We start from the raw sequence: 144,179 nt of genomic DNA, 5'->3' as shown, positions 1-144,179 counted from the left end.
CCATTCAGAACACTTCAGCAAAAGCATTGGACTTTTTAAAAGTACAGATGCTTAGTTTCCTCAAAGGGAAATACATTTAAATGTGAATCAAGAAAATGTATAACGAACATTTTTCTGGTATTTTTATGTGGTAGTTCACAATACTTTAAGGTTCATAGAATATATGTACAAAATGATTTATGCTACAAGTACATGGTGTCTTAGGAATCTGAGGTCACACTGTACTGTACTGTTCTGTACCTCCGCATGTGTGTCCTCTTTCATACACCTGTCCAATGGGCCCTGTAAATCTCCTTTATCTACTTGATCATCAATTGCCTGTGAAAGCAATATAGATTGAGATGGAAACATCGACTGACATAACATACAGTACAGTACAGTACAGGACAGAATGCAGAGATTGGCTTTTGTTCCCTATTGATTTGGGAAATGTTCTGGTTTAATGCAGGTGAGGGAATGAAAGCACATTCAAATACTGTATTTTAAAAAATCTGCGTAGTTCTATTCCTTTGTGAAGTGGGCCTCAAGTGGTCCTGTATGGCTCAGTTTGTAAAGCATGGCGCTTGCACTGTCAGGCCACCCATACATAAAACATATGCATGCGTGACTAAGTCGCTTTGGATAAAAGTGTCTGCTACATGGCATATATAGTGAGTTAGAAAAGTATTGGGACAGTGACGCATTTAAAATTATACAATGACTATCAGGTTAAAATGTAGACTGTCACCTTTAATTTGAGGGTATTTACATCCAGTTCGTGTGAACCGTTTTGAAATTACTGCACTTTTTGTACACAGTCCCCCCATTTTAGGGGACCAAAACAATTGGGACAAATTCACTGATATGCATATTAAATTAGTCAAAAGTTTGTTTTGGTTGTGTTTCAGATTATTTTGTGACAAATAGAAATGAATGGTAAATGTATTGTGTCATTTTGGAGTCACTTTTATTGTACAGTCGTGGTCAAAGGTTTTGAGAATGACACAAATATTAATTTTCACAAAGTCTGCTGCTTCAATTTTTATGATGGCAATTTGCATATACTCCAGAATGTTATGAAGAGTGATCAGAAGAATTGCAATTAATTGCAAAGTTCCTCTTTGCCATGAAAATGAACTTAATCCCCCAAAAAACATTTCCACTGCATTTCAGCCCTGCCACAAAAGGACCAGCTGACATCATGTCAGTGATTCTCTCGTTAACACAGGTGAGAGTGTTGAAAAGGACAAGGCTGGAGATCACTCTGTCATGCTGATTGAGTTAGAATAACAGACTGGAAGCTTTAAAAGGAGGGTGGTGCTTGAAATCATTGTTCTTTCTCTGTTAACCATGGTTACCTGCAAGGAAACACGTGCCGTCATCATTGCTTTGCACAAAAAGGGCTTCAAAGGCAAGGACATTGCTGCTAGTAAGATTGCACCTAAATCAACCATTTATCAGATCATCAAGAACTTCAAAGAGAGAGGTTCAATTGTTGTGAAGAAGGCTTCAGGGCGCCCAAGAAAGTCCAGCAAGCGCCAGGACAGTCTCCTAAAGTTGATTCAGCTGCGGGATTGGGGCACCACCAGTGCAGAGCTTGCTCAGGAATGGCAGCAGGCAGGTGTGAGTGCATCTGCACGCACAGTGAGGCGAAGACTTTTGGAGGATGGCCTGGTGTCAAGAAGGGCAGCAAGGAAGCCACTTCTCTCCAGGAAAAACATCAGGGACAGACTGATATTCTGCTAAAGGTGCAGGGATTGGACTGCTGAGGACTGGAGTAAAGTCATTTTCTCTGATGAATCCCCTTTCCGATTGTTTGGGGCATCCAGAAAAAATCTTGTCCGGAGAAGACAAGGTGAGCACTACCATCAGTCCTGTGTCATGCCAACAGTAAAGTATCCTGAGACCATTCATGTGTGGGGTTGCTTCTCAGCCAAGGGAGTGGGCTCACTCACAATTTTGCCTAAGAACACAGCCATGAATAAAGAATGGTACCAAACATCTTCCGAGAGCAACTTCTCCTAACCATCCAAGAACAGTTTGGTAACGAACAACGCCTTTTCCAGCATGATGAAGCACCTTGCCATAAGGCAAAAGTGATAACTAAGTGGCTCGGGGAACAAAACATCGACATTTTGGGTCCATGGCCAGGAAACTCCCCAGACCTTAATCCCATTGAGAACTTGTGGTCAATCCTCAAGAGGCGGGTGGACAAATAAAAACCCACAAATTCTGACAAACTCCAAGCATTGATTATGCAAGAATGGGCTGCCATCAGTCAGGATGTGGCCCAGAAGTTAATTGACTGCATGCCAGGGCGGATTGCAGAGGTCTTGAAAAAGAAGGGTCAATACTGCAAATATTGACTCTTTGCATAAACTTAATGTAATTGTCAAGAAAAGCCTTTGACACTTATGGAGTGCTTGTAATTATACTTCAGTTTACCATAGTAACATCTGACAAAAATATCTAAAAACACTGAAGCAGCAAACTTTGTGAAGACCAATACTTGTGTCATTCTCAAAACGTTTGACCACGACTGTACATAAGAATATAATGTTTTTAAACACTTCTACATTAATGTGGATGCTACCATGATTACAGATAATCCTGAATGAATCGTGAATAATGATGAGTGAGAAAGTTATTGTAGTGGTGAGAGGTTAGCATGTCTTGGGGGTATTTACAAAAGTTACCATAGCTAAATCAATGAAACAAGGTTTTTGTAATCCAATGAAGCATTTATTTTCTGTTCAGTCTTCATTGGTAAAAGCGATTGAGGCTGTCAGGCATTTTGTAAAGAGTTCCATCTTCTACTTTTGTCCTCAGTCCAAAGCATATCAACCCCGTCACAAGCACAATTAAAGGTAGACTATTTCTGTATATACAAATAAATTAATTCAAATTCTGTTCTTTCCAAGAAGCATTTCTATTATTAGAAGCATGTTATTCCTCTATTTTACAGATTAAACAGACTCATTTTACCCACTCAAAATGCTTCCATTTCCCCTTAACTTGTTGCCCCAAAATCAGAATACACTGTTGAACTTAAAGGGGCAATCAGCAGTTGCTACATCAATTTCTTGTAATGATATGTACCCGTTGATTCTTGAAGAATATAACTTAGAAATGCCTCATGAGCTTAGTTCAACTGTCGTACCCCATCAGAACCCAAAATATAAGCTTGTTTAACTCCAATGTTTGTAAACAAAGTAAATGTAAACAAACGCTATATAGCCTCAAAAACATGGTCAAAACTATCATTTTTATATCATGGATGGTCAGTCCTTACATCCATAGCTCTGTCTATAATTTTGAGTGGTTACATTTCTGTAGCCCCATCGCTCAGCTTTTTACCAAAACAGGGGTGGTGATTCAGTTTGTTATTGTCTCTACTGCTGATTTCCACTTTAAAGAGATCCAAGTTAGGTGCAAGAGATATTGGGATTACAGCAGAAACGTCTGTCGACTGTGCTCACCTGCTGGTCCAACAGAAGAGTGTTTGTGGGAATTGCAGTGAGGGCTTTGTAGCTGAACTTGTGTGGCTAGAGTTGAGAGGGAAGGGAGGAGGGACATGAAAAATAAAAAAACTAATCTTATTTATAGTGATATTCCCAGGTTGGACTAGGCTAGAAATGGGTTTCCTTCCAAAACGGTGTATACATTTAAAGAAATGTTGGTAAATTAACTTTTATTGTTTAAAGAAATTATGACAGAGATGGTGAAAAAACACAATCTTTTTTTTTGGTGCAAAACGCTATATATCCACCTCACTCTCAGAGAAATAAGTAGTACTACTAGGTTTTACACAGTCAAATGTAACAAATAACTGAGCTTTGAGTGTAAATGAGAATTTAGAGCTTGTACAAAGTTCTTGTTAACTGGTTTAGGTTCAGCAGACAGTGAGTCGAGTGTTGAGTTTGATGAGGTGTTAACTGGTTCAGGAGACGAGGATCTGAGCTTTGAGAATTGTGTGTACAGAGGTTGACTTGCAGAGGTCCCTTGGTTGTGAGCTGGGTTAGGAGACAGACATTTAAGTATTGAGCATGATGAGTACAAAGGAGGACTTTAATCTTGAGGTACAGAGGTCCCCTGGTTGTTACCTGGTTTAGGCTCAGGGGACAATTAGTTAAAGCTTGATTTAACTGAGTTGTTGAGTGGCTCAGGAGACCAGTATCTGGTTCTCGGGGGTGATGAGTATAGAGGGTGGACTTGGTAAACAAGAAGTCATGCTGTTGTCAGTCCGCTAGGGACTTTTTCTCATGTATTAAGTGTGTATGCTATTCTGTATTATTTAGTTAGCTAGGAAATAAATAATTAAACCAATTTGCGTAGTGCTGAATCATAAGTAAAGCTGGGGTTCTTGCAAATCCAAGAAGTCTACGACCGTTCAGAATGACGACTGATAAGAAGTAATGATTAATACGTTGACTGTTATATACATATTGATATGTAAAGACCTTTGGAATTTAATCCAGGAGATGGTAACTCTATAAACAACTTGATTTGGTGCCCCAAATCCTAATGAGTTAATTGTTACATGATTAATTTAATCGAGTAACTATTAAACATAGTTGATTCGATAAACAGTCATCATATTAATGAAAGTCACAACAACTGGTTTAGGGAGGTTCTGAGAGAACGGTTGAGACAATGATGGGACTGGTGGAGACAAGGCTTCCATAAGAGGGGGAGGTGACACTTGCAGAGATTATTCCATTGTTTGATTTCAGTTCATCCGAGTGTCTGAATGGTGGGCTATGAGGGCCAACCATTCTCCATGAGGTGGAGAGTTCCTTAGACTCTATGGATGGGGGGGTAGTGACATATCTAGGGGACTCTAACACGAATCCATCCCTGTGACTGACGTTCTGAGCTGGGCTGTGTACGGAGGCTGAGGACTGGGCTCTGGATGAGGACACCTCCAGGGGAATCAAGGCTACGCTGGAGGCTGCAGAGCAGGCATTACAGGACGTCCCATGGTGAATGGGCCAGCAGGGGGAGTAAGAACTCTGTAGAGTCCGAGCGGAGGACAGGACTGGCAGGCGGTCCTTCCAGAAGATAGCCGTTAGCAGGGAGAGTCGCATGGGAGGGGGCCTGTGGTGGGAGCGAGGGGACAATGGACAGGGGGACGAGGAGGGACTTTCACAACAAGATGGTGGACTAAACTGGAGCCAGGTTCTAGGGAGTGCCTCTTAACTTGCACCACAGAGGGGGTGAACATGCCAGATCTCACTGACGAGCACGCGGACACCACACGGCAACAAAAGACAGGGGACGTCTCAGAGGACATTTGCAATGCAGACCAGCTCCTATCTTTGTCCCAACTGTCAGAAAGGATGGATTCCTGACTCTGACTCATTGAAAAAGCAGAAGTGGCAAACATTTGATTAATTGTTCAGCTGTCTTATTGCTTGGGGGTAGAAGCTGTTTTGGACCTAGACTTGGCGCTCCGGTGCCACTTGCCGTGCGGTAGCAGAGAGAACAGTCTATGACTTGGGTGACTGGAGTCTTTGACAATATTTTGGGCCTTCATCTGACACCGCCTAGTATATAGGTCCTAGATGGTAGGAAGCTTGGCCCCAGTGATGTACTGGGCCATACGCACTATGCTCTGTAGCGCCTTACGGTCGGATGCCGAGCAGTTGCCATACCAGGCGGTGATGCAACCGGTCAGGATGCTCTCGATGGTGCAGCTGTATAACTTTTTGAGGATCTGGGGACCCGTGACAAATCTTTTCAATCTCCTGAGGGGGAAAAGGCGTTATCATGCCCTCTTCACGACTTTCTTGATGTGTTTGGACCATGATAGTTTGTTGGTGATGTGGACAGCTCTCAAACTGCTCCACTACAGCCCTGTCGATGAGAATGGGGGCATGAACCATGTTGCTTCATCTTTGGAATGCCCAACAAGGGTGAAGGAAAATGAGGTGGCTAAAGTCAGGGCCAACCAGAACATATCATATACAGCAGCTGTCAAGAGGGTTGAGGAAGCGAATAGTTCGCTGCAGGCGGCAGGTTAAGAAGGTAAATGTTGTGTTCTTTATTGATATGGTGATCAACGGCACTGCCAACGTGGAGAAAAAGTCTAGAAAGATGGACATCATTGTGGATGTGGCAGAGCGGTTTCTGGGATTGGAGGACTTCTCGGCGAAGGAGTTACATGAAAGGCTGTCACGAGCCATACTACCCTCTCAGGCCCCAGAGCCGGAGTTGGGAGATATGGAACTTTGAAGGACAGAAGAAGTGGGTGACTGTTTTTCTTTTCTTTTTTTTCTACTATTTTAGTCCCCATGAAGTATGGTTTTATTTTTTACTTTTAATACAGTAGTGGGTGGCAATACAACTTTGTGGATGTAGTCCAACCTAAAACCCCACAGAAGAAGAACTTATTCCAATGTCTGCCTGCCAGCTGAAAATCTTTGCCAGTGTGTGTGTGTGTGTATAGGCAACCTGCCCTTCTGAAGCATAGGCCACTGTAGCCTACTGACGTTACAAAATTTGAGAGGATTTTAATTAGAGAAGAATGTATTAACTTTTTCAAATGGTAGTTAAGGATACCATAGTTATCACGTTTCACATTGGATTTATTAACTACAAAAAGGTACAATGTTTTTTAATTATGGTGCCGCACTGCACACACAAGCTTGTTAGCTAGCTAGTTAGCTCTGGACCAACGTTAAAGGGGGCTACACACTTTACGCAAATTACGCAAATGCAGCGTAGTTTTCTTCGTACTTTTGTGCTGCAAACATTTTGGAACTAACCGTATATGACGCTTAGTCACTCTGTTTGCGTAGGGTGTGTAGGGCCCTTAAGCCAACTCTTTGAAGTTCAAAGACATTCAAAGTTCCTCCATAGAAGCCGCTCCTCCATAGGTATAATTCTGTGTGCCCAATTCAGATAATGCATGTCATAACAAGATGCCCAGAACTTCAAGCCAAGCCTCCTCCTCCTCCTTCCCCACACACAAAATGTAAGTCGCATCTCACGCTTGCTAGCCCGCTCCATAGTAAGCTGCTCTATCCACAATGATTGGTGAAGTAATTTAATGTTGAGCTAAATGTAAATGTTTTTTTTGTTCGAACCGGTTCAGAACTTTATTTTGCAGGTCAGAACAGTGGAACAGAACGAAAAAAAATAATGGTTCCTGAATGAAATGATTGGAAAATAATTTTGGTTCCAACCCCTGGTCAAAACAAGTCAAAGTAGTCAGTGGTTTTTGTCTGGTCAATACTGAAAAATAATTTTTCTGTCCATACATCGATACAGGTTGATAATTATTAGCAGATAATAAAAAGGTCCAAACCAACCAAAGGTCACAGCCATTGAAACATAATGAATTTTGGAAAATTACTGGAAAATCTGGATTGGAACTAACGCTTTATATATTTGTTTGTCTTTTGCATTACTATGTACAGATTGAATCTCAGAAGGTATGTTCTCTAATTTAATAAGTACAAGCAAAGGTCAAAACAATTGGAACAGTATGAATTATGGCAAGTAGGGTTGGAACTAAAGCTTCTGATCTGACATTTGCTTGTCATTTGCATTACTATGTTAAGATTGAATTTCAGAAGCCATGTCATTAAAATTGTCACAAATGGAAGGGAGTCAAGTTGTTAGCCTTGACAAAACAATGTTATTATAAAATATTCTTGCCCCACTTCTATATCCACATTTAAAAGGTACTACACTGAGTGTACAAAACATTAGGAACACCTTCCTATATTAAGTTGAACCCCCTTTGCCCTCAGAACAGCTTCAATTAGTTGGTGTTGAAAGCGTTCCACAGGGATGCTGGCCCCATGTTGACTCCAATGCTTCCCAACATTGTGTCAAGTTGGATGGATGTCCTTTGGATGGTGGAACATTCTTGATACACACTGAAAACTGTTGAGCATGAAAAACCCAGCAGCGTTGCAGTTCTTGACACACTCAAATCGGTGCGCCTGGCACCTACTACCATACCCCGCTCAAAAGCACTTAAATAAAATGGTTTATTGGCCACAAAATCTAAATTCTCAGCACATGAAACCCATTGAAAACATGTGGTTTGATTTGAAGAGGGCAGTCCATAAGCTCAGACAAAGGATATCAAGGATCTAGAAGGATTGTGCATGGAGGAATGGTCTAAGATCCCTCCCAATGTGTTCTCCAACTCAAAACATTTTAGAAAAAGGCTCAGTGCCGTTATCCTCGCAAAGTGAGGTATTGAAATGTATTGAAAACAGGGGTGTCAATAATTTTGACCCCTACCTTTTTGAGAACAGAAATTATTACTTGTTAAACAAAACATATTAATCTGAGCGATTGTATTTGTCACGCCCTGGCTCTGGGGACACTGTTATGTTGAGCCAGGGTGTGTAGATCTATGTGTTGTATTTCTGTGTTGGCCAGAGTGGTTCCCAATCAGAGGCAATGAGTGTCAGCTGTGGCTGGTTGTCTCTGATTGGGAGCCATACTTATAGAGGCTGTTTTCCCACATTAGTTGTGGGATCTTGTTTCTAGTTGGTTTGTGTTAGACCGTGAAATGTCACGTTATCGTTTGTTTATTTTGTCGTATAATCGCTAAATAAAGAGTATGTTTGCCTGCAACGCTGCGCCTTGGTCCTCATCTGTTCCCGACGATCGTGACAGAAGATCCCACCAAGACAGGACCAAGCAGCGTGAAGAGGAGAGAGGATGGACCTGGGATCAGTGGAGTAGGAGTCTCGACTGGGCCCAGCCAAGTGAAGAGCAGAGAGGCTGGTCTATGGAGCAGTGGATTAAGAGTCTCGACTGGGCCAAGCCAAGTGAAGAGCAGAGTGGTTGGACTTTGGAGCAGTGGGGTGAGAGTCTGGCGAGAACTAGGGAGGCCTGGTCCACGGGGAGGAGAGACACCCAGAAATTTTTTAGGGGGGGCTCACGACGTGGACGTCGGGGCAGCAGGAGGCCGCGATAGAGCGGTCCAGCGGGTTGGCAGAGGAGGCCGCCAGGTTACGGGGGCCACTGGTATTAAAGGGGAAGGAAAGTGTGGAGGCACGGCGAGAGGTACTGGGGTGTGTTACCAGTCCGGTCCGGCCCGTTCCTGATCCCTGCATAGGGCCAGTGGTGTGTGTCCCCAGTACGGTCCGGCCTGTTCCTGTTCCTCGCATCGAGCCTGTGGTGCGTGTCGTCAGCCCGGCCCGGCCTGTTCCTGCTCCCCGCACCGAGCCTATGGTGCACGTCGCCAGCCCGGCCCGGCCTGTTCCTGCTCCCCGCACCAAGCCTATGGTGCGCGTCGCCAGCCCGGCCCGGCCTGTTCCTGCTCCCCGCACCAGGCCAATGGTGCGCGTCGCCAGCCCGGCCCGTCCTGTTCCTGCTCCCCGCACCAGGCCAATGGTGCGCGTCGCCAGCCCGGCCCGTCCTGTTCCTGCTCTCCGCACCAGGTCAATGGTGCGCGTCGCCAGCCCGGTCCAGCCCTTTCCTGCTCCCCGCACCAAGCCAATGGTGCGCTTCGCCAGCCCGGTCCGGCCCTTTCCTGCTCCCCGCACCAAGCCAATGGTGCACGTCGCCAGTCCGGTCCGGCCCGCTCCTGCTCCCCACACCAAGCCAATGGTGCGCGTCGCCAGCCCGGTCCGGCCCGCTCCTGCTCCCCACACCAAGCCAGTGGTGTGCGTCGTCAGTCCGGCACGGCCCGTGCCTGTTCCCCACACCAAGCCAGGGGTGTGCGTCGTCAGTCCGGCACGTCCCGTGCCTGTTCCACCGGTGCCTGGTCCGGCACCGGTCAGATGCTTCACGCCGGAGCTAGAGCAATCCGCTCCACCAGTGTGCAGTCCAGCTCCGGCCAGCGGGGTCAGACCGGACCAGGGGTACTTTGGGGGGTTGGAGAGGGAGCGGGGATCAGGCCCGGAGCCGGATCCGCCGCCTAGGCGGAGTGCCCACCCGGTCCCACCCCTGTGGTATTTGGTTGACGCGGTCGGAGTCCGCGCCTTTAGGGGGGGGTACTATCACGCCCTGGCTCTGGGGACACTGTTATGTTGAGCCAGGGTGTGTAGATCTATGTGTTGTATTTCTGTGTTGGCCAGAGTGGTTCCCAATCAGAGGCAACGAGTGTCAGCTGTGGCTGGTTGTCTCTGATTGGGAGCCATACTTATAGAGGCTGTTTTCCCACATTAGTTGTGGGATCTTGTTTCTAGTTGGTTTGTGTTAGACCGTGAACTGTCACGTTATCGTTTGTTTATTTTGTCGTATAATCGCTAAATAAAGAGTATGTTTGCCTGCAACGCTGCGCCTTGGTCCTCATCTGTTCCCGACGATCGTGACAGTATTAGTATAAAATAATATCATTACCAAAGAAATGTGACCATACAATATAGCTCAATACATGAATTATTTATTTTATACAGTCATTTTTAATAATCTTTATCAAGGGTGTCAATAATTTTGGATCCCACTGTACACCTCTGCATTTACCTGCCTAAGAAAAGGACATTGTTCACAAAATGGACACAAACATGGCATAGGTCAAACACATTTTCTATTTCTTTCTGATCTGATGAACGTGTGACATTTCACTTGACATTTGAAGTAGCTGTATTGACTTAAACACAATTTCCTCCTCTTCAGTTGGTGCATTGTTAATTATGTTTGACCTTGCAGTGGAAGCAGCTGAGGGGAAGATGGCTCATAATAATGTCTGGAACAGAGCAAATGGAATGGCATCAAACCATGTGTTTGATGTATATGAAACCATTCCACTGACTCCGCTCCAGTCGTTACCACGAGCCCGTCCTCCCCAATTAAGGTGCCACCAACCTCCTGTGTTTGACAGGGGCATTATCTGAAATGTAAAACATGCTTGTATTTATGTGTAGAAATTGATGAGAGAGCACACAAAAGTGGCTGAAGGAAGTGGGTGCTTAGTACCTCATTTGGTTTTCTTGTAAGTAGTCCTGTTTTCTCAGTCTCAGAGACCGTGCTTTTAATTGCCAATGTCTTCAGCACCGGCACAAACGTATAAGACAGAAGCTTGGATGAGACTTCTTCTTCTGAGACCTGTAAATGAGAAAGGAACAAATTGTTTGATTATTGCACAAGTTTTTCTTCTCATCTTATGTCCATGATGATCTTCACATTCAATAACAATTCAAATCAAATGAAATGAGTTTAAAGTTAACCTAGATTGCTGTAGCACATTAGTAATACACCTATCGTGATTAGTTATACCTATAATGTATTTATTTTTACAGTTTAAAAAGACGTTGCAATGGAGTAAAGAAATCCTGAGATGTGGTTTACCTTCTGCCTGCTTCAGTTATTCTGGTCAGAGCTGCATGAAATAAACCCAAAGCTGCTCAAGAGAATAATGCAGAGTGTTTTTCCAAATTACTTTTGGGATGTAGTCCTCAAAATGGAATGTATCAGAACAGAAGTTTCATTCAGACTGTATGAATATGAAGGAGGGTCAAAAGAGTCCTGCCCTGTTCACATTTTAAGAGCTCACAGTTAACAATTGTTGGCTGACTGAGGAAGAAACAGAGAATATATGTAGACAAGTGAATTTTCTTCCACAATTTAGAAAGAAAAACATGTTCTGTATTATCTAACTATGTCAAATGAAATAAATGTATATTCGTTCTATGGGTCTCCCTTTTATCCATCCAATGAATCTGTTCACTTACACCAGGGGTGTCAAACGTCCGGCCCGCGGGCCGGATCAGGCCCGCAAACGGGTTTAAACCGGCCCGCGAGATGATTAAAAAAAATTAAAAAATCAAAAAATCAAAAATTAATAATACTTTTGTAAAGTATAAAAATGCGCTGCAATTTTTCAATAAAATAAACTGCTGTTCCAATTGCGTCCACTGGATGGCGCAATAGCAATTGTGTTAAGCAAGCAAACTGTTTATACCGGGGCAGAGCAAGTAGGTCAAGCACGTGCAGCCAATGAGCTACTTTGTTTTGCCCGCGATATTTATTACGGCTTCTACTTTTAACATTATGTGCTTTGGCACCCTCATTGCCCCAATATGTCTCTGTCAAAAAAGAGAAAAGTGGACGCAGAGTGCAGAGTGTTCCAAGAAAAATGGTCATCCTATTTATGCTGAAAGAATATAACCTTCGTCGCCACTATGTGAGTCTTCATGCCGACAAATATGACAACTTTCAAGGACAGCGGAGATGAGAGATGGTGAATGAACTGTTTGCGGGTCTGAAGAAACAGCAGTCTGTGTTTACTCACAGCCGAGACATCAGTGACGCTGCAGTGAAAGCTAGCTACCTCATTGCTAATGAAATCGTAGTGGCTTCAAAACCATTTAGTGAGGGTGAATTTGTAAAAACATGCATGATGAAGGCAGCGGAGATTGTGTGCCCTGAAAAGCGGCAGGCTTTTGCAAATATCAGCCTGACAAGAAACACAGTTGCAGACAGGATTTCCGATCTTTCAGTGGATTTGGACAGCCAGTTGAAGCAAAAAGTAAAGTCATTTATTGCATTTTCGGTTGCAATTGATGGAAGCACGGACATTACAGATGTTGCACAACTGGCCATTTTCATCCGCGGAGTTGATGACACATTGACCGTCACCGAGGAGTTCGTGGAGTTGGTGCCGATGACAGATACAACGACAGCAGCTGATATTTTTACCGCACTCGTCGGCGCGCTGGACAGGGTCGGAGTGGACTGGTCCCGCGCTGTCAGCCTGGCTACAGATGGTGCGCCCTCAATGATCGGGAAAAAAGCAGGCGTTGTGACAAAGTTCAGAGAGAAAGTGCAATCTGCAAATGGAGGATGTGATTTTTTGACTTTTCACTCTATTTTGCACCAGGAGGCTTTGTGTTGCAAGTCATTAAAGATGGATAACGTCATGAAGGTGGTCATCCAAACTGTTAATTTCATCCGATCCAGAAGCCTGAATCACTGTCAGTTTGACAGCCTTCTCAGAGAGAAAGACCACATCTATGGCCTGCCATACCACACTGAGGTAAGATGGTTAAGCCGAGGTGCTGTGCTGAGGCGTTTCTTTGATTTACGAGAAGAAATTGAACAGTTCATGGAAGAAAAGGGCAAACCAGTGTTAGAATTTCATTCCGCAGAATGGATGCAGGACCTTGCATTTATGGTGGATGTTACAGAGCACCTGAATAACTTCAACAAACAGCTGCAAGGGCGCAACAAAGTTGTCACGCAGTATTATGACAGCATACGTTCTTTCAAGTTGAAGCTGTCATTGTGGGAGACGCAACTTGCCGGTGGTGATGCAGCTCACTTCCCCTGTCTGAAAAATGTGTGCGCGACCCAACATGTGGCAGACATGAAGCGGTTCAAAGATAAAATAATGGGACTGTTACGGGAGTTTGAGCAACGCTTTCAGATTTATGTTTATATGTTTTTATGTTGATGTGCTATTGTTTTTAATTGTTTTTATTTTATTTGTATATTTAACCTATTCTTGACTCTGTGGTTCTTGCACTTGTTTGGGGAACAGGATTTCATTATTTTTATCTACATTTCTGCCTGAGAAATGACACCCTGATATAGTTCTGTGATCTGTGAAACAGTTCTGTTAATCACTGAGGCATTGTGTGTTTGTGTGTTCTTTTTCTTTAGAATTTTCAAATAAACTTGACGTGTTTTATGATTAATAGTGATATTGTGCTTGTACTATTTTGGACACACTGTCCTCAGGCTCCAGCTTTATGTTGTATGTTGATCGTATTAAAACAAAGAAAACACTCTGAAGTTGTTGTTTTTAAGTTATATATACCATGATTTTTCCGGTCCGGCCCACTTGGGAATAGATTTTCCTCCATGTGGCCCCTGAGCTAAAATGAGTTTGACACCCCTGACTTACACTATAACTTCACAACAGCTTACTAAATGATGAAGAAGTGTGTGTAGCCTACAGTATTTATTACAACTGAACAAAGACTATGAGTGTTCAATATTTAAGCATCGTACTTGTACTGGATCATACATTTTTTTTAAATGAATGTAAAGTAAATGGTTACAGTCCCTTACTAACAGTTAAGAGAGATGGATCATGCTGGTATAAATAAATGGCACCACAATCAATGGTCTTTCATTTAATTAGGTAGCACAATGACGCCATGCTACAAACTCGCTTATTAGGCCAAATTAGAGAATTGGCAAAAGAAAGACACTTAATTTCAGCCCGGTTGCCAGCTTTATTAGTCATTTTTCTGAATTGACACAGATTTTGTATATTACTATGCTACATATAAGTGCTGACAAAATACTGTAAGCTTTTGCAAACTTGCAGTTGACTGCATGCAGCACAGTACATGGCCAGAAGTATGTGGACACGCCTTCAAATTAGTGGATTCGGCTATTTCAGCCACACCCATTGCTGACAGGTTTAGAAAATCGAGCATACAGCCACGCAATCTCCATAGGAAAACATTGGTAGAAGAATGGCCTGTACTGAAGAGCTCCGTAACTTTCAACGTGGCACCATCATAGAATGCCACCATTCCAACAAGTCAGATTTCGTCAAATTTCTAACCTGCTAGAGCTGCCACGGTCAACTGTAATAAGTGCTGTTATTGTAATGTGGAAACATCTAGGAGCAACAACGGTTCAGCCGCGATGTGGTAGGCCACACAAGCTCACAGAACGGGACCGCCGAGTGCTGAAGCGCGTAAAGCATAAAAATAATCTGTCCTCGGTTGCAACACTCACTACCAAGTTCCAAACTGCCTCTGGAAGCAACGTCAGCACAATAATTGTTCATCGGGAGCTTCATGAAATGGGTTTCCATGGCCGAGCAGCCGCACACAAGCCTAAGATCACCATGCTCAATTCCAAGCGTCGACTGGATTGGTGTAAAGCTCTCCGCCATTGGACTCTGCAGCAGTGGAAACGCGTTCTCTGGCGTGATGAATCCAGCTTCACCATCTGGCAGTCCGACAGACGAATCTGGGTTTGGCAGATGCCAGGAGAACGCTACCTGCCCCAATACATATTGCCAACTGTACATTTTGGTGGATGAGGAATAATGGTCTGGGGCTGTTTTTCATGGTTTGGCCTAGGCCCCTTAGTTCCAGTGAAGGGAAATCTTAACACTACAGCATACAATGACATTCTAGACAATTCTGTGCTTCCAACTTTGTGGCAACAGTTTGGGGAAGGCCCTTTCCTGTTTCAGCATGACAATGCCCCCGTGCACAAAGCGAGGTCCATACAGAAATGGTTTGTCAAGAAGGGTGTGGAAGAACTTGACTGGCCTGCCCAGAGCCCTGACCTCAACCCCATCGAACACCTTTGGGATGAATTTGAACGCCGACTGCGAGCCAGGCCTAATCGCCCAACATCAGTGCCTGACCTCACTAATGCTCGTGGCTGAATGGAAGCAAGTCCCTGCAGTAATATTCCAACACCTAGTGGAAAGCCTTCCCAGAAGAGTGGAGGCTGTTATAGCAGCAAAGGGGGGACCAACTCCATATTAATGCCTATGATTTTGGAATGAGATCTTCTACGAGCAGGTGTCCACATACCTTTGACCATGTAGTGTATTTATTTTGGGTCAATGGAGCATTCTCTTTTTTAGCCAAGAGCTGAACTCAGTCACTATAAATGCAGCAGGCAGCTCATGTTTTGTCCTCCATTTAATGTTGGCAGACAGAAATAGCTTTGTTTATTTAATGCTCTCTTATCTTTTCCATTGCCCAATCCTTTCACACCCTGTCCCTGTCCTCATCCCCTGTGCCCCAGAAGCACAGCCCCCTGTCACAGATTGAACCCCCTTTGCCACGAGTGGAGACTCTGCCCCCCATCACGCCAACGCAGACAAAGGAGACCTCCGGGTCGCTTCCAGGACTTTGTTTGTTCCCTCTGGGACAAGGGACTTTGTGGTGGGGGGGCTGTGTAGCGACCCTCCTGGTCAGTTATGTGTATCTGTTTATGGTCATGTTTATGACTTTCGCGGGGTCCAGCATGCCGTCACCCTGTGGTCAATGAAAGGGTCTGGGCAGGGGGTCGGGCACCGCAAGTTATAGAAAAGCCTGGTATTTTTGTTCTCTCTCTTACGTCCAGGGTAAGTGTGTTAGATAACTGTTGAGCGTGTATTTTACTGATTGTTTTGGCATAGGCTATAGCCCTACAGTAGCCTGTTAAACTCTACGGGATCGGTATCTCGTATACGGGACAGTTGAGCTAACGTGCGCTAATGTGATTAGCATGACTGTTGTAAGTAACAGCAAACTTTCAGGACATAGACATGCCTTATATGGGCAGAAAGCTGAAATTCTTGTTCATCTAACTGCACTATCCAATTTACAGTAGCTATTACAGTGAAAAAATACCATGCTATTGTTTGAGGAGAGTGCACAACAACAACAAAAATGTATCACGGCAACTGGTTTGATACATTCACGTCTGAAGGTAAATAATGTACTTACATTCAGTAATCTTGCTCTGATTTGTCATCCTAAGGGTCCCAGAGATAAAATGTAGCATAGTTTTGTTTGATAAAATCAATTTTTATATTCAAATGTAGGAACTGGGTTCTACAGTTTGAACCTCTGCTGTCTCTGGCTCCACACCCATCCCGCCCGGCCATCTAGATGTGTGAAAGCTAATGATCCATCATGTATGACATTCCTGGGAGTGTGTAAAACTTATATTTTGTATTACCATATCATTTTTGTATGTTCACTATAGTTATGTACTTGAAAATGTATCAATCTACCAATTCGGCACATTTGGGCAGACTTGATACAAAATAGTCCAGTATTGCAACGCTTCACTGGATCAATCTGAAACTTTGCATACACACTGCTGCCATCTAGTGGCCAAAATCTAAATTACACCTAAACTGCAGTATTATATTGTGGCCTTTCTCTTGCATTTCAAAGATGATGGAACAAAATAAAAAATAAAAACGCATGTTGTTTTGTTTTGTATTATCTTTTACCAGATCTAGTGTGTTATATTCTCCTACATTAATTTCACATTTCCACAAACTTCAAAGTGTTTCCTTTCAAATGGTATCAAGAATATGTATATCCTTGCTTCTGGTCCTGAGCTACAGGCATATTTGGGTAAGTCATTTTATGGTGAAATTTGAAAAAAAGGGTCTGGATCCTGAAGAGGTTATGAGTATAGGAATAAACCGTTTGATTCGAGAGCTTGATCCTATGTCCTGGACAATCATTTATCCATGATCTATTGAGGTCATTACAATATTTTGAAACTATACATTGTTTGTTTACGAACACTCTGATGACTAAGGAAACAAACATTCAAATAGGCCAGGATTCAATCCGATTGCACAATGCCCAATTTAAAGTGTATTTCCGATTGAGGCGACATATGCAGCATTTAACATGAATATGGTCCCTGCGAAATGAGGGAACATTGCTTTTAAAACGTGCATTGTTGACAAAGTGCAATTGGTTTGAATCCCGGCCTAAAGCTATGGCCTTAGATCTTCGGTTATGATAAGACAGTTATGCTAATGCATTTATAAGTTATATTCTTCAAGATTCAATGGGTTTATGTCATACATTGAAAGCAGGAACTATTGCAGACTATAAAATGAGAAAAGTATTCCATAAAAAATTCAAATTGAACAAAGAGAGAGACTATTACCAATTATAATTTCAAATCACCAGGAGCACCGACCACAAAGCATTAAAATAAGTGAAGATCAGAAAGGATGCCTGGCACTAATTCCTCAGGCCCATAGTAGCATGATGATATAAGCAACATGTCATTAATGGACATGGCTGACTGTAGGTCCAAAGTTCCTGATGTGTTATCGTCCCTACCTCATATTATCATTTGACGTACAGTTGAAGTCGGAAGTTTACATACACTTTAGCCAAATACATTTAAACTCAGCTTTTCACAATTCCTGACATTTAATCCTAGTAAAAATTCCCTGTCTTAGGTCAGTTAGGATCAACACTTTATTTTAAGAATGTGAAATGTCAGAATAATAGTAGAGAGAATAATTTATTTAAGCTTTTATTCCTTTCATCACATTCCCAGTGGGTCAGAAGTTTACATACACTCAATTAGTATTTGGTAGCATTGCCTTTAAATTGTTTAACTTGGGTCAAACATTTTGGGTAGCCTTCCACAAGCTTCCCAAAATAAATTGGGTGAATTTTGGCCCATTCCTCCTGACAGAGCTGGTGTAACTGAGTCAACTTTGTAGGCCTCCTTGCTCGCACACGCTTTTTCAGTTCTGCCCACACATTTTCTATAGTATTGAGGTCAGGGCTTTGTGATGGCCACTCCAATACCTTGACTTTGTTGTCCTTAAGCCATTTTGCCACAACTTTGGAAGTATGCTTGGGGTCATTGTTCATTTGGAAGACCCATTTGCGGCCAAGCTTTAACTTCCTGACTGATGTCTTGAGATGTTGCTTCAATATATCCACATAATTTTCCTTCCTCACGATGCCATCTATTTTGTGATGTGTACCAGTCCCTCCTGCAGCAAAGCACCGCCACAGCATGATGCTGCCACCCCCGTGCTTCACGGTTGGAATGGTGTTCTTCGGCTTGCAAGCATACCCCCTTTTTCCTCCAAACATAACGATGGTCATTATGGCCAAACAGTTCTATTTTTGTTTCATCAGACCAGAGGACATTTCTCCAAAAAATACAATCTTTGTCCCCATGTGCAGTTATAAACCGTAGTCTGGCTTTTATATGGCGGTTTTGAAGCAGTGGCTTCTTCCTTGCTGAGCGGCCTTTCAGGTTATGTCGATATAGGACTCGTTTTACTGTGGATATAGATACTTTTGTACCTGTTTCCTCCAATGTATGTCAACTTCTGACCCACTGGAATTGTGATACAGTGAATTATTAGTGAAATAATCTGTCTGTTAACAATTGTTGGAAAAATTACTTGCAAATGGTGTGTTAGAGGAAGTTGGCTCTGCTTGCGGAAGCATCTGGAAAGCATTACTATAGGGGCCCCCTAAAACAGAGGAGAGTCTGTTATGTGAAGGCCAGGGATTGGTCTGTAGAAAAACCACCCATATTATGTTACATATTATAAATACCATGGTTGGAACAAAGGAGGGGGAGAAATAACATATTAGAGATTGGGTCAGTTGTTCTCCAGATGTCTGCAGGAGTCTGTAAATTGACGCTGAAATCTTTGATGTAATAAACCATTATAATTAAGGACAGTGTCAGCGGATTTCTTGTCATCACAGCATAATCAGCATCGTTGTCTCGACACTACATTAATGGCGACGAGGAATTTGGGACGTGTTGCGTCTTTTCTCAGCGTTCCATTCATGGGCGCCGAGCTGACTCCCGCTCAAGAGGCATGCAGATACGGTGAGCTTTCTCACAAACTTTGGGCGCTGGTCAGTTCGTGTGCTTGTGTGTGTGTGCGTTGAAGGACTGCACCGTCAAAGGACTTGTGTGTGCACTTTGCTGTTATTTGCTGTGTGATGAGAATCCGTTCTAAATTTCTAAATTTGTTTGCGTTGAAAACAACGCAAACAGGGGGGAGTGTCTATAGGAATTGATAACACTGGGCACAGGGATATTTGGCTTGAATAAAATTAAAGGGAAAAGGAATAGCATGAAGGAATAAGGCCAGGAAATAAGGAAAATGTATACTAATTAGGACGTCGCTGATCTACGGAAGCCCTCAAACGAGGCGATCATTAGGATGGGCCGAAAATCCTGAAAACTCACTAGGTTGATAAACAAAAAGAATAGGATTATGATTAATAACAATTTTTCTTATTGAGTAACTTTAGTAATAAACCAACATTTATGGAGAGTAAACACATTTTTCTATGGAGTGTAAATACATTTCTATGAAATATGAACAAATCTTTATGGAGTGTGAGAGCGAAAAACCTGTCTGGCAACTTTCTTTCCAAATATCCATCAATCAATCAAGACAGGAAAATTCTCTCACGGCCCCTCTGCCCCAGGCAACCACCTAAGTACTCCAGATCAATTTATAAATCTTTATTAATGCATTTTAAACTATGATGCAATTGAATACACATGAAAGCCTCAGAAAACAAAATACTATCAAAAATGTCCACATTCAGGCTGGTCGACCCATCGGACCCTCCTGTGGATTCTCTCTGTCCCTGCCTAGACCCAATTTCCCTAAGCATCCACGAAATAAACAAAAACATCTGAGGTCCCCACATGTACCCAACAACAGAAAACATCATTCTTCAAAAAATTTATACAGAAAGAATATGACACAAATTATGTATTACACATGCAAATATGTCTATATATCATTACAGACACTGGAATGTAGTCCACTACACTGCATCTCCTCAGCAGTGTCGACTTTCAATGCAACGTCGATGATGGAATCTGAACATTTCCACACCTTCCTCGTTCCACTTCCTCCAGTCCATTCATATTGTCCATGTTTGAGTATTTGAGTCCCACTCTAAACATTCCCCATATGCTTCTGGAAGAAAAGAAAACACCAACCAGTATATTTTGCAAAACAACACATGCAAATTAAAACATCAATATCAAAAATAATATATAAATGATATATAAAATGAATCACATTCCATTTCCCCCCTTTGATTCATTTGAAAATACTAAATATCACAATAATATGTAAAGAAATGTGAAAAGTTATCACACAATCAGATATTCAAAATTGCCTAGAGTTACTTCAACCCTAGTTTTCCTAACATTTTGATCTGACTTTTTTCCCCACATTTTTTTTTTCTTCCAATTTTTGAAAAATCAATTTCACTGATTTATCCACAAAACTCTTTCCCATTTTCGGAGGATATTAAATCGGGAAATCCCCACCTGCTTATGACTTCTTTACACAAAAACTTTGCAACCGACTGAGCATATTTTAGCTTAGTTGGACATATTAGGACATCTTGGTGTAGGAATGTAACCAAGAAAAACAGTCACACCCCTGCGAACATTATTTTTCAGACAGATTGTGCACCTGCCTATGACATAGTCAACCTGTTCCAGCATATATGGTAACCAAAAACCATACTCCTTTGTGATCTTTCTCCTAACCTCCCCCTTTGCAACATGAGCTAACCCATGTGTTTCCTGAATCATCAGACCTAATAGGTCTAGCGCTACTATCAACCCCTCATGGTTTCTCCAAAGACCACAAAGGCATGTTACTCTGAGGATTTTCTATTGTCCTCAAAACACCTGCTTTCGAAAGTCCTTCAATTTGTGGTTCGATCCCTTGGATTGCTTCATCTTTCAATGGATTCTGATTCTTCCAAGGAGGTCTGGCTCCTGGTCGAAGTTCAACTTTCACCGGTTGGGCTGATTTCACAAGTCCAATATCGGTACTGTGTTGAGACCACAAACATTCTGGAACTTGTTGCAACATCTCCTCTTTCATAGGGTCTGAATCCATCTTCACACTGCAAATAGATTCATGTGTCATCCGTACAGCTTATGGCTCTCCTTGTCCTTGAGCCGAAATCATGATTTTGAGAAATCGCTGATCTTCACTCCTCCAAATCCCCAAATTCTCTTTCATCGGTACGAAAACAGCTTTCTCTGCTTCTGTCATAATTTCTCCTATTTGCTTCTGCTCATAGCCTTCAGAAACCAACAAGGTCACATGTGGCACACTCTTCTCAATCTCAAATTCTTTATCCAGATAATCATCTATGTTTATCTTCATAGCTGGTCCTTGTGGTCCTAAAATTATGCAACATGAGCTGAGTTGAACTTTCTTTGGTTGATGACTCAACCATTCCTCTGAGTTCGATTGGGCAGCATTCTTGAAATACTTGAGCATACAATGAAATGGATATTCCGGAAGCCTCGCATCTGGCATGTTTGCCACAATGAATTTCTCCCATATCTTAGCCTGCTTCAAAAAATCTTCCCTGAGATTTCCAATCCAGAATACTGAAGAAGAATCCATCTCTGTCGTCATCAACAAATGGTAAACCTTTTCCTTTGGCAATTCTACCAAACAGCCGTCTGGTGTACATGTTATTGTACAGTTCAATTTACACAATGCATCTCCTACCAACAATGCGATAGGTGTATGTTCCGATACCAGTATGGGTATTGTAATTTTCTGATTTTCATAGCAGAGCTCAATTGGTTCCGTAAGAGGAATCAGCTGTTTCACTCCCTTAAATCCGATTGTCCTAATTAGTTGATTGGACATAGGGAGATGTGTAGCATCTTCAGGCCGAACACAGATAAAAGCAGCTCCGCTATCCGCCATCACTTCCAATGGTCGTTTGTTTACTTTCACCTCAATTGTTGGATCTTTTTCCGGTCCTGATGCTACCAGCTGACACCCCCCTCTCGGATCTTCTGGGCACCTCTAGAATCCTTGCTCCGGGCCCCTATAAGGGTTCACCGGTCCTCCAGATGATCTTGACTGGCCCCTGTATCTTCCTCTGAAATTCCCTCTGGTGTTTCCTCCTGGCCCATTACACTCACGGGCAAAGTGACCAACCTGTCCACAATTATAACACACTTCTGAAGATTGCTGGAAGTATGGCTTAAATCTTCCTCCTCTTCCTCTTCCTAAGCCTTCTCGTCCTCTTCCTCTCCAATTCTGTGTCTGTCCAGAAACTGGCTGTGGATATGAAACAACTGGTACCCCTATTGGTGGCTGGTACAATTGCGGTTGGAACTGGTTCGGTTGAAGCTGTGGCAGTGATTGTTGATTTGGTGAACACCGATTCTGTATAACCAAAGCTCATTTCTTCTCCTTCTTCTTATTCTCCACCAGTTGTATTTGATTGAGTTTTCTGAGAGTTTCTTGGTCCTGTTCTTTCTGGTTGTGTTCCTTTTTCCGGTACAGATCCACTTGATGGGCTATATGATCTGTATAGATACTTTTTGTCATGCTTCCAAGTCCAACCACCTCTGCCAGTTTGCTCCTTACTGGTGAGGGCAGTACCATCTGCAGTTTAGCTCGCAAAATTGACTGCTCTATTTGACTCACATCTGGATCATTTCCGGTAATATTTATCCACACTTGATGAACTCTTGACACATAGGCTCTCTGATTTTCTTGTTGTCCTAGTGGGTCAATCAGAATGTTGTCAGGATGCACATTTGTTGGAAACGTATCTTTCAGTGCTCTCCACAGCCGATTTCTACTTGCAGCTAACAATTCAGGATCATTATGGTGGATTGTGGAGGAGGAGGGTTGAGTGTGTTGGAGTATGTGAGTATGTGCGTGTGTGCTTGTCTGGCATCTGTTGTGGGGAGGTGGGGATGTTGGGGGGGGAGGGTATGGGATGGACCACGGGAATTATTTGCCAGGATAATAATTGCTTGTCAATGAATTAAATGTAATACAATGGCAATCCGGGTTATATGTTAGAATCCTACGCGTGAACTTCCGACATTATTACGCATATTAATTGATAATGATGGAAAATAGGATATGCATAATTTTAAAAAAATTGTTATATAGATACAGTGGGGAGAACAAGTATTTGATACACTGCCGATTTTGCAGGTTTTCCTACTTACAAAGCATGTAGAGGTCTGTAATTTTTTATCATAGGTACACTTCAACTGTGAGAGACGGAATCTAAAACAAAAATCCAGAAAATCACATTGTATGATTTTTAAGTAAATAATTTGCATTTTATTGCATGACATAAGTATTTGATACATCAGAAAAGCAGAACTTAATATTTGGTACAGAAACCTTTGTTTGCAATTACAGAGATCATACGTTTCCTGTAGGTCTTGACCAGGTTTGCACACACTGCAGCAGGGATTTTGGCCCACTCCTCCATACAGACCTTCTCCAGATCCTTCAGGTTTCGGGGCTGTCGCTGGGCAATACGGACTTTCAGCTCCCTCCAAAGATTTTCTATTGGGTTCAGGTCTGGAGACTAGCTAGGCCACTCCAGGACCTTGATATGCCTCTTACGGAGCCACTCCTTAGTTGCCCTGGCTGTATGTTTCGGGTCGTTGTCATGCTGAAAGACCCAGCCACGACCCATCTTCAATGCTCTTACTGAGGGAAGGAGGTTGTTGGCCAAGATCTCGCGATACATGGCCCCATCCATCCTCCCCTTAATACGGTGCAGTCGTCCTGTCCCCTTTGCAGAAAAGCATCCCCAAAGAATGATGTTTCCACCTCCATGCTTCACGGTTGGGATGGGGTTCTTGGGGTTGTACTCATCCTTCTTCTTCCTCCAAACACGGCGAGTGGAGTTTAGACCAAAAAGCTATATTTTTGTCTCATCAGACCACATGACCTTCTCCCATTCCTCCTCTGGATCATCCAGATGGTTATTGGCAAACTTCAGACGGGCCTGGACATGCACTGGCTTGAGCAGGGGGACCTTGCGTGCGCTGCAGGATTTTAATCCTTGACGGCGTAGTGTGTTACTAATGGTTTTATTTCCCTCATTAAAATGCAAATCAATTTATAACATTTTTGACATGCGTTTTTCTGGATTTCTTTGTTGTTATTCTGTCTCTCACTGTTCAAATAAACCTACCATTCAAATTATAGACTGATCATGTATTTGTCAGTGGGCAAACGTACAAAATCAGCAGGGGATCAAATACTTTTTTCCCTCACTGTATGTTGTAGGGTGCATTAGTTGCCGTTCACTGTGTTATAGAGTGTGCAGGCAGAGGACCAAGTTAAATGGAATGGAAAGCTATTACTTCAGAGTTGTTTGATGGTGCTTCAGGTGAGCACCTTAGAAAGTGATTACATCAAAGGCGAGGTAATAAATAATCAAAGAATTGACATACATATGTGTAGAATTGCAGGGAATTAACTTTAAAAAACTGCTCTCTCCACCGCCAAGAGGGTGGCAACTAAAATGGCTACTAGTGGCAGATGCATCCTGTGTCTCCATGGATACCACCGAGGATCAGACAATGCTCAAAACTCAGCTGGTTGGCCCCTTTTATGCTGACTACTACTGCACATACATTTTCACAGATATAATATGACAAAAACACTCAAAGTAAGTAAATAGACATGACAGACAAAGACAGAACTGACACCCGTCACTATATATAGTGCCAGGATTAGTGACCATGCATCCATGACTTTGAATGTGTGACTACATAAATACTACTTACAAGGATCCACTTTGATTTACTAAGGCAGAGCTCTTATATCACCTAATATTGAGAGTTCCAGTACATGCAGAGTTGTGGTATAAGTACTGATGAAAGAGTGAATTAAAGTGAATTAAACGTAACAAATTAAAGCTGGATTAATGACGTGCATCTGGAAACTCACCTTTTCTGTAGTAATTGTGCTTTATGGGGTGCTGAAATTGGGTTTTGATTTGGCTGTCAAAACTGTCACAAAAATGTTTGCAATAAATTATACATTTGCTGTATTTATCATGGTTTCAGAATCACTTCATTTCGCAAGTACATTTACACATACCTGAAATTTGTGAATAGATGCTGCCAGCAATAGACAATGTACAAACAGAATACAGACACATTTAAAAGTCAACATAGAGAATATACAATACAAAATACAGTAAATATACAAATCTGGAGTATAAAACTATTTACAGAGGGATTATGTACAGTTGAAGTCGGAAGTTTACATACACTTAGGTTGGAGTCATTAAAACTTGTTTTTCAACCACTCCACAAATTTCTTGTTAACAAACTATAGTTTTGGCAAGTCGGTTAGGACATCTACTTTGTGGATGACAAGTAATTTTTCCAACAATTGTTTACAGACAGATTATTTCACTTATAATTCACAGTATCACAATTCCAGTAAGTCAGAAGTTTACATACACTAAGTTGACTGTGCCTTTAAACAGCTTGGAAATTTCCAGAAAATTATGTCATGGCTTTAGAAGCTTCTGATAGGCTAATTGACATCATTTGAGTCAATTGGAGGTGTACCTGTGGATGTATTCCAAGGCCTACCTTCAAACTCAGTGCCTCTTTGCTTAACATCATGGGAAAATCAAAAGAAATCAGCCAAGACCTCAGAAAAAAATGGTAGACATCCATAAGTCTGGGAGCAATTTCCAAACACATGAAGGTACCATGTTGATCTGTACAAACAATAGTACTCAAGTATAAACACCATGGGACTACGCAGCCATCATACCGCTCAGGAAGGAGACGCGTTCTGTCTCCTAGAGATTAACGTACTTTGGTGTGAAAAGTGCAAATCAATCCCAGAACAGCAGCAAAGGACCTTGTGAAGATACAGGAAGCAACAGGTACAAAAGTATCTATATCCACAGTAAAACGAGTCCTTAATCGACATAACCTGAAAGGTCGCTCAGCAAGGAAGAAGCTACTGCTCCAAAACCGCCATAAAAAAGCCAGACTACGGTTTGCAACAACACATGGGGACAAAGATCGTACTTTTTGGAGAAATGTCCTCTGGTCTGATGAAACACAAATAGAACCGTTTGGCCATAATGACCATTGTTATGTTTGGAGGAAAAAGGGGGTCGCTTGCAAGCCGAAGAACACCATCCCAACCATGAAGCACGGGGGTTGCAGCATCATGCTGTGGGGGTGCTTTGCTGCAGGAGGGACTGGTGCACTTCACAAAATAGATGGCATCATGAGGAAGGAAATGTATGTAGACTCAGGAAGTCAACCACCATCTCCACAGGTTTTGACTGGGTTGAGTTCCAGGTTGTTGTGACTGCACCAGGCCATTAGTCGGTCAACCTCTCCTCGGTACTTAGACTCAGGAGCGCAACTTTCACTGGTTTTATCATTGCACTGTGATACAGAATGTGGTATCGGTATGCTTTAGGACAACCAGGTTAAGTTCCCCCCACTTCTAAAACGAAAGTTGCACCCCTGCTTAGACTCATCACCGTCGGAGATGAGGTCGACCAGGGTGGAATCATCAGCAAACTACAGCAGTTTGACAGAGGCATTGTTGGAGGGGCAGTAATTGGTGTAGGGTCAGTTGAGTAGGGGGAAAGCACACAATCTTGCGGCGCCCCTCTGCTGTGGAATGTACGGTGCTGTGGCTAAAGTCAAACAGTATTACAGTAAGTCCTTGGTTTGTCGAGGTGTTGGAGGATGTAGTGAAGGCCCATATTGACAGCTTCGTCCACAGACCTGTTTGCTCTGTATGTGAACTCCATGGGGTCGAGGAAGGTATCAGTGGTGACTGAGATGGGACAGGACCAGGCGCTCAAAGGTCTTCATGATGACCGAGGTGAGCACTACAGGTCTGTAGTCGTTCAGGCAGGTTACCTTTTGTTTCTTCGGGACAGTGATGATGGTGGAGGATTTGAAGCAGGCAGGTAAAGTGCATAGTTCCATAGGTCCAATGACTGATATGTCTGTGAAAACAGGGGAAAGCTGGTCAGCACAGTGTTTAAGTGTGGCTGGAGAGACCCGGTCCGGTAGCTTTCCTGCAGACCCTGGTGGATGTGGGTCCTTTGTGAATCTGCAGTAGAACTGGTTTAGTTTATTCGGCAGTAGAGAGAGCAGACCTGTTCGTCTACCCATGAAATAAGCCAAATCCCCTGAAGCCTGACAGTAAATTGAGGCAGCAGACTGGTGCTCCTGACTGAGTATTCTGAGTGTCTCTGAATAATGACTCATCAGGTGGCTCAAAACAAGTTCATTCTCTGTTCGGGAGTAGGCTAGGCCTTAATGTGCCCTCCCCCACCCGGCCAGTCTGTCTCACTCCTGACCAGCCAGTGAAAGCAGACCTTGGGAGTGGAGTCTAATCCCATGAGCGTGCCACATTCCTCATTCCTGTCACAGCTGTCCCTGTCCATGTCTGCCCAATCATTTCCCTACCCCTGTCTGGGACTGGGACTGCAATATAACGAGAGGAAGAAGTGTGTACTGTATATCCTCTGTAGCTCAGTTGGTAGAGCATGGTGCTTGTAATGCCAGGGTAGTGGGCTCAATTCCCGGACCACGCATATGTGAATTATATGACTAAGACGCTTTGAATAGCAAGGGAGCTGGCCGGCCTGCCCCTTCTGTCATAGTAATTGTGTTTACATGTGCAATGCCAGATGTCAGCAGACAAGAATGCCCCACACGTAACGTATCACTTCAAAAGCACTAAGTGATTCTCTCAGCTATGGTTTTGGTTGGATTTGTATCTTTCACCAAATATACTGTACATGTTGTAGGGGTGAAGGAGGTCTAAGGCCAAGCAGAAATCCAGACAAACACAATCCCCTAAAAATCAAAGTGAGTAATGTGCAAGCCAGGAGACTCAATATGAATTCTTAAAAGAATCATAACAATGTTTAATGAATCATAACATAACTTGCCTTTTGATTTTGTAACTTCGGAATACAAGACTAACGAGAGGGCTAGTTGACAGGCTTTGAATAAGCCTCCCTCTAATGTGTCAAATGTGGAGGAACTCTGAGGACCACTTAAAATCATATTTGAATTAAAAAAGGTCAACCCAATTTAGTGCCTAAACCCAATAGAATGGTCATTTCTGGGAACATGCTAATAGAATCACAGACAGGCCGACTAAATTATTTTCCTCCAGGAAAGTTGGATAAAAGTAACTTGTATCTGCTCATACGTGTTGCTGAAAGGGTCTGATGAAATATCTTGCTGTAAGCAGAAGTTGAATTGCAGTGTCTACATATTTGAAAACAGCGCATTTGTACTTTTTGTAGAAAAATATTAAGTAAAAAAGTTATACCCGATGACATCATAAAACATTTCCAAACACTATGAGATTCGCGGTAATGTGGGGAGTAAGAAAATACCCTCCCTCTGGCTACAAACTCGTTGCAGGTTTTGAAAATCACAGTTTTTCTTACTTAATCCTACCCGGTGATGTTACAGAGATGCATTTTTTATGACCTTCCTTCTTATTTTTGTTAAGCACAGATTATAGAAACGCGCCGTTTTCACATACTCTATGTAGACACTAGTATGGTGCTGGAAATAATGAATACGAGGTTGAAAAGGGGCAGAATTGCCCTTTAAATATATCTTTCTCCTATAGCAGGTGCCCAGATTCCTTAATTGGTGCCATATGCTGCAGCCATGAATTCCTCATGACTGTCATGTCTGACTGAAGATCCTGTGGGCTTAGGCAAATGTTTTCTGAAGTAATCAACATATTATAAAAAATAAAGTGTTTCTTAGTTTGTGATTTAATTAGTGAGTAGGTACGTAGCATAAATGGCTTCTTGGCAACAGGTGTCAACACTGAGTATACCAAATATTAGGAACACCTACTAATATTGAGTTGCACCCCTCCCTTTTGCCCTCAGAACATCTTAAATTAATCAGGGCATGGACTCTACAAGGCGTCGAAAGCGTTCCACAGGAATGCTGGCCCATGTTGACTCCAATGCTTCCCACAGTTGTATCAAGTTGGCTGGATGTCTTTTGGGTGGTGGACCATTCCTGATACACATGGGAAACTGTTGAACTGTTGGAAACCCAGTTTTTGATTGGTTTTGTCTCTTGAGCCACATGTAGACATTGTCTTTTTCTTTTTTTGCACACAAGAAAATACAAGACAAGGGGCGCATTCCTCTGCTCAGTCGTTGCTGACGCTTGCCAGATCATACAATGCCTGGATAGGTATTTTACGAATCAGCTAACCCCATGATGTTAAAGCAATCTGGTGCCTGACTGCACAGTCAATGACATGGCATGCAACCATTGGTTGATGCATGCAACGTCTGAGCAGGGGAACGTGACCAATGTGAGTTTAAAAGCCAAGTGAAAAGTCCATGTGCAGGAGAAGTATAAAACAAACAACCTGAGGGGCTTGTACGGGCAAGTTTCAAATATTTATAGAACAAACAAAAAATGATATCCTGATTATTAAAAAAGATAAACAAATAGTTGGAAATTTACACAAAGAAAAACATGATAGATCAGGGGTAAAAATAAATTCTATAGATATATATTTTTTGTAACTTTTTTCTTTTTACATTTAGAGACAACTTATTTGCTTTGAACCAGTTATTAACATTATTTAGCTCCAAATCAATTAAAGAGATATGTTTTTGTTGGTGTCAGCAAATATCAACCCAGCCCAGTAGTAAATTAAGTATTATTGTGTATGTGGCTGTGAGGATGTTCTCTGCACCGTGGCAAAGCTATGAATGCACAGCAACCCGCTTCTGCCATCAGGAACACTAGGGAATAACCTTGACGAACAGGCTATCCCTCGCTCCATTGTATTTTGATGTATTGTGGTGTGTATTTCATGAGAAATATGGATAACATTTTCTTCCACTTCAAATTCCTGAGTGCAGACCTTCATTATTTCTATAGCTGTGTTTCCAAGAAATGTGAACACAAACATCAGAGCCCTGTCTCAGCCCTTACTTCCCTTGTGGTGTCATCAGCTAACGTCTGTCCAGACATATCAGTCACCGTGCTACTCGATAGGCCTTTCTTGTGTCTCTGAGAATGAAAATTGAATGACACAATGTATTAAACCAATGATGCTTGAACAATAACATGATCCATCATCAAATGTGTAAACTTTCTGGCAATAATTACTTTGCACTGCTATACCCATCAGGCTCAGGACTCATAACATACCTTAACAATTTATTACAGTGTATTAAAACACCTGATAGCGTCTCCACCCTACCAAAGACAGTTTCACTAAACCAGTCAGTATAATTTCACTTCAACAGATGTAATTACATAATGTCTAAATCCAATAAAAATGCACACAATCTGTAGCCATCTGTTCATATAGAAATTACAGAATTCTGTGAAGAAATGTTAATCTTACATTTAAGTCAGGGAGCACCACCCCTACAAGTTTCTTTCATGTACAGCTTTGCAGAAATTGAGGCACAACCCTCACATATTATTTTAAACATGTAAAGTGTGCATGGAAGACAAGGTAAAAAGGTGGGCAAGCCGGAGGACGTGACCTTGCTCCTCAAACACTCCAGCTATTAGAGCAGGGTGTTGAGCATCCTGCAGACTAGCTGAGAATACCAAGCTGTTGTGGAAAGTGGGATACGAGAGGTGCACCGGCACAGCAGAAACTAATCAAAGGTCAAATAAAAAGGTCCCTTTCAAACACGGAACATAAATGTGTAGCTGTACCGTTTGTACTTGTGGCTGTACACCCTTTTGAGTTGCACTTACCTCTAACTTTGACAAATACAGAAGGTTTCACAGAGCTTTCAAAAAGGTTTGGAAAACAAAAAACTTTCAGAGAACTTTTTATTGAGAAATTAAGTATTTGGCAATATAAGAATGGTGAGAGAATGAACATCAAAATAAAATAATATCATAAAAGGAAAGTGACGTCTAAAGTGTTGCACATTCTAGTAGAGTAGCAGGTAACCGGTTAAGTACAATTCTTTCTTTGATTTTACATAGATTGGAATCAGTAAACAAGGTACAGTGAGGGAAAAAAGTATTTGATCCCTGCTGATTTTGTACGTTTGCCCACTGACAAAGAAATTATCAGTCTATAATTTTAATGGTAGGTTTATTTGAACAGTGAGAGACAGAATAACAAAAAAATCCAGAAAAACGCATGTCAAAAATGTTATAAATTGATTTGCATTTTAATGAGGGAAATAAGTATTTGACCCCCTCTCAATCAGAAAGATTTCTGGCTCCCAGGTGTCTTTTATACAGGTAACGAGCTGAGATTAGGAGCACACTCTTAAAGGGAAGGGAGTGCTCCTAATCTCAGTTTGTTACCTGTATAAAAGACACCTGTCCACAGAAGCAGTCAATCAATCAGATTCCAAACTCTCCACCATGGCCAAGACCAAAGAGCTCTCCAAGGATGTCAGGGACAAGATTGTAGACCTACACAAGGCTGGAATGGGCTACAAGACCATCGCCAAGCAGCTTGGTGAGAAGGTGACAACAGTTGGTGCGATTATTCGCAAATGGAAGAAACACAAAATAACTGTCAATCTCCCTCGGCCTGGGGCTCCATGCAAGATCTCACCTTGTGGAGTTGCAATGATCATGAGAATGGTGAGAAATCAGCCCAGAACTACACGGGAGGATCTTGTCAATGATCTCAAGGCAGCTGGGACCATAGTCACCAAGAAAACAATTGGTAACACACTACCCCGTGAAGGACTGAAATCCTGCAGCGCCCGCAAGGTCCCCCTGCTCAAGAAAGCACATATACAGGGCCGTCTGAAGTTTGCCAATGAACATCTGAATGATTCAGAGGAGAACTGGGTGAAAGTGATGTGGTCAGATGAGACCAAAATCGAGCTCTTTGGCATCAACTCAACTCGCCGTGTTTGGAGGAGGAGGAATGCTGCCTATGACCCCAAGAACACCATCCCCACCGTCAAACATGGAGGTGGAAACATTATGCTCTGGGGGTGTTTTTCTGCTAAGGGGACAGGACAACTTCACCGCATCAAAGGGACGATGGACGGCGCCATGTACCATCAAATCTTGGGTGAGAACCTCCTTCCCTCAGCCAGGGCATTGAAAATGGGTCATGGATGGGTATTCCAGCATGACAATGACCCAAAACACACGGCCAAGGCAACAAAGGAATGGTTGAAGAAGAAGCACATTAAGGTCCTGGAGTGGCCTAGCCAGTCTTCAGACCTTAATCCCATAGAAAATCTGTGGAGGGAGCTGAAGGTTCGAGTTGCCAAACGTCAGCCTCGAAACCTTAATGACTTGGAGAAGATCTGCAAAGAGGAGTGGGACAAAATCCCTCCTGAGATGTGTGCAAACCTGGTGGACAACTACAAGAAACGTCTGACCTCTGATTGCCAACAAGGGTTTTGCCACCAAGTACTAAATCATGTTTTGCAGAGGGGTCAAATACTTATTTCCCTAATTAAAATGCAAATCAATTTATAACATTTTTGACATGCGTTTTTCTGGATTTTTTTGTTGTTATTCTGTCTCTCACTGTTCAAATAAACCTACCATTAAAATTATAGACTGATCATGTCTTTGTCAGTGGGCAAACATACAAAATCAGCAGGGGATCAAATACTTTTTTCCCTCACTGTATCTTTATTCAGACGCAATACATAACTAAAAACTTTGGCTAAGAGTCTTACAGAAAATGTGGGCACAACATAAATCTTTCATTATTTCCTCTCCGCTGCTGGTCAACCAATGCTACCTTTCAGCGATAGCAGAGACTTGATGGAATAATGTCAAGGAAGACTGAGGTTTATTGCTTTGCTGCCTAGAATGCTTTCTGTGGCAACTGACATATCATAACCTGATCTAAACTGAGGAACATTGGTGCTTTTCAGCATGGACTGAACATTAAGCGAGAATATTCTCTCAGGCGAGTCATCTCACACAATTTTCTACAAATAACATTAGAAGTGGCCATCATGTACATATGGAGGTGAGAATACCAAAGGCATTGGCGAGGCATCAAACCTGAGAAGTGTGAAATCACAATTGATTTGCTATCTCTCCTGAACAACGTCACACTCTATTAATTCAAAGTACATTTTAAGACATCACCACAACTACTACATGAAAGACTCCTTTCCGAAGTGACTCAGACAAGTATAGAAGTATTATGATACTAGGTTATGACATCTAGACTCTTTGGCCTTCCATACTTTCACACATTATAAATATTTCCACCAGGTGAAAAGACAGCATTGGACTGCAGGTGTTGGGAGAAGGAGGCCAGGGTTCAGACTGTCTCCAGAGCCTCTGCAGGGACTGTCACACCCACCGCGTACAGTCGTGGTCAAAAGTTTTGAGAATGACACAAGTATTGGTCTTCACAAAGTTCGCTGCTTCAGTGTTATGAGATATTTTTGTCAGATGTTACTATGGTATAGTGAAGTATAATTACAAGCATTCCATAAGTGTCAAAGGCCTTTATTGACAATTACATTAAAGTTTATGCAAAGAGACAATATTTGCAGTGTTGACCCTTCTTTTTCAAGACCTCTGCAATCCGCCCTGGCATGCTGTCAATTAACTTATGGGCCACATCCTGACTGATGGCAGCCAATTCTTGCATAATCAATGCTTGGAGTTTGTGGGTTTTTGTTTGTCCATCCGCCTCTTGAGGATCGACCACAAGTTCTCAATGGGATTAAGGTCTGGGGAGTTTCCTGGCCATGGACCCAAAATGTCGATGTTTTGTTCCCCGAGCCACTTAGTTATCGCTTTTGCCTTATGGCAAGGTTCTCCATCATGCTGGAAAAGGCATTGGTCGTCACCAAACTGTTCTTGGATGGTTGGGAGAAGTTGCTCTCGGAGGATATGTTGGTACCATTCTTTATTCATGGCTGTGTTCTTAGGCAAAAATGTGAGTGAGCCCATTTCTTGGCTGAGAAGCAACCCCACACATGAATGGTCTCAGGATGCTTTACTGTTGGCATGACACAGGACTGATGGTAGCTCTCACCTTGTCTTTTCCGGATGCCCCAAACAATCGGAAAGGGGATTCATCAGAGAAAATGACTTTACCCCAGTCCTCAGCAGTCCAATCCCTGTACCTTTTGCAGAATATCAGTATGTCCCTGATGTTTTTCCTGGAGAGAAGTGGCTTCTTTGCTGCCCTTCTTGACACCAGGCCATCCTCCAAAAGTCTTCGCCTCACTGTGCGTGCAGATGCACTCACACCTGCCTGCTGCCATTCCTGAGCAAGCTCTGCACTGGTGGTGCCCCGATCCCGCAGCTGAATTAACTTTAGGAGACGGTCCTGGCGCTTGCTGGACTTTCTTGGGCGCCCTGACGCCTTCTTCACAACAATTGAACCTCTCTCCTTGAAGTTCTTGATGATCTGATAAATGGTTGATTTAGGTGCAATCTTACTAGCAGCAATATCCTTGCCTGTGAAGCCCTTTTTGTGCAAAGCAATGATGATGGCACGTGTTTCCTTGCAGGTAACCATGGTTAACAGAGGAAGAACAATGATTTCAAGCACCACCCTCCTTTTAAAGCTTCCAGTCTGTTATTCTAACTCAATCAGCATGACAGAGTGATCTCCAGCCTTGTCCTCGTCAACACTCTCACCTGTGTTAACGAGAGAATCACTGACATGATAGCAGCTGGTCCTTTTGTGGCAGGGATGAAATGCAGTGGAAATGTTTTTTTGGGATTAAGTTAATTTTCATGGCAAAGAGGGACTTTACAATTAATTGCAATTCATCTGATCACTCTTCATGACATTCTGGAGTATATGTAAATTGCCATCATCAAAACTGAGGCAGCCGACTTTGTGAAAATTAGTATTTGTGTCATTCTCAAAACTTTTGACCACGACTGTAGTCACTCCAGACATGTCACATTTTATCTAAACTCCTAAAAAACAGGGCATCTCCCTCTCGTGGAATGGGAGGGGCCAAAACATCTGCTTCAGAGGCTCATTTGTAGAGGTAGATAGAAGAATGACACTTTGCCCAACTGAATTCGAACTTCTAAATTGAAAGTGCATAATAGATTTTAAGTGCTGTACAGATATTTTTCATCTGAATAACTACCTTTGTTTTGTGAGTCTCCCTTTCAGAGAGAGAAGCTGGAGTGTAACAATACTATTTTTGTCTTGATTCATTGTGGTTGGTCTCCCACATGGATGATGCAATGCAAAACAAGTTTATTGTTCTAGCCAAACAAAGACTCCCGTCGTTCAATGAGTTAATTCTTGCCATAGTCTTACCATTTACTGTAGCAGCTATCAACATTAATGCAACAAAACAGTGGTGTAAATCATCCCAAAATAGCAGTGCAATGCCAACAGCCATTTTTACTAGATTCTTAATTACATAAACATATCTTTAGCTGGAATATCATTTTTTAAACAAGTTAATCTATAGAAAAGAAACGGGAAAGACAGTTCCCACGTCATTTAAAACAAAAAATGTAATGTGATGATGTTGAACCAACGTGGAAAACTGATTGGAAAAAGTCATCAACGTAAGGGAATTTCGTATTTTTTGACATGGTGACATTTTTTGTTGATTTGACAACTCAACCAAAAGTAAATCAAAACTACACGTTGAACTGACGTCTGTGCCCAGTGGGTTGTGTATAACAAGTCAGTTGTCGACAACATTGCAAACTTTAGGCATGTGGTCAGGGGGGATAGAAAGCACTGTTAAAGCACTCAGAGTGGATGTGGCTGTCAGGATCTTCAAAGTCCTCTAATGCCTCACTGTCAGGGTCCTGTGTCAAGGGCTCTACATCCTCGTCTGAGGTAGAGGGGTGGGTGAGGATAATCCGAGGTATCTAGCAGGAAATTGTCCAGAAATTGAACATTAATGGGTGGGAAATAAAATGAGTTAGTTTGACGGCATACTGACATTTCACAATTGTTGTGATGAGTCCACATCTGACTATCTGTTGTCTAGATTTACACCCCAATTCCAAATGAATTGAAAAGAGGCACTGAAAAAAGTGTATCTTTTCGATTAATCTGGGGTTGAGGTATACTATAGTTGGATCTAAACAACAGATGGTGTGGGACATGGCCTAAACTTGACATTACACCACTTATGAGCTTTGAACACATCTGACAAACGTTTGAAGTGAACAATCCCTTTAAGGTCGTTTGATAGTGCTAATACTGTAAATTATGAATTATTCAACAAGAGTGTACATCTAAGGGACACTGAGATGACTGACGAGTTGCAAAGATTGCAACAGCATAGCCGCGGGGGGAAGATGTTTTGATTTGGGGGATGCTTGGGGGTGGCATACAGCTGAGCAGACAACTTTGGTAGTTTTTTTTAGCGTTTTGTCAACTCATTTCATGCAGTTCTACAGCATTTACATGATAGACGACATTAACAGAATATTTAATACCACACAAATGGCCAAATGCGGGCTACTACTGTGCAACTCACTATTCAGGTAGGATGCAATTTTTCGTATCCATAATAATTTCTTTTACCATGATTATTATTGTATATCATTGTTATTATTGTAGGCCTATTTATTAAATCTAAATATGCAAAACGTGTTTTGTTTCATTCTGTTGAGACATTTTCTTTGACCAAATGAAGTTTCAACTGTAATGTTGTGTTTGCCGCAACATAATATCCTGCTCGTATTTTCGCTATAAACAATGGCTTGACTTACTTTTGATATTACCCTAATAAAGTTTAGAAACTTGTGTGAAGGTTTGGTGTGGTGTGGCTATGAGCCTATTATACTGCAGGCCTATGATATGAAGGCAGTGCACACTTGCCCTCCAACTAACTCCGACAGTTGAACTTGAGGTGAGGAAGAATGTTTGAGGCCTACCAGAGTTGCTCCTATAATCTAACAACATAATGCTTATCTTGAAAAAATATTTTGATTGAAAAATAACAAATTAGCCTCCTTCTGTACGCCTATATCTGTAAAGCAGACGCAGTAGCCTATCAGACAAGGATAAAGAAATGCATGTTGGGGTCGTAGCATATCTCTATCTCTCGCTCTCTGGGGTTAGGCCTAAGCTTCTCTTCCTTTATATATATATATTTTTTTAAATATTAATATCATACAGTGGACGCCTAAGCCTATAGGCCTATGCATGCAATGCCCTGATGCATTTAGTGCTCAAATCTCTGACAGCTGAACCGTGAGGTGGACAATTATTGTTTTAGGAATGTAAAAACCAATAAAAGTTAACAGGAAGGGGGATACCTAGTCAGTTGTACAACTGAATGCATTAAACCAAAATGTGTCTTCCACATTTAACCCAACCCCTCTGAATCAGAGACGTGGGCTGCTTTAATCGACTTCCACGTCATCGGCGCCCGGGAAGCAGTTATTGTTGGGGGTTAACTGCCTTGCTCAAGGTCAGAATGGCCGCTATCCAAACACAAGGAATAGTGTTTCTGTAATTTGTTAAAGGCTGTTAAGGATATGTAAATGTGGCTCACTTGGCCAATATCGCTCGTTTATTGATACATTTTAATCTTCCCAGTCACTTGTCTGGCACCAAATTCTCCTATCCGAAACCCTGATATATAGTATATACTGTATATAGTATGCTATAAATAAACTTTAGCTTGTGCCAATATCTCAAGATAAGCTACTTTGAAAAACAGTGCTGTTCACTCAGAATCGCTCAAACGTTGCTGAGAATTGTTTTATTTGCTTCTACAGACAGATTAGTCTTCTCTTTTCAGCAGTAGGCATTTGCTTTCAAAACAGCAGGCCTATGTTTTTCTCGCGATTGTATTTTGAAATTTGTGAATGGTAAACTGACAGCCATACAAATATAATCCATAGATGGCAGTTCCCATTCAAGTCAGGACTGGCAGCCATTGCTAGTGTATCCATGAGTTTAACAGTCAGTGCCAGGGTTAGAGGTTCCAAAATCGTCATATGGATTATGTCTATGGCCACAATGCAACAAGCTGTTCTATATTTAGCGCTCGTACTGCCCAAATTGCGGCCTTCCCGACTAAGTGTTTGTGATTAAACTTAATCCACAGAAATTCTTTAGAAGCTATTGATACTCTGTAGCTAAATTACACTCTCTGGTGTAGTATTTTTTATTATTTTATTTATGTCTGTTCAGACAGGAGTAATATCATTTTGGGGAAAATATTTTTTAAAGACTAATGTTGGCAAAATTATTTCCATTTATCAGGGGGTGTGATGCAGCACCCCCAGCACACCTACTTCCCACGGTTATGTGCATCAGAAACTCTTTTAAAAAAAGAGAAAATAATCTGTCCTGCCTTCGACTCCTTCCCCTTATCTGGACTGGTTGTAAAAGACTTGACCAGGTGAAAACCAGCCTAATGATGAGCATCCACCAACTGGCTTTCCCCTTGTCAAATTTTCAGACCAGTGTAGATAAAGGAGAGGGGGTGAGGAAAGGACATATTTTTTTGACCCCTGAGAAAGAGCCTTTTGCTTACCGTCATGGTATTTTTCACCACTTGAAGTGCATTGCTTTTAAACGAGGCCTCCGGTTCTCGTTTAAAGAACGACCAATTAAGATCGCTCTGCAGATCAGACTGAAAAGAACCAAAGACATGAACAATAATGAAAACCTTAACCTAGGTGGAGAGAATGTTCAGAGAAAACAAGACAGTATAATAATGGAGTCGTTTTAAAAGGACAGCTTGAGGATTTTCTGAAACCTGTGAAATACCCAACCTAAAATGATTCTGTTCTGCCTCACCTTTCTTTTGTCAACACAATTATAGTTAGAGCCATTGGAGTGGTCAACTCCACTCACCACTCCATTGCCGTTACAGACTACAGCCTCAATCCTCTTGGTCAGGTCACAATCCACAGAGGGCTCCGGGCCTGGCTGCTGGGCCTTGGGTCGCTGGCGTCCATCCTCCAGGTCAACAAGCTGCCAGCTCATGAGAATGTCCGTCTCCGCGGTGACGGCAACAGAGTTTTCCTGCTGGGCCCGGCAGGTGTCGAGGCGCTGGATAGCCCTCTCCCTCATGACTTTCATCTTGATGCAGCTCCCAGCATTCCTCAGGGCGGTGACAGCTTCGTGGTGGCTGACCTCCTGCATGTCCAGGCCATTGACCTGGATGGACAAGTGACAAATGATCTGGTTGGACACCAGCGAAAGTAGAAGCAGGGGTCAAGGGTGGGCAGTAGAAGCTATCGCATCAAAGTGTGCATTCACTGAAAATAAACAGGTCTATTTATGGGACAACAATAGCTCATTCATCGCCACATTTGGTCTAAGAGTTTGACATTTAATATGTAGTGCAAATGAAAGGTCAACTCTTAGACCAATATCACTCACATATTGATATCTACTCTCTAGATATTTCTATACTTGCTTGTAGAGGAAAATGTTTTTTGTTCTACAAACCAGCATAACTCCTTTGTAACAGGAGCCTATACATGCAAAAAAAAAAGTCTAACACTGCAGACCACAGTTTGTGAGTTTGTGTCCATCTAATGGCGCCCTCCTCTGGCCAGGAGGTGAATGGCAATGGCCTCTTTTACTGAGCCTGGTATGGAGGGGATGTATGCCGGTGATTTATCATCTGGTGGTCATAAGAGCTACATGTAAATAATCAGATATGCTAAAACTACAGGGACTACATGGGAGGATGTTTTGGTCCAACCTCCAGTACTCTGTCTCCAATGTGGACACCCGCCTTTTCCGATGGCCCTCCTTTCGACACTCTGGAAATAAAGATGCCCTGAAAAAGGAAAATATACACTAGTAGAAGTACAACAACCGGCATTTAATGGTGAATTTTTTAATGGTAATTTTTTTTTGAATCAACTGCGGTTTCACTGCGCCTCTAATAATCTGATCTGAATCTGGATTTGTCTGCATCCCTCATGCTTCTGAAATATGTCAGCTGAGAGCTACCACTGAAATTAAATATCAACTGCCTAAGTAAATATTCAGCTATATTACTGATGGCTGACATTCCTGCCATTTATAAATGCCAATACACATATATTATTATTAGCTATCGTTATCATGCAGGAGGTGGTGCCTCAATTGGGGTTGCAGCAGTGCTGCATTAAGTCTGACAGCTCTGCTGTTCCTGCATTAAGGCTGACCTCATCATGCTCCTTGTAAGGCAGAGAGCCCTTCCCTCCTGCAATGCTGATTCCCAGACTGCCCCTCTGGCCGCAAACTTTGATCTGTAGCTAAGTGGGAAAAAGCACAATTAGAGAACAAATGAGCCCATCTCTCAACAGAGCGACCTACAGAAAGAACTTGGTATGCATACATAAAGAAAAATTATAGTACACATCTACCACAGAGAGCTGAAAGCTTCTATACCATGAGACTTGCATTGTAGCACTAATAGGAACTGAAGTTTGAAAAACAAATAGAATATATTATATCATAGGGCGTGCAGATTTACTCTTAAGGGCACTTTGGAGATGACTGATTCGTGTGATGAGGTCCTGTCGGCAGCCCCAGCTTGGACCGTTTTCCCGGAGCTATCGAGGTTTACGGTACTATGTGGGGGGGACTGGGGACTGGGCCCTGCTTGCTGAGCTCTGCATCGCTGCAGTTTCCTGTCCTCGCGGATGTCTCCTCTGTCGTGCCTGAACCTCCTGGGCATCCCCTCTCCCTCAGAGAAATGGACAGAACCATCCTGGGAGAAGGGAGGGAGAGAGAGAGGTAGACAAAGAAAAAGTTGCAATCTGTAGCTTTCAGCACCCTAAGTACAACTAAGTACAAACTTTTTATCCAATAAGTTTGACTTCGACAAAGTGAGACGTAAAAATCAACAATGAGACAGATCAAGTCAACGGAAGAGTACGCTCACGTCTTCAAGCTGTTCCTCCTCGATCTGCTCAGCATCCTTCTCTGGACTAGAGCAGCGTCCCCTCACGCTGTCATAGACGGGGAACAGGTTGAGGCCCCCATGCAGGAGCTCCTTGGAGGCTCCCACCCAGCGCAGGCCAGAGATGGGCCAGTTGTGGCTACTGCTGCCACTGGAGGATGTGTTAGCCTGAGCATTTCTACATCCCTGGAGAGTCAGAAAATATCATGCATAGCTACACATGTTATGATTAGTCGACAATGATTGCAAATCAGAGCTCATTTTGCTGATTGAGATTACACTTCAAAGTTAAGAGAAATAAATCTACTTTGAAATTGTGTCATTTACTTTGTCATCTACTTTTAAACTGTGAATAGTGCATCGTTTTAGACTAGTGTACGCACAGTAACACAAGAAAAATGTGTACATACCCGACAGCATGAATTAACTCTCAGAGCACGCTTAGAACTGCCTTTACATTTCTTTTAAGTTCATTAGCAGAAATGTACACTATATGCACAAAAGCATGAGGACACCCCTTCAAATTAGTGGATTTGGCTATTTCAGTCACACCCGTTGCTGACAGGTGTATAAAATCGAGCACACAGCCATGCAATCTCCATATACAAACATTGGCAGTAGAATGGCCTTACTGAAGAGCGTGGCACAGTCATAGGATGCCACCTTTCCAACAAGTCAGTTCGTCAAATGTTATTGCTGTTATTGTGAAGTGGAAACGTCTAGGAGCAACAACAGCTCAGCCGCAAAGTTGTAGGCCACACAAGCTCACAGAATGGGACCGCCGAGTGCTGAAGCACGTAACAATGGTCTGTCCTCGGTTGCAACACTCACTACCGAGTTCCAAACTGCCTCTGGAAGCAACATCAGCACAATAACTGCTCGCCAGGAGCTTAATGAAATGGGTTTCCATGGCCGAGCAGCTGCACACAAGCCTAAGCTCACCATGCACAATGCCAAGCGTCAGCTGGAGTGGTGTAAAGCTCACCACCATTGGACTCTTGAGCAGTGGAAATGCGTTCTCTGGAGTGATGAATCACGCTTGAATCCGGGTTTGGCAGATGCCAGTAGAACGCTACCTGCCCCAATGCATAGTGCCAACTGTAAAGTTTGGTGGAGGAGGAATAATGGTCTGGGGCTGTTTTTCATGGTTCGGGCTAGGCCCCTTAGTTCCAGTGAAGGGAAATCTTAACGCTTAGCATACAATGACATTCTAGACATTTCTGTGCTTCCAACTTTGTGGCAACAGTTTTGGGAAGGCCCTTTCCTGTTTCTGCATGACAACGCACAAAGCGAGGTCCATATAGAAATGGTGTCGAGATTGGTGTGGAAGAACTTCACTGGCCTGCACAGAACCATGACCTCAACCCCATCGAACACCTTTGGGATGAATTGGAACGCCGACCGCGAGCCAGGCCTAATCCCGTGCCCAACCTCACTAATGCTCGTTGCTGAATGGAAGCAAGTCCCCGCAGCAATGTTCCAACATCTAGTGGAAAGCCTTCCCAGAAGAGTAGAGGCTGTTATAGCAGCAAAGGGGGAACCAACTCCATATTAATGCCCATGATTTTGGAATGAGATGTTCAACGAGCATGCATCCACATACTTTTGGTCATGCAGTGTTCTTAAAGGCCCAGATCAGTCAAAAACTAGATTTTCCTGTGTTTTATATTTCCACAATATGGAGGTTGGATTAATACTTTGAAATTGTGAAAATGATAACGCCCTTTTAGTGTTAGAGACGTTTCAAAAGACCAACTGAAATTTCTGCCTGTTTTGGTTGGAGGGAGTTTTGGCCTTTCACAGTAACATATATCTCCCGAGTGGCGCAGTGGTCTAAGGCACTGCATCGCAGTGCTAGCTGTGCCACTAGAGATCCTGGTTCGAATCCAGGCTCTGTCGTAGCTGGCCGTGACCGGGAGACCCATGGGGCGGCGCACAATTGGCCCAGCGTCGTCCAGGGTACGGGAGGGAATGGCCAGCAGGGATGTAGCTCAGTTGGTAGAGCATGGCATTTGCAACGCCAGGGTTGTGGGTTCGATTCCCACGGGGGGCCAGTATGAAAAAAATTAAATTTAAATTAAAATTTTAAAAAATGGATGCACTCACTAACTGTAAGTCGCTCTGGATAAGAGCGTCTGCTAAATGACTAAAATGTAAATGTAACATCAACATGTGGTAAACTAGTTAATAGACCAATAAGAAAGAGTTCCAAACTCTGCCAATAACAGCTCATTTTCAGTTTTCCTGTTACCACTCAAACCACTCCCAGTCTTAGCAAAATTCTTGCTTGAGAAATTGTTCTTTGCTAAGAAGCTATTTTTGTTTCTTTTTGACGATTTTAATTGAAAAACAATCAAAGGTACTTCATTGTTACCCAGAAAATATTTGATATTGAGACAAAATGGCTACATTGGACCTTTAAGGCATTGCTCTTCAAAATGACATAAATCCACCAGTTATTGCACAATAAGAATACAAAGCCAGGAGAAAAACCGATGCACATTACACATCAATTACAATTTAACACAGAAAAGTTTGTTAGATTATGTATTGTTAAGCAGCAATAAACTACAATGGATTATGAACTAAATCTAATTTACCTTTGGATCATTGGCACTAATAATGCTCAGATTAAATATTTGTTATATTGAAGGATTAAAATGGAATCCTGATACAGTGATTTCACTGTGCAGGCACTAGACAGGCTGCCAAAAATAAGCACCATGAGGAGGAACATTATGTAATGTAGAAGTACTGTTTTCAGAGATAATTAGTATGAGTTCTTGTGAAATTATGTTCTTACCGGACGGTATACAGTGGGGAAAAAAAGTATTTAGTCAGCCACCAATTGTGCAAGTTCTCCCACTTAAAAAGATGAGAGGCCTGTAATTTTCATCATAGGTACACGTCAACTATGACAGACAAATTGAGATTTTTTTCCCAGAAAATCACATTGTAGGATTTTTAATGAATTTATTTGCAAATTATGGTGGAAAATAAATATTTGGTCACCTACAAACAAGCAAGATTTCTGGCTCTCACAGACCTGTAACTTCTTCTTTAAGAGGCTCCTCTGTCCTCCACTCGTTACCTGTATTAATGGCACCTGTTTGAACTTGTTATCAGTATAAAAGACACCTGTCCACAACCTCAAACAGTCACACTCCAAACTCCACTATGGCCAAGACCAAAGAGCTGTCAAAGGACACCAGAAACAAAATTGTAGACCTGCACCAGGCTGGGAAGACTGAATCTGCAATAGGTAAGCAGCTTGGTTTGAAGAAATCAACTGTGGGAGCAATTATTAGGAAATGGAAGACATACAAGAACACTGATAATCTCCCTCGATCTGGGGCTCCACGCAAGATCTCACCCCGTGGGGTCAAAATGATCACAAGAACGGTGAGCAAAAATCCCAGAACCACACTGGAGGACCATCATGCCTTGGGGCTGTTTTTCTGCAAAGGGACCAGGACGACTGATCCGTGTAAAGGAAAGAATGAATGGGGCCATGTATCGTGAGATTTTGAGTGAAAACCTCCTTCCATCAGCAAGGGCATTGAAGATGAATCGTGGCTGGGTCTTTCAGCATGACAATGATCCCAAACACACCGCCCGGGCAACGAAGGAGTGGCTTCGTAAGAAGCATTTCAAGGTCCTGGAGTGGCCTAGCCAGTCTCCAGATCTCAAACCCATAGAAAATCTTTGGAGGGAGTTGAAAGTCTGTGTTGCCCAGCGACAGCCCCAAAACATCACTGCTCTAGAGGAGATCTGCATGGAGGAATGGGCCAAAATACCAGCAACAGTGTATGAAAACCTTGTGAAGACTTACAGAAAACATTTGACCTGTGTCATTGCCAACAAAGGGTATATAAAAAAGTATTGAGAAACTTTGACCAAATACTTATTTTCCACCATAATTTGCAAATAAATTCATTAAAGATCCTACAATGTGATTTTCTGGAATTTCTTTTCTCATTTTGTCTGTCATAGTTAACGTGTACCTATGATGAAAATTACAGGCCTCTCTCATCTTTTTAAGTGGGAGAACTTGCACAATTGGTGGCTGACTAAATACTTTTTTTCCCCACTGTATCTGTATACACTTCAGATGAAAGCAAACTTTGTTTTCCAGTCTCAATTCATTTACATTCTTGTTAATTAATTTACACACTTGATAACTGTTGCAGCTAGCGACTGGAACGAGCTGCAAAAAACAGTCAAACTGGACAGTTTTATCTCCATCTCTTCATTCAAAGACTCAATCATGGACACCCTTACTGACAGTTGTGGCTGCTTCGTGTGTTGTATTGTTATCTCTACCTTCTTGCCCTTTGTGCTGTTGTCTGTGCCCAAAAATGTTTGTACCATGTCTTGTGCTGCTACCATGTTGTGCTGCTGCCATGTTGTGTTGCTACCATGTTGTTTTCATGTTGGATTGCTACCTTGCTGTGTTGTCGTGTGTTGCTGCCATGCTATGTTGTCTTAAGTCTCTCTTTATGTAGTGTTGTGTTGTCTCTCTTGTTGTGATGTGTGTTTGGTCCTATATATATATATATTTTAAATCCCAGCCCCCGTCCCCGCAGGAGGCCTTTTGGTAGGCCGTCATTGTAAATAAGAATTTGTTCTTAACAGACTTGGCTAGTTAAATAAAGGTTAAATAAAAAAATAACTGCATGCTCATGCAATTTAGTGCTGGTCACGACCAGCTCTATACATATGTATCAGGAGTTGATTGTATTTCATTTCAAACAGTGAGGAGCTCTGCCTTTCCAGGAATGAGAAAAATAAGAGAGACCGTCCCTTTGGGAGATGTACACACTTCCTTTACAAAATGGTAGATAAGTAAAAGTAAGCTACACAGTTCCATTGGTTATTTACTAAGGACCAGAACACTTCAGAAGCAGGGTGACATAGTGCCTTCAGAACGTATTCACAAACCCTCGACTTATTCCACATTTTGTTGTGCTAAAGGCTGAATTTAAAATGGATTAAATGGGGATTTCTGGTCACTGGCCTACACACAATACCCCATAATGTCAAAGTGGAATGATGTTATTCAAAATTCTTATAAATTAATTTAAAATGAAAAGCTGAAATGTCTTCAGTCAATAAGTATTCAACCCCTTTGTTATGGCAAGCCTAAATAAATTCAGGAGTAAAAATGTGCTTAACAAGTCACATAATAAATTGCATGGCCTCTGTGTTTAATAATAATAATAATAATAATAATAATAATAATAATAATAGTGTTTAAAATGATTTTGGAATTACTACCTCATCTCTGTATCCCACACATACAATTATCTTTAAAGGTCCCTCAGTCGAGCAGTGAATTTCACAGATTAAACCACAAAGAACAGGGAGGTTTTCCAATGCCTCGCAAAGAAGGGCACCTATTGGTAGATAAAAAAAAAAAAAAAAAAAAAAAGCAGACATTGAATATCCCTTTAAGCATGGTGAAGTTATTAACTACACTTTTGATGGTGTATCAATACACCCAGTCACTACAAAAGATACAGGCGCCCTTCCTAACTCACTTGCTGGAGAGTTTAATGGCTGTGATAAGAGAAAACTGAGGATGGATCAACAACATTCTAGTTACTTCACAATACTAACCTAATTGATAGAGTGAAAAGGAAGCCTGTACAGAAAACAAATATTCTAAAACATGCATCCTTTTTGCAATCCTGTTCACTTTTTGTTCTGAATACAGTGTTATGTATCTCCTGAGTGGCGCAGTGGTCTAAGGCACTGCATCGCAGTGCTAACTGTGCTACTAGAGATCCTGGTTCGAATCCAGGCTCTGTCGCAGCCGGCCGCGACCGGGAGACTCATGGGCGGCGCACAATTGGCCCAGCGTCGTCCAGGGTAGGGGAGGGAATGGCCGGCAGGGATGTAGCTCAGTTGATAGAGCATGGCGTTTGCAACGCCAGGGTTGTGGGTTCGATTCCCACGGGGGGCCAGTATAAAAAAATTAAATAAAAAATGTATTCAGTAACTGTAAGTCGCTCTGGATAAGAGCGTCTGCTAAATGACTAAAATGTAAATGTAAATGTTATGTTTTTTGGCAAATCCAATACAACACACATTACAGAGTACTCCATATTTTTCAAACATAGTGGTGGCTGCATCATGTTATGGGTATGCTTGTAATCATTTAAGGACTGGGGAGTTTTTCAGGATAAAAAAAGAAACTGAATGGAGCTAAGCACAGGCAACATCCTAGAGGAAACCTGGTTCAGTCTGCTTTCCATCAGAAACTGGGAGATTAATTCACCTTTCTGTCTCCTAGAGATGAACGTTTCTGGTATCTGGTATTAAGAAAACATTTCAAAGCACTGAAGCGCAATGGAAGAAAGTAAGACAGCCTTGTCACTTCCAATCAATCTGTTGTGGGAGAGTGGTTATGGTACGTGTTGTGTTCCCCACTTAATTACAAAATTACCAAACGTGTCTATATAAAAATTAGTTTAGGATTTGATTAAAAAGTTAGACAATGGAGTAGAAAATACGATTTGAGGCTGTCTACTCACCCAAAGATAATTATATTGTTTTGATAAAACATTAGCAACTGCATTTTTGTTCATTTCTTTACTTAAAAGGAATCAATCCCAGAACAACAGCAAAGGACCTTGTGAAGATGCTGGAGGAAACAGATACAAAAGTATCTATATCCACAGTAAAACGAGTCCTATATCGACATAACCTGAAAGGCAGCTCAGCAAGGAAGAAGCCACTGCTCCAAAACCGCCATAAAAAAGCCAGACTACGGTTTGCAACAACACATGGGGACAAAGATCATACTTATTGGAGAAATGTCCTCTGGTCTGATGAAACAAAAATAGAACTGTTTGGCCATAATGACCATCGTTATGTTTGGAGGTAAAAGGGGAAGGCTTGCAAGCCGAAGAACACCATCCCAACCGTGAAGCACGGGGGTGCAGGCATTATACTGTGGGGGTGCTTTGCTGCAGGAGGGACTGGTGCACTTCACAAAATAGATGGCATCATGAGGAAGGAAAATTATGTAGATATATTGAAGCAACATCTCAAGACATCAGTCAGGAAGTTAAAGCTTGGTCGCAAATGGGTCTTCCAAATGGACAATGACCCCAAGCATACTTCCAAAGTTGTGGAAAAATGGCTTACGGACAACAAAGTCAAGGTATTGGAGTGGCCATCACAAAGCCCTGACCTCAATCCTATAGAAAATGTGTGGGCAGAACTGAAAAAGCGTGTGCGAGCAAGGAGGCCTACAAACCTGACTCAGTTACACCAGCTCTGTCAGGAGGAATGGGCCAAAATTCACCCAACTTATTGTGGGAAGCTTGTGGAAGGCTACCCGAAATGTTTGACCCAAGTTAAACAATTTAAAGGCAATGCTACCAAATACTAATTGAGTGTATGTAAACTTCTGATCCACTGGGAATGTGATGAAAGAAATAGAAGCTGAAATAAATCACTCTCCACTATTATTATGACATTTCACATTCTTAAAATAAAGTGGTGATCCTAACTGACCTAAGACAGGGAATTCTTACTAGGATTAAATGTCAGGAATTTTGAAAAACTGAGTTTAAATATATTTGGCTAAGGTGCATGTAAACCTCTGACTTCAACTGTACTTGAGATAAGCACATGGATTTTAAACTTTGTGAATACAACATTGAATGCAGTCCATACTTACCCTCTAATTTCAAGACATGCAGACTTCACATACAGCACATGACAGTAAGGTGAGGTGTTGCATAATATATACACAAGTCAAGCAATGCAAGATGGACAGACAAAACAGGACATGAATGGTTGAGGAAAAAGTACTAACGTGTGTATGTGAATGACCACCCTGATGAGCTCTTTATCAACGGGCTTTGTGATTTCCTTTATCAACAGAGTGATTTCCTTTAGAAAATTGAAAATAAACGGTTTAAATCTAATCCAATTTTAATGGTTAATACATACAGTATTTAAGAATAATCAATGATAACGGGCATGTGCGGCTTGAACACAAAATGTCTATATATGGCGTTTATGATTTGACATGTTAACAGTTATGAGACATGCTATATGACATGTTAACAGTTATGAGACCTGCTATATGACATGTTAACAATTGTGAGATGGTGAAGCAAAAACGGAAGATGGTCTACATTTTTCATAAAGGACTATAGGCTGAAACACTAAAGACTAATGGACTTAAAAAAACGGAGTTACGGGGAATAACGAATCCTGTTTGGTTTTAAACCCATTTTATTTTATCAGTGGTTAAAAGTAATCAAAATCTGTAGGCTCAGTGTCCATGCCCATTTCGGATTCTGTTTTTGTGCAGCTTGATCATTAAAGAAAATTAAAGAATTAAGATAAAATCCACATTAAAACAAATGTATATGGTCCTCTCCTTGAAATACAATTAAAACAAAAAAAAGTTAAATCAATGTTGTAGTGTACCATTTGAACAACAATCCATTTTTATTAAGACGTAATAAACTTTAAGAAGTGCATTAGTGTATGCTTAAACTGCATTTTCTAAAGATTCCACCCTGGTCCTTATTACCTTGTTTTTAATTAAATTGGCCATTGAAAGTCTAATGCTCATATGTTAAAGGGAGAAAGTGGCAAATTTAAAAAATGCAGCCGTATCTGGTATTAAGAAAACATTTCAAAGCACTGAAGCGCAATGGAAGAAAGTAAGACAGCCTTGTCACGTCCGCTCAATCTGTTGTGGGAGAGTGGTTATGGTACGTGTTGTGTTCCGCAGCACTTATTTACAAAATTACCAAACGTGTCTATATAAAAATGAGTTTAGGATTTGATTAAGAAGTTAGACAATGGAGTAGAAAAGAAGATTCGAGGCTGTCTACTCACCCAAAGATAATTATATTGTTTTGATAAGACATTAGCAACTGCATTTTTGTTCATTTCTTTACTTAAAAGGAAAATACTAAAAAGGAAATAAAATACGTACCAAGTTCCAAGATAACGTTTTTAAAATTCTGCGATAGTTTAAGAAACTTGCTATATACTGTTTTAATTTACACCATCTGAGCTGCCAAAAAGTATAAAAGTATCAATATTCACAAATGACTATACAATAATCCTTAAATCAGTAGGTCCAAAAACTCCTCGGTTTTAAGTATCCCCAAAATGTAAATAGAGAAATTCACCCAGTGTTTAAAAAAAAAATTATTGAACAAATATATAATATATTTATGAAGATGTCAACAATATTTAATATACTTAAGACTTACAGTAGTGCAACTACCTATTGTCCATAAAAAAAGGAAAAAAAAAGATCTTTAAAAAGCACTAACTTTAAAAAATACCTTTAAAAAGGAGCACACCTGTGCATAGTATTGCTGTTTGAAAAGATAGCACAATAGTTTGAAAAGAAGGCACATGGGCCCTGGTAGTCTGAGCCAGATACCGTGGTGGGTATTGGAGATGAAGTAAGGTACTGGACAAGAGGATCACAGCAGAGTCCCAGGGTTGAGCCGCAGGAGGGGTAGGTAGACCGCAGAGGGGTTCGTGGGGAAAAGTAGGTTCAGGGGGTTGTGCAGGTGAACATGGCGAGAGACATAGGAGGTAAGAATGTTTCTGAGGTAAGAGTCACACAGACGTGGTGACTGTAGCATTATTGACCTCGTTTTTGTTGGAATCCAGGCCTTTGGCAGCGTTCAGGTCGTTACGGAGGTTCTCCGCTGCTTTCTTCATAGTCTTCAGCTCGCCTGGGTGAGGAGTGGCCCGTCGCATCAGTGTTCCCTGTGGGGAGGAGACAAACATAGGGGCAGGGAGGAGACAAACAGGGAGACGGATCTGTACGACTGAATGGACCCAGATTCTACAACAGGTCTCTCTTTATGCCATGCATTATATTACCTTCATAGCAACGGATATAATATGTTATACACTCAGTGGCCAGTTTATGCATGGTTCGCTTCTACAGACAGTGAGTCACATTGCCGTGGCTTGCTATATACTGTAAAGCAGGCAGACAGGCATTGAGGCATTCAGTTACTGTTCAACTGAACGTTAGAATGGGCAAAACGGGTGACCTAAGCAACTTGATCATCGGTGTCTGGCGCACCGGTTCCAGTATTTCAGAAATGGCCTGCCTCCTGGGCTTTTCACCTAATAAACTGGCAACTGAGTGTACATATACACTTGGACATACAGTATGGTCCAAAATTATTGGCACCCTTGATAAAAATGTTTTTCTTTAATACTGTATAAAATAAATACAAATACTGAGCTATATTGTATGCTAAAGAAAATGGGGATATTATTCTATTCTAATATAATTGCTCAGAGAAAGAGATTGTCATATTTTTTCTCTAAAAGCTAGGGGTCAAAATTATTGGCATCTCTGTTTTCAATACCTTACCTTCCGAGGATAACGGACATCCATACGTAAATGTATGCACGCATGACTAAGTCGCTTTAGATAAAAGCGTCTGCTAAATGGCATATATTTTTACTAATGGCACTGAGCCTTTTTCAAAAAAATTGAGATTTGAATTGAAGAGGGCAAGTCCATAAGCGCAGACGAAGGATATCAAGGATCTGGAAAGACTTTGTATGGAGGAATGGTATAAGATCCCTTCCAATGTGTTCTCCAATCTCTCTTTTTTTTTTTAAAGGCTCAGTGCTGTGAGTTATTGAAAGGTATTATTGAAAACAGGGGTGCCAATAATTTTAACTCATATCTTTGAGGAAAAATAATATTACTTGTTAAACAAAATCTTTATCTGAGCAATTGTGTTAGTATAAAATAATATAATAGTCTTTTTTTTTTTTTTTACATACAATATAGCTCAGTATTTGTATTATTTATTTTATACAGTTTTTTTTTGCTTATCTTTATCAAGGGTAACAACCATTTTGGACCCAACTAATTTAAAATATCTGAAAGATTAAACCTAGTTTTAAACCAGTTAATGGACTCAACAATGATCATGGCTTTTTATTAGTTTAATCTAAATTCAAGTGGCATCTCTATTCCTTGTTTAGTGAGTATTGACAGTTTTGACGTTTCAAACGACCCGTGAGTGGTGAAAGGTATTTTCTACCTCATCGCCTACTGTCATTCCCCTTCACACGCTCCTCATCTCTCCACAACCTTATCGTCTCTTCACACACTTCTAGTCCTTCATCTCACCTTTTTATCATCCTCGTCATCGTCATCATCCAGGAAGTGGATGGCACTGATCCTGTTCATGGCTCTGTCATCCCAGGTGTCATCCACCATGTCATTCACCAGGCTCTCCAAAGCACCGCAGCGAGCCAGGTTGTCTGAGCCTAAAACAGGATCCATTGGATATGCATGTGAGGATAGTAATCATTCACATCTTTATTAATAATTGGCTTTTCAAAATGACGTTTAAAATCATGCATGAAATGTAAGACCTGTGTGAAAACTACCACAAAAGTGGCCTGAATTATCCAACAGATTAAAATCTATGTGTTTGGTATGATTGCTTCACTCAATCATGACATATGGATGCAGCAACTAGGTTGTGGAGATAGCGCAAAATAATCACTATCAACAATTGGATCATGCCTAGATTCTGCCAGGCCTCAGCTGAGTGAGTGAACGAGCCTCTCCTCGCCCAGCACAGCCAGATTTTAATAGCTGCAGTTCAGTTGGGAGTTAAGCCTCTTTAGCTGTCCAATCCACTGAGGTCTTTTTCTTTTCCAATACATAGCAGCGTAGCACCAGAACTAGATCGATTAGAGCACGTGTCAAACTCAAGGCAGGGGGGCCGGATCCCATTCAATCCGGCCCGCAGGTGGTTGAGTACAAAATGCCATAAAAAATGTATACAGTGAATTTGGAAAGTATTCACACCCCTTGACTTTTTCCACATTTTGTTACAGCCTTATTCTAAAATGGATTAAATTGTTTTTTCCCCTCATAAATCTACACACAATACCCCATAATGACAAAGCAAAAACAGCATTGAAATTATTTTTGCAAAAAAAATAAAAGTACTGAAATATCACATTTACAAAAGTATTCAGACCATTTACTCAGTACTCTGTTGAAGCACCTTGGGCAGCGATTACAGCCTCGAGTCTTCTTGGGTATGACGCTACAAGCTTGGCATACAGTTGAAATCGGAAGTTTACATACACTTAGGTTGGAGTCATTAAAACTTGTTTTTCAACCACTCCACAGATTTCTTGTTAACAAACTATAGTTTTGGCAAGTCGATTAGGACATCTACTTTGTGCATGACACAAGTAATTTTTCCAACAATTGTTTACAGACAGATTATTTCACTTATAATTCACTTTATCACAATTCCAGTGGGTCAGAAGTTTACTTACACTAAGTTGACTGTGCCTTTAAACAGCTTGGAAAATTCCAGAAAATGATGTCATGGCTTTGAAGCTTCTAATAGGCTAATTGACATAATTTGAGTCAATTGGAGGTGTACCTGTGGATGTATTTCAAGGCCTACCTTCAAACTCAGTGCCTCTTTGCTTGACATCATGGGAAAATCAAAAGAAATCAGCCAAGACCTCAGAAAACAAATTGTAGACCTCCAAAAGTCTGGTTCATCCTTGGGAGCAATTTCCAAACGCCTGAAGGTACCACGTTCATCTGTACAAACAATATTACGCAAGTATAAACACCATGGGACCACGCAGCCGTCATACTGCTCAGCAAGGAGACGCGTTCTGTCTCCTAGAGATGAACGTACTTTGGTGCGAAAAGTGCAAATCAATCCCAGAACAACAGCAAAGGACCTTGTGAAGATGCTGGAGAAAACAAGTACAAAAGTATCTATATACACAGTAAAACGAGTCCTATATCGACATAACCTGAAAGGCCACTCAGCAAGGAAGAAGCCACTGCTCCAAAACCGCCCCCCCCCCCCCAAAAAAAGATCATACTTTTTGGAGAAATGTCCTCTGGTCTGATGAAACAAAAATAGAACTGTTTGGCCATAATGACCATCGTTATGTTTGGAGGAAAAAGGGGGTTGCTTGCAAGCCGAAGAACACCATCCCAACCGTGAAGCACGGGGGTGGCAGCATCATGCTGTGGAGGTGCTTTGCTGCAGGAGATATTCTGGTGCACTTCACAAAATTGATGTGGATATATTGAAGCAACATCTCAATACATCAGTCAGGAAGTTAAAGCTTGGTCGCAAATGGGTCTTCCAAATGGACAATGACCCTAAGCATACTACCAAAGTTGTGGCAAAATGGCTTAAGGACAACAAAGTCAAGGTATTGGAGTGGCCATCACAAAGCCCTGACCTCAATAGAAAATGTGTGGGCAGAACTGAAAAAGTATGTGCAAGCAAGGAGGCCTACAAACCTGACTCAGTTACACCAGCTCTGTCAGGAGGAATGGGCCAAAATTCACCCAACTTATTGTGGGAAGCTTGTGGAAGGCTACCTGAAACGTTTGACCCAAGTTAAACAATTTAAAGGCAATGCTACCAAATACTAATTGAGTGTATGTAAACTTCTGACCTACTGGGAATGTGATGAAATAAATAAAAGCTGAAATAAATCACTCTCTACTATTATTTTGACATTTCACATTCTTAAAATAAAGTGGTGATCCTAACTGACCTAAGACAGTGAATTTTTACTAGGATTAAATGTCAGGAATTGTGAAAAACTGAGTTTAAATGTATTTGGCTAAGGTGTATGTAAATATCCGACTTCAACTGTTCCTGTATTTGGGAGTTTCTCCTATTCTTCTCTGCAGATCCTCTCAAGCTCTGTCAGGTTGGATGGGGAGCGCTGCTGCACAGCTATTTTCAGGTCTCTCCAGAGATGTTCGATAGGGTTCAAGTCCGGGCCACTCAAGGACATTCAGAGACTTGTCCCGAAGCCACTTCTGCGTTATCTTGGCTGTGTGCTTAGGGTCGTTGACCTGTTGGAAGGTGAACCTTCGCCCCCAGACGGAGGTCCTGAGCGCTCTGGAGCAGGTTTTCATCAAGGATCTCTCTGTACTTTGCTCCGTTCATCTTTCCCTTGATCCTGACTAGTTTCCCAGTCCCTGCCGCTGAAAAACATCCCCACAGCATGATGCTGCCACCACCATGCTTCACCGTAGGGATGGTTCCAGGTTTCCTCCAGACGTGACGCTTGGCATTCAGGCCAAAGAGTTCAGTCTTGGTTTCATCAGACCAGAGAATCTTGTTTCTCATGGTCTGAGAGTCTTTAGGTGCCTTTTGGCAAACTCCAAGCGGGCTGTCATGTGCCTTTTACTGAGGAGTGGCTTCCGTCTGGCCACTACAGTACCATAAAGGCCTGATTGGTGGAGTGCTGCAGAGATGGTTGTCCTTCTTGAAGTTTCTCCTGTCTCCACAAAGGAACTCTGGAGCTCTGGCAGATTGACCATTGGGTTCTTGGTCACCTCCCTGACCAAGGTCCTTCTCCCCCGATTACTCAGTTTGGCCAGGCGGCCAGCTCTAGGAGGTCTTGGTGGTTCCAAACGTATTCCATTTAAGAATGATGAGGCCACTCTGTTCTTGGGGACCTTCAATGCTGCAGACAATTTTTGGTACCCTTCCCCAGATCTGTACCTCGACACAATCCTGTCTCGGAGCTCTACGGACAATTCCTTCGACCTCATGGCTTAGTTTTTGCTCTGACATGCACTGTCAACTGTGGGACCTTATATAGACAGGTGTGTGCCTTTCCAGATCATGTCCAATCAATTGAATTTACCACAGGTGGACTCCAATCAAGTTGTAGAAACATCTTAAGGATGATCAATGGAAACAGGATGCACCTGAGCTCAATTGAGTCTCATAGCAAAGGGTCTGAATACTTATGTAAATAAGGTATCTGTTATTGATTTTTTTCCATTTTAGAATAAGGCCGTAACATAACAAAATGTGGAAAAAGTCAAGGGGTCTGAATACTTTCCGAATGCACTGTATATACAGTACCAGTCAAAAGTTTGGACACCTACTCATTCAAGGGTTTTTCTTTATTTTTACTATTTTCTACATTGTAGAATAATAGTGAAGACATTAAACTATGAAATAACACATGGAATAATGTAATAACCAAAAAAGTGTTAAACAAATCAAAATATATTTGATATTTGATATTCTTCAAATAGCCATCCTTTGCTTTGATGACAGCTTTGCACACTCTTGGCATTCTCTCAACCAGCTTCATGAGGTAGTCACCTGAAATGCATTTCAATTAACAGGTGTGCCTTCTTAAAAGTTAATTTGTGGAATTTCTTTCCTTCTTAATGCATTTGAGCCAATCAGTTGTGTTGTGACAAGGTAGGGGTGGTATACAGAAGATAGCCCTATTTGATAAAAGACCAAGTCCCATATTATGGCAAGAACAGCTCAAATAAGCAAAGAGAAACGACAGTCCATCCTTAATTTAAGACATGAAGATCAGTCAATACGGACAATTTCAAGAACTTTGAAAGTTTCTTCAAGTGCAGTTGCAAAAATCATCAAGCACTATGATGAAACTGGCTCTCATGAGGACCACCACAGGAAAGGAAGATGCAGAGTTACATCTGCTGCAGAGGATAAGTTAATTAGAGTTAACTGCACCTCAGATTGGAGCCCAAATAAATGCTTAAGAGTTTAAGTAACAGACACATCAACAAAGAATGTTCAGAGGAGACTGCGTAAATCAGGCCTTCATGGTTGAATTGCTGCAAAGAAACCACTACTAAAGGACACCAATAAGAAGAAGAGACTTGCTTGGGCCAAGAAACACAAGCAATGGACATTAGACTGGTGGGAATCTGTCCTTTGGTCTGGAGTCCAAATTTGAGATTTTTTTGTTCCAACCGCCGTGTCTTTGTGAGACGCAGAGTAAGTGAACGGATGATCTCCACATGTGTAGTTCCCACCGTGAAGCACGGAGGAGGCGGTGTGATGGTGTTGGGGTGCTTTTGCTGGTGACACTGTCTGTGATTTATTTAGAATTCATGGCACACTTAACCAGCATGGCTACCACAGCATTCTGCAGCGATACGCCATCCCATCTGGATTGGGCTTAGTGGGACTATCATTTGTTTTTCAACAGGACAATGACCCAACACACCTCCAGGCTGTGTAAGGGCTATTTGACCAAGGAGAGTGATGGAGTGCTGCATCAGATGACCTGGCCTCCACAAACACCCGACCTCAACCCAATTGAGATGGTTTGGGATGAGTTGGACCGCAGAGTGAAGGAAAAGCAGCCAACAAGTGTTCAGCATATGTGGGAACTCCTTCAAGACTCTTGGAAAAGCATTCCAGGTGAAGCTGGTTGAGAGAATGCCAAGTGTGCAAAGCTGTCATCAAGGCAAAGGGTGGCTAAATATATTTTGATTTGTTTAACACTTTTTTGGTTACTACATGATTCCATATGTGTTATTTCATAGTTTTGATGTCTTCACTATTATTATTAAAAAATATATATATATATATTGTAAAGTGGTCATCCCACTGGCTATCATAAGGTGAATGCACCAATTTGTAAGTCGCTCTGGATAAGAGCGTCTGCTAAATTACGAAAATGTAAATGTAAATGTATTCTACAATGTAGAAAATAGTAAAAGTAAAGAAAAACCCTTGAATGAGTAGGTGTTCTAAAACTTTTGACCCGTAGTGTAACTTGCAGGATATCATGGTAGCCAATGTGTGTTGGCCAGTATACCTGGATTTACTGTTACTGCTGCTAGTAACTTTAGCACTCAGGTTAGCATGTGGCTAGCTATAGCTACCATCAGCCAACAACAGAGTTTTATCCAGTTTGGTTATAGGCGTTCAATGTCTACAATGCTGGTAAAGGCTTATCTTGATTTTGTGTAACAGTACAAGAAATGCTGATGTTCTGAACTGCTAATAAGTGATACGTTTCAAGGCTGCTAGTGGTTAGCTAGTAGAGGTAAGCCAGCAAGGGTCTAAAAGGGGCTATGCTAAAAGCCTGTGTGCTGTAAAAGTGATAATTTGTTTTAGCTGATACAGAATAAAGAAATCAGAGGATATGGTCAGATGATAAGTTGGCTTTATTCAGAGTGCCAATTTATTTTTGCAAAAACCATAGGAGGACTCGATATGATGTGGGTCTTTACTGTCTTATGTGATCAGTGGTTCACTTTTTCAAACATTTTTCCGACATGACTCCGGTTAAATTATATAAAATATGAATTTCTCCCAAAATACAAATTTAAAGTGATATGTCATATTGGGACTTTTAATTGGAAGAATGAAACAAATCAGAATGTTTAACAACCTAATTCCGCAATTTTCCCTTTAATGCCGAGTGCCAAGCAGAGACGCGCATCAGGTCACATTTTTACAGTCTTTGGTATGACCCTGCCGGGGATCGAACTCCCAACCTTCCAATTTCAGGGCGGATACTCTACCCACAAGACCACTGAGTTTATAGCACATGAGAAGACCTTACCTTTACTGTCAGGTTCTGAAGGCTGCTGGGGCAGGAGAACACAGGTGAGCACCTTTTCCCCCGACTCTGGGTCCATGTCATTCTGGAAGGTGAGTAGAGGCTGGGACTGGTTCTCTGACAGCCACAGGGCCTTGAGTCGCAGCGTGGTCAGAGATATGGGTAGGTGGAGTAGTCTGGAGAGAGATGATACCGTGTTATTGAAAGGCTTCAGAGAATATTTTGTGAACCTTATTGATTTGTGGACAGCTCAGAAGGAGTTTATGTTGGTGTCAAATATTATGACTTACTTTGCTACAAGTGAGCACCTGTCACATAAAAATAAATTTAAAAAATATGCCATTTAGCAGACGCTTTTATCCAAAGCGACTTACAGTCATGTGCGCATACATTTTTACGTAAGGGTGGTCCCGGGGATCGAACCCACTACCCTGGCGTTACAAGTGCCATGATCTACCAATTGAGCTACAGAGGACCACATATAAAAGCGTTACTGGATCTGGGGTATAATAATGTAAATAATGTATATGATATAATGTGTATATGATCAAAGGTTAATAAAGACACATTTACAGTGGGGGAAAAAAGTATTTAGTCAGCCACCAATTGTGCAAGTTCTCCCACTTAAAAAGATGAGAGAGGCCTGTAATTTTCATCATAGGTACACGTCAACTATGACAGACAAAATGAGAAAGAAAATTCCAGAAAATCACATTGTAGGATTTTTAATGAATTTATTTGCAAATTATGGTGGAAAATAAGTATTTTGTCAATAACAAAAGTTTCTCAATACTTTGTTATATATCCTTTGTTGGCAATGACACAGGTCAAACGTTTTCTGTAAGTCTTCACAAGGTTTTCACACACTGTTGCTGGTATTTTGGCCCATTCCTCCATGCAGATCTCCTCTAGAGCAGTGATGTTTTGGGGCTGTCGCTGGGCAACACAGACTTTCAACTCCCTCCAAAGATTTTCTATGGGGTTGAGATCTGGAGACTGGCTAGGCCACTCCAGGACCTTGAAATGCTTCTTACGAAGCCACTCCTTCGTTGCCCGGGCGGTGTGTTTGGGATCATTGTCATGCTGAAAGACCCAGCCACGATTCATCTTCAATGCCCTTGCTGATGGAAGGAGGTTTTCACTCAAAATCTCACGATACATGGCCCCATTCATTCTTTCCTTTACACGGATCAGTCGTCCTGGTCCCTTTGCAGAAAAACAGCCCCAAAGCATGATGTTTCCACCCCCATGCTTCACAGTAGGTATGGTGTTCTTTGGATGCAACTCAGCATTCTTTGTCCTACAAACACGACGAGTTGAGTTTTTACCAAAAAGTTATATTTTGGTTTCATCTGACCATATGAAAATTCTCCCAATCCTCTTCTGGATCATCCAAATGCACTCTAGCAAACTTCAGACGGGCCTGGACATGTACTGGCTTAAGCAGGGGGACACGTCTGGCACTGCAGGATTTGAGTCCCTGGCGGCGTAGTGTGTTACTGATGGTAGGCTTTGTTACTTTGGTCCCAGCTCTCTGCAGGTCATTCACTAGGTCCCCCCGTGTGGTTCTGGGATTTTTGCTCACCGTTCTTGTGATCATTTTGACCCAAAGGGGTGAGATCTTGCGTTGAGCCCCAGATCGAGGGAGATTATCAGTGGTCTTGCATGTCTTCCATTTCCTAAAATTGCTCCCACAGTTGATTTCTTCAAACCAAGCTGCTTACCTATTGCAGATTCCCAGCCTGGTGCAGGTCTACAATTTTGTTTCTGGTGTCCTTTGACAGCTCTTTGGTCTTGGCCATAGTGGAGTTTGGAGTGTGACTGTTTGAGGTTGTGGACAGGTGTCTTTTATACTGATAACAAGTTCAAACAGGTGCCATTAATACAGGTAACGAGTGGAGGACAGAGGAGCCTCTTAAAGAAGAAGTTACAGGTCTGTGAGAGCCAGAAATCTTGCTTGTTTGTAGGTGACCAAATACTTATTTTCCACCATAATTTGCAAATAAATTCATTAAAAATCCTACAATGTGATTTTCTGGAGAAAAAAAATCTCAATTTGTCTGTCATAGTTGACGTGTACCTATGATGAAAATTACAGGCCTCTCTCATCTTTTTAAGTGGGAGAACTTGCACAATAGGTGGCTGACTAAATACTTTTTTTCCGCACTGTAATTGAATTTTAATATGTGACTCGTTTCAGGAAACTAGGCGTATGTCGCACATCACTACTTCACAGGAGCAGCATTTGAACGTAAACATTTATTTTTTATCAAAACACGTTTTTGGGCAGAAATGTATTCTGGAACATGTGAACTTTACCCATCCCACTAGCCATGATTCGCTGAGATAATGTATGGGCTGGACATCCCAGTAGATGAGTTTGGATTGAACTGCCATGTTGCACGCTTCTGTCTATAACGTGAGCTGTTCAGTATGTGTTGACAGTCTTTACTACCGTGCCGTTTTTGAAAGATATAACGTTAGCCATCGAGAACTACAAAAGTTTTGCTACTTTTCTCAACAACATTGATGCCCTGAATTTAGCAGGCGCTATCGACAGATCAGTAGGGAAATGTGATTGGCTACTTTCTGCACCCGCCACGGTCAGTGTGAACCGGAGTGACTTGACACAAAGCTGGCCAAACAAGATGTAGCTACAAACAAAACTGAGTTAAATGGTTCCAGTCAGCCGTGAAGCGTTCATCCATGTATACGGGTAAGAGTCTAGCTACATTTTCCAGATATAAGTTTCCAATTCTGTCACAATTTTTTTTTTATTGCAAGTTAAAGCGTACTGTTAGTTAGCTAGCAAACGTTAGCTTGCACGCACACTAGCTAACATTACGTGTATGATCGGTGTATTGATATTATTGGAATCAGAAAACCATTTGCATTGCTAGTTATAGCCTAATGTTAGCTAGCTAACATTGAACCTAGTTTGTTAGCTTTAACTACCTGCAGATTCATCCTACAGCTATGACAATGTTTGTATTGGTAGTAGTACGAGTTGGGGTTATGTCGGTTCATTATTTAGCTTGCTAGCTACCTAGCTAGCTACATGTTTAAACAAAAAAAAAAGACTCCACTTCGACTGGATTATTGCATGACCCATCAAATTAGCAGGTGTGTCTGGGGGTGATTACAGCCATCGATTGTATTTCATGAACATGTGTACAATGTCTAGACAATAGTGACCCATCCACTTAGCTAGATGTGGATGAGGGGTGGTTATAGCATTTCCTTCACATGACCCATCAATGTAGACAAGTGTGTCGGCTAAGCATCATCTAATAACAAAAATATATTTTTATCTGGACACTTTCTGTTTTTGATATTGCTACTATGCAAGTACTATCACTGTCGTTTACACCTTCTGTGTCCTGTGCATGTGACACATAAACTTATATTTTATTTGATGTAGTGTGTGTTCACCACATGGCCTCAAATGTGAATCCTTAAAGTGGTGGGTGGGATTAGGCTTAAGAGGGTGTGAACGACGCTGAATGAGTGTAGACAAAGAAGAGCTATCCAGTAGGTGTATCAAAACATTCGAGGGCCATTTTCTCAAAAGTGGGGTTACAAGTTTATCAACTTTCAAAGCAGAATTACTTTCCCATTGTTCCTGAACTGCAGTGTATGATATACAATTGTATAGCTCTGAGTCTGTACTTTTATCCAATGTAAAAAAACACAATTTCAAATGTTGCTACATACAGTGGGGAAAACAAGTATTTAGTCAGCCACCAATTGTGCAAGTTCTCCCACTTAAAAAGATGAGAGAGGCCTGTCATTTTCATCATAGGTACACGTCAACTATGACAGACAAATTGAGAAGAGAAAAATCCAGAAAATCACATTGTAGGATTTTTAATGAATTTATTTGCAAATTATGGTGGAAAATAAGTATTTGGTCACCTACAAACAAGCAAGATTTCTGGCTCTCACAGACCTGTAACTTCTTATTTAAGAGGCTCCTCTGTCCTCCACTCGTTACCTGTATTAATGGCACCTGTTTGAACTTGTTATCAGTATAAAAGACACCTGTCCACAACCTCAAACAGTCACACTCCAAACTCCACTATGGCCAAGACCAAAGAGCTATCAAATGACACCAGAAACAAAATTGTAGACCTGCACCAGGCTGGGAAGACTGAATCTGCAATAGGTAAGCAGCTTGGTTTGAAGAAATCAACTGTGGGAGCAATTATTAGGAAATGGAAGACATACAAGACCACTGATAATCTCCCTAGATCTGGGGCTCCACGCAAGATCTCACCCCGTGGGGTCAAAATGATCACAAGAACGGTGAGCAAAAATCCCAGAACCACACGGGGGGACCTAGTGAATGACCTGCAGAGAGCTGGGACCAAAGTAACAAAGCCTACCATCAGTAACACACTACGCCGCCAGGGACTCAAATCCTGCAGTGCCAGACGTGTCCCCCTGCTTAAGCCAGTACATGTCCAGGCCCGTCTGAAGTTTGCTAGAGTGCATTTGGATGATCCAGAAGAGGATTGGGAGAATTTTCATATGGTCAGATGAAACCAAAATATAACTTTTTGGTAAAAACTCAACTCGTCGTGTTTGGAGGACAAAGAATGCTGAGTTGCATCCAAAGAACACCATACCTACTGTGAAACATGGGGGTGGAAACATCATGCTTTGGGGCTGTTTTTCTGCAAAGGGACCAGGACGACTGATCCGTGTAAAGGAAAGAATGAATGGGGCCATGTATCGTGATATTTTGAGTGAAAACCTCCTTCCATCAGCAAGGGCATTGAAGATGAAACGTGGCTGGGTCTTTCAGCATGACAATGATCCCAAACACACCGCCCGGGCAACGAAGGAGTGGCTTCGTAAGAAGCATTTCAAGGTCCTGGAGTGGCCTAGCCAGTCTCCAGATCTCAACCCCATAGAAAATCTTTGGAGGGAGTTGAAAGTCTGTGTTGCCCAGCGACAGCCCCAAAACATCACTGCTCTAGAGGAGATCTGCATGGAGGAATGGGCCAAAATACCAGCAACAGTGTGTGAAAACCTTGTGAAGACTTACAGAAAACGTTTGACCTGTGTCATTGCCAACAAAGGGTATATAACAAAGTATTGAGAAACTTTTGTTATTGACCAAATACTTATTTTCCACCATCATTTGCAAATAAATTCATTAAAAATCCTACAATGTGATTTTCTGGATTTTTTTTCCTCATTTTGTCTGTCATAGTTGACGTGTACCTATGATGAAAATTACAGGCCTCTCATCTTTTTAAGTGGGAGAACTTGCACAATTGGTGGCTGACTAAATACTTTTTTTCCCCACTAAGACCGAATGGAGGAGGTCAGTCACATATAGCCTACCTATTTCCAGACACATCAAACACATGCAGTTCTGTGGCCTGAGAGATCTCAGAGGGAATCTTTGTCAGCCTGTTCCCTCGTACACAGAAGACATTCAGGCTACTGCATCCGCCAATCTGGATTTGGGAAGAAAGGCATACAAATAAGACAAAACAGTGTCTTTAGAGTTTAAGTTATCACACAAGCACACAATTACATATATACGAACAGAGAAGTTGTTCCGTGTTCTTTGAGGCAACAAACATCTTGAGCAGTGATGAATAGAGGGGAAAAGCTTTGGTTAGAACAGTTCACATAAAAAATATAATCAAAAGTAAAGTTTCTAAATCACAGAAAATGAATTCATGTTTATAAAAACACCTTAATTGTTCCAAACTCTATTTAGCATAATGGGCATGGATAGGTAAACCATTTAGAGCATTTGGGAGCTTTGCCACAGAATTGGGCATCTTGATGGAATTGGGCTATGGAGTTTGGCAGAGTAGGAGCTAAAATTAGCTGCAATTAGTAATGTGTTAAAGTAGGGACCGGATGGGCCAGCTAAAGTGCTGTTGTCAGACTGTAATCTACCATCAGCCAGCGGCCAGACAGACCAGAACAGGGACCAAATACAGTAATGGAGTCTCATCAAGTTAAAAGGATCTAGCTAAGCTGATGCCCTCACTGGAGTAAATAAGATTGACTTAAAGAGGTGCTTAGCAGAGGAGTCCAAATATCCGCAGGAATTACAGTTAGTAGGCTACACACAGGTTCTCAAAGTCCAGCCTACAGTGGCTTGTGAAAGTATTCACCCCCACCCCCCCGGCATTTTTCCTATTTTGTTGCCTTACAACCTGGAATTAAAAGGGATTTTTGGGGGGGTTGTATCATTTGATTCACACAACATGCCTACCACTTTGAAGATGCAAAATAATTTTTCTTGTGAAACAAACAAGAAATAAGACAAAAAAACAGAACATTTGAGCGTGCATAACTACCCCCCTAAAGTCAATACTTTGTAGAGCCACCTTTTGCAGCAATTACAGCTGCAAGTCTCTTGGGGTATGTCTCGATAAGCTTGGCACATCTAGCCATGACAGGTGAACCTCTGTCCCAGTCTCAAATCTCTGGAAGACTGAAACAGGTTTCCCTCAATAATTTCCCTGGATTTAGCGCCATCCATCATTCCTTCAATTCTGACCTGTTTCCCAGTCCCTGCCAATGAAAAACATCCCCACAGCATGATGCTGCCACCACCATGCTTCACTGTGGGGATGGTGTTCTCGGGGTGATGAGAGGTGTTGGGTTTGCGCCAGACATAGCGTTTTCCTTGATGGCCAAAAAGCTCAATTTTAGTCTCATCTGACCAGAGTACCTTCTTCCATTTGTTTGGGGAGTCTCCCACATGGCTTTTGGCGAACACCAAACGTGTTTGCTTATTTTTTTTCTTTAAGCAATGGCTTTTTTCTGGCCACTCTTCCGTAAAGCCCAGCTCTGTGGAGTGTACGGCTTAAAGTGGTCCTATGAACAGATACTCCAATCTCCGCTGTGGAGCTTTGCAGCTTATTCAGGGTTATCTTTGGTCTCTTTGTTGCCTCTCTGATTAATGCCCTCCTTGCCTGGTCCGTGAGTTTTGGTGGGCGGCCCTCTCTTGGCAGGTTTGTTGTGGTGCCATATTCTTTCAATTTTTTAATAATTGATTGAATGCTCCGTGGGATGTTCAAAGTTTGATATTTTTTTATAACCCAACCATGATCTGTACTTATCCACAACTTTGTTCCTGACCTGTTTGGAGAGCTACTTGATCTTCATGGCGCCGCTTGCTTGGTGGTGCCCTTGCTTAGTGGTGTTGCAGACTCTGGGGCCTTTCAGAACAGGTGTATATATACTGAGATCATGTGACAGATCATGTGACACTTAGATTGCACACAGGTGGACTTTTCTTTAAAATGTATGTGACTTCTGAAGGTAATTGGTTGCACCAGATCTTATTTAGGGGCTTCATAGCAAAGGGGGTGAATACATATGAACGCACCACTTTTCTGTTATTTATTTTTTTAGAATTTTCTGAAACAAGTTTTTTTTTCTCATTTCACTTCACCAATTTGGACTATTTTGTCTATGTCCACTACATGAAATCCAAATAAAAATAAATTTAAATTACAGGTTGTAATGCAACAAAATAGGAAAAACGTCAAGGGGGATGAATACTTTTGCAAGGCACTGTACCTCAGAAGTAGAATATACAAAGTACTGCATGCATGGGCCTACACTTAAACATCAATACCGGATACATTGTTTGTCTACGAAATTCAGTAGAATTGTACATTGCAAATATGAACAAATTCCCAATTAAAATGGGAATAAGCCAAGGTTCAGCAGATATCTTACCTTGAATGTTTGGATTTAAAATCACAAGAAAATCAGGTTTGGAAACTTTTAGCCAATTATCAGTCATGACTATTAATTAAAAAGAACAACATAGCTACATCCTGACACCACTGTATTGTTGTAAACAAGTACTTGTCTAGTACCAGGACTATTGTTACTGTTAGAAATGTTAATGGTTAGAGAAAATAAAACAATGACACTACCAATTCATTATCTGGGCCAAGTGCTGTGGACTCACACTGAGACACAGGGGCATTGTATAACCACTAAAGGGCTTTAACCAGAGGGAGCTTGCCTTCGGTTTAATAGACAAGAGGCTAGAATCAACAACAGTATCTCACTCTCTCACACGCGCACACACACGCGCAGCAGGCATTCTGGGACAATAAACCAGTGCTGAACACACTAGAGAACTGCAGAAGATAATAGAAAAAGCAGACAAAAACAGGCAGTGTGTGTGTGCTTGCTTTGTCTGTGCTTCAATCCCCTGGAAACAAAAGATAGCATGCCAACAGCCAGATAGCTGAAATCATGCTACTGTACAGATAAATAGACAGTCAGTCACACACACACAATGAAGAGTCGCACAGCCATGTCTTGGGTGAAGACAGTCACAGTGGGAGATGGCCTTTGTGCCTGTGAGAGTGCTCCAGGGCAGGTCGATATGATAATCGACCTTAGTCTGCATAGTACCACTGTGGCATACGCTTCCGCTGAATGTGATTCAGCGCACAGAAACCGGATTTGCTGGTTAGCAGGTGTAAGGATGAGCCTTTTTACAATACCCATTAAAATAAGAGAGGGTCAGGTTTAGTCCAGCAAAGCTCTGCATGCAAATCATACAGTGATCACTGGGGGATGCACTAACCGGATTCCACTTACTCATGACTGAGGCTTCTATGATTTTACATCAATTTTTCCGAGCAGCAGGGTAAATCATGGAGGCAAAATGAGATGCGATCAAGGTTTACGTTAGCTTTTTCTGAGCATGTTCAGACCGAGCATGCACAAGCATTTTGCTTAAGAGTATTGGGGGAAAATGGTTAACATACAGTGAGGGAAAAAAGTATTTGATACCATGCAGATTTTGTACGTTTGCCCACTGACAAATAAATGTTCAGTCTATAATTTTAATGGTAGGTTTATTTGAACAGTGAGAGACAGAATAACAACAAAAAAATCCAGAAAAACACATGTCAAAAATGTCATAAATTGATTTGCATTTTAATGAGGGAAATAAGTATTTGACCCCCTCTCAATCAGAAAGATTTCTGGCTCCCAGGTGTCTTTTATACAGGTAACGAGCTGAGATAGGAGCACACTCTTAAAGGGAGTGCTCCTAATCTCAGCTTGTTACCTGTATAAAAGACACCTGTCCACAGAAGCAATCAATCAATCAGATTCCAAACTCTCCACCATGGCCAAGACCAAAGAGCTCTCCAAGGATGTCAGGGATAAGATTGTAGACCTACACCAGGCTGGAATGGGCTACAAGACCATTGCCAAGCAGCTTGGTGAGAAGGTGACAACAGTTGGTGCGATTATTCGCAAATGGAAGAAACACAAAATAAATGTAAATCTCCCTCGGCCTGGGGCACCATGCAAGATCTCACCTCGTGGAGTTGCAATGATCATGAGAACGGTGAGGAATCAGCCCAGAACTACACGGGAGGATCTTGTCAATGATCTCAAGGCAGCTGGGACCATAGTCACCAAGAAAACAATTGGTAACACACTACGCCGTGAAGGACTGAAATCCTGCAGCTTCCGCAAGGTCCCCCTGCTCAAGAAAGAACATATACAGGGCCGTCTGAAGTTTGCCAATGAACATCTGAATGATTCAGAGGAGAACTGGGTGAAAGTGTTGTGGTCAGATGAGACCAAAATCGAGCTCTTTAGCATCAACTCAACTCGCCGTATTTGGAGGAGGAGGAATGCTGCCTATGACCCCAAGAACACCATCCCCACCGTCACACATGGAGTTGGAAACATTATGCTTTGGGGGTGTTTTTCTGCTAAGGGGACAGGACAACTTCACCGCATCAAAGGGACAATGGACGGGGCCATGTACCGTCAAATCTTGGGTGAGAACCTCCTTTCCTCAGCCAGGGCATTGAAAATGGGTCGTGGATGGGTATTCCAGCATGACAATGACCCAAAACACACGGCCAAGGCCACAAAGGAGTGGCTCAAAAAGAAGCACATTAAGGTCCTGGAGTGGCCTAGCCAGTCTCCAGACCTTAATCCCATAGAAAATCTGTGGAGGGAGCTGAAGGTTCGAGTTGCCAAACGTCAGCCTCTGAACCTTAATGACTTGGAGAAGATCTGCAAAGAGGAGTGGGACAAAATCCCTCCTGAGTGGCGCAGTGGTCTAAGGCACTGCTTTGCAGTGCTAACTGTGCCACTAGAGATCCTGGTTCGAATCCAGGCTCTGTCGCAGCCGGCCGCGACCGGGAGACTCATGGACGGCGCACAATTGGCCCAGCGTCGTCCAGGGTAGGGGAGGGAATGGCCGGCAGGGATGTAGCTCAGTTGATAGAGCATGGCGTTTGCAACGCCAGGGTTGTGGGTTCGATTCCCACGGGGGGCCAGTATTAAAAAAATATGTATTCACTAATTGTAAGTCGCTCTGGATAAGAGCGTCTGCTAAATGACTAAAATGTAAATGTAAAAAATGAGATGTGTGCAAACCTGGTGGCCAACTACAAGAAACGTAGTTGCAAATCAATTTATAACATTTTTGACATGCATTTTTCTGGATTTTTTGTTGTTGTTATTCTGTCTCTCACTGTTCAAATAAACCTACCATTAAAATTAGACATATCATGTCTTTGTCAGTGGGCAAACGTACAAAATCAGCAGGGGATCAAATACTTTTTTCCCTCACTGTAGCATTACATGCACATAGACAACTTCACTCACACATACAGGACTCCCTGGAAAACAGTGGCAATTGTTACTGAGTGGACTATCCTAACTAAAAGGAATTAAATGATACAGCATAGAATCATCAGTTTATTTCCTGGATTTAAATTGAAGACAGAAACGGGCGGGAAAAAACTTTTCTACAGCAGAGATAGGAAACGCATGTTCTGCCAATTAGAGAAAGTGACAGTTGGTTTGATTCTAGAGTACCCACAGAAGAAGTGCCTCACTGCAGCAAGGGAACAAATTGCTTTTGGATCCAGTCTGTACTCATTCAGATAATACAAGAACGGGGTTGTAAATCACAATGTACAGTTGAACTACTTCACTGCTGCATCACAAAACGTGATCTATATGGTAAAATCACAACGGGAGATGGAATAAAACTTTGAGCCATACAACAAGCACTTTTCCTTCTTTTTTTGTTTTATCACAGAAAGAAACTCAAAGGAAGCAGTATCATGTCCTAATAACATAATAGATACATCTAAGATAATAACAGCTTGGCACAAATACACTATTGTAGTGGACTGTGGTGCCCTGTAAAGCAGAAAGGACCTACCATTCATCAACAAGTCTCACATTTGCTTCAAACTATTACATGTTGAAAGACTATAGCATACCTCTTTTGGTAATGACGCTAATCGGTTCCTATCACAGTTGAAGTTGGAAAGTCTCTTTAGTTTTCCAATACTTCTTGGCAAACTCTAAAGAGGGAAACAATAAGTAAGAAATAATACATTAACCATCTACAGTTCGAACATACAGTAATGGGTATAGCAGTGACAGTAGACCAGCTAGTGGCCCGAGCATGGGGATTACCTGCACAATCCCACTGTGAGGATGAAATAAAAATATCTGATTGGTTAGTGGTAAAGTGAGGATACGTTCCTGGCGCACACTTAGATGTTTTAAGCCTATTAGGAAGTGAAGACTAAGGATATAATGGAGGTCAAAGGTTACAAGACAATAAGAATGCATCCCTTCAGAAGGAAAAATACAATTTGTCATGCTATACTGTAAGTCACAAGGTCTATCCAAGGACCGAAGAGGGCAGCCATCAGAGTTGGGTAATTAGTACTGTGGAAAACAACAATAGGTTAGAGGACACACTGTTTTGACCTTGTGAGCACATATCAAATTAAACAGTTGGCCGTGGGCTGAAAAAGACGGCCATGTGTATTGTGATCTCGATTACATAAAATAAAATAAATTGGGTCTTACTTTTCAAACCTGCCCTCATAATATTAAGTATATATGAGCAAGTACAGCGCAACCACAAACCCACCTGTAGCCGATTCTCTGTGAGCACCAGTTCAGTGAGACTCTCACAATTGCCAATGCTCTCTGGCAGCTGGGCAAGCCGATTCTGGTCTGCTTTCAATATCGACAGTCGCCTTAGTCTTCCTGCAGAGCAAAAAAGCGTTACATACTTTGATACAGACATATGAGAGTAGTGAGGATAGCATGGCAATCAATATAATTCGTAAAAAAAGTTAGTTGATTTGCAACCAACACCAGAGCCTATGGCTAATGAAACGACATTACACAGATCAATACAACATCAAATAATGCTATATGGATTTAATGACTGTCACATTTCATTTTCCATTCATCCAAAGTTATATTGTGCCCTAGGGGCACATCACCTGTGTTAGTAAGTCAGTTCTGTTACCAAATGTGGACTCCTTTATTTTGTGGTTCACAATCTCTTTTGGTAAAAGTACTTTGTTTAATCTGTTCAGATTAACTTCCTGTTTATGCTCAGTTTACATTGATCCCAGCTTTGACCCAATCAGTTTCAGCATGGTCCAATCCATGACATGGTAAAACAAGTGACCAATAACAAACATGTACACAAACACGCAAGCATACACATGTACAAACACATGAGTGCACACAAATGCACAGAAGCACACACGTCACTCACACATTTATTTTACTATCCTTGTGGGGACCAAACAATTGATTCCCATTCAAAATTATATTTTCCCCAACCTTAACCTAACCCAAACTTTAACCCTAACCCCAAACCCTTAACCCTTAACCTAACCTTAACTCTAACTGTAACCCCAAAACCTTACCCCTCTAACCACTAACCCTAATTGTAACCCTAACCCCTAAGCCTAAAATAGCCTTTTTCCTTGTGGGGACCGGCAAAATGTCCCCACTTGTCCAAATTTTTCTGACTTCTGATCTCAACAAGGATAGTAAAACTAAAAAATACACAGTATTGTAGTGTACAGTGCAGCAGCGTGCTGACCTATACCCTCTGGCAGAGCATCGATGAGGTTCTGGGACACCAGCAGGTCAGTAAGGGAGACCAGGCCGCCCATCTCCTCTGGAAGGTGCTCCAGCTTGTTCTCTGATACGTCTAGACACAGGAGGCTTTTCATGCTGCCCATCTCCTACAGGTTGAACACATTTCTATTATAAATACATTTCCCAGTCTGTGTTAGTGCTTAACGATAATGGTGCATCTCTTGTGATTGCATTATATCAACACAAGTCGCAATATTAATTTAGCCTAAGCACATCGAAAGTTTTTAAATGGGTGGCAGCCTTTCACTTTTTGGGGAATCAAACCATATTCTACAAGTTCAACAGTAATATCAAGGCACTTAAAACATGACAATTATTAGTATAAATATTACAGAAATATCGTACTGCAGGTATTTCAGCCAACTGGTTTCCGTCCAGCCACAAGTCCTTTAAGCTGACAAGACAGCCTATTGTTTCTGGCTGTGTGGGAGGAAGAATTGGAGGCAGAAAATAGAGACAGAGACCGAGAAGCGAGAAAGATGGGGGAGGGAGGGGAAAGGGGTGAGAGAGTGAGAGAGGGAGAATTATACACGACTGAGGCAAATGTAAACAAGACTGTGGAAGAATTTCAGCCATGTGTAAACTGTCATTCCCTAGCCTTGTCTGGTTTCAGTAAATCTCTCAGGGAGTGTGTCTCCGTCTCGGAGTTAACTTTTCATAAACATCAAACCTGACATTATGTTGTAACAGACTACAACTTAAAAACTCAATGGCCCTGTCACACTACCCCTTCAGGATGATAAGAGGCATCTGTATCAGTACTCCCAATTATGTTTCATATACCAAGAAAAGTGTTGAGTGAGATTTGAGTGCTGCCCATTCCACACGATTAGTTTTGCACATCGTTTTCTTCAGTGTGAATGTTATTCCAAGAAATCAACATCTTTACTGAGATCAAGTGTATTTTCGCAAAGTCAGAAACTCACCAAATTGTAAAGTTCATTGTTCCCTAGGTCAAGTTCTTCAAGTCTGTGAAGTTGCGATAGCGACCTGTGGAATGCACAAGAGGGGTTATAAAGTCAAAAAACATTACATTTAGGCTTTGAAAAAATAAACATCATACAGTGACGGATTCACATTGTATCTGCTTCTCATTCTCGGTCTGTTTCACTGCCGTTTAATTTTAACCACGTGCGAGTAAAAATGTAGTGGCCACATACCAAGCAGTGAGATGGTTAGATGTTCCGCGGGAGACTGTTGTTGTGCCAACATAATAGTTGAGCATTGGCTGAATAGAGGGTACACTGCATTCTCTATCACCTCTAAAGTCTACACACATATACATACACGTGTGTACACACACACACACAAGACATGTGAAACACATAAGGCTTCATCTGTGGTCTACCCACAGCCGAATGTGTTACATGCTTGTAATGTAGCCACACAGACGTTACTTCTTTACCTCCCTTTTCAGGGGGATGGGTGGCACTATCAGAGCGTTTGTGGAACACAGATGTCTGGGGGGTTGGGAGCAGAGAAAAATAAGATTTTCTGTCTCTCAAGGACTAATAAAGTAGGCCTACTTGTCTTGTGTCTTCAATAAATGTTTTGCCCTGAAACATATCGTATCTATCCAGGGGAAGTACTTACTCCGGTAAATATGTCAGCAGATTCTCTCTGAGTTCTAGTGACACCAAGTTGGAGAGGCTGTGGAGAAAGGCAAAAGACAGAGAGCCATTTGGTTTGTTAAGTTTGTTATTGTCCCCAAATGATCACGAACAACAGAAAATACTAGACAAAAAAAGCAACGACATATTTGTCCTTTTTATGAGTATTACTGATTGAAGCCATCTAGGACAGAGTGGATGAATTCCAAGAATTGAGGCTTTTAGGACCACAACATGGCTTTGAGGTAATGTCTTTGTTCCCAAAAGAAAGGAAAATGGTTTTATTTAGTAATCGCAGTAAGGGAGCTATGTAGCTCTGATGAAAATAAATTGTTATGCACAATCTGTAACTAGACATTTCTTGCCAAGGTATATTTGCTTCCATCTAATGACGGTCGGTGGCAAAGTGATGCTACTCACTCCTACAAGTCTCAGAAGATATGGCTTGGACATCAGTGGTGAACTATAGGCCTAACTGAATCAGTTAAATGAGGAGCAGAGGAATCTCAAAATCATCTGGACTGGAACATTAAAGCCTAAAATCAAATCGTGGGTTATTGCAAATCCAATGGCACAAAAAGTAAACATATATACACTACCGGTCAAAAGTTTTAGAACACCTATTCATTCAAGGGTTTTTCTTTATTTGTACTATTTTCTACATTGTAGAATAATAGTGAAGACATCAAAACTATGAAATAACACATATGGAATCATGTAGTAACCAAAAAGATGTAAAACAAATAAAAATATATTTTATATTTGAGATTCTTCAAATTGCCACCCTTTGCCTTGATGGCAGCATTGCACACTCTTGGCATTCTCTCAACCAGCTTCACCTGGAATGCTTTTCCAAGAGTCTTGAAGGAGTTCCCACAAAAATAAAACTTGAATCAGTTGGTGTTCTAAAACTTTTGAATGGTAGTGTATATATATATATAGTGCATTCGGAAAGTAATCAGACACCTTGACTTTTTCCACATTTTGTTACAGCCTTATTCTAAAATGGATTAAAAATAAATAAATCCTCAATCAATCTACATACAATACCCCATAATGACAAAGCTAAAACAGGTTTTTAGAAATGTTTGCAAATGTATAAAAAATAAAAAAACAGGAATACCTTATTTACATAAGTATTCAGACCCTTTGCTATGAGACTCGAAATTGAGCTCAGGTACATCCTGTTTCCATTGATCATCCTTGAGATGCTTCTATAACTTCATGGAGTCCACCTGTGGTAAATTCAATTGATTTGACATTAATTGGAAAGGCACACACCTGTCTATATAAGGTCCCACAATTGAGAGTGCATGTCAGAGCAAAACCAAGCCATGAGGTCAAAGGAATTGTCTGTAGAGCTCCGAGGCAGGATTGTGTTGAGGCACAGATCTGGGGAAGGGTACCAAAAAATTTCTGCAGCATTGAAGGTCCCCAAGAACACAGTGGTCTCCATCATTCTTAAATGGAAGGAGGACAACCATCTCTGCAGCACACTGGTAGACAATGCTACGATTGAAATCTCAGAAGTTATATGAAAAGAATAACGGTGCATGTACTTTGGCAACATGAATGTCAGACTATCCACTTATCCACTTATACTCACTAGGTGATGGGTGTGTGTCTTGATCAGTGTAGAGGCATCTTTTTTCAACCGTGTTATAGTGCTGTCATTAACGCCCCTAATTGGGAGGGCAGATACTCACATGCCCTAACTCATTGAGTTGTGAAAGCCAGATATAGCACACATGCCTTTGGCGGCGGTAGAGGCCTATGCCGTACATTGGGAGGTAGAGGAGATGGCTCTGATAATAACTGTGATCTGTCACCCCTGAGCCCTGTAAATCACCCTACTCTGCATGGGAGTCAGATCCAGAAGAAATCAAATAAAGAGATATGACAGAATCCATCTGGCCTGTCATATTTACTGTGAATGCAGGAGCAAAGGTCAATTGTGTACAGGCTCAAGTGCAGCAACACTGATATGGTATATCAATGCTGAATGATTTCCAGCGTGGATTACAAATGTAGCTACTACAGTAGTGTCTCGGTGGTATCCAGTGAGGAGTTAGAGGGCAACATCGATAATCAATATTGGCATCGACAACAGAGGTGTAATTTTTGAAACCTAGTACTAAAATCTTGTGTAATTGTGTCAGATGCTCGATTAAATTCTGGGGGCAGATGTGTTGAAAAGCAGAAGCAGGGCGGTAGCTCCACCCCTCTCTCTCTGAAGTTACAGGCAAGTATATGGGCCAAATGTCACCTCCCCTTCGAAAAGTTGAAAGATACGAAATAGTGATTTGTTCAAATGATCAGTGACGAAATATCTGCACACCGGAACAAAGTTGTTGACAGACGCTACGATACCATTTATGTTACGTGCGTCTGTCCACGAGAGATTAACTAGAGATTAACAGAGGTGTAAAAAAAGTTTTATTTTTTCTACAAATCCATTAAGCCCACACCATTTGTGTGACAGTATTTCAGCCCTCCACAGCTAGACGAGAGAGTGAGTGAATGGATGGATGAACAATCAATATCTGGCCTAATGCTGTGCATTTATGCACGAGTAGGTCTGTCTTCTCATATCTTCACCAACTGTCACAGAGCTCTTACTAGGTCACCATGGTAACTCACAGATCAACGCAGCTTTAATATTACTTAATTGAGCTGAGCACAATAAGTAACATTACTCAAAGTCTATAATCTAGACCTACCTATCACTGAGAGAGAGAGAAAAACACAGCTGAATCATTCCGCAAAACACCATCTTTACATTAACCATGTAAGGTAATCCCTAATTTACAGCAAAATGTCAAGTCAAAACAGAGCCCTGTTTAGTTTTACACTAGTTAAATTCTTCAAGTGTTCCTTAATTCAAAATATATTGCTTTGTTGTGCATAACACAAAAGGGGTCTGTCAACGAGCATAGAATGATATAAGGCCGGTGAGTGTTGGAGGTGTTGTATAATATTAGTTCTTCATCTGAGGATGATAAATCCTAGTAGGAGCCTTAAGGGAGATTATGACTGTAGCTGCTGTCTGTAGACTGTAGTCAACCTACAGTCTCCTGCATGATAACTGCATGAAATATTACAGAGTTATTTGAAGGGAGAGAGGGCTAGCATTCTTTTGCAAGTGAAACGTAAGGGAACGTGGCAGGCTGGAGGAAATTACACAGGAATTTACAGGGTCTTCTGGGGATAGAGGGGGACAGGAAAGCAGCAGCACTTACTGATACAACTACTCATGTAAGTTTATTTGCCATAAATCCAATAACACCATTCTTGTCCCTTTGTGAAATAATACACTGGATCGTCATAAAATTACCAAAAGATATTACACAGTATTTATTAAAATATGTTGTCATGGAAACACACACAGCTCCAAACCACGTCAATTGAAGGAGGGTGTGACGGAGTGCCAGTGACTCCCAAAAATATCAGTGATAGACAATTTGTAGTCACAGTATGTCATTACATTGTTCAGACCTTAAAAACAGGAAGCCGTTTCATAACCACCTGTGACTAAGAAATATGACCGACAGTAGCATATAATTTCTTATTTCTTATTTTTTTCTGTTCAAAGTCACAGCCCATATCAACATCTAAAAGCACAGAAGTGAGAACTAAATTCCAACCAATAAAATATGTTTCTCTATGAAAGGACTATGAAGCAATTTGTATTTATTTTTTTATGACAGAAAGGAGCACTTACTTTCCAATGTTTTCGGGAAGAGCCTGCAACGAAATGTCATTGATGGAAAGGCATGTTAAATTCTGGAGCTCTGGAAAACTCTCAGGCAATCTGCAAAAACAAGAGAGGAATTCAAATCAAATCAGATCTTTGCAGCTGACAAATGGTGGCAGATTCCTGAAAATCAATGGATCCGACTGCATTAATAGGCAATAAGAATACCATAAAATATACTATAAAGCTAATACAGGCCTACTACTTTCCTCTTTGACAGGAAAGTTTCCTCTATCAACAGGAACTAACTTTTTCTTTCAATTTTTTGACAGTGCATTCATAAAGTATTCAGACCGTGGAGATGGGAGAACCTTTCAGAAGGACAACCATATACTGCAGTATTCCACCAATCAGGCCTTTATGGTAGAGTGGCCAGACGGAAGCCACTCCTCAGTAAAAAGCACATGACAGCTCGCTTGGAGTTTGCCAAAAGGCACCTAAAGGACTCTCAGACCATGAGAAACATGATTCTCCGGACTGATGAACCCAAGATTGAACTCTTTGACCTGAATGCCAAGAGGCACGCCTGGAGGAAACCTGGCAGCATCCCTACGGTGAAGCATGGTGGTGGCAGCATCATAATGTGGAGATGTTTTTCAGTGGCAGGAACTGGGAGACGAGTCAGGATCGAGGGAAAAATGAACTGAGCAAAGTACAGAGAAATCCTTGATGAAAACCTGCTCCAGAGCGCTCAGGACCTCAGACAGGGGCGAAGATTCACCTTCCAACAGGACAACGACCCTAAGCACAAAGCCAAGACAACGCAGCAGCGGCTACGGGACAAGTCTCTGAATGTCCTTGGGTGGCCCAGCCAGAGCCCGGACTAGAACCCGATCGAACACAGAGCTTGAGAGGATTTGCAGAGAAGAATGGAAGAAACTGCCCAAATACAGGTGTGCCAAGCTTGTAGCGTCATACCCAAGAAGACTCAAGGCTGTAATCGCTGCCAAAGGTGCTTCAACAGAGTACTGAGTAAAGAGTCTGAAAAATTATGTACATCTTATTTCTGTTTTTATATACAGTGGGGGGGAAAAAGTATTTAGTCAGCCACCAATTGTGCAAGTTCTCCCACTTAAAAAGATGAGAGAGGCCTGTACACGTCAACTATGACAGACAAATTAAGAAAAAAAATTCCAGAAAATCACATTGTAGGATTTTTAATGAATTTATTTGCAAATTATGGTGGAAAATAAGTATTTAGTCACCTACAAACAAGCAAGATTTCTGGCTCTCACAGACCTGTAACTTCTTCTTTAAGAGGCTCCTCTGTCCTCCACTCGTTACCTGTATTAATGGCACCTGTTTGAACTTGTTATCAGTATAAAGGACACCTGTCCACAACTTCAAACAGTCACACTCCAAACTCCACTATGGCCAAGACCAAAGAGCTGTCAAAGGACACCAGAAACAAAATTGTAGACCTGCACCAGGCTGGGAAGACTGAATCTGCAATAGGTAAGCAGCTTGGTTTGAAGAAATCAACTGTGGGAGCAATTATTAGGAAATGGAAGACATACAAGACCACTGATAATCTCCCTCGATCTGGGGCTCCACGCAAGATCTCACCCCGTGGGGTCAAAATGATCACAAGAACGGTGAGCAAAAATCCCAGAACCACACCTAGTGAATGACCTGCAGAGAGCTGGGACCAAAGTAACAAAGCCTACCATCAGTAACACACTACGCCGCCAGGGACTCAAATCCTGCAGTGCCAGACGTGTCCCCCTGCTTAAGCCAGTACATGTCCAGGCCCGTCTGAAGTTTGCTAGAGTGCATTTGGATGATCCAGAAGAGGATTGGGAGAATGTCATATGGTCAGATGAAACCAAAATAGAACTTTTTGGTAAAAACTCAACTCGTCGTGTTTGGAGGACAAAGAATGCTGAGTTGCATCCAAAGAACACCATACCTACTGTGAAGCATGGGGGTGGAAACATCATGCTTTGGGGCTGTTTTTCTGCAAAGGGACCAGGACGACTGATCCGTGTAAAGGAAAGAATGAATGGGGCCATGTATCGTGAGATTTTGAGTAAAAACCTCCTTCCATCAGCAAGGGCATTGAAGATGAAACGTGGCTGGGTCTTTCAGCATGACAATGATCCCAAACACACCGCCCGGGCAACGAAGGAGTGGCTTCGTAAGAAGCATTTCAAGGTCCTGGAGTGGCCTAGCCAGTCTCCAGATCTCAACCCCATAGAAAATCTTTGGAGGGAGTTGAAAGTCCGTGTTGCCCAGCGACAGCCCCAAAACATCACTGCTCTAGAGGAGATCTGCATGGAGGAATGGGCCAAAATACCAGCAACAGTGTGTGAAAACCTTGTGAAGACTTACAGAAAACGTTTGACCTGTGTCATTGCCAACAAAGGGTATATAACAAAGTATTGAGAAACTTCTGTTATTGACCAAATACTTATTTTCCACCATAATTTGCAAATAAATTCTTGAAAAATCCTACAATGAGATTTTCTGGATTTTCTTTTCTCATTTTGTCTGTCATAGTTGACGTGTCCCTATGATGAAAATTACAGGCCTCTCTCATCTTTTTAAGTGGGAGAACTTGCACAATTGGTGGCTGACTAAATACTTTTTTCCCCCACTGTATGTATATATAAACACAGCAAAAAAAGAAACGTCTCTTTTTCAGGATCCTGTCTTTCAAAGATAATTCGTAAAAATCCAAATAACTTCACAGATCTTCATTGTAAAGGGTTTAAACACTGTTTCTCATGCTTGTTCAATGAACCATAAACAATTAATGAACATGCACCTGTGGAACGGTCGTTAACATTTACATTACATTTTAGTCATTTAGCAGACGCTCTTATCCAGAGCGACTTACAGGAGCAATTAGGGTTAAGTGCCTTGCTCAAGGGCACATTAACGTCATTTAGCAGACGCTCTTAGCCAGAGCGACTCACAAATTGGTGCGTTCACCCTATAGCCAGTGGGATAACCACTTTACAATTTGGGGGGGGGGGGGGGGGGGGGGGGTTAGAAGGATTACTTTATCCTATCCCAGGTATTCCTTAAAGAGGTGGGGTTTCAAATGTCTCCGGAAGGTGGTGAGTGACTCCGTTAAGACACTAACAGCTTCCAGACGGTAGGTCAGTTATTAAAACTTAGGCCTTTCTACTGACTCTGAAAAACACCTTAAGAAAGATGCCCAGGGTCCCTGCTTATCTGCCTGAACGTGCCTTAGGCATGCTGCAAGGAGGCTTGAGGCCTGCAGATGTGGCCAGGGCAATAAATTGCAATGTCCGTACTGTGAGATGCCTAAGACAGCGCTACAGGGAGACAGGATGGACAGCTGATCATCCTCGCAGTGGAAGACCACATGTAACAACACCTGCACAGGATCGGTACATCCGAACATCACACCTGCGGGACAGGTACAAGATGGCAACAACAACTGCCCGAGTTACACCAGGAATGCACAATCCCTCCATCAGTGCTCAGACTGTCTGCAATAGGCTGAGAGAGGCTGGACTGAAGGCTTGTTGGCCTGTTGTAAGGCAGGTCCTCACCAGACATCACCGGCAACAACGTCGCCTATGGGCACAAACCCACCATCGCTGGACAAGACAGGACTGGCAAAAAGTGCTCTTCACTGACGAGTCGCGGTTTTGTCTTACCAGGGGTGATGGTCGGATTCGCGTTTATCGTCAAAGGAATGAGCGCTACACCGAGGCCTGTACTCTGGAGCGGGATCGATTTGGAGGTGGAGGGTCCGTCATGGTCTGGGGCGGAGTGTCACAGCATCATCGGACTGAGCTTGTTGTCATTGCAGGCAATCTCAACGCTGTGCGTTACAGGGAAGACATCCTCCTCCCTCATGTGGTACCCTTCCTGCAGGCTCATCATGACATGACCCTCCAGCATGACAATGCCACCAGCCATACTGCTCATTCTGTGCGTGATTTCCTGCAAGACAGGAATGTCAGTGTTCTGCCATGGCCAGCGAAGAGCCCGGATCTCAATCCCATTGAGCACGTCTGGGACCTGTTGGATCGGAGGGTGAGGGCTAGGGACGTTCCCCTCAGAAATGTCCAGGAACTTGCAGGTGCCTTGGTGGAAGAGTGGGGTAACATCTCACAGCAAGAACTGGCAAATCTGGTGCAGTCAATGAGGAGGAGATGCACTGCAGTATTTAATTCAGCTGGTGGCCACACCAGATACTGACTGTTACTTTTGATTTTGACACCCCCCTTTGTTCAGGGACATATTTTTCCATTTCTGTTAGTCACATGTCTGTGGAACTTGTTCGGTTTGTCTCAGTTGTTGAATCTTGTTATGTTCATACAATTATTTGCACGTTAAGTTTGCTGAAAATAAATGCAGTTGACAGTGAGAGGACGTTTCTTTTTTTGCTGAGATATATACATACACACACAGTTGAAGTCGGAAGTTTACATACACCTTAGCCAAATACGTTTAAACTCAGTTTTTCACAATTCCTGACATTTAATCCTAGTAAAACTTCCCTGTCTTAGGTCAGTTAGGATCACCACTTTATTTTAAGAATGTGAAATGTCAGGCTATGTGTATTAGGTAGGTGAATCGCACATCCCAATGCAGGGCCAGTCCCGAACTGAACCATATGGCATTGTGGATTTGCCTCCACTAGGGTGCAAACTACACAGACCTCACCATGAGACAGCTAACAGGCAAACTGTGGCAAAAAATATCCCATACAATATTCATTAGCATAAATTACCTGTTAAATACAGCAGATCTAATACTGTAGTTCTTCAATGCCATCAATGAAATTGTCACTAAAACGGGTCCATCAGATTACAGTTCGAGCAAAAAAGAAATCCTGTCTGAAAATACCTTTATAAAAGTTACTCCATTTTCCTCTCAGTATAGTTCGTGTTCTGCTTGTGTTCGAACGACTCTTTCTCTATGTTGAATTTGTCATGCAAAGTTCCTAGATATAACCTACTATAGTGCTGCTACACTACTGTGTTGCTACGGTATGTATTTTTGTTATCACTCCCATTTGCTAAACATTTATGGCAACATGAATTCAAAGTACAGTTACCTTGTTAATGGGTTTCCACTAAAGTCTGCTACTTGGAGAGCTTTACAGTAAGAAATGCTCTCTGGAATTTCCATGATGTCTATATGAGGGATGAAAAGAAATACATGTTAGATACATCTTGATCAACACACACTGTAAATGGTATAGAGAAACAATATACAATAAACGTTGGACATAAAATGAAGCCAGGCCTAACCTTTCTTGACCAAACTATAAAATGATCAACTATACCGTCCCTCGGTCAAGATTACAACATAGTTCAGAACATCCATCCAACTAGACATTCCACTTAAAGCTACTGATCCAGACAATGTTAATAGATAGACATAAAACATCCATAAAGGAGAAACGTCTGTTTAGAATAATTTGAATCGCCCCTAAATTATCCTGGTTGTTGCGCCAAACATGGAGTTGCATGTGAAACTGCCATTTGAACAACATAATTAGCATTCTGGATTTGGTCCTGCTGGGAAGCTCTGTGATGGCAGCTTTGAGGAATGTTAACCCGTTTAGTCCAGACTTTATGGGAGAAACCACACCATTATGGCTCTGAGAATATGTTGGGCGTGTACAGTGAAGTCGAGGGAATGGATAGTGCTGACCATGACTGGTGGTTTGAGCTACTTATATTGCTTGTCTAGCACTTACTCGCTGCATTTTCTAACATATAGGCCTATCATAGTAATAACATCTTACAACCAAGGTCTAGGTTGCTTCCTAGGTTCCTGCATTTCTAGGGAGTTTTTCCTAGCCACTGTGCTTCTACATCTGCATTGCAGGCTGTTTGGGGTTTTAGGCTGGGTTTCTGTATAGCACTTTGTGACATCAGCTGACGTAAAAAGGGCTTTATAAATACATTTGATTGATTGTTATCAAAATATCAGCAGTTTTAAATTGTCTGTTCATTCATAGCACCAGAGGTTGAATCAATGTCAACACACACGTCTCCTGAGTGGCGCAGTGGTCTAAGGCACTGCATCGCAGTGTTAACTGTGCCACTAGAGATCCTGGTTCGAATCCAGGCTCTGTCGCAGCCGGCCGCGACCGGGAGACTCATGGGCGGCGCACAATTGGCCCAGCGTCGTCCAGGGTAGGGGAGGGAATGGCCGGCAGGGATGTAGCTCAGTTGATAGAGCATGGCGTTTGCAACGCCAGGGTTGTGGGTTTGATTCCCACGGGGGGGCAGTATAAAAAAAAGATGTATTCACTAACTGTAAGTCGCTCTGGATAAGAGCGTCTGCTAAATGACTAAAATGTAAATGTAAATGTGAGTTTATTTGGTGGGGCTGAAGATCCTTCCAACAGTGTTTAGAGCAGTGGTTCTCTCTTCTCACCATTACGAGAGACATCAAGTTCTACCAGTTCCATGAAGTTAGCTATTTCTGGAGGAAGTCTCTGGATCTCGTTGTCACTCAGGCCCAGCTTTCGTAGCTTTAGCAGCTGAAAAAATGGCTGAAAAAGAAACACATATTAGACTAGCTGTATAGTTGACATGGACATTCACTACTGTTGTGCTGATTAAAGAAGCAATAAAACTGGCTTTCTTGAGACTAGTTGAGTATCTGGAGCATCAGCAATTGTGGGTTCGATTACAGGATCAAAATGGCCAGAAACAAATAACTTTCTTCTGAAACTCGTCAGTCTATTCTTGTTCTGAGAAATGAAGGCTATTCCATGCGAGAAATTGCCAAGAAACTGAAGATCTCATACAACGCTGTGTACTACTCCCCTCACAGAACAGCGCAAACTGGCTCTAACCAGAATAGAAAGAGGAGTGGGAGGCCCTGGTGCACAACTGAGCAAGAGGACAAATACATTAGTGTCTAGTTTGAGAAACAGACGCCTCACAGGTCCTCAACTGGCAGCTTCATTAAATAGTACCCGCAAAACACCAGTCTCAACGTCAACAGTGAAGAGGCGACTCCGGGATGCTGACCTTCTAGGCAGAGTTGCAAAGAAAAAGCCATATCTCAGACTGGCCAATAAAAAGAAAATATTAAGATGGGCAAAAGAACACAGACACTGTCCAGAGGAAGATTGGAAAAAAGTGTTTTGACAGACGAATCGAAGTTTGAGGTGTTCGGATCACAAAGAAGAACATTTGTGAGACGCAGACCAAATGAAAAGATGCTGGAGGAGTGCTTGATGCCATCTGTCAAGCATGGTGGAGGCAATGTGATGGTCTGGGGGTGCTTTGGTGGTGGTAAAGTGGGAGTTTTGTACAGGGCAAAAGGGATCTTGAAGAAGGAAGGCCATCACTCCATTTTGCAACGCCATGCCATACCATGTGGACGGCGCTTGATTGGAGCCAATTTCCTCCTACAACAGGACAATGACCCAAAACACAGCTCCAAACTATGCAATAACTATTTAGCTCAGTTGGTAGAGCATGGTGCTTGCAACGCCAGGGTTGTGGGTTCGTTTCCCACGGGGGGGCAGTATGAAAATGTATGCACTCACTAACTGTAAGTCACTCATTCTATATGACCCCAAACTTAAATGACAATAAATGAGATAAAATATGGTTTTCAATAGCCTATGGTTTGTCCCATTCTGAAAATGTGATGGAACAGTACCATTGATAAAACACTTTCCAGAAACCTATGAACCCAATTAAAGGGTCAATCTGCAGTTGCTACTGTACATCCATTTGATACTTGAAAAATATAACTGTCTTTTTATTGGTATATTCGTATCCCCATTTGCTTTTGCCGAAGCAGCAGCTATTCTTTCTAGGGTCCACACAAAAAATGACAAGTAACAAAACACTGATACACTGATAGACAAGAACAGTCATACCCCAACTGTCGTACCACATCAGAACCCAAAATATAAGCTTGTTTAACTCCAATGTTTGTAAACAAAGTACATTTAAACAAACATTATATAACCTCAAAACATGGTTAAAACTATTATTTTTATATAATGGATGGTCAGTCCTTGCATCCATAGCTCTGTCTTTTAATTTAAGAGTGGTTACATTTCTCCAGCCCCATCCCTAACCTTTTACCGAAATGGGGGCAGGGAGTAGCTTTGTTATTGTTTCAACTGCTGATTGCCACTTTAAAATGTTGAGTGACTAACCAGGTTTCCATCCAACCATTTCATGTGGATTAATTACCTGATGCATGAAAAAAAAGTCCCAACCGGCTTGATGGAAACAGGAAATGTCAGTACAATTTCTTAAATGTCGACAGACAATTTGTTCGTTGTTCTCCCACTACGATTTGGGAAAGCATGCCGTTTATAAGGCTATAAATGCAATAAATTAAGATGAAATTCACAGGGTGGTGAAAATGCACGCTGATGAGCTTGATGCTCCTTTCCAATAAATATTGAGGGTCTTGTTCTGGTGACATGATGATCGATGCTTGGCTGCCGTTTGACCAACAAAAAGAATCTCGCTCTTATCCATAATAATCTCATCATCTAGGCTATCCTACCCGCACTGTAGCTGCGAGCTGTTGGCTAGAGCGCACGTGCCAAGACCAGAGTGGGAGCATCTGCAATATAAACACAATTTTACTGCAAAAAAAATATTTATATGTGCCCTACGTCATCATGCATAGACAAGGCAGTTTGATGGAAACATCTCTGGTGGGAAAATGCGCATATTGTTTTTAGATTATTTGCATTAAAATCTGTCGCCAATTGGATGGACACCTAGCTACTGTTAAAAATAGGTAATAATAGACTAACTGAAAGACCATACTTGGCCACAATCAACTCACTAAATACATTTTAACCAGCAAAAAGTTAAGCAATTAGGCCTAAGAGTGGTGGTCAGTGGCCTGGCAAATATTGTTCAGTTCCTACCCAGTTCTCTGATGTAATCAACTAGCCTATTCTTTTATCTGGATGATGACCTACTTGGATGCTGCCTTATCCTGACACTTACAGGCACCCTGAATCAACCTTTTGTCAACATGCAATTTAACCATCTCTGTTTCATAGATTAACCCCAAAAGACTTGTTCTTGAAAATGCTGTATGTTTTTTAAAACACTATGGCTGTGTTTACACAGCCACCCTAAAAACCCAAATCTGATTTTCTTTCTATATCTAGGCCTAATCTTTTTTTCTGACTGTCCACACTCAGTTTTACATTAACCATATCAGATTTGCAGATTCACACTGATGTAGCCTCTGATTGTTGGTAAAAGAGCTGATCTGATTGTACAAAATACCAATTAGTGAAAAAGTTATCCGAATTTGGCTGCTTGCGTAAAGGTGATATAAATCGGAAGTCAAAAGATCAGATTCCATGTGTTTTTTTAGCTGTTTACACTAGGGAAAAGATCAGATTGGTATCAGATATGCAAATAATTGGCAAAATATCTGAATTAGGCTGCGTTTACACAGGCAGCCCAATTGTGAGATTTTGCACAAGTATTGGCAAAAGAGCTATCTGATTGGTCAAAAGACCAATTAGTGGAAAAAGATCAGAATTGGGCTGCCTGTGTAAACACAGCCAATGTCCTGCACATTGAACCTAGGAGTAGAGACCTATAGTGAGACTAACAGAAGTCGTGAGGGAATAGCCCTCCACTTTAATTGAATATGAATAATAGGCTACTGCATAACAGGTATAAAAAAATCTCAATTGAAGTAGGTCTATTTTAAGGACAAGTAACCTACTTTGATTGCAAACACAATGTAAATCAGTGAAGATGGTGAACTGCACTCCAATTTGCATTTTCAAGAGCACACTCAATCTAGGCTTCCACCTTTTACATATTTTACATGAATTTAAATGAAAATGTAGCCTAGACCTTCTACCTGTAAGTAAACTTCCAGAAAAGTACAAGGTTCTGAACTCAAAGGTAATAAGGAGTCACTCAAATCCATCAATGTTTTGATTTGATCATCCTTTAAGGTTGATATAACTTTCATAACTATTGCAGGCCGTCTTTATGACCTGCCCATCTTTGTGTGAAGGAAAGTAGATCAATTCTGGGAGTTTCTAGGCCTACAGCTTCAATACCAACTGCATATTATGTTTGAACGGTAGCCAGGTTGTGGGATAGGACTAACTTCAAGTACATGTATTGGCCTGACTAGGCCTACTCATAATAATAATCATCATCAAATAGAGGTGACAATGACATGCTAAAATGGAAACTAGAGAATGAAACAGGCAAGCTAATAGGCCTACATGTGCCTTTCTTGTTGACTGTGCTTTTTTGATAAAGATATTACGTTGTGGTTGTGTTCTTTGGAAATATACATTTTCCTGTTCACAATACCGCATTCTGCTATGTCAACAACAAACCTAGCCTACTAACTGAACTGAAAACTGGCGTTCTTGGGACGGAGGCACAGACAGACAGACAGACAGACAGACAGACAGACACACACACGGACAATACAACCTAGGCCTAGCCTATCTGATGTGTGGATAAAACTAACACTGGTTTCATAGAATGTTTGTCCTGGCCTGAAACTCATGGTTTCAACGACCCTTTGGCCAGACAGAGGTGCACACAAGCCTCTATTGTGTTCATTATAGACTAGGCCAATTCCAATGTCCCGACAAGATAGGTCAATCAACTGCTCCAGAATACAATGTCAGCTAGCCTAACCTGCTTTTCCTGTTACCGTTATTCATCCCCAGAGCACGCCCAACACAATGAACCCACCTAGAGGTCTGCGCGGGACAGATCCCGCTGCCGCCCACACCCGCAGCTTTTCATACTATACCCGCCCGCTCCTGCTGGCTTTCTGTCCGACTCCCACCCGCTTCCCCCCAGTCCCGCAATGTTATTTTCGACCTCTGGTCAGGTTGGATGGGGAGCATCACTGCACAACTATTTTCAGGTCTCCCCAGAGATGTTCGATCAGGTTCAAGTCCGGGCTGTGGCTAGGCCACTCAAGGACATTCAGAGGTTTGTCCCGAAGCCACTCCTGCGTTGTCTTCGCTGTGTGCTTAGGGTCGTTGTCCTGTTGGAAGGTGAACCTTCACCCCACTCTGAGGTCCTGAGTGCTCTGGAGCAGGTTTTCATCAAGGATCTCTCTGTACTTTTCTCCCTTCATCTTTCCCTCGATCCTGACTAGTCTCCCTGCCGCTGAAAAACATCGCCACACCATGATGCTGCCACCACCATGCTTCCCCACAGGGATGCTGCCAGGTTTCCTTCAGACGTGACGCTTGGCATTCAGGCCAAAGAGTTCAATCTTGGTTTCATCAGACCAGATAATCTTGTTTCTCATGGTCAGAGTACTTTAGGTACCTTTTGGCAAACTCCAAGCGGGCTGTCATGTGCCTATTACTGAGGATTGGCTTCCGTCTGGCGACTCTACCATAAAGGCCTGATTGGTGGAGTGCTGCAGAGATGGTTGTGCTTCTGGAAGGTTCTCCCATCTCCAAATAGAAATTCTAGAGCTCTGTCAGAGTGATCATCGGGTTCTTGGTCACCTCCCTGACCAAAGCCCTCCTCCCCCGATTGCTGAGTTTGTCCGGGTGGCCAGCTCTAGGAAGTCTTGGTGGTTGTAAACTTCTTTCATTTCAGAATGATGGAGGTCACTGTGTTCTTGGGGACCTTCAATGCTGCAGAATTTTTTTGGTACCCTTCCCCAGATCTGTTCCTCCACAAAATCCTGTCTCAGAGCTCTACGGACAATTCCTTCGACCTCATGGCTTGGTTTTTGCTCTGACATGCACTGTCAACTGTGGGACCTTATATAGACAGGTGTGTGCCTTTCCAAATCATGTCCAATCAATTGAATTTACCACAGGTGGACTCCAATCAAGTTGTAGAAACAGCTCAAGGATGATCAATGGAAACAGGATGCACCCGAGCTCAATTTCGAGTCTCATAGCAAAGGGTCTGAATACTTATGCAAATAAGGTATTTTTAATACATTTGCAAAAAAAATCAAAAAACCTGTTTTCACTTTGTTATTATGGGGAATTGTGTGTAGATTGCTGAGGAAAATATTTTATTTAATCAATTTTAGAATACGACTAACGTAACAAAATATGGAAAAAGTCAAGGGGTCTGAATACTTTCCGAAGGCACTGTAGGTAGTCACTACCGAACGTCATTTTTGGGTGAGTTTGGACATTTACAAGCGAATGTGAACGAGACATTGTGCAAATGAACAAAGTTTGACACATTCTTGTCTGAAGGAAGAACTGTACTGTATACACACTGTCTGTGTGGAGTCTGGAAGTCGCTAGGGCAACGGGCCTGCCTGCTCTGCTCAGAGAAGATAGGGGAGGAGCAGACGGGCCTAGAACTGAGAGGAGAGGAGCAAAAATGCAAGGAAATCAAGCTGCAGCGGCAGCTGTACAGATAACTAATCCAAAGGGCTTTGACTTCCCAAACATGGCAGAAAGCTAACACAATTTGATGCCCTGTGAGCTTATTAATTCAGCCACTTACTTAGATAACTAGCAAGTTAAACTTAAGGGTCACCCTAACGCAGAATTCTTCATTTTTCCGCAGGAAAAAAAGATAACGCATAAGAAATATCTTGCTGCGTTTTTTAAACGTAGATCTAAAATGCTTCTTATTGTAATTCCTGCTCAGCATCAAACTAATTTTGTGCTTCAGTTGCACTTCTCCACTCAGTTGAGAATTCACGAATGGACATTCTATCAAAAGACAGCGCTCTGACTGATGTGTAGCTACTTTTCTCGGTGTAGCCAGCCTACTTTTCTCCAGTAACATGCAAGATTGACTTTAAGCAAAACATTAGGAAATGTAGCTGGCTACATTATTTTTATGATAAACATTAGAAATATCATGACCATGCATCGTTTTTTGCAAAAACAAAGACCTTGCTTTTTCATTTTAAGCTTATTTACTTGTGTGGCTGCCAGCCAAATAGTGTTGCACTTCTGTTTTTCCTCCTCTTACTATTATTACAGCATTGTTGCGTTAGGTATTTGTTATATATTTTGTTTTATGATGATGATTGGGACCTGTTAGTGGTAGTTGTGACAACTGCACTGTGATTAAAACTGTGTGAGAAAATAAGAAGTTTTTCGGTTAGGGATTATTTATTTGTACGTTAAGGATTCCAATTACGTTTTTAAACGTTTTAACGTTTAAACGTTCACACCCTTAACCGACACTGTAACTAACTATAGCCTAATCATATTTAAGTTAATTTCCTTGGAAAGATAACTGCCACGTGATTCTCCACCCATGCATAGTCAGCCTACTCTATTTCATTGAGACCACACATATAGGCCTACTGTAGGCACACTTGATCTTGCACATCCAACTAGGAGAAGAAAGGTAGGCTACTTAACTTGAAGCAGTGAACTCAGAGTGTGAATAAAGCAACAAACATTTTAATACAGTAGGTAGGCTAACACATACAATGCAGAAACAACCATTTCCAAATAATCTGCGTGACAAAAAAATCCCAAAGTCGTCTGTCTGACCGCCAGCTCCCTCCCGCAGAATGAAAAATAGACCGCACCGCAATGATCTCGTCTGGAACCGCAGCCCTCTAAACCATCCTCCACACCATGCAGACCGAAACTAAAAAGTAGGCTATACTTAAACCGTTCTCCACTCCTAAGTCAATATTTTGAATCTTATTGGGTTAAGTCAGACTGAGGGATAGCTTAATGACTCTGACAAACTAAACTTATTTTTGTCTCTGTACCAGTTTCTTTACAAAAAGAAGAGCTCCTGTTTAAAAACAGAAATTGGCAACAAAATAGAACAAATCTAATAGACACAACAGAGTTGAACTCCTGCTCCCAGCATGGTTAGCGTGATCTGTTAGTTTGGTCTGTTTGAGCTAGGCTATTTGATCATCACTGATAGCCTATTTCATGATATAGGCTATAACTTAGTGAAGTTTAGTGTCTACCTTCTTCCTTGCACATAACATTATCCAAAGTCAAAGGTATTAGCTTGAAAACTGACAAAAACAACCAAAACTAGCCTACATTTAGCTTAACCTAGACATTTTCCCTGTGGCCTAACAAAGGTTTTCTAAACTAAACAACTGTACAAGCCTGATTAAGACCAGTCGAAGTCACAGATCCTCAAGGACAACTTGTTCAAACAGCTGCCAAAATTAATTAACTTAACAAACTACTGGTACTGACTCCGTCTCTAAATGAGGGGCCCCAAGAGGTCACACTAACCAACACTGCTAGGGGTAAAGGGGAATGTCAAACATTCCAAGCCATTTGATATGGTTACCTTGTACAACAGCTCTGCTGACTCATAGTTTTTAAAGGGAGAAATTATTACCTAGATGAAGGCGTTAAGGTGTGGTCTAGCATCGTAGCCTAGATCTCTAAAAGCTGCAGATTGGAGAAAGGGGGCTGGTTTTGACTAGGACTGGCTTTTGTATATTAGGCTAAGTTAGCATATTACTTAACTTAAGACAATGGCAATAAACTTCAGGTGTGATGCTAGGCCTAGAGTTCAACAGAACAAAGGAACAATCACGTTGCGCCATAACACTATTATCCCTTTCCTACTAAGATGTTTTTCCGCCAATTTTATCACACCAACTTTTTTCTGCATTTTCTTTATATATGAAAGGTATTGCCAGTATCAAAGCAACAGTTAGTATTTCCGCCAAACGACCTAGTAATCATTTCAGTAAAGTTCTGCCTACGGCTTAGTATGAAACGTAGCAGTAATGCAGAGGCAGCATTGGCACGCACTACGCTCTTAAACTCTTCATGGTTGCTAGGCAGCGCCCGTTAACCATCCTCCTGCCAGTTCTAAACTATGCAAGGCATGTCACTTCGCCTATCTCTTCGCATAGCCAACCACTAAGCATGCACTGTTTTCTTAACCACAACTGGATGGATCCATAAAATAATTTCTATGGGAATAAATATCCCAGAATGACGAAAATATTGGAATAAAGTAGGCTAATGCAATTGTTGCTTACTGAAACTCCCAAAGTCATCCACTCCTTGTAATACATTTGAAGCAATAGCCTACCCGCGTGTGATCAACTAGATTATAATTTCATCACCGTTTTTGATTGGGACAACACCATCGTGCTGCTTTAAGACAATTAAATAGTGATTTGTTTTCCACTGAATCTCCATTTGGATATTGGTTAGGCTACAATTAGGCTGGGAAAATGTCAGCTAAGTTGAGGTGAGTGCTTCCCATGATCATCTTGTCTAGTTGGCTCATTCATTAGAACATTTTGCTATGTTATGTAGTTTAACAAGTGGATTATTTTGCTCTTCACTCGCAGTCGCCTAGTAGCCTAGGCCTACTCCCGACCAATAGCCTGTGACTTCACCGAATCTCTATCTGTATAGGCTTTTTGGTTAATTGGTTTCTGGCTAAGCAAATAAGTGAAGGTGGTATAGCTCATCTATTCGTTTGCTCATCTATCACTGATTAGAAACATTTAGCATGCAATAATGTAGCCTAAATCAAGTGTAGACCTATTATTTTGCTCAATCGCATATAGGCAACTTCAAAAGCCTGCGATGTTGTGAAATATGAACGAGCTTCACATGCTTTTGAAAATAGGATTGCTATTATTTTCTATCAGTATCATGCTGAAGGTAAGACCCTACGCCTGCTCCCTAACAAAGTGGAGTGAGGGTAGGAAAGAGACGAAAAGTGGATAAAAAAAATAATGGGCTTGGGCTCCGTTTCAAAATATCACTTTTTTATATGACAGCGGTTCCACACATTCCCGTGAAATATTTGTTGTATTTTATTCAGTTATATTCCATTATATTCTTACTATAAAAGATATATGTGTGTTGACTGTGAATGGGTAGGTGCGCCTTATCTCTTTAATTAACAAAATAACAAACTATTGATTTTATTTGGATTGCGCAGCCATGGCTGCACAGACCCGTAACATAGGCCGAATTAAACTCAAAATATGCTATTCTATTCTTTTGAAAATACATTTAGTCTTATGTTTCTTAGGACCTGCCTAAACAAATCAATAATGGATTTATTTTGATGGTGTATATTCTCACTGGATTTATTAAAATAGACACCCAGCCACATCTCAAAACCAGTAATACCACTCGTTCCCGGCATGCCGGTATGAGCACGGGATGTATAAAAGGTGTATGTATGCAGACAAGAATGTTCTAAAAATGGGCCCGTTTGTAAGGGGGATATATACACTACCAGTCAAAGGTTTGGACACACCTACTCATTCAAGGGTTTTTCTTTATTTTAAAAATTGTTTTACATTGTAGCATAATAGTAAAGATATCAAAACTATGAAATAACACATATGGAATCATGTAGTAAACAAAAAAGTGTTAAACAAATCAAAATATATTTTATATTTGAGATTCTTCAAATAGCCACGGTGATGGAGGCGAATCGGGTAAGGAGGTACTAAAGTGCCCAAGGGGTTTTGTTATGTTACGTTGCTAGTAGAAGATAGAGAACTACTATAGATAGATGGCTAAGTGCACCGGGCCATCCAAAACAAACTGGTCCACTCTAATCTAGCATGGTGTTTGGGGATGGAATAAGCTAGCTAGCAGGCAAGCTACAACTCCATCAACACTGCACGTTTTGCAGAAATGAATGGTCAAATTCCAAATCTGATTAATGTCATTGTTTATTTCAAGGTATGTTTTTATTTTTGCTGAACTGCCTGATCTTTATTGGCCGATATAACTTGCAGGATATCATGGTAGCCAATGTTTGTGTTTGCCATTATTCCTGGATTTACTGTTACTGCTGATAGTAAAGTTAGCCCTCAGGCTAGCATGTGGCTAGCTATAGCTACCATCAGCCAACAATAGAGTTTTAGCCAGTTTGGTTATAGACGTTCAATGTCTACTATGATGGTAAAGGTTTATCTTCAATTTGTGTAACAGCACGATAAATGCTGATGTTCTGAACTGCTAATAAGTGATACGTTTCAAGGCTGCTAGTGGTTAACTAGTAGGGGTAAGCCAGCATGGGTCTAAAAGGGGCTATGCTAAAAGCCTGTGCGCTGTAAAAGTGATAATTTGTTTTAGCTGATACAGAATAAAGAAATCAGAGGCTATGGTCAGATGATAAGTTGGCTTTATTCAGAGTGCCAAAATATTTATTCACAAACAAATGAGGACTCTGTATGATGTGGGTCTTTACTGTTATGTGGACAGTGGCTTTACTCCTGCTGTGTAATCATTCGTGTGTTCTTCTCGAAGTCACTTTTTCGAACGCTTTTCTGACATGACGGTCAAATTCGGATAAAATATGAATTTATCTCAAAATACTAATGTAAAGTGATATGCCATAATGGGACTTTTAGTTGGAAGGATGAAACCAATCAGAATGTTTAACAACAAACTATTTAAGCAATCTTCCCTTTAACTAAATTTGAATAAATGTGTTAAAATATTTTTGTGTAACAATAGTAGCAGTGCATTCAATTGTGGGCGGCGTGGGGTAGCACGAGATGTTCACCCATGATGAAAGGCTGGGGCGTGACCATGGCCGTTGACAATGCTGCTGTCGCCGACCAAACATTTTAGAGGCCCTCCTGTTGGCCGCAGTGACATAATGTTGCTGTTTTAAAGTAAATTTAATGCAACTGTACACATTTTGCCATGGGGCTGAGAGAATTTGTAGTTTTAAAGAGCGACCTCCCATAAAATCAACTTCTCGTTTTGAAAATGGCCTATGTGGCATCGATATGAGTCAAACATTTATTATAGTGTCAAAATTGTCTACAAAGTGTAAATAGGATAATTTGTCATAAAGTCCGTCTTCGTCCAAAACTGAGATTTGCGAGATGATAGTAAAAAATCGTATGTCAAGGAATTAAGGGTACCTAACAGTATTCCGTGAGTTGGGTTTATTTTAGTCCTGCCCACAGACCACAGCACCCAAGTAATCATCAATTCGGAGAACAGATGGCACGCGACCCGATCGTAACGCTGATGGTCAATTTGGTTTGACATTCAAAATCCCTATGGGGCTAGTTAGGGACCATAAGTAAATTACACAATGTACATGGGACAATATTTTAAAAGGCCAATAGCTCCAAATTTCAATGACTTAACCAACTATACATTGTAGAAATTAATATACAAATATTGAAAGCCTCCTGTAGCTCAGTTGGTAGAGCATGGCGCTTGCAACGCCAGGGTTGTGGGTTCGATTCCCACGGGGGGCCAGTATGAAAGATTTATGCACTCACTAACTGTAAGTCGCTCTGGATAAGAGCGTCTGCTAAATGACTAAAATCTAAATGTAAATGAGACAACTAAAAGATGTGTAACATGACAATATTGACATTGTGTCATTTATTGACGGTCCCTAACTATCCACAGAGCTAGGCTATCCAAAGTCAAACCAACTTTGACACGGTCACACACCAGCCGGCTGAAGCCATCTACTCCGAATTAAGATTTAAAGATGTCGGAAAAAAGAATGGTGTGTCAGCTATGATACGACACCTTGACTTTGCAAAAAAACGATTTTGGTTATTGAACTACAGTAAGTGAAGTGGATCAACACCCAGTAACAGAACGATATCATGAGTCCTTGATCTGTACTATACAGAAATGCAGAATTATAAATGTCTTTCTCTTCATGGTGATGTATCTTGAATAGGTACACAAAGATAGAAAAAAATGTATATCCTCCTCTGCATGTTTGTGTATTATTCTACACACTGGATACTATTCTAATGAGCTCCGTCCCCCAAACAAGACAACATTTGGATGGACCATATAGGACCAAATCTAAACCAATCATAGACGTGTATGTTTCACAAGTTTGGACATCACAGTACAGCAGAGTAAAGTACAGCCCTCTAACCAATTGTACTATTATGTGTGTTTTTTCGCGTTATTTGTAATTTATTCTGTACATAATGTTTCTGCTACAGTCTCTTACGACCAAAAAGAGCTTCTGGATATCAGGACAGCGATTACTCACCTCGTATTGGACGAATATTTTTTTCCCGAACGAGTCGAACGCAAAGGATATTCTACAGACACCCGACAAGGCCCAAATCCCTGTCATTCGCATGAGAAAGAGACAGATATATCGTGGACGTAGGTCGGGGTGCCTTGTAAGGATCTGACAGCGAGCGAGTAAACTGCCTCTTCCATCAAACCTATTAGCCAATGTTCAATCATTTGAAAATAAATTGGACGACCTAAGATCAAGGTTATCCTACCAAAGGGTTTCACAGAGTTGTGGCTGAACTACGACATGGATAACATACAGCTGGTGGGATATACGCTACATCGGCAGGATAGAACGGCTGACTCCGGTAAGACAAGGGGAGGCGGTCTGTGTATATTTGTAAACAACAGCTGGTGCATAAAATCTAATACTAAGGAAGTCTCAAGTTTTTGCTCGCTGAGGCAGAGTATCTCATGATAAACTGTAGACCACACCATTTACCAAGAGAGTTTTCATCTATATTTTTCGTAGCTGTCTATTTACCAGCACAAACCGATGCTGGCACTAAGATTGCACTCAATGAGCTGTATAAGGCCATAAGCAAACAGGAAAACGCTCATCCAGAGGCAGCGCTCCTAGTGGCCGGGGACTTTAATGCGGGAAACTTAAATCCATTCTACCAGCATGTTAAATGTGCAACCAGAGGAGAAAAAAAAAAACTCTAGACCACCTTTACTCCACACACAGAGACACATACAAAGTTCTCCCTCGCCCTCCATTTGGCAAATCTGACCATAACTCTATCCTCCTGATTCCTGCTTATAAGCAAAAACTAAAGCAGGAAGCACCAGTGACTCGGTTAATAAGGAAGTGGTCAGATGACGCAGATGCTAAGCTACAGGACTGTTTTGCTAGCACAGACTGGAATATGTTCCGGGACTCTTCTGAGAGCATTGAAGAGTACACCACATCAGTCACTGGCTTCATCAATTTTTTTATTTATTTTACCTTTATTTAACTAGGCAAGTCAGTTAAGAACAAATTCTTATTTACAATGACGGCCTACACCGGCCAAACCCGGACGACGCTGGGCCAATTGTGCGCCGCCCTATGGGACTCCCAATCACGGCCAGTTGTGATACAGCCTGGAATCGAACGAGGGGGTCTGTAGTGACGCCTCAAGCACTGAGATGCAGTGCCTTAGACCACTGCGCTACTCGGGAGTGCATCGATGACGTCGTTCCCACAGGCGGCAGGTAGCTTAGTGGGTAAGAGCGTTGTGCCAGTAACCGAAAGGTCGCTGGTTCTAATCCCCGAGCCGACTAGGTGAAAAATCTGTCGATGTGCCCTTAAGCAAGGCACTTAACCCTAATTGCTCCTGTAAGTCGCTCTGGATAAGAGCGTCTGCTAAATGACTAAAATGTAAATGTAATGTAAACCGTACGTACATACCCCAACCAGAAGCCATGGAATACAGGCAACATCCGCACTGAGCTAAAGGGTAGAGCTGCCGCTTTCAAGGAGCGGGACCCTGTGCCCAAGAACACTAAGATTACCTGCCTAAATTACTACCGACCCGTAGCATTCACGTCTGTAGCCATGAAGTGCTTTGAAAGGCTGGTCATGGCTCACATCAACACCATTATCCCAGAAACCCTAGACCATCATGAAGTTTGCCAACGACACAACAGTGGTAAGCCTGATCACCGACAACAATGAGACAGCCTATAGGGAGGAGGTCAGAGACCTGGCCGTGTGGTGCCAGGATAACAATCTCTCCCTCAACGTGATCAAGACAAAGGAGATGATTGTGGATTATTAGGGGGAAAAGAGGACTGAGCACGCCCCCATTCTCATCGACGGGGCTGTAGTGGAACAGGTTGAGAGCTTCAAGTTCCTTGGTGTCCACATCACCAACAAACTAACATGGTCCAAACACACAAGGACAGTCGTGAATAGGGCACAACAAAGCCTATTCCCCCTCAGGAGACTGAAAAGATTTGGCATGGGTCCTCAGATCCTCAAAAGGTTATACAGCTGCACCATCGAGAGCATCCTGACTGGTTGCATCACCGCCTGGTATGGCAACTGCTCGGCCTCTGACCGCAAGGCACTACAGAGGGTAGTGCGTACGGCCCAGTACATCACTGGGGCCAAGCTTCCTGCCATCCAGGACCTCTATACCAGGCGGTGTCAGAGAAAGGCCCTAAAAATTGTCAAAGACTCCAGCCACCCTAGTCATAGACTGTTCTTTCTGCTACCGCATGGCAAGCGGTACCAGAGCGCCAAGTCTAGGTCCAAAAGGCTTCTTAACAACTTCTACCCCCAAGCCATAAGACTCCTGAACAGCTAAATCATGGCTACCCGGACTATTTGCATTGCCCCCCCACCCCATCTTTTTACACTGCTGCTACTCTGTTAATTATTTATACATAGTCACTTTAACTCTACCCACATGTACATATTACCTCAACTAACCGGTTCCCCTACACATTGACTCTGTACTAGTACCCCCTGTATATAGCCTCCCTACTGTTATTTTATTTTACTGCTGCTCTTTAATTATTTGCTTCTTTTTTTTTTTACTTAAAACTGCATTGTTGGTTAAGGGCTTGTAAGTAAGCATTTCACTGTAAGGTCTACACCTGTTGTAAGGTCTACACCTGTTGTATTCGGCCCATGTGGCAAATACATTTTGATTTGAAGTACAGTACTAGGGTTTAATATACAGTGAGCTACAAAAGGTATTATTTATCGTTTTGGCTCTGTACTCAAGCACTTTGGATTTGAAATGATACAAATCAATATGGAGATAAACGTGCAGACTGTCAGCTTTAATTTGAGGGTGTTCTCATCTATTACAACACTTTTTGTACTTAGTCCCTTCATTTTAGGAGACCAAAAGTATTGGGACAAATTCACTTGTGTATTAACGTAGTCAAAAGTTTAGTATTTGGTTCCATATTCCTAGCACGCAAAGATTACATCAAGCTTGTGACTCTACAAACTTGTTGGATGCATTTGTTTTGGTTGTGTTTCAGATTATTTTGTGCACAATAGAAATTAATGCTAATAATGTATTATGTCATTTTGGATTCTACCATGATTATGGATAGTCCAGAATGAATCATGAATAATGATGAGTGAGAAAGTTAGACGCACAAATATCATACCCCAAAGACATGCTAACCTCTCAACATTACAATAACAGTTGAGGTTAGGATTTTTTGGGGGGTATGATATTTGTGCGTCATACTTTCTCACTCATCATTATTATTCACGATTAATTTAGGATTAACCATAATCATAGTAGTATTATGGTAGCATGGTTCATACCCTCAAATTAAAGCTGACATTCTACACTTTAACCTTATAGTCATTGTATCATTTCAAGAGCTACCGCATTTAGCGCACGTCTTCCATCTAAATAACACTGATGTAAACATGTCTGCCAACTGTTGATAGCCAACTGCTGATGCTGTCATTGACAGTAGAGGCCTATGGGAAAGAGTCGTTTTCAATGTGATTGTGGAGGCTGCGCGTTGCGGTAATTCAGTTGTTCTGTAGCACTGGGGGTGTTTTCTATACAGCCTGCCAAGTGTGGGTTAAACTGAAATTTGACGCATAGGCCATGGATCTGATCATGGATGGGGTGGCATTTTGGAGAAGCCCCGGAGCCATGCTTTCTTTGGAGAGGTGGATTGTGGATGTTGATCCATGGGAACGTTTATTTTTGGATCTTAGGATCAATGTGATCACAGTTGCTTCTTGTTGAAGAGGCAGCAGATATCGTTAGTTTGCTATAGCTAGCTGTCAGTGGCGGCTCCTGAAAAAATTCTCAGGAGGGGCAATTTTTCTGATGATTTAGGTGACCTACACACGTGCACGAGTCCGTGCACACGATTCCAGATATCTTTACCTCTGAATAAACTGCCTTTATTATACCATATCCACCCTGTCCAAAGTCTCTACTTGGTCTCAGTTCTCCAGTAAACTTGTGATTATCAACAGTACACAACGGTAACAAACAATTGGGGGAACTCACGGGGCAGATAGTAACCACTTAAAAGGAAGCGATTCCCAAACCTTCCATAACAAAGCCATCACCTACAGAGAGATGAACTTGGAGAAGAGTCCCCTAAGTAAGCTTGTCCTGGGCCTCTGTTCACAAACACAAACAGACCCCACACAGCCCCAGGACAACAACAACAACAACAACAACAACAACAACAACAACAACAACACAATTAGACCCAACCAAATCATGAGAAAACAAAAAGATAATTACTTGACACATTGGAAAGAACAAACAAAAAAACAGAGCAAACTAGAATGCTATTTGGCCCTAAACAGAGAGTACACAGTGGCAGAATACCTGACCACTGTGACTGACCCAAACTTAATGAAAGCTTTGACTATGTACAGACTCAGTGACCATAGCCTTGCTATTGAGAAAGGCCGCCGTAGGCAGACCTGGCTCTCAAGAGAAGACAGGCTATGTGCACACTGCCCACAAAATGAGGTGGAAACTGAGCTGCACTTCCTAACCTCCTGCCAAATGTATGACCATATTAGAGACACATATTTCCCTCAGATTACAGCGATCCACAAAGAATTCGAAAACAAACCCAATTTTGATAAACTCCCTTATCTACTGGGTGAAAAACCACAGTGTGCCATCACAGCTGCAAGATTTGTGACCTGTTGCCACAAGAAAAGGGCAACCAGTGAAGAACAAACACCATTGTAAATACAACCCATATTTATGTTTATTTATTTTCCCATTTGTACTGTAACTATTTGCACATTGTAACAACACTGTATATATACATAATATGACATTTGAAATGTCTTTATTCTTTTGAAACTTCTGAGTGTAATGTTTACTGTTAATATTTATTGTTTATTTCACTTTTGTTTACTATCTACTTCCCTTGCTTTGGCAATGTTAACACACGTTTCCCATGCCAATAAAGCCCTTAAATTGAATTGAATTGATAGTAAGGTCGCAATGACACAGAAAGCAGTTCAATGTCGGGGTACAGAGTCGCTCTCTTACCAGGATCGCGGTCCGCTCTGACCAGGGTGAAGGTGGCCGGCTCCACTTCTCTGTCCGGGACTCATCCAGCCAAGTCTCCCAGCTGTATTGGGATTCAGCTGCCAGCAGCGTTTTCATTATTTAGTCCGTTCGTAGCGGGTATGTACACGATCAACAAGATCAGTCCAAAACCAACCACTGGAAATCCATGGTTGGCAGAATGTTTGTAAACTAAGTCTACAAATTAAAAACATAAAATAACGCCGCACTGCAGGTCGAAACAGAGACGCTGCTAGCCGCCATTGTCTTAGTTACGTTCAACGTTACGTCACGTATGACGAAAGCGCGTAAGTGCAAGCCCACAGACACCCATAGAGAATGTATTGAAAGCTTTGAAATGTGAAAAAAATAGATTTTACATGACAGGCTATGAGAGACTTCTGGGCGATTTTCAACTTGACGCACGACTTTAGCCTGATTTGACATTTAGTGGCTGGCAGATCAGACGTGAACACTGATAACTGCTGTTGCCGTGATATAATTGATTAGAAAAAAAATCCCTTCCTTTTCCCGTTTGGCAGTGCGTCGCCCATATCGCCCTATTGAACAAGCCGTCCCTGCTAGCTGTCCTCTTCCTCCATTTCTGAATGAACTTGCGGCCATTTTCTTACTGTCAAAATAAGTGAGCTAGATTTTGTTTGTGTACTGCCATATGTCGATAACACAGCTAAATTTGACACTGGTATGGGCTAGTAAATATAAGATAAAGATAAATGCCATTTAGCAGACGCTTTTATCCAAAGCGACTTACAGTCATGCGTGCATACATTTTTTTTTTGTGTATGGGTGGTCCCGGGGATCGAACCCACTACCTTGGCGTTACAAGCGCCGTGCTCTACCAGCTGAGCTACAGAGGACCACCCAAATATCCTAAACCTAGCCAGTTAGTGATAGCCGTAAGCTAAAACCGGGCAGAGAGAATTCACTTCTGTTTCATCTGCTGCATGCTTGCTAATGTAAAATATACACAGGTAATTATTGAAATTAGATTTTTTTTGTATAAAGATTGTAATTGTGTCAATATGTTGTGAACATTGTAGAAAATCCTCACAACCTTTTTCCATAATAAAAATGAAGTGCCACTTGGTGCGCACCAGCTTACCATGTACAGTAGGCTATAGGTAATATGTTCCTCCACTGTGTGAGTCATAGAAATTACAATCTTGCGTTCGGGACTTTCCAGCAGTCTTCGCGATTTTTATATGCGGGGAGCATAAATTGTACAATTGTAAACTAACAAAGATTTTTAAAAGTTATAAACCATGTATATTAGTTATTATAAAATGAGTGGTTCGAGCCCTGAATACTGATTGGCTGAAAGCCGTGGTATATATATTTATACAGTACCAGTCAAAAGTTTGGACACACCTACTCATTCAAGGGTTTTTCTTTATTTGTACTATTTTTTACATTGTAGAATAATAGTTAAGACATCAAAACTATGAAATAACACATATGGAATCATGAAGTAACCAAAAAAGTGTTAAACAAATCAAAATATATGTTATATTTGAGATTCTTCAAATAGCCACCCTTTGCCTTGATGACAGCTTTGCACACTCTTGGTTGGCATTCTCTCAACCAGCTTCACCTGGAATGCTTTTCCAACAGTCTTGAAGGACAAACTTTTGACTGGTAGTGTATATCAGACTGTATACCAAGGGTATGACAAAACATTTATTTGTACTGTTCTAATTATGTTGGTAACCAGTTATAATATCAATAAGGCACCTAGGGGGTTTGTGGTATTTGGCCAATATACCACGGCTAAGGGCTGTATCCAGGCACTCCGCGTTGCGTTATGCATTAGAAGAGCCCTTAGCCGTGGTATATTGGCCATATACCACACCCCCTTGGGCCTTATTGCTTAAATATACAGCACCAACTACATAAATATCAGATAAGGGCCATTATCTGCTACCTGGACTTATGAGCACCACATTAAAATACATTTTATGAGCCCAAGCCCACAAAATACCAAATGATAGGCTGCCGAACATTATGCACATAAAAGCCCATAGACGTATGCTCTCTTGGGTAAATAAACTTAAACTCCAGTAATCTTTTTGAGTGTGGACTCTTACTGTATTGTATTATACAGAGTGGAATTACGCACCTCGTTCAAACCATGAAGCTGGGAGAGAACACGCGATGCTGGTACAGGACATGTGGCCTACAAAGTCACAATTATAGATTTTAATCTGGAAATATAATAGGGCCCGTTTAAAATTTGTATAATTAGTAGGCTGACGCATACCTTTCAAAATAATTCCCCTAATGTTGTGCGACATGTGTATTAGCCTACCTCATATTTCTCTCTATTGTTGCTTCATTCCGTCCTCGCTTTCAACAGTTAAATGAAAAAAAGCTGCATTGTCCTCATCATGGTAATAACATGCTTGAATAATATAGGACTAGAATAAGATGCAGCCATCTTTCGCTTCTCTTCACGAAGATTGAACGGTTATGGTTCTGAATAATTAACTCTTCTTTCAAACTCCCTGTGAGTTCTATTGGCTGCTGTATTTAACATTCAGCAAACAAGAGTAAGCTTGCATTCCTCTTTGAATAGTCTATTAGTATAAAATATGCATAGTATAGTAGTATAAAATATGCAAAAAAATGTGCAACAAGCTATTCTAGTCTAGCTTTTCCTTGGACTCCAAGAGCTAGGGAGAGAGGCCAGCGGAGCACAGGCGCGTATTGCGCAAGAAACAGAGGATATAAGTTAGAAGCTTATGCATAACCCATCATTCATTAGATAAATATAAGGCTAATACTGCATTGAATGTATTAACTGAAAGAGATAAACTAGGACATATGTACATTATTAATCTCGAACAGGATTTCTATTTTAAATGCAATTTCAACGTAATTGATGGAGAGAGAAAGAGAGCTCGCGTGCGCACCGATTTAAAGCAACAATACTCGAGTGATAGGCTGTGTTAAAACTCTGCAGCTGCAATTTTTAAATATCTTCTTTAAAATAAAAAAATAAGCCGACGCCCAAAAGCAGGATGGAGATGTTTAAATTAGGCACGCATTCAGTCCTTATATTACTGCAGAAAATGTACCTGTCACAAGAAAAAAAGTTGCGATGACACATGCATTGTGAACTGTGCTCCATAGTGAAAAGTGCCGTCTGTTCCCATGCTGCGCGTTGATAACTGATTCAAATGTATTTATTTTTATTTAACCTTTATTTAACTAGGCAAGTCAGTTAAGAACAAATTCTTATTTACAATGACGGCCTACCCCAGCCAAACCCGGACGATGCTGGGCCAATTGTGCGCCGCCCTATGGGACTCCCAATCACGGCCGGATTGTGATACAGCCTGGAATCGAACCAGGGTCTGTAGTGACACTTCTAGCACTGAGATGCTGTGCCTAATCAAAATCACATTTTATTTGTCAGGTGCCGAATACAACAAGTTTAGACTTTACAGTGAAATGCTTACTTACGAGCTCTTTCCCAACAATGCAGTTAAAAAGTAAGAAAATTAACAAATAGATAAAAATTATATAGTAACAAAATAAAATAACTGTTTTTCCTCAATCTACACACAATACCTCAATGACAAAGCTAAAACAGGTTTAGACATTTTTGCAAATGTATTAAAAATAAAAAACAGAAATACCTTATTTACGTAAGTATTCAGACCCTTTGCTATGACACACGAAATTTAGCTCAGGTGCATCATGTTTCCATTGATCATCATCATTGAAATGTTTCTACAACTTGATTGGAGTCCACCTGTGGTAAATTAAATTGATTGGACATGATTTGGAAAGGCACACACCTGTCTATATAAAAGGTCCCACAGTTGACTGTGCATGTCAGAGCAAAAACCAAGCCATGCGCTTCCCGAATGCTGGAAAGAGGGCTCTGAGTGAAAAAGTTTGGGAATCCCTGCTTTAAAGGGACGGGCCGTTACCGTGGTAATTTGGGCACTCGCTTGTTTGTGATTTTTTTTTAATCTCAGACTGCAATGTCTTCCTTGCAGCTGACGGTTGCAACAAACTCAAACGAACACTGGCCTGAATGCCAAGCGTCACGTCTGGAAGAAACCAGGCACCGGTCATCACCAGGCCAATACCAATAGAAAATCTTTGGAGGGAGTTGAAAGTCTGTGTTGCCCAGCGACAGCCCCAAAACATCACTGCTCTAGAGGAGATCTGCATGGAGGAATGGGCCAAAATACCAGCAACAGTGTGTGAAAACCTTGTGAAGACTTACAGAAAACGTTTGACCCGTGTCATTGCCAACAAAAGGTATATAACAAAGTATTGAGAAACTTTTGTTATTGACCAAATACTTATTTTCCACCATAATTTGCAAATCAATTCATTAAAAATCCTACAATGTGATTTTCTGGATTTTCTTTCCTCATTTTGTCTGTCATAGTTGACGTGTACCTATGATGAAAATTACAGGCCTCTCTTATCTTTTTAAGTGGGAGAACTTGCACAATTGGTGGCTGACTAAATACTTTTTTTCCCCACTGTATGTTTCTCAAACATTTTCCATCTTAAAAATTAGGCATAAGTAATGATTTTATTTCTGGTCAAAGAGATTTCGATCTGGTGTCTTAAAAAGCACCTACCGGAAAAAGTCTTAAGGTATTAGAAATAAATCAAAACACAATCAAATTGAAGTAAAGACCCCTGCCAACTAATAATCAACACATATTTAGTTTTGGATAAATTATTTGCCTTCTGTAAGTTTAAGAAACATTGCCTAGTGCCTTGTAATTCCATTACCAAAAACCAACATATCTCTAAGATATTTGGTCATTTCTCTCCCTCATGAGGATAATGAAAGTTCACAGAAGTAACAAGTAAAGGCAGATCTACCAATTGGTTAGTGTTTTTACTTATATACATTTTTGTTTATGAATTAAGTGATTAAAACTCGTAATTCTGCCTTTCTCCATCTCTCTCCAGTTAATGTTGCCTCTCCCGGCTCTTACTGACACATACATACCCATGAGCCCGCGCTTTCCATTTCCTGTAACCAGCATCCGCACCCACTGAGCACCGACTGACACCGGACGTCCATGGACAATGAAAAGTAGTTGATACTTGGTCAGTCAGCCCTGGCCTTGATTTCAACGTCCACAGACGTCGTTTTTTGGGCCCGGACAGACCGGCCTTGATTTGGCCCAAACATAGACTTCCATGACTGGTGACCGGACCAAATCTGAACCAATCGTAGACGACTATGTTTCATAAGTTTGGACAGCACAGTACACAGTGAAGCACAGTAGTGTACAGTAAAGAAAAGTATTGTATAGTTCAGTACAGTAGATTTCAGTAAAGTGCACTAGAGTACAGTACAGTATAATGTACTGTATTGTACTATACTGAATTTTACTCCAGGGTTTCCCAAACTCAGTCCTGGGGCCACCCCTAGGTGCACATTTTGGTTTTTGCCCTAGCACTACACAGCTGATTCAAATAATCAAAGCTTGAATCAGCTGTGTAGTGCTAGGGCAAAAACCAAAACGTGCACCCAGATGGGGCCCCAGAACCGAGTTTGGGAAACCCTGTTCTACTGAACTCTACTGTAATGTGCTGTGCTGTCCAAACTTGTGAAACATAGCATCGACGTCTATGATCGGTTCAATTTGGTCCGGTCCCACCAACCTTGGTCTTGTTTAGAATAATACCCAGTGCGTAGGACACTACCCATTTTTGCAAAGGATGATATTGCATATTTCTACCTTTGTGAACCTATTCAGGATGCACCATGAAGAGAATGACATTCATATCCATAAATGATGCATTTCTGTGTAGTACAGATCAGGGACCCATGATGAAATTCCATTACCGCAATTCCATTAACAGGTGTAAATCCACTCACTTACTGTAGTTCAATAAGCTGTAATGTCATAGCTGACACCCCATTTTTCTGCAGACATCTTTGAATCTTAATTCGGAACAGATATTTAGCAGTTTTTGGAAAACGTGTTCGAAAAAAGAAAAAAAACTGGGGGAGATTTTACCGTAATTCTGTTACCAAACTTTGCATCTGCACAGTTCTTCCAGTAAATGCCTTGTCAATGCCATATAGGCCTAGCCCTTGATCATGACTCTCAGTTCCATTACATTAGACATAAAAGTAATTGGACTAAGGCGTCTTCTGCACAGGGAAGTTTTGTTAAGAGCCCCGATGCTCAGTCTGAACATTAACACTCATCGCTTGCAGTACGACTTTGGAAGCATAAGGACCTTATCTTACATATCAGTGAGAAATCATTTTCTAAAAGCAAAAGGTTAAATTGATACGCACCTTTATAGGGTTAGGGTTCCCGCACGGCCATATAAATCATGTTACAGTGCTTGTTTATGGAAAACAGAGTGGACTCAGGGGTCACGTTAACGCGTTAAAAGATAAAACACATAAGAAATATCTTGCTGCGTTTTGTAAACGCAGATCTAAAATGCTTCTTAATGTAATTTCTGATGCTCAGCATCAGACACATTTTGTGCTTCAGTTGCACTTCTCCACTTGGTTGAGAATTCAAGAAGAGCCATTCTATCTGCAGACAGCCCTCTGACTGATGTATAGCTACTATTTTTCCGGTACTTTTCCTCGGTGTAGCCTACTTTTCTCAGATAAAATGCAAGATTAACTTTCAGCAAAACATTAGGAAATGTAGCTGGCTACATTATTTCTATGATAAACATTAGAAATATGACAGCCATGCATCGTTTTTGCAAAAAATACCTTGCTTATTCATTGTAAGCTCATTTACTTGTATGGCTGTCAGCCAAATAGCGTTGCACTTCTCTTGTCATCTGATGAAAATGAAGCTATTTTCTGCCGAATGTGTTGAACTAATGTATATTCTGTGAAGGAAAACTATTTGCACACACCTAATCACTCAATTGAGGCACTCGATTGACTTTCAATATAAAACGCAGGTGAAATTGATTAAAACGCAGATTTTTTGAAGGTCTGTATTTTGAAAACGCATATTTCTGAACTCTAACACAACCCCCTGGGACTACCTGTGCTAATTAGGTATCTGTGTCTCCGAACACCTGAGTGAAAACAGAAGACGGACGCCACAAATGTGTTGTCACTGAAATATACTGTTGGCTGCAACTTGTGTTAAAACAGTATACAGTTTGCATTAGTGAAATTATATTGATGTGATATGAAAGTAGAGGGATTTATGTTTCTAGAACTGTACCGCAATTGAGAATCAATGTATCTTTAAATGCAGTAGGGTGTTTTCATGGATGCCAAGGGAAGCCAGGATTCCCCAAATATTTGACCAATAAATAAATACAAATTATAAACTAATTTATCTTTCATCTCTTTCTGTGTTTTCATAATTTTCCAACAATTCGCAAGTGGCCGAATCTCACCGGAGAAATCATCCGAGCGAGGGAAACAGTGCTCCTCTGTCTCAGTATGTGTAGCCCATGTATTCATCCCCCTTGGCGTTTTTCCTATTTTGTTGCATTACAACCTGTAATTTAAATGGATTTTTATTTGGATTTCATGTAATGGACATACACAAAATAGTCCAAATTGGTGAAGTGAAATTAAAAAAATTAACTTGTTTCAAAAAAATCTAAAAAATAAATAACAGAAAAGTAGTGTGTGCATATTTATTCACCCCCTTTGCTATGAAGCCCCTAAATAAGACCTGGTGCAACCAATTACCTTCAGAAGTCACATAATTAGTTAAATAAAGTCCACCTGTGTGCAATCTAAGTGTCACATGATCTCAGTATATATACATACATACATACACCTGTTCCGAAAAGCCCCAGAGTGTGCAACACCACTAAGCATGGGGCACCACCAAGCAAGCGGCACCATGAAGACCAAGGAGCTCTCAAAACAGGTCTGGGACAAAGTTGTGGAGAAGTACATATCAGGGTTTGGTTATAAAAAAATATCTGAAACTTTGAACATCCCACGGAGCACCATTAAATCCATTATTACAAAATGGAAAGAATATGGCACCACAACAAACCTGCCAAGAGAGGGCCGCCCACCAATACTCACAGACCAGGCAAGGAGGGCATTAATCAGAGAGCCAACAAAGAGACCAAAGATAACCCTGAAGGAGCTGCAAAGCTCCACAACGGAGATTGGAGTATCTGTCCATAGGACCATTTTAAGCCGTACACTCCACAGAGCTGTGCTTTATGGAAGAGTAGCCAGAAAAAAAGCCATTGCTTAAAGAAAAACATAAGCAAACAAGTTTGGTGTTCGCCAAAAGCCATGTGGGAGACTCCCCAAACATATGGAAGAAGGTACTCTGGTCAGATGAGACTAAAATTGAGCTTTTTGGCCATCAAGGAAAACGATATGTCTCGTGAAATAGTTATGCATGCTCAAGTTCTGTTTTTTTGTCTTATTTTTTGTTTGTTTCACAATAAAAAAATATGTTGCATCTTCAAAGTGGTAGGCATGTTGTGTAAATCAAATGATACAAAACCCCCCCCAAAAAATCAATTTTCATTCCAGGTTGTAAGGCAACAAAATAGGAAAAATGCCAAGGGGGGTGAATACTTTCGCAAGCCACTGTAACATGTTGCTGACATAGCATTTGATTGATTGATGCCAGCAAGCATTTGGCCTCCCTTGATAAAAAATAATAATTAGCCAATCAGCGTTGAGCTGAGCTCAACTGTGGGTTGTCCTGGTGCAGCAAAACGCCGCCAACGGAGGCTAGTTTGGATTTGGATTCAGACCAATCAAATCACTTCCTTTGCAAATGTCTTTTTCAGAAAAACTTGTCTGTTTCTGGTCTGCTTATGTTGATGTCCTGCAGTAGCTAGCTTGCTAAATCAGCCCTTTCCTAAGACATGGATGGAGATGTGGATTTGGACTTGGTGTTTTCACTTAATTCTCTGTACAGGCCAATGATTTTGACGGTGATTCTGATCTAACCATAAGTGAATATGCTGTGCCACTGGCCTGAGATGATTGAAGTTCAATATGTAGCCTAGTAGGCTCACATTACCTAGCTAGCTAGCTAACTTAGCTGCTTCATTGTTGCCCATTGGAGGATGTCAGGCTAGCAAGCATTTTAGCTAGGTAGCCTGTGACAACAAAAACAAAAAGTGTACTGTATGACAGACCCATAGACCATTGACAACATGAAAGAGAAGAGGATGGCAACAAAAAATGTTTGTTTTACTTGCACACACACAGACAATATTTTGTAACATTGATTGGACTAAATTGTTTTTGGCATCTTTAAATTTGCTTTCAGTGTATTAAACTAAGCATATATAGCCTTGTTGATTTGATGATGTTTAAATGTTTAAGTTGAAAGGCTGCTGGAATAGCGGAGGCAGTGCTCCTGTTATCTTTGTGCTGACTTGTTTAGTAAACTGTCGAAAACATGAACTTGCTTGACCATGCCGCAGGTGATATAACTGTTTGTATGCAATATTTTATTTGTGGACTTCACCAGACAGATTTTACTCACCGGTTTTGTGATGAAACAAAAGTATGTGTAGTTGAATTTATTCCGCCACTGGTTGACTGTTGTCTTTTTGTTGTCAAGGTCTTATTGTATATCACGGTGGCGTACAAACTAGTGGGTTATAATAATATAATATGCCATTTAGCAGACGCTTTTATCCAAAGCGACTTACAGTCATGCGTGCATACATTTTTTGTGTATGGGTGGTCCCGGGGATCGAACCCACTACCTTGGCGTTACAAGCGCCGTGCTCTACCAGCTGAGCTACAGAGCAAACAACGCAATTATCACAACATAGGTTGTAATATGGCTTTTTTACTGGCTTGGCTTAGCTTCCTCTGTGATTTTACCCACACACCGCTACTGTTTAGATGGAGTATTTGGCTTTTTGGCTTCCAGAGCCAATTCGCCTTTAAGCAGAACATGTAAAGGTCCTTGGACTATAAGGACTGAGGTTAGGCACCTTTAGTCCATTATTGGGCTAAGCCATGGCCTAACTGTTGTAGTCACTTCAAAACCACAGGGCCAGAGATAGACTCATCATTGTGACAGGCCTATTTCTTATTTTACCTTTAATCTTACAAATACTGACAACTACCATATGGTCTTCATATAGCCAGATAGATGTGTAACAAGCTGATCCTACTGATTTTGTTTTATGTAGCTTGATTATTGAATAAAGACGTTTGCAGCTGACTAGTCTTCCCTCTTCATAATAAAGATGACATGACAGTAGAAAGTATAATTTGTTGTAGCAGCATGTTTTGCAGTTTGCATGTCAAATAATACGGCGTGCGCATCATTCCACGTCAAGTCTGTCCAAGGAAAATTCCTACGACATGCGCGTTGCCTCGCTGTCCTGTCGAATGGCGATATTGCGTAATGATGTCCCCATGAGATGCAATTATGTACCTAACTACCGGTTTAAACTGCAGGTTCTGGTATTTCCCTTCACATGAACAACACATGGTCATTGGTTACATTTAAAATACTTACAACTGTTTTTTCCTGAAATGACACCACGTAAACCTTATCAGTGAACTTCACATTCTACAGGTTTAGCTTAGCAGCTAGCCAGTTGGAAAAAACATTCTGCTTACCTTGGGCAAGTCACTGAGTTGGTTAGCATCCAGCAAAAGCTCCTCCAAACTCCGACTGTAGCGGTAGATCTCATCCGGAACGTACAACAGAGAACAGTGCCGCTTATCGATCAATTCAATATGACGGTTGCACCGCCACAGGGGTATACACTGAAACATCACGGGGTGATGACAAAATCCGTTCTTAAAAAATATCCCGAAAAGATGTCCAATAAAAGAAACAGAAGGCGCAACTGAATACGGCCAACTACTACTCGAACTGAACTAGCTAGATGGCTTGCCAAACACCTTCTTGCTCTTCGAACGAATTTTCAAAACAAACAAACATCGAAACCACCTCCCCAGGCGTAAATAAATTGTACTGGGCACCATGGAATAAATACGCTGTGTATCTCACTTTGAATACTTGTAGGCACCTGATTTTCGCTTGGTTCTTTATCCTTTACTCACGTCGCCACTGGGATGTTAGTCGTTTTTCTAATCGGGTCCAGAAAACGATCATATCTCTGTTTTATTTCGTGTTTCCTACTGTTTTCCTTGTCCCAGAGTTAATTTCCTCAGTCCAGTGTCTGACCCGGAACATTCACTCCCTCATTCCAATCTGACGTCACCATTCCTAACTGCTCCTCCCTTTGTATTTCTCCCTCCCTCCCTCTGGAAAAGTAGAAGCCAGAGAGGATTATACAAAGGCTACTGATTCATTCTTCAGTTGGCCTACTGTACCTCAGCTCAGTGTTATTTTAGCCTGAAATAGCCTACAGTTATACATATCTTTTGACCTTTTTACTGTTTTTTAATACAGTTTATTCTGGAGTTATACTTTAGGTAGGTAGAGTACAAATAACTAAATTACACTGCTTTAATTGTTTTCATTTCAGCATGGGTGATTTTTTAGAGAAAGTATTTCTCTCAAATGTAAATCTGTCTTTATGGGGCCCCTGTCTGAATTGTACATGTAAACCTGGGGTGCATTCAGTTTGGTTCAACGTTTGATACATTTGACGGTACAGTACAGTAGTTTCCTTTGACTTAAATGTTAAACACCGTTCTGTCATACTGAATGCACCCTAAGGTATGTCCATGCACCAAAAGCAATAATTACAAATATAGAACCCATTTTCTAAATAGTGAGGGTGCACTGTATGAACTCAAGTCATTGCTTGCCTTTGTAAATCAGGATTAATAAGTCTCCACTTGGTGAACATCTAGGTCAGAGGGTCTCAACCCTGGAGTACTAGTACCCCTGGGGGTACCTAGTATACCCACAGGTGATGCATGGGAAGACTCAAGAGCATAGGCATAATGATCAGTTGCATATGATGGGATACCTTGGGTAGAGCAAAATGTGATTAGGGTATACAGTAACCAAACATTTTGAGAACCACTGCCCCGTTGACAAAATGAGATAGCCTTGATAATATGATGGGCATGACTGACTTGACTCTAATTTTCTTCTCTTATCCACTAAGAGGCGCTGGTGACTACTTAATGACAACAAGTGGGATGAAAGGCCCAAAACAATCATGCATGGTTTATCATATTTAAAGGGGAATTTCACCCTGGCTTTGCCACGGCATATAGTCATTACTATATTAACAACATTACAATTTTATCATAAACATCACAATTATCCAAACCACAAGCTAGAACTAGCACATTTTAATTTCACTGGCAGAATCGGGAAGTTGCGACTCCCTGTGTATTGGTCTGCTCAGAGTGAACCACAAAGTCCGGCATTCATAGCTAATGCTGGTACCGCCCGCTAGATAGAGGGGGCGTGCCCACAAACTTGAATTATGGATTTGTTTACTTCGAACTTCGAATCTCAGAACTTATTTTTTCTTTTTTTCACAGTTTGTCATGATGCTCGTGTGGTGTTCTCTGCCTGGCTGTGCTAATTACAAACAAGCACGAAAATGAGTTATCTTTCACCATTCTACCTACCAGAGATTCACCCCGATTCTGCCAGTGGCTTGCAGCTATCAAGACCCTTACAAAAAAAGATTGCAGTTTTAAAACTGCAGTAAAAGTGCAGTAACTGCAGTCCACTGTGGTATGTTGGACTCAGTAATTGCAGAATAACTACAGTGTACTGCAGTTGAACTGCAGTTACAGTACCAGTCAAAAGTGTGGACAAACCTACTCATTCAAGGGTTTTTCTTTATTTTTACTATTTTCTACATTGTAGAATAATAGTGAAGACATCAAAATTATGAAAAAACAAATACGGAATCATGTAGTAACTAAAAAAGGGTTAAACAAATCAAAATATATTTTATATTTGAGAATCTTCAAATAGCCACCCTTTGCCTTGATGACAGCTTTGCACACTCTTGGCATTCTCTCAACCAGCATCACCTGGAATGCTTTTCCAACAATCTTGAAGGAGTTCCCACATATGCTGAGCACTTGTTGGCTGCTTTTCCTTCACTCTGCGGTCCGACTCATCCCAAACCATCTCAATTGGGTTGAGGTCGGGGGATTGTGGAGGCCAGGTCATCTGATGCAGCACTCCATCACTCTCCTTCTTGGTAAAATAGCCCTTACACAGCCTGGAAGTGTGTTGGGTCATTGTCCTGTTGAAAAACAAATGATAGTCCCACTAAGCCCAAACCAGATGGGATGGCGTATCACTGCAGAATGCTGTGGTAGCCATGCTGGTTAAGTGTGCCTTAAATTCTAAATAAATCACAGACAGCGTCACCAGCAAAGCACCCCCACAGCACCATACCTCCTCCTCCATGCTTCACGGTGGGAAGTACACATGCGGAGATCATCCGTTCACCCACACCGCGTCTCACAAAGCCACGGCGGTTGGAACCAAAAATCTGAAATTTCGACTCCAGACCAAAGGACAAATTTCCACCAGTCTAATGTCCATTGCTCGTGTTTCTTGGCCCAAGCAAGTCTCTTCTTCTTGTTGGTATCCTTTAGTAGTGGTTTCTTTGCAGCAATTCGACCATATATTTACAAGCTGACGGCTAAGATAGCTCAATTAAGCATGGTATAAACACGAGTTGGGTAGTGTTTGTATGATTTGTGTTATGGGGTTACAGGTGGTTAGAGGCAGCCTGAGGACCAAAGTGTATCTTCCAGACAATGTAATCAATTTAGTCTACCCCTCTCTTTTTACTTTTTCTTTTTGTAAAACTCAGGTTATCTGGAGTCATTCCACAGTGCCCTGTTAAAATACCCCAAAGCTGGGACATTTTGGGTACACAAGCATGAGGGAGCGGACACACCTTGTTATGGTTATGGAGAACAACACGATTGTGGGACAGAAACCAGCAAGGGACACTGAAAGGTATAAAATCAAGACTACACCAGTAATGACAACCACCTCATTATTCACACTGCAGATTCTCAAAACACAATACAATGACAGGTCTACAAAATTCCCCTGCAAAGGGCTACTATTGACAAGAATGATCTGTCAAAGTCAATGGGCTGGGGGAGGTTTACAGACTGTACTTTGAGATGAGGAAGGGGGTTTTGGTTGTGCAGGGTTGTGCTTAGACTGTAAATGTATTGTTGTGTATGAAATCTCTCATACACAACAATTCATACTGTGTAAGAACTGCCTTCCTAAAACTTTTCACACCTTCTTTAGTCCCCTTGCCCATTCACTTTGTTGACTGACCTTTCCTCTCAAAAGCACCTCCCAATGTCCCCTCATTGTCCCTAAACAATACACTATCCGGTCCCATTCGGTTGATATCATTACCAACAAAGGTGTGTTGCCCTACGTCCCTTCCACAAAAAGTGTAAAATAGTAAGACCACAACCATGTCTTTCCAGGAGACGTGCAGAACCATCAAATCTACCAGACGAGCTAAATGACTTCTATGCTCGCTTCGAGGCAAGCAACACTGAAGCATGCATGAGAGCATCAGCTTTTCCGGACGACTGTGTGATCACGCTCTCCGTAGCCGATGTGAGTAGATGGATTACCAGGACGTGTACTCCGAGCATGCGCTGACCAACTTGCAAGTGTCTTCACTGACATTTTCAACCTGTCCCTGACTGAGTCTGTAATACCAACATGTTTCAAGCAGACCACCATAGTCCCTGTGCCCAAGAACACTAAGGTAACCTGCCTAAATGACTACCGACCCTATAGTACTCACGTCTGTAGCCATGAAGTGCTTTGAAAGGCTGGTCATGGCTCACATCACCTGGAGAAAAGGAACAACTATGTGAGAATGCTATTCATTGACTACAGCTCAGCGATAAACATCCTGGATCCTGAACTTCCTGACGGGCCGCCCCCAGGTGGTAAGGGTAGTTAACAACACATCTGCCACGCTGATCCTCAACACGGGGGCCCCTCAGGGGTGCGTGCTTAGTCCCCTCCTGTACTCCTTGTTCACCCATGACTGCATGGCCAGGCACGACTCCAACACCATCATGAAGTTTGCCAACTTGTTTTATTTATTTCACCTTTATTTAACCAGGTAAGCCAGTTGAGAACAGGTTCTCATTTACAACTGCGACCTGGCCAAGATAAAGCAAAGTAGTGCAATAAAAACAACAGAGTTACATATGGGGTAAAAAAAAAACATAAAGTCAGAAAATACAACAGAAAATATATATACAGTGTGTGCAAATGTAGCAAGTTATGGAGGTAAGGCAATAAATAGGCTATAGTGCAGAATAATTACAATAGTATTAACACTGGAATGCTAGATGTGCAAGAGATTATGTGCAAATAGAGATACTGGGGTGCAAAAGAGCAAAATAAATAACAACATAGGGATGAGGTAGTTGGGTGGGCTAATTTCGGATGGGCTGTGTACAGGTGCAGTGATCGGTAAGGTGCTCTGACAACTGATGCTTAAAGTTATTAAGGGAGATAAGAGTCTCCAGCTTCAGAGATTTTTGCAATTCGTTCCAGTCATTGGCAGCAGAGAACTGGAAGGAGTGGCGGCCAAAGGAGGTGTTGGCTTTGGGAATGACCAGTGAGATATACCTGCTGGAGCGTAGACTACGGGTGGGTGCTGCTATGGTGACCAATGAGCTAAGATAAGGCGGGGATTTGCCTAGCAGTGATTTATAGATGGCCTGGAGCCAGTGGGTTTGACGACGAACATGTAGGGAGGACCAGCCAACAAGAGCGTACAGGTCACAGTGGTGGGTAGTGTATGGGGCTTTGGAGACAAAACGGATGGCACTGTGATAGACTACATCCAATTTGCTGAGTAGAGTGTTGGAGGCTATTTTGTAAATTACATCGCCGAAGTCAAGGATCGGTAGGATAGTCAGTTTTACGAGGGCATGTTTGGCAGCATGAGTGAAGGAGGCTTTATTGCGAAATAGGAAGCCGATTCTAGATTTAACTTTGGATTGGAGATTCTTTATGTGAGTCTGGAAGTTGAGTTTACAGTCTAACCAGACACCTAGGTATTTGTAGTTGTCCACATACTCTAGGTCAGACCCGTCGAGAGTGGTGATTCTAGTCGGGTGGGCGGGTGCCAGCAGCGTTCGATTGAAAAGCATGCATTTAGTTTTACTAGTGTTTAAGAGCAGTTGGAGGCTACTGAAGGATTGTTGTATGGCATTGAAGCTCGTTTGGAGGTTTGTTAACACAGTGTCCAATGAAGGGCCAGATGTATACAAAATGGTGTCGTCTGCGTAGAGGTGGATCAGAGAGTCACCAGCAGCAAGAGCGACATCATTGATATACACAGAGAAAAGTGTCGGCCCAAGAATTGAACCCTGTGGCACCCCCATAGAGACTGCCATAGGTCCAGACAACAGGCCCTCCGATTTGACACACTGAACTCTATCTGAGAAGTAGTTGGTGAACCAGGCGAGGCAGTCATTTGAGAAACCAAGGCTATTTAGTCTGCCAATAAGAATGCGGTGGTTGACAGAGTCGAAAGCCTTGGCCAGGTCGATGAAGACGGCTGCACAGTACTGTCTATTATCAATCGCGGTTATAATATCGTTTAGGACCTTGAGCGTGGCTGAAGTGCACCCGTGACCAGCTCGGAAACCGGATTGCATAGCGGAGAAGGTACGGTGGTATTCGAAATGGTCGATGATCTGTTTGTTAACTTGGCTTTCGAATACTTTCGAAAGGCAGGGCAGGATGGATATAGGTCTGTAGCAGTTTGGATCTAGAGTGTCACCCCCTTTGAAGAAGGGGATGACCGCGGCAGCTTTCCAATCTCTGGGGATCTCAGACGTTATGAAAGAGAGGTTAAACAGACTAGTAATAGGGTTAGCGACAATTTCAGCGGCTAGTTTTAGAAAGAAAGGGTCCAGATTGTCTAGCCCAGCTGATTTGTAGGGGTCCAGATTTTGCAGCGCTTTCAAAACATCAGCTGTCTGAATTTGTGTGAAGGAGAAGCGGGGGGGGCATGGGCAAGTAGCAGCAGAGGGTGCAGAGTTGGTGGTCGGGTTAGTGGTAGCCAGATGGAAAGCATGGCCAGCTGTAGCAAAATGCTTGTTGAAATTCTCGATTATTGTAGATTTATCGGTGGTGATAGTGTTTCCTAGCCTCAGTGCAGTGGGCAGCTGGGAGGAAGTGCTCTTATTCTCCATGGACTTTACAGTGTCCCAAAACTTTTTGGAGTTTGTGCTACAGGATGCAAATTTCTGTTTGAAAAAGTTAGCCTTTGCTTTCCTGACTGCTTGTGTGTATTGGTTCCTAACTTCCCTGAAAAGTTGCATATCGCGGGGGCTATTTGATGCTAATGCTGTACGCCACAGGATGTTTTTGTGCTGGTCAAGGGCAGTCAAGTCTGAGGAGAACCAGGGGCTATATCGGTTCTTAGTTCTGTATTTTTTGAATGGGGCATGTTTATTTAAGATTGAGAGGAAATTACTTTTAAGGAACAACCAGGCATCCTCTACTGACGGAATGAGATCTATATCCATCCAGGATACCTGGGCCAGGTCAATTAGGAAGGCCTCCTCGCTAAAGTGTTTTAGGGAGCGTTTGACAGTGATGAGGGGTGGTCGTTTGACCGCGGACCCGTTACGGACGCAGGCAATAAGGCAGTGATCGCTGAGATCCTGGTTGAAGACAGCTGAGGTGTATTTAGAGGGTATGTTAGTCAGGATGATATCTATGAGGGTACCCATGTTTACGGATTTTGGGTTGTACCTGGTAGGTTCGTTGATAATTTGCGTGAGGTTGAGGGCATCTAGCTTGGATTGTAGGATGGCTGGGGTATTAAGCATATCCCAATTTAGGTCACCAAGCAGTACAAACTCTGAGGATAAATGGGGGGCAATCAATTCACATATGGTGTCCAGGGCACAGCTGGGGGCTGAGGGGGGTCTGTAGCAAGCGGCAACAGTGAGAGACTTATTTCTGGAAAGGTGGATTTTTAGAAGTAGAAGCTCAAACTGTTTGGGCACAGACCTGGATAGTATGATAGAGCTCTGCAGGCTATCTCTACAGTAGATTGAAACTCCACCCCCTTTGGCAGTTCTATCTAGACGGAAAATGTTATAGTTGGGGATGGAAATTTCAGAATTTTTGGTGGCCTTCCTGAGCCAGGATTCAGACACTGCTAGAACATCAGGGTTGGCAGAGTGTGCTAACGCAGTGAATAACTCAAACTTAGGAAGTAGACTTCTGATATTTATGTGCAAGAAACCAAGACTTTTGCGATTACAGAAGTCATCAAATGATAGCGCCTGGGGAGTAGGAGTGATACTGAGGGCTGCAGGGCCTGGGTTAGCCTCTACATCACCAGAGGAACAGAGGAGGACTAGAATAAGGATACGGCTAAAGGCTTTAAGAACTGGTCTTCTAGTGCGTTGGGTACATAGAATAAAGGGGGCAGATTTCCGGGTGTTATAGAAAAGATTCAGGGCATTATGTACAGACAAGGTGTCATGAGGTGAGGTGTATGTGTGGTGGAAGTCAGGCGCAGGACACCGAGGCTCAGTCCAACAGAGTTTACTCAAAATTTCCAAAAGGAAACGGAAAACAAACGACCTCAAACAACAAGAGGCGAGCATTTACGCAACATGCGTAAAACACAAAAAATGCAAACAAGAAACAAAACACGCAGCACAACGACAGGCGAACAACAACACACAATCCTACCAAGCAAAAGACGGAACTTATAGGACAGGTGATGAATACACAATAGGACACAGGTGTGACAGACAGACAAAAGCAATCACACACAGAAACATAGATCGGTGGCAGCTAGTACTCCGGGGACGGCGACCGCCGACGCCTGCTCGTACCAGGAGGGGGAGCAGCCTCGGCAGAATCCGTGACAGTACCCCCCCCTTGACGCGCGGCTCCAGCCGTGCGCCGACCCCGGCCTCGGGGACGGCCAGGAGGACGCGGACCCGGGCGCGTGGGATGCCCACGGTGGAAATCAGTCAGGAGGGATGGATCGAGGATGTCCCTCCTGGGCACCCAGCACCGTTCCTCCGGACCGTACCCCTCACACTCCACGAGATACTGGAGACCACTCATCCGGCGCCTCGAGTCCAAGATGGTCCGGACTCTGTACGCCGGGGCCCCCTCGATGTCCAAAGGGGGCGGAGGGGTCTCTCCTATCTCATTCTCCTGGAGTGGACCAGCTACCACCGGCCTGAGAAGAGACACATGGAACGAGGGGTTAATATTTTTGTACTCTATAGGCAGTTGTAACCTGTAACACACCTCGTTCAACCTTCTCAGGACTTTAAAGGGCCCCACAAACCGCCGACCCAGCTTCCGGCAGGGCAGGCGGAGGGGCAGGTTTCGAGTCGAGAGCCAGACTCGATCTCCCGGTGCGTACACCGGCCCCTCACTGCGGTGGCGATCGGCGCTCGCCTTTTGTTGACGGATGGCACGCTGCAGATGGACATGGGCAGCGTCCCACGTCTCCTCCGAGCGCCGAATCCACTCGTCCACCGCAGGGGCCTCGGTCTGGCTCTCGTGCCACGGTGCCAGGACCGGCTGATACCCTAAAATACACTGGAAAGGTGTTAATCCGGTGGAGGAGTGGCGGAGAGAGTTCTGGGCCATCTCTGCCCAGGGGATATACCTCGACCACTCCTCCGGCCGGTCCCGGCAATAGGACCTCAAAAACCTACCCACATCCTGGTTCACACGTTCAACCTGCCCATTGCTCTCTGGGTGGTACCCCGAGGTAAGGCTAACCGAGACCCCCAGGCGTTCCATGAAAGCCCCCCAGACTCTGGAGGTGAACTGGGGACCTCGGTCGGACACAATATCCTCGGGGACCCCATAGTGCCGGAACACGTGGGTAAAGAGGGCCTCGGCGGTCTGTAGGGCAGTAGGGAGACCCGGCAGTGGGAGGAGACGACAGGCCTTAGAAAACCGATCCACAACGACCAAAATGGTGGTATTACCCTGGGAAGGGGGTAGATCGGTCACAAAATCTACCGAGAGGTGGGACCATGGTCGTTGTGGAACGGGCAGAGGATGTAACTTACCTCTGGGCAAATGTCTAGGTGCCTTACACTGGGCACAACCGAGCAGGAGGAGACATAAACCCTCACATCCCTGGCTAACGTTGGCCACCAGTATTTTACGCTAAGGCAGTGCACCGTCCGACCAATACCAGGATGTCCAGAGGAGGGTGATGTATGAGCCCAAGAAATAAGCCGATCACGAACCTCGAGCGGAACGTACGTCCGCCCCACAGGACACTCGGGGGGAGTAGGGTCGGTACGCAGCGCCCGCTCGATCTCCGCATCGACCTCCCATACTACCGGAGCCACCAGACAAGACTCCGGCAGTATGGAAATAGGCTCAATGGACCTCTCCTCTGTGTCATACTGCCGGGACAGGGCGTCTGCCTTACCGTTCTGGGACCCAGGGATGTATGTGATCTTAAAAACAAACCGGGTCAGGAACATGTTCCACCTAGCCTGACGAGGGTTCAATCTCTTAGCTGCCCGGATGTACTCCAGGTTACGGTGATCAGTCAGAATGAGGAAAGGGTGTTGAGCCCCCTCAAGCTAACAGCTCCCTGTCCCCAACGTCATAATTGCGCTCCGCCGAGCTGAGCTTCTTAGAGTAGAATGCACAGGGGCGGAGCTTAGGTGGCGTGCCGGACCGTTGTGACAGGACTGCCCCAATACCGGTCTCGGACGCGTCCACCTCTACTTGGAAAGGCAAAGAGGGATCCGGATGCGCCAGCACCGGGGCCGAGGCGAACAGGTTCTTCAGTTTGACAAATGCCCTGTCCGCCTCAGCTGACCACTGCAAGCGCACCGGACCCCCCTTTAGCAGGGACGTAATGGGAACTGCAACCTGTCCAAAGCCCCGGATAAACCTCCGGTAGTAATTAGCAAAACCCAAGAACCGCTGCACCTCTTTTACGGTGGTTGGAGTTTGCCAATTACGCACAGCCGATACCCGATCTACCTCTATCTCCACGCCAGACGCGGACAACCGATAACCCAAAAAGGAGACGGACTCCTGGAAGAACAGGCATTTCTCTGCCTTGACATACAAGTCATGCTCCAACAGTCGTCTCAATACTCGGCGCACCTGGGCTACATGCTCGGCTCGTGTAGAAGAGTACACCAGGATGTCGTCGATGTAAACTACTACACCCTGCCCATGCATGTCCCGGAAAATCTCGTCAACAAAGGATTGGAAGACTGAAGGAGCATTCATTAACCCGTATGGCATGACGAGATACTCGTAATGACCCGAGGTGGTACTAAATGCTGTCTTCCATTCATCCCCCCCCTTAATGCGCACCAGATTGTACGCGCTCCTGAGATCTAACTTTGTGAAGAATCGCGCTCCGCGTAATGATTCCGTCATCGTCGCAATCAGTGGCAGTGGGTAGCTGTATTTAACTGTAATCTGATTGAGACTACGATAATCAATACACGGGCGCAATCCCCCGTCCTTCTTCTTCACAAAGAAGAAACTCGAGGAGACTGGGGAAGTAGAGGGCCGTATGTATCCCTGTGCCAAGGACTCGGCTATGTATGTCTCCATAGCCGCTGTCTCCTCTTGAGACAGGGGATACACATGACTCCTGGGAAGAGCTGCTCCAGTCTGGATATTTATCGCACAGTCCCCCTGTCTATGAGGAGGTAGCCTTGCTGCCCTCGATTTACTAAAGACCAGTGCTAAATCCTCATACTCGGGGGGAATGCGCAGTGCGGGCACTTGGTTCGGACTCTCTACCGAGGTCGCCCCTATGGAAACACCTAGACATCTCCCTACACACTGGGCAGACCACTCCATAAGAGCCCTCTGTTGCCACGCTATGGTAGGATCGTGGGTACTTAACCAGGGAAGCCCCAACACCACTGGGTACGCAGGAGAGTCAATCAGATAGAACTGAATGATCTCCTCATGACCCCCCTGCGTAGTCATCGTCAGCGGTGCTGTGACATCCCTGATCAGACCCGACCCCAACGGCCGGCTGTCTAATGCATGGACAGGGAATGGAACTTCTACCGGCCGAAGGGGAATTCCTAACCTAGCACAAAATTTACGATCAATAAAGTTCCCAGCTGCGCCTGAATCTACTAGCGCCTTATGCTGGGAATGAGGTGCCACCTGTGGAAAACGCACAGGAATACTCATGTGACCAACAGAGAGCTCTGGGTAAGTGGGGCGCCTACTCACCTGAAATGACTCCCCAGTGCGTGACCTGTTGTCCCCTCTCTCAGAAGACCCTCCCCAGCACCTGGCCGTGGTGTGTCCTCCACGGCCACAGTTGGTGCAGGGGTTGGCCCTCCTCGGGTTCTCCCTCCTCCTCTCTCTAGCGCCAGCACCCCCGAGCTCCATAGGAATAGGCTCGAGGTGCTGGAGGATGGAATGGACGACCCCCACTCGGGACGTCCGCGGGTAGCCAGCAGGGTGTCTAGACTGATGGAGATGTCCACCAGCTGGTCGAACGACAGGTTGGTGTCCCTGCAGGCCATCTCACGACGAACGTCCTCTCGTAGGCTACACCGATAGTGGTCAATGAGGGCCCTCTCATTCCATCCCGCATCCGCTGCTAGTGTCCGGAACTCCAGTGCGAACTCCTGTGCGCTCCTCTTCCCCTGTCGGAGGTGGAATAGACGCTCTCCCGCCGCTTTCCCCTCAGGTGGATGATCGAAGACAGTCCTGAAGCGGCGGGAAAACTCCGCGTAGGTGATGGTGGCGGCGTCTATTCCCCTCCATTCGGCGTTGGCCCACTCCAACGCCTTCCCGGAGAGACAGGAGATGAGGGCGGAGACGCTCTCGTATCCCGAGGGCGCCGGGTGTATGGTGGCAAGGTAAAGTTCTACCTGTAGGAGAAAGCCCTGACACCCGGCTGCAGAACCGTCATATGCCCTCGGGAGCGAGAGCCGAATGCCACTGGGTTCCGGTGCTGAGAGAGGAGGACTGGCCGTTGGTGCTGGGATGGTGTGAGAAGGCGTGGGCACCTCCCGATTCATCAACCGGCGCAGACTGTTGGACACCTCGTCCATGGCGACCCCGAGTTGCCGGATCATGGCGTCCTGGTAATTAATCCGGTCCTCCAAGGAATCGGGTATCGCCGCTGTTCCTGCTGACTCCATGGAGATGGTGTGTTGTTCTGTCATGAGGTGAGGTGTATGTGTGGTGGAAGTCAGGCGCAGGACACCGAGGCTCAGTCCAACAGAGTTTACTCAAAATTTCCAAAAGGAAACGGAAAACAAACGACCTCAAACAACAAGAGGCGAGCATTTACGCAACATGCGTAAAACACAAAAAATGCAAACAAGAAACAAAACACGCAGCACAACGACAGGCGAACAACAACACACAATCCTACCAAGCAAAAGACGGAACTTATAGGACAGGTGATGAATACACAATAGGACACAGGTGTGACAGACAGACAAAAGCAATCACACACAGAAACATAGATCGGTGGCAGATAGTACTCCGGGGACGGCGACCGCCGACGCCTGCTCGTACCAGGAGGGGGAGCAGCCTCGGCAGAATCCGTGACACAAGGATATGGAAGGATATGAGTAAAGTGGAGGTAAACCTAAGCGTTGGGTAACGATGAAAGAGATAGCATCGCTGGAGGTATCTCTAGAGGCATAAATTGAGTCGGTCTCCGCGTGTATTGGGGGAGGTGCAAAGGAGCTATCTAAGGCAAGTTTAGCTAGGCTGGGGGGTCTGCAGTGATATAGTACAATTAGAAATAACCGAAACAACAATAAACTAACCATGTTTGGGCTGAGGCTAAACATAAACAGGATGTAGTACCGTAAAAAGGAACAGTCCAGCAGATATCAGCTGTATAGCTGAGTTATCATAAGGTCCGGTGGTGAAGTACTAGTGAGTAAGAGGCTACAGCTAGCGGGCCAGGGCTAGCAGATGGATGGAATCTTCGTGGTTAACGTCGTAACCACATCAGACGATTTCGTCGGCAGACCAGTCGTGTAGGATCGGCGGGGCTCCGTGTCAATACTAGGTGGTCCCGTCCGGTTGACAGAGAGGTAGATAGCCGGGAGATGGGCCTAGCTCAGGATAATTAGCCAGACCACAGCGTCCGTTTGGTTGTAGCTAGCTGGTAGCGACGAATCCGGAGTTAAAGGTCCAGTGATTCAGTGATTCCAGCAGAAAAAACTGATATGTTCTGGGTCGATAACGCGCTGTGCAGACTGGCCGAATATCCGGTGATCAATGTCCAGTGATTAAAATTAATCCCGCAGAAGAAAATCCAATGTTCTGGGTGAAACACCGCTAGCTAAGGCTAATAGCAGGTAGCTAGTTAGCTGGCTAGCTGGCTAGCTAGTTTCAATGGAGATTCTGGAGATTCTAGATAAAAGGTAAGTCAATAATAGAGTCCGTTCCACATTGAGTGAGGCGGGTTGCAGGAAAGTATATTTTGTAGAAGGATGAAAAGTCTGATAGGGAAATAGGTACGAAAAATACAAAAAAACAAGGTATTTACAGGCTATTTACAGACACACGACAGAAACAGGACTGCACTACTTCGCCATCTTGGACACAACAGTGGTAAGCCTGATCACCGACAATGATGAGACAGCCTATAGGGAGGAGGTCAGAGACCTGGCCGTGTGGTGCCAGGATAACAATCTCTCCCTCAACGTGATCAAGACAAAGGAGATGATTGTGGACTACAGGAAAAGGAAGACCGAGCACGCCCCCATTCTCATCGACGGGGCTGTAGTGGAGCAGGTTGAGAGCTTCAAGTTCCTTAGTGTCCACATCACCAACAAACTATAATGGTCCAAACACACCAAGACAGTCATGAAGAGGGCACGACAAAGCCTACTACCCCTCAGGAGACTGAAAATATTTGGCATGTGATCCTCAAAAAGTTATACAGCTGCACCATCGAGAGCATCCTGACTGGTTGCATCACTGCCAGGTATGGCAACTGCTCGGCCTCCGACCGCAAGGCACTACAGAGGGTAGTGTGTACGGCCCAGTACATCACTGGGGCCAAGCTTCCTGCCATCTAGGACCTCTATACAAGACTCCATTATCTATGCATAGTCACTTTAACTCTACCTACATGTACAGTGGGGAAAAAAAGTATTTAGTCAGCCACCAATTGTGCAAGTTCTCCCACTTAAAAAGATGAGAGAGGCCTGTAATTTTCATCATAGGTACACGTCAATTATGACAGACAAATTGAGAAAAAAAATCCAGAAAATCACATTGTAGGATTTTAAATGAATTTATTTTCAAATTATGGTGGAAAATAAGTATTTGGTCACCTACAAACAAGCAAGATTTCTGGCTCTCACAGACCTGTAACTTCTTCTTTAAGAGGATCCTCTGTCCTCCACTCGTTACCTGTATTAATGGCACCTGTTTGAACTTGTTATCAGTATAAAAGACACCTGTCCACAACCTCAAACAGTCACACTCCAAACTCCACTATGGCCAAGACCAAAGAGCTGTCAAAGGACACCAGAAACAAAATTGTAGACCTGCACCAGGCTGGGAAGACTGAATCTGCAATAGGTAAGCAGCTTGGTTTGAAGAAATCAACTGTGGGAGCAATTATTAGGAAATGGAAGACATACAAGACCACTGATAATCTCCCTCGATCTGGGGCTCCACGCAAGATCTCACCCCGTGGGGTCAAAATGATCACAAGAACGGTGAGCAAAAATCCCAGAACCAGGACCTAGTGAATGACCTGCAGAGAGCTGGGACCAAAGTAACAAAGCCTACCATCAGTAACACACTACGCCGCCAGGGACTCAAATCCTGCAGTGAAAGACGTGTCCCCCTGCTTAAGCCAGTACATGTCCAGGCCCGTCTGAAGTTTGCTAGAGTGCATTTGGATGATCCAGAAGAGGATTGGGAGAATGTCATATGGTCAGATGAAACCAAAATAGAACATTTTGGTAAAAACTCAACTCGTCGTGTTTGGAGGACAAAGAATGCTGAGTTGCATCCAAAGAACACCATACCTACTGTGAAGCATGTGGGTGGAAACATCATGCTTTGGGGCTGTTTTTCTGCAAAGGGACCAGGACGACTGATCCGTGTAAAGGAAAGAATGAATGGGGCCATGTATCGTGAGATTTTGAGTGAAAACCTCCTTCCATCAGCAAGGGCATTGAAGATGAAGCGTGGCTGGGTCTTTCAGCATGACAATGATCCCAAACACACCGCCCGGGCAACGAAGGAGTGGCTTCGTAAGAAGCATTTCAAGGTCCTGGAGTGGCCTAGCCAGTCTCCAGATCTCAACCCCATAGAAAATCTTTGGAGGGAGTTGAAAGTCCGTGTTGCCCAGCGACAGCCCCAAAACATCACTGCTCTAGAGGAGATCTGCATGGAGGAATGGGCCAAAATACCAGCAACAGTGTGTGAAAACCTTGTGAAGAATTACAGAAAACGTTTGACCTGTGTCATTGCCAACAAAGGGTATATAACAAAGTATTGAGAAACTTTTGTTATTGACCAAATACTTATTTTCCACCATAATTTGCAAATACATTCATTAAAAATCCTACAATGTGATTTTCTGGATTTTTTTTTCTCATTTTGTCTGTCATAGTTGACGTGTACCATTGATGAAAATTACAGGCCTCTCTCTTCTTTTTAAGTGGGAGAACATGTACAATTGGTGGCTGACTAAATACTTTTTTTCCCCACTGTACATATTACCTCAATTACCTCGACTAACCTGTGCCCCCGCACATTGACTCTGTACCGGTAACCCCTGTATATAGCCTCGCTACTGTTATTTTACTGCTGCTGTTTTATTTTTTTATTTTTATTTTTTAAATTTACTTATGTATTTTTGACTTAACTCTTCTTTTTCTTAAAACTGCATTGTTGGTTAAGGGCTTGTAAGTAAGCATTCCTGTTATATTCAGCGCATGTAACAAATACAATTTGATTTGATTTGAATTCAGAATTGACCCCAACCCTGTTAGGATCCTCTCATATTCTAATAAACAATCTCTAGCCTTACATGGCCAGCGGGGGCTCTGACAAATTTACAGGTTCTCATTTAACCCTGTAGCCAGTTTCACTCCAGATCTATTCATAGCCTCAGATGGTCGGGGGACAGATGGCCAGGTCTTTGTTAACCCAGTGCCTGGCCAGTATATATGAGTAGTCTTGCTCATATGAGTAGTCCCTGCTTTCAACACCTTGTAGAGTCCATGCTCCGACGAATTGAGGCTTTTCTTAGGGCAAAAGGGGGTCCAACTCAATATTAGGAAGGTGTTCCTGATGTTTTGTACACTCAGTGTATATACAGTGCATTCGGAAAGTATTCAGACCTCTTCACTTTTTCCACATTTTGTTACGTTACAGCCTTATTCTAAAATGGAATTAAAAAATATATATCCTCATCAATCTACACACAATACCCCATAATAACAAAGTGAAAACAGGTTTTTAGAAATCTTTGCAAATGTATTAAAAATAAAGAACAGATATACCTTATTTACATATGTATTCAGACCCTTTGCTATGAGACTCGAAATTTAGCTCAGGTGCATCCTGTTTCCATTGATCATCCTTGATATGTTTCTACAACTTGATTGGAGTCCACCTGTGGCAAATTACATTGATTGGACATGATTTGGAAAGGCACACACCTGTCTATATGAGGTCCCGCAGTTGACTGTGCATGTCAGAGCAAATACCAAGCCATGAGGTCGAAGGAATTGTCCGTAGAGCTCCGAGACAGGATTGTGTCGAGGCGCAGATCTGGGGAAGGGTACCAAAAAAATTCTGCAGCATTGAAGGTCCCCAAGAACACAGTGGCCTCCATCATTCTTAAATGGAAGAAGTTTGGAACCACCAAGACTTCCTAGAGCTGGCCACCCGGCCAAACTGAGCAATCGGGGGAGAAGGGCCTTGTTCAGGGAGTTGATCAAGAACCCAATGGTCACTCTGACAGAGCTCTAGAGTTCCTCTGTGGCGATGGGAGAAACTTCCAGAAGGACAACCATCTCTGCAGCACTCCACCAATCAGGCCTTTATGGTAGAGTGGCCAGACGGAAGCAACTCCTCAGTAAAAGGCACATGACAGCCCGCTTGGAGTTTGCCAAAAGGCACCTAAAGACTCTCAGACCATGAGAAACAAGATTCTCTGCTCTGATGAAACCAAGATAGAACAAGGTTGTCCACTATCGGCATATCTATTTATTGTGGCCATCGAGATGTTAGCTATTAAAATCAGATCCAACAATAATATCAGGGGATTCGAAATCCAGGGCTTAAAAACAAAGGTGTCATTGTACGCTGATGATTAATGTTTTTATTTTAAATCCACAACTAGAATCAATAAAATGGTCTGATGGTGTAGTGGATATACTCGGAATACATATCCCAAAGGAAATAAATGATCTCACTTCAATAAATTATAATAGAAAGTTAGCAAAAATAGATAAGATCTTGCTACCATGGAAAGGTGGGTGCCTGTCAATTTGTGGAAAAATCACCCTGATTAACGCTTTAGTATTATCCCAGTTTACCTATTTGCTTATGGTCTTGCCTACTCCTAGCTAACAGTTTTTTTAATTATATGAGAAAAAAATATTCCATTTTATTTGGAACGGCAAGCCAGACAAAATTAAACGGGCCTATTTATATAATGAATATGAATTCGGAGGACAGAAATAGTTAAATATTAAAGCATTAGACCTATCACTAAAAGCTTCAGTCATACAAAAGTTATTCTTTAATCCGAACTGGTTCTCTAGCAAATTAGTAAGATTGTCTCACCCAATGTTCAAGAATGGCCTTTTTCCCTTTATTCAGATTACAACCAGTCACTTTCAGTTATTTGAAAAGGAAATCATCTCCCAGATATCACTATTTCTAAAACAAGCCATAGAAAGTTGGTTGCAATTTCAATTTAATCCTCCAGAAACGACAGAACAAATAATGCAACAAATATTGTGGTTAAACTCAAATATACTAATTGACAAAAAAGACAAAATGTTTAAAAAAGGTATAATCTTTGTAAATGATATCATCGGTAGGACTGGTGGAGTTATGTCACACATGCAGCTAACAAAAACATGCTCTACCCAAAATTACAACCAAATAATTGGAGCCTTACCGCAAAAATAGAAGAGGAAAGTGGAAGGAGGAGAAAGTAAGGAACTTGTCTGTCGGCCTTGTATTAAAGAACATCATTGGTTAAGGAAAACTGTGATAAATAAAAAAGTATATCAGTTTCATTTAAGGACCAAAGGATTGACGGCCATCCCATATAGATTGCAAAATAGTTGGGAAGAGATTTTTGACGTACCGATCCCATGGCATAGTGTTTATGAACTGATACGCAAAACGACACTGGATTCAAAACTTAGTATCTTTCAATTTAAATTATTATATAAAATTCTTGCTACCAATATAATGTTATTTATATGGGGGATACAATCTTCCCAGCTCTGCAGATTTTGCTGCGAAGAGACAGAATCATTAGATAATTTGTTTTGGTACTGTCCATTTGTAGCTTGTTTTTGGACGCAGGTCCAGGAATGGCTAAAGGATTGCAATATTTACCTGGAGCTAACCCTGCAGATAGCACTACTGGGTGATCTGAAAAGTCATAGTCAATCGATCAATAACATAATAATACTATTAGCAAAAAAAATATATTTTCAATTCACAATCTGTAGAAACAATGAGAATAGAAAGGTTCAGAACTTTTGTAAGACATCACAGTACAGTTGAAATATATATGGCAAATAGAAATCCTATATGGATGGTGTTAAAAGATAGATGGGAGGTGTTGAATGGAATTGAAGGATGGGACTAATAACAACTAACAACAAACAATAACAAGATAACTAGTGTATGGGTTGTAGGTTGGGAGCTTTTGTGAAGGAGCACAGTTAGAAAGATATGGCATATAGAAGCAAACCGGATGGACATCATGAAAATGATCGGAGAGGTTGAGAGTAGAAAAAGTTCAGGAGAAAGAACAAACAAAATGTAATTATTGTCAAATTGACTGTGTCCATAAAATGTAGATAGTGGGTATGGGCTGGAAGTAGAGGCCTAGGCGTTGTTGCTCACTAGTTTACTCCAAGTGGGGAAAGGGTGGCGGGGTTGGAAAGTAATAAAGAGGAATATATATATATATATATATATATATATATATATATATATATATATATATATATATACAGTGGGGGGAAAAAGTATTTAGTCAGCCACCAATTGTGCAAATTCTCCCACTTAAAAAGATGAGAGAGGCCTGTAATTTTCATCATAGGTACACGTCAACTATGACAGACAAATTGAGAGAAAAAAATCCAGAAAATCACATTGTAGGATTTTTAATGAATTTATTTGCAAATTATGGTGGAAAATAAGTATTTGGTCACCTACAAACATGCAAGATTTCTGGCTCTCACAGACCTGTAACATCTGTTCATCATGCTGTGGGGATGTTTTTCAGTGGCAGGGACTGGGAGACTAGGTAGGATCGAGGGAAAGATGAACGGAGCAAAGTACAGAGAGATTATTGATGAAAACCTGCTCCAGAGCGCTCAGGACCTCAGACTGCGGCAAAGGTTCACCTTCCAACAGGACAACGACCCTAAGCACACAGCCAAGACAACGCAGGCGTGGCTTCGAGACAAGTCTCTGAATGTCCTTGAGTGGTCCAGCCAGAGCCCGGACTTGAACCCGATCAAACATCTCTGGAGAGACCTGAAATAGCTGTGCAGCGACGCTCCCCATCCAACCTGACAGAGCTTGAGAGGATCTGCAGAGAAGAATGGGGGAAACTCCCCAAATACAGGTGTGCCAAGCTTGTAGCAGTTCTTCCATGGTTCTTCCAATAAAAAAAACTATAAATATTTACAAAAACAGAAACTTGACATACACCTTTGTGTTTTCCTGAATTGGCAGACTATGGTTTTTGTCAGTCTTTGGAGATTCCACTCTCTTTCCTCAGATAGCCTCTGTGCATCTTTCTCCAGGACTTGTACTCCTCCAGCTGGCCATTCCTAAAGTCTCGCTGACAGTAATTTTCCCATAAGTGATCAGGAGCACCATTAAATCCATTATAAATTTTTTAAAAGAATATGGCACCACAACAAACCTGCCAAGAGAGGGACACACACCAAAACTCACGGACCAGGCAAGGAGGGCATTAATCAGAGAGGCAACAAAGAAACCAAAGATAACCCTGAAGGAGTTCGCCAAAAGCCATGTGGGAGACTCCCCAAACATATGGAAGAAGGTACTCTGGTCAGATGAGACTAAAATTGAGCTTTTTGGCCATCAAGGAAAACGCTATGTCTGGCGCAAACCCAACACCTCTCATCACCCAGAGATCACCATCCCCACAGTGAAGCATGGTGGTGGCAGCATCATGCTGTGGGGATGTTTTTCATTGGCAGGGACTGGGAAACAGGTCAGAATTGAAGGAATGATGGATGGTGCTGAATCCAGGGAAATTCTTGAGGGAAACCTGTTTCAGACTTCCAGAGATTTGAGACTGGGACGGAGGTTCACCTTCCAGCAGGACAATGACCCTAAGCATACTGCTAAAGCAACACTTGAGTGGTTTAAGGGGAAACATTTAAATGTCTTGGAATGGCCTAGTCAAAGCCCAGACCTCAATCCAATTGAGAATCTGTGGTATGACTTAAAGATTGCTGTACACCAGCGGAACCCATCGAACTTGAAGGAGCTGGAGCAGTTTTGCCTTGAAGAATGGACAAAAATCCCAGTGGCTAGCTTATCGAGACATACCCCAAGAGACTTGCAGCTGTAATTGCTGCAAAAGGTGGCTCTACAAAGTATTGACTTTGGGGGGTGAATAGTTATGCACGCTCAAGTTTTCTGTTTTTTTGTCATATATATTTTGCATCTTCAAAGTGGTAGGCATGTTGTGTAAATCAAATGATACAAACCCCCCAAAAATCCATTTTAATTCCAGGTTGTAAGGAAACAAAATAGGAAAAATGCCAAGGGGGTTGAATACTTTTGCAAGCCACTTTCGATCACATTTTTACTAATACTGTAGAACTTTGTTCTAAAGCTGTATCCGTACCCATTGGATGCAGTGATCACAATATTTTGGCTATATCCAGGAAAGCCAAACTTCCCAAAGCTGCGCATAAAATAGTGTTTAAGAGATCATACAAAAAACTTTGCTGTGACTCTTATGTGGATGTTGTTAAAAATATTTTTTGGTCTGATGTGATTAATAAGGAGCATCCAGACGCTGCACTTGATTAATTTATGAAATTGCTTCTTACAATTATTGATGAACATGCACCCCGTGTAGCTCAGTTGGTAGAGCATGGCGCTTGCAACGCCAGGGTTGTGGGTTCGATTCCCACGGGGGGCCAGTATGGAAGAAAAAAAATGTATGCACTCACTAACTGTTAGTCGCTCTGGATAAGAGCGTCTGCTAAATTACGTAAATGTTTAGAAACTGACTATTAGAACTGTTAAGGTTCCATGGATCGATGAGGAATTGAAAAACTGTATGGTTGAAAGAGATGGGGCAAAAGGAGTGGTTAATAAGTCTGGCTGCACATCTGACTGGCTGACTTACTGCAAATTGAGAAATTATGTGACGAAACTCAACAAAAAGAAGAAGAAACGGTATTATGAAGCCAAGTGGCTAGATATAACAGTAATCCTTCTACCCCACCCCACATATAAAAAAAGGGTGGTTGTCCCACTGGCTATCCTAAGTTGAATGCACCAATTTGTAAGTCGCTCTGGATAAGAGCGTCTGCTAAATGACTTAAATGTAAAATGTAAGATCAATTATATAAAGAATGATGGAAAAAAAAACTTTAATAATATGCCATTTAGCAGACGCTTTTATCCAAAGCGACTTACAGTCATGCGTGCATACATTTTTTTATAATTTTTTTGTGTATGGGTGGTCCCGGGGATCGAACCCACTACCTTGGCGTTACAAGCGCCGTGCTCTACCAGCTGAGCTACAGAGGACCACACTTTGGAGTACTTTAAATGAAATTATGGGCAGAAAGACAAATTCAACTCCATCTTTCATCGAATCAGCTTATTCATCGCAAAACCATTTGATGTTGCCAAGTATTTTAATGATTACTTAATTGGCAAAGTGGGCAAACTTAGGAAGGAAATGCCAAAAACGAACAGTGAGCCATCCTACTCATGCATAAAAAACTAATAATGAAAGAAAAGCATTGCAAGTTTGAATTTTGTAAAGTTAGTGTGGGAGAGGTGGAAAAAGTATTGTTATCGATCAATAATGACAAACCTCCTGGTATTGACAACTTAGATGGAAAGTTACTGAGGATGGTAGCCGACTCTATAGCCACTCCTATCTGTCATATCTTTAATCATAGCCTAGAGAAAAGTCTTTGTCCTCAGGCCTGGAGGGAAGCCGAAGTAATTCCGCTACCGAAGAATGGTAAAGCAGCCTTTACTGCTTCTAACAGCAGACCTATCAGCTTGCTGCCAGCTCTTAGCAAACTGTTGGAAAAACTTGTGTTTGACCAAATACAATGCTATTTCTCTGTAAACCAATTAACAACAGACTTTCAGCATGCTTATAGAGAAGGGCACTCAACATATACTGCACTGACACAAATGACTGATGAGTGGTTGAAAGAAATTGATAATAAGACGATTCTGGGAGCTGTACTGTTAGATTTCAGTGCAGCCTTTGATATTATTGACCATAACCTGTATGGCTTTTCAACCTCTGCCATAGTGTAGATTCAGAGTTATCTATCTAATAGAACTCAAAGGGTTTTGTTCAATGGAAGCTCCTCTAATGTCAAACATTTAAAGTGTGGTGTACTGCAGGGCAGCTCTCTTGGCTCTCTCAACTCTTTTCTATTTTTACCAATGACCTGCCACTGGCATTAAACAAAGCATGTGTGTCCATGTATGCTGATGATTCAACCATATACGCATCAGCAACCACAGCTAATGAAGTCACTGAAACCCTTAACAAAGAGTCGCAGTCTGTTTTGGAATGGGTGTCCAGGAATAAACTGGTCCTGAACATCTCTAAAACTAAGAGCATTGTATTTGGTACAAATCATTCCCTAAATTCTAGACCTCAGCTGAATCTGGTAATTAATGGTGTGACTGTTGAACAAGTTGAGGAGACTAAATTACTTGGTGTTACCTTAGATTGTAAACTGTCATAGTCAAAACATATATATTCAATGGTTGTAAAGCTGGGGAGAGGTCTGTCCTTAATAAAGAGATGCTCTGCTTTTTTGACACCACACTCCAAAAAGCAAGTCCTGCAGGCTCTAGTTTTGTCTTTTCTTGATTATTGTCCAGTCGTGTGGTCGAGTGCTGCAAGGAAAAATCTACAGTAGTTAGCTGCAGCTGGCCCAGAACAGAGCGGCACGTCTTGCTCTTCATTGTAATCAGAGGGCTGATATAAATACTATGCATGCCAGTCTCTCTTGGCAAAGAGTTGAGGAGAGACTGACTGCATCACTTCTTTTTATAAGAAACATTATTGTGTTGAATATCCCAAATTGTTTGCATAGTCAACTTACACACAGCTCTGACACACACACACTTACCCCACCAGACATGCCACCAGGGCTCTTTTCACAGTCCCCAAATCCAGAGAAAATTCAAGAAAGTGTACAGTATTATATAGAGCCATTATTGTATGGAACTCCGTTCCATATCATATTACTCAAATAAACAGCAAACCTGGTTTCAAAAAACAGATAAAGCAACACCTCACGGCACAACGCCTCGCCCCTAATTGACCTAGATAGTTTGTGTGTATGTATTGATCTGTAGGCTACGTGTGCCTTTTTTTTATTGATGTAGTTCTGTCCTTGAGCTGTTCTTGTCTATTCATGTTCTGTATTATGTCATATTTAATGTTTTGTTTGGACCCCAGGAAGAGTAGCTACTGCTTTTGCAACAGCTAATGGGGATCCTAATAAAATACCAAATGCGCTGGATAAGAGCATCTGCTAAATGACTGAAATGTCAATGCAATCTTACAATTCACAACAAACCCTTGGAAAACACACCACATTTTAAACACTAATTTTTCCAGTCGTAGTAGTTGAAGTTGGAGAGCTCATCATATTCAGGTAGAAATGTGGGCAATGGAATGTTGAGCAAGTCCATCACAAATCAAATCAAATCAAATCAAATTTTATTGGTCACATGCGCCGAATACAACAGGTGCAGACATTACAGTGAAATGCTTACTTACAGCCCTTAACCAACAGTGCATTTATTTTAAACAAAAAAGTAAGAATAAAACAACAAAAAAGTGTTGAGAAAAAAAAGAGCAGAAGTAAAATAAAGTGACAGTAGGGAGGCTATATATACAGGGGGGTACCGTTGCATAGTCAATGTGCGGGGGCACCGGCTAGTTGAGGTAGTTGAGGTAATATGTACATGTGGGTAGAGTTAAAGTGACTATGCATAAATACTTAACAGAGTAGCAGCAGCGTAAAAAGGATGGGGTGGGGGGGCAGTGCAAATAGTCCGGGTAGCCATGATTAGCTGTTCAGGAGTCTTATGGCTTGGGGGTAGAAGCTGTTGAGAAGTCTTTTGGACCTAGACTTGGCACTCCGGTACCGCTTGCCGTGCGGTAGCAGAGAGAACAGTCTATGACTAGGCTGGCTGGAGTCTTTGACAATTTTGAGGGCCTTCCTCTGACACCGCCTGGTATAGAGGTCCTGGATGGCAGGGAGCTTTGCCCCAGTGATGTACTGGGCCGTACGCACTACCCTCTGTAGTGCCTTGCGGTCAGAGGCCAAGCAGTTGCCCCTTCATAGCCTTAAAAATGATGTAATTGATAAATGTGACATTGTTGATTCAGAATGTCAGCACAAAACATTTTTATGAAACATTTGTAATACATTAAAGCTCCATGCCAAATTTACTTTTTTAGGAGGTGAAAAGTCTGCAGTCACCTCAGATACAGTAACTGCTTATTAGATTTGGTGCTGGGTGCCTTCACAACCTTCACGCCCTTTATTTCTTTTTCAACAGTCTTTTACTGTCAACAAATTTGTTCTTCCTCTTAGGTGCACTGATATCATAGCTCAAGAAAGACTCAAAAGACATGGAGGGCACCTCACCGTCATTTTCTTTTGGCTTGTCTTCATCAATAATCTTCGCTATTTTCTCTTTGCTATTTGATTTCCCCTTATGTACAGTCTTTTCTTTGTCTTTAAGGCAGACTTGCGTTCTTTCACTTGGTTTCCTCCTCTCTCCATTACAACCCAAGGAGTCACTCGCTTTATTTTGTGCTTTTTTGTTGTCTTGGTCATTAGAATTGTCAATTACTGTCCTTTTTCTATCAGGTTTAGATTTCAAAGACTCTTCACTGCATGGTTTTGATGATTTTGGACATGGCAGTGTTTTTCTATTAGAGTCATTCTTCGTCCCACATTTCCCTCCATTATCTGAATTGTCTTTAGATTCTTCCCTGGAAATCGACTTGGCTTTCTTGCTACCAAGCTCAAAACTTTCATTTTCAGAATGTGTACTACAATTTTTCTCCTTGTGTTTTTCAACTAGTCTGTCAAATTTTCTTTCTTCAAAGTATTCTTGTTTTCCTTCTCACTTTTAAAATGATAATTTTTCAATTGACTTGAGTCTTTATCTAATTCCTGTAAATGTTTCTTCTCTGAAGTACCTTCGGTTTTGTCTACAGTCTTTCAAATGTTTCTCTTTTAAAGTACCTTGGTTTTTTCTTTGAGTTTTCAAATGCTCATCTTTTAAATGTTCTTTGTTCTTGTCATCGGTTTTCAAATGCTCTTCTTTTGAAGTTCCTTGGTTTTCCTCATCAGTTTTCAAATGCTCCTCTCTTGAAGTAGGCATTAATTGGTTTTCCTCCTCAGTTTTTAAACATTCATCTTTTGAAGCATTTTTACATTGGTCCTCTGTTTTTTGAGCACTCCTCCTTTGAGTTGTTCTGAACCTCCACTTCAGTTTTCAAAAGCTTGTTCTGTGAAGCATCATCCTTCTCTGTACGGCTGTATTAGGGAGAAATTCAAACATGCTGATAATGGACAGTGGACACAATCATCATACAAATTATTCAAAATGAGTCAAAGCAAGTATGTTAAGTACACTGTACCTTGAGGTCTCTCCTGAGTGGCGCAGTGGTCTAAGGCACTGCATCGCAGTGCAAACTGTGCCACTAGAGATCCTGGTTCGAATCCAGGCTCTGTCGCAGCCGGCCGCGACCGGGAGGCCCATGGGGCGGCGCACAATTGGTCCAGGGTAGGGGAGGGAATGGCCGGCAGGGATGTAGCTCAGTTGGTAGAGCAACTGAGTTGATAGAGCATGGCGTTTGCAACGCCAGGGTTGTGGGTTCGATTCCCGACTGTAAGTCGCTCTGGATAAGAGTGTCTGCTAAATGACTAAAATGTAAATGTAATGTCTCTTTTGGAACCAATTTCTTCCAGTGACTGACTAATAGCCTGGCTGCATCTCCTGCAAAGAGTTTCCAGCTTTACCGATTCTGGTCTCCTAATCAGAATCAGACAAACATACATTCAATTGAATAAAAATCAGTGCATGCAAGCCACAACTCTTCATGCTAAATTATATATAATGTATTAATACCAAAAATAAGGAGTGTCTTACTGCAAGAATGTCTAGGGTTATAGCCAACTCCTGTAATTTCTTTATGATTTTCAGGACCTGTAAAATAAACAGATGTCTATGCATAAACCATAATGTTTCGCATAAACCTTCAGTTTAAATTAGGATCAGTGGAGGCTGCTGACGGGAGGATGGCTCATAATAATGGCTGGAAAGGAGCAAATGGAATGGCATCAAACACATGAAAACCATGTGTTTGATGTATTTGATACCATTCCACCAATTCCGCTCCAGCCATTACCACGAGCCCATCCTCCCCAATTAAGGTGCCACCAACCCCCTGTGATTAGGAGGATACATTATAATACTGTCCTTGCACGATTATAATGGCCAACATTATTGTTTATCATGAACTATCATGGAGATCATGCATAATTTGTATGAAAAAAGTACAAAAGAAAATTTATTTTAAAGCTTAAACAAATTGACATACATCCCAAAATGGTAATCCTTGTTTCGGTTCACTAGAAAGTCAGAATTGCTGAAGGTGCATTTCGAAAAGGAGCTATGTATGGGAACACCCCCACCCAGCCAGGCTACTCCTTTTACTATGAACTATAAATGGGCAATGCCTGCATCCACCTCGGTTGTAAAATGTGACTGCCTACGTAGCCTACTGCATGCATGTATGTAGCAGAGGCCCCATATGCAGCTCAGAAACACAAGACACACACCTAAAACAAAGTCTTCACTCATGACAGATGGCGAGCACTACATCTGTATTCATAATTATCTCAAACAAAACCATTCCAGTAAGTGTTTCTGCAACTCAGTGCTGAATTGACAGACAGCAGCAACAAGTTTGGCAACTGGCTGGGTTTTTAATTATAGCACCAGAGCATCTCCCATTCCCTCCAACACTCTCCTCCAACCCAACCTGGTCTCATAGACTAGCCGTAACATAGTAAACTTAAATCTGGGGCACTCAAATTAGTATGATATCAAATAAAATTAAATAAAAATGTATTTGCCACCTGCGCTGAATACAACAGGTGTATACATTACCGTGAAATGCTTACTTACAGCCCTTAACCAACAATGCATATTTTTTTTAAATAAAAAACAACAACAAAAAAGTGTTGAGAAAAAAGAGCAGAAGTAAAATAAAATAACAGTAGGGAGGCTATATACAGGGGGGTACCGGTGCAGAGTCAATGTGCGGGGGCACCGGCTAGTTAATAATATAATAAATAATATGCCATTTTAGCAGACGCTTTTATCCAAAGCGACTTACCGTCATGTGTGCATACATTTTTAGGTATGGGTGGTCCCGGGGATCGAACCCACTACCCTGGCGTTACAAGCGCCATGCTCTACCAATTGAGCTACAGAGGTAGTTGAGGTAATATGTACATGTGGGTAGAGTTAAAGTGACTATGCATAAATAATTAACAGAGTAGCAGCAGCGTAAAAATATGGGGTGGGGGTGGGGGTGGGGGTGGGGGTGGGGGTGGGGGGGGCAGTGCAAATAGTCCAGGTAGCCATGATTAGCTGTTCTGGAGTCTTATGGCTTGGGGGTAGAAGCTGTTGAGAAGCCTTTTGGACCTAGACTTGGCGCTCCGGTACCGCTTGCCGTGCGGTAGCAGAGAGAACAGTCTATGACTAGGGTGGCTGGAGTCTTTGACAATTTTGAGGGCCTTCCTCTGACACCGCCTGGTATAGAGGTCCTGGATGGCAGGAAGCTTGGCCCCTGTGATGTACTGGGCCGTACGCACTACCCTCTGTAGTGCCTTGCGGTCGGAGGCCGAGCAGTTGCCATACCAGGCGGTGATGCAACCAGTCAGGATGCTGTCGATGGTGCAGCTGTATAACTTTTTGAGGATCTGAGGACCCATGCCAAATCTTTTCAGTCTCCTGAGGGGGAATAGGCTTTGTCGTGCCCTCTTCACGACTGTCTTGGTGTGTTTGGACCATGATAGTTTGTTGGTGATGTGGACACCAAGGAACTTGAAGCTCTCAACCTGTTCCACTACAGCCCCGTATGTTACGTTTGGTATGGTTATATAAGACCAAAGGTTACTTATGGCAAAAATGAAAGTAGGGTGGTTGGTTGGTTGGTGTGGGCGTATAAAGCGACCATCTAGCAATCCAAAGGTTGCGTGTTCGAATCTCATCACAGACAACTTTTGCATTTTAGCAACTTTGCAACTATTTACTACTTTTTAGCTACTTTGCATGTTAGCTAACCCTTCCCATAACCATAACCTTAACCCTTTAACCTAACCTTAACTCTTTAACCTAACCCTAACCTTAACCGTAACCCTAACCACTAGCCTAGCTAATGTTAGCCACCTAGCCACTGTTAGCCACAACAAATTGGAATTCGTATTATATCATACGTTTTGCAAATTCATAAAATATTGTACAAATTGCAATTCGTAACATATCGTACAAATTGCAATTCGTAACATATCATACGAATTGTAATTCAGAACATATCATATCAAATGGATGATGGACATCCACAAACTAATGCATACCATATGAAACGTAACATATCATACTAATTGGAGTGTCCCGGATTTCCATTTACTATGTTATGTCTACCCCTGCTTCTCCACACTCCCAACCCAATCTGAAGTGGTGCACACATGCCTTCTCAGACACAGCAGCATGCAATCAGTCACAAGAGACTCCCATGTCAACTTTAACTATAGTTGTTTATAAACTCTTTCAAACATTCCTGAAAGAGTATCAAACAAAACAAGCATTTCATGAATTGATTTGTGATTCAGTCGACAAGGCGAGGGAGGGCTATCAAATTTGAATCATTGGTGTCAATCTATTACTGTCCAGGATTTGAGTAATTGTACAATAAAGAATAAGATTAAAACAGGCAATTACACTTGTTGTTAGTGCATCTAAAATACCTTCCTTGATTCTTTTGATTCTTTGAGCTTAAGTTAACTGCAACACTTTCTTCAACACATCACGGTGGCTCACGTGCATTCACCTGCAGACCCGAAAGCTTTATCACACCATTGTCACATTTTATAAGGGGCAGTGTCAAAATGTTTTTAAAGAGGTATGTCCAATTATACAAATATCAATTTGTGAACGTGAGCGGTTGTCAATGTCACTGTAAAATACACCCCTAAGAGCAATTCTGCATCTCAAAAAGCCTTTCCTATACTGCTGAGACAATTAAATTAGGCAACTCTAAATATGGGCCTAAGACGGTGACAAATAAAAAATAAATTAGATACATTAGACATCATGGTTGCCTGTAAATGTTCATCCTTGTGATATTTTTTTTTCCATATGCAATCTGAACTTTATCACCATGTCAGGTGTCAGTGTGCAGCGGTAGGACGGAGTCAGGCGCAGGACACAGAACTGAGTAAATAACGAACTTTACTCAGAAAACAACAAATCTAATTTCCACGCAGTGAAATACAACAGCTCACAGCAGAATACAACACCAAACAAAGAACAATCACGCACAACACCATGAGGGAACCAGAGGGTTAAATAGGGAAACAAATTAAGGTGATGGGAACCAGGTGTGTACAGTACAGACAAAACAAATGGAAAACAGAAACGTAGATCGGTGGCAGCTAGAAAGCCAGTGACGACGACCACCGATAGCCGCCCGCACAAGGAGAGGCACCAACTTCGGCGGAAGTCATGACAGTACCCCCCCCCCCCCCCCCCCCCTTGACGCGCGGCTCCAGCAGCGCGCAGACACCGACCTCGGGGACGACCCAGAGAATGAGGCGCAGGACGATCCGGGTGGAGACGGTGAAATTCCTGTAGTAAGGAAGGGTCCAGGATGTCCTCCACCGGCACCTCTCCTCCGGACCGTACCCCTCCCACTCCACGAGGTACTGAAGGCCCCTCGCCCGACGCCTTGAGTCCATGATGGCCCGCACAGTATACGCCGGGGCCCCCTCGATGTCCAGTACAGATAAACCACTTCTATGCTCGCTTCGAGGCAAGCAACACTGAAGCATGCATGAGAGCACCAGCTGTTCCGGATGACTATGTGATCACGCTCTCCGTAGCCAATGTGAGTAAGACTTTTAAGCAGGTCAACATTCACATGGCTGCAGTGCCAGACGGATTACCAGGACGTGTACTCCGAGCATGTGCTGACCAACTGGCAAGTGTCTTCACTGACATTTTCAACATGTCCCTGACTGAGTCTGTAATACCAACATGTTTCAAGCAGACCACCATAGTCCCCGTGCCCAAGGACACTAAGATAACCTGCCTAAATGACTACCGACCCGTAGCACTGACATCTGTAGCCATGAAGTGCTTTGAAAGGCTGGTCATGGCTCACATCAACACCATTATCCCAGAAACCCTAGACCCACTCCAATTTGCATACCGCCCCAACAGATCCACAGATGATGCAATCTCTATTGCACTCCACACTGCCCTTTCCCACCTGGACAATAGGAATACCTACGTGAGAATGCTATTCATTGACTACAGCTCAGCATTCAACACCATAGTGCCCTCAAAGCTCATCACTAAGCTAAGGATCATGGGACTAAACACCTCCCTCTGCAACTGGATCCTGGACTTCCTGACGGGCCGCCCCCAGGTGGTAAGGGTAGGTCCTTGCTGTCCCCAGTCCGCCTGGCCTTGCTGCTATTCCAGTTTCAACTGTTCTGCCTGCGGTTATGGAACCCCTACCTGTCCCAGACCTGCTGTTTTCAACTCTTAATGATCGGCTATGAAAAGCCAACTGAGATTTATTCCTGATTATTATTTGACCATGCTTGTCACTTATGAACATTTTTGAACATCTTAGCATGGTTCTGTTATAATCTCCACCCGGCACAGCCAGAAGAGGACTGGCCACCCCTCATAGCCTGGTTCCTCTCTAGGTTTCTTCCTAGGTTTTGGCCTTTCTAGGGAGTTTTTCCTAGCCACCGTGCTTCTACACCTGCATTACTAGCTGTTTGGGGTTTTAGGCTGGGTTTCTGTACAGCACTTCGAGATATTAGCTGATGTACGAAGGGCTATATAAAATAAAATTGATTGATTGATTGATTCTCAACAACTTCTACCCCCAAGCCATAAGACTCCAGAACAGCTAATCATGGCTAACCGGACTATTTGCACTGCCCCCCCACCTCCACCCCATCTTTTTACACTGCTGCTACTCTGTTAATTATTTATGCATAGTCACTTTAACTCTACCCACATGTACATATTACTTCAACTACCTCAACTATCCAGTGCCCCCGCACATTGACTCTGCACCGGTACCCCCCTGTATATATAGCCTCCCTACTGTTATTTTATTTTACTTCTGCTCTTTTTTTCTCAACACTTTTGTTGTTGTTTTATTTTACTTTTTTATTTAAAAATAAATGCACTGTTGGTTAAGGGCTGTAAGTAACATTTCACTGTAATGTCTGCACCTGTTGTATTCGGCGCATGTGGCCAATAAAATTTGATTTGATTTGATTTACCCGAGCGCTGAGACAGCACAGCTCCTATCCCAGCCTCGGACACGTCCACCTCTACTATGAATGCTAAAGAGGGATCCGGATGAGCCAGCACGGGAGCCGAGGTAAACAGAGCCTTCAGGTGACCAAAAGCCTGTCCGCCCCAGCTGACGATTGCAGTGAAATGGTAATGGGAGCCGCTACCTGACCAAAGCCCCGGATAAACCTCCGGTAGTAGTTGGCAAACCCTAAGAACCGCTGCACTTCCTTTACATTGGTTGGAGTCGGCCAATTACGCACGGCTGAAATGCGGTCATTCTCTATCTCCACCCCTGACGCGGACAGGCGGTACCCTAGGAAGGAGACGGACTGTTGGAAGAACAGACATTTCTCAGCCTTGACGTACAGGTCATGCTCAAGCACCTTGCACACCAGAG

General features: G+C 42.3%; 2 protein-coding genes across 2 annotated transcripts in view; both read right to left on the bottom strand.

Moving 5' to 3' along the window:
• The window catches only part of LOC311132898 (uncharacterized protein), a gene marked incomplete at both ends in the record, with an annotated part of 6,230 nt that extends 366 nt beyond the window's left edge, over nucleotides 1-5,864 (bottom strand). Inside the window, 4 exons of the mRNA XM_084166266.1 lie at nucleotides 241-318; nucleotides 3,459-3,524; nucleotides 4,848-5,076; nucleotides 5,821-5,864. Of these exons, the coding sequence (XP_084022392.1) occupies nucleotides 241-318; nucleotides 3,459-3,524; nucleotides 4,848-5,076; nucleotides 5,821-5,864 (417 nt within the window). The remainder of the gene's footprint in view (nucleotides 1-240; nucleotides 319-3,458; nucleotides 3,525-4,847; nucleotides 5,077-5,820) is intronic.
• Nucleotides 5,865-49,307: 43,443 nt separating this feature from the next.
• LOC311136766 (uncharacterized protein) lies at nucleotides 49,308-111,930 on the bottom strand. The gene is made up of 14 exons (XM_084171038.1): nucleotides 111,328-111,930; nucleotides 83,172-83,289; nucleotides 81,838-81,916; nucleotides 76,764-76,853; nucleotides 73,026-73,082; nucleotides 72,359-72,422; nucleotides 71,778-71,852; nucleotides 71,374-71,518; nucleotides 70,399-70,517; nucleotides 69,734-69,817; nucleotides 63,816-63,931; nucleotides 58,467-58,639; nucleotides 52,222-52,361; nucleotides 49,308-50,825 (listed from the first exon to the last, which is right to left on the bottom strand). The coding sequence occupies exons 1-14, from the start codon at nucleotides 111,484-111,486 to the stop codon at nucleotides 50,673-50,675; spliced, it is 1,572 nt and encodes a 523-aa protein (XP_084027164.1). The 5' UTR covers nucleotides 111,487-111,930; the 3' UTR covers nucleotides 49,308-50,672.
• Between the last annotated feature and the right edge of the window lie 32,249 nt (nucleotides 111,931-144,179).

The sequence above is a fragment of the Coregonus lavaretus genome, assembly GCF_964263955.1.
Source record: "Coregonus lavaretus genome assembly, chromosome: 1".
Lineage (NCBI taxonomy): Eukaryota > Metazoa > Chordata > Actinopteri > Salmoniformes > Salmonidae > Coregonus > Coregonus lavaretus.
The sequence above is the reverse complement of the archived record's forward strand: the minus strand, read 5'-3'. Positions and strand labels throughout refer to the sequence as shown.

Coding starts and splice junctions, on each gene's coding strand:
- LOC311136766 (XM_084171038.1), bottom strand. CDS start 111,486: ATGTTTCAGTGTATACCCCTGTGGCGGTGCAACCGTCATATTGAATTG. Junction 70,518..71,373: donor TGCTCTGCCAGAGGGTATAG/GTCAGCACGCTG, acceptor TTTGCTCTGCAG/GAAGACTAAGGCGACTGTCG. Junction 63,932..69,733: donor TAGCGTCATTACCAAAAGAG/GTATGCTATAGT, acceptor TCCCAAATCCAG/ATTGGCGGATGCAGTAGCCT.